A 144,179-nucleotide genomic window follows, 5' to 3' on the forward strand; every position below is an offset into this window, starting at 1 on the left:
CCTGATCTAAGGCATGGGACCCTATACAGCATAGCATCCAAATAGCCGACTCATTTCACAATGAGGGAGGTGAGGAAATGAACCTGTTACCATGGGGTCCATTAGTCCTATGACATATGGTACCATCTAGAAACTTCTAGAATGGTAGAACATTGGAATGGCCTACTGAAAGCACAGCTGAAGTGACAGTTCAGAGCAACACTCCACAAAGATGGAGACTACCACCAAGGACGTGGTGTTATCAACTGAATCAGAGACCTCTATGTGATACTGTGTCTGAGAACCAATGGGTAGATGCAGGAGTAGCTTTACTTACCGCCATGCCCAATAACCCACCAGATGACTTTGGGCTACTGGTCCTTGCAACTCTGGACTCTGCAGGTTAGAGGTTCTCATCCCCAGGGAACACATTCTTGCTAGAAGGAAGAGCAAAGTTCCCACTAAACTGCAAGTTGTTGCTGCCACCTGGGCATTTGAATTCCTTGTGTCTTGGGACCAATAGGCAAGAAGTGGAGTCACTAACTTCAAGCAGAATTAGTATGTATTTTTTGAAAACAGCCTTTCCTGTATTTCAGGAAGTGTTCTTATATATATCTTACCCATATATTTCCTTAGTGTCTAGTTAACTTTCAAATGAACTCTATCTGGTCCTATAGCTTTGGCCCAAGTGAACATAAAATTCCTTTCTTCTCTCAGTAAAACCTAGCACTTGCTAATTAAAACATCGATTTTCATAACTATTATCTCTAAAATAAGTATCAAAGCTTAGTTTGGAACTAAAATCTGAACACTGTTTCCTTTTTTGGTGGCTGGGTTTTGTTCACCCCTCTGAAGAGGCTAAGGGGGCAATACAAATTACCAGGAATAAAAAGTGCTTCTGATAATATTTCAAATTATTACCCTGCATAGATTCATCTCATGGATGCCACATGAAAGAAACCAGCCCCCAAAGACTACATACTGCATGATTCCATTTATGTGGAGTTTAAGACCTGGCAAAATTAATGTTTATAAAAGGGAGAATATATTGTTCACTTTTGGGGGCATAGTATAAAATCTGTAAAATTGCAGGAGAGAATCTTTAAAAATTTTTTTTTTAACGTTTGTTTATTTTTTTGAGACAGAGAGAGAGAGAGCATGAACAGGGGAGGGTCAGAGAAAGAGGGGGACACTGAATCTGAAACAGGCTCCAGGCTCTGAGCTGTCAGCACAGAGCCTGACTCAGGGCTCGAACCCATGGACTGGGAGATCATAACCTGAGCCGGAGTTGGACGCTTAACCGACTGAGCCACCCAGGCGCCCCTGCAGGAGAGAATCTTGTAGGATGCTGGAATGTTCTATAACTTGACATAGGAACCGTGTATTAATATGTGGAATGCTATCCTGTTACCTGTACATTTTGCACACATTTCTGTGGCTATCGTTATGCGTTCATGCATCAGTACTGAATGTTCTCTCTCTCTCTATGTGGATGCTACTTCAGGGCCCCCAGTCTTATAAAAAATTGGAAAAATACCTTTCCAGTTGATTCCCTCCCACCTTCTCTAGATAGTCACTCTTCATGTGCATTTGCCTTTGGGGACTGGTTTCTTGTTGTTGTCAGCTGAGTCAGCAAAGATGCAAATGTCCCCTTACTTGATTTGTTTCTTGTGTTTCAAAGGTGCCAGGAATGCTGTTCCAAAGTCCGTGGTGTCTGTGCATATGGCAAAGCGCACACAAGTGAAGGCATCCATTTATCTCCTCTACTCCATCTGGACACCTGGATGTCAGTTACAAATACTAATTAGTTGAATGGCTTGTGTACTTTCTCTTACAAAGCCTGAAGTTTTTTTAAAAAACTGAAATTTCTTTTTATTTTTGAAATTATTTAAATTATTTTTATTTGAGAGAGAAAGAAAGGGAGCATGAGCAGGGAAGAGGGTTCAGGGGGAGAGAGAGAGAGACAGAGAGAGAGACAGAGAGAGACAGAGAATCTTAAACAGGCTCTATGTTCAGCAATGCCACAACCCTGAGATCATGACCTGAGCTGAAATCAAGAGTCAGATGTTCAACCGACTGAGCTGCCCAGGTGCCTCAAAACTGAAATTTCTAAAATCAATAGAAGGGTTAGTTAAAGTGAAGCCTCGAAAGAAAATGTAGTAATTACAGTTTATTAAAGAGTTAACTTAGGCAAATGATTCAAACTGGAAGTAAATTTAAAGTCATATATAGGCATTACTGTGTGATTTTCTATTAACAAAAGTTTCTATAGTATATATTTTTCTTACTCATTCAAAGTGAAGTCAAAAACTTCAGAAGCAGTTGTTACTGAAGGGTACTCAGAGAATAGGAAAGAATACACTACTGCTTTGAAGAGAATGCTCTTATGTAGCCATTTATATCTTATTAGATAAAAGTATATGTGTGGGAGTATTTGTAAGACATTTGCCTTGTAGATTATAAAAATATGTCCCTTAACAAAAGTTGGGGTTCTCACCCTTCTTGGGAAGTAAATAATTATGCTGCAACTAGTTACTGTGAAAATATTCTGACCAATTGTTTTTCATTCATTTCATTTCATTTATTTATTTTATTATTATTATTTAAAATTTTTAAAAAACTATTTACTTTTGAGAGGGAGAGACATAGAGAGAGAGACAGAGTGTGAGTGGGGCAGGGGAAGAGAGAGAGGGAGACACAGAATCCTAAGTAGGCTTCAGGCTCTGAGCTGTCAGCACAGAGCCTGATGTGGGGCTTGAACTCACAAACCACGAGATCATGACCTGAGCCAAAGTCAGAAGCTTAACTGACTAAGCTGAGTAAACAAGTTGCCCCTGTTTTTATTATTTTTTTAAAAATGTTTATTTATTTTGAGAGAAAGAGAGAGAGAGAGAGAGAGAGGCAGAGAGAGAGGGAGAGAGGGAATCCCAAGCCCGTTCCACATGGAGACCGTCACAGGGTCGATATCACTATGGTGAGATCACGACCTGAATTGAAATCAAGAATTGGACATTCAACTGACTGAGCTACCCATGCGCCCCTCATTTCACTTATTTAATTAACATCCAATAGAAATATTTATTAATTAACCACTATGTTCCAGGCACTGTTTTAGCTCCTGATCTCATTGAGTTTATATTCTTGCAAAATAGATAAATTATAACGTGGTAATAGTTATTGCATAAAGGTTCAGCTAATAAGAATAAAGAGTTGAGGGTCAGTGGCCAGTAGTACTCTTTTAGTGAAGGTAGTTAGGGAAGCCTTCTCCAATAAGATGACACTGGAGCAGAGACCTAAAGGAAGAGGGTGAGCCATATTGATATCTGGAGGGAAAGCATTCCAGATAGAACAGCAAGTGCAAAGGTCCTGAGGTGGCAGTATGCTTGAGGAACATCAAGGATGCCAGAATGGCAAAAGCAGAGTATGAGTGGGAGGTAGAAAAAGGTACTGAAGGTAAGATCAAAGCATCAGCAGAGTCCAGGTCATATAGGACCATTTAAGAGAATACCACATATGAGTAAAAATTTCTATGCAATGTGTTCTATAAGTTCTCTGGCATTTTTTAAATACCTGAGTTACAGTATCTCCAGTTAGATTTATATATGCAAGGAATTGCATCTGTCAACGTATTGGATACTTAGATGACCTCCACATAGTTCAAATCAATAGTCACAATCACCCTATTATTTCACCTATCAGTGGCATCTGATGTCATCGATCCCCCAACCTCCTTAAAGCATTTCACTTTACTCCCTAGTTTTCCCTCTACTTCACTTCTCAGATTCTGGCTCCTTTTCATCCTCTTCAGCCTCTGAATGATGGAGTGTCTCAGGGCTTAATCCGTGGATCTCTTCCTTATCTAGTTAACCCTGTGCTGTGAGAAGTCTTGAATTTTTTAGTGTAAGATGATCAAAATGATTATGCTCCTGTATGGTTGGTGTTAATGCTGAACTTGTTATGAAACTTAAATTAAAAGGCAAAATACTTTGCAAGGATACAATGCATGCAGATATTCATTAAAGAGTCATCAAGAATACTCTGTCCTTAAAATCAAATATGGAAAAGACTATGGATGTATTGCTGTGAACTAAATATGGCCCCATTGCTTAACACCCAGACAGTCCTATGCTCTGCTTAATAAATTGGCCCCATGATGTGGTAGCAGCAATTGAATGGGTTAGTTCTGCAAAATGTTGAAGAGATTGTTTGAAATGTGAAAATGAAACAAAACAACCAACTTATTTTATGCCATTAAAAAAACCCCTGCCTTAGATAACCAGCAAGCTCAGATCAAAGACTTGGTCATTTGGTTGACATTTCCACTCATCACACTGAATATAACCTTGAATGGGCATTCATAGGTGGTGACATAAACATACCATGTAATCTACTCATTCTTCATGAAATAGTGTCTTGAGGAAATTCAACTGGTGGAAAATAATCTGACCCACTTTGCTACATTGAAGTCAGTTTCCAAAAATAGAAATCACAGTATAAGGTGTAATTGTGAAGCTAAGAACTACATTTCAAAAAGTTCTCTGATTTCAAATTTATGAAAACGAGCTAAGATTATTCTTTTTACCATCTAACTGAGTATTGATACTGTGGAAAATTGCTACAAAGGAAAGTTACCAAATTCAGTTCATTAAGAGCATAAAAAAAAAAAGAAATAAAATGATTTCACAAGAGCAGAATTTTACAAGTATCTTAAGAATGGTAAATCTAGGTATAAAAACCATGGTGCAAAGACTGTATCCATATTTGCAAGTACCTATATTTGTGATCAGTTGATTTCACTATGAATAAAAATAGATCTCTTTCTTACCTAAATGATTTAAGGCTAAATTCCGCATTGCAAACTATAACAAGAAATGCAAACCTGACAAGGACAGCTTAGTGAGGAAGAAAATCCATGATATTTTAGTTCCAAATTAAAGAAGTAACCAATTAAGGGGCACCTGGGTGGCTCAGTCAGTTGAACGTCTGACCTCGGCTCAGGTCATGATCTCATGGTTGATGAGTTTGGGCCTTGCGTCCGGCTTCGTGCTGATAGCTCAGAGCCTGGATCCTGCTTCGGATTCTGTGTCTCCCTTGCTCTCTGCCCCTCCCCCGCTCATGCTCTGTCTTTCTCTGTCTCAAAAATCAATATAACCGTTAAAAAAAAATTAAAAAAAAAGAAGTAACCAATTAAAAAAGGAAAATGTAATTTAACAGTGGTGATATTTAAAGAAAAGTTATTGTTGTGCCTTTCCAAGTTCATGACCATTTTCCCGGTTAGCCTTGGAGGAGATTTGGATCTGTTACGGAAGCAATGTGAGAGCAAGAATAAGGTAATACTCCTTTCTCGGCATTCTTTGGGATTTACAGAAAGACAATATGCTTAAAATTCAGTTAATGGGAGACTGAGAGGGCTTAGGTTTTTCTAAGTTTTGAAAACTGAGATCATAGTGTTTATGTAAAGGAGAGACTCTGCTGGGACACCCAGCTGGGGAGGCTAGAGCACAGAAAGGGATGGTGGTGGTCAAAACCTGCCCATTCTACTTCTGGGGTTGTGGGAGAAGGCAGAGAGAGAGAATCAGGAGGAGTAGAAGTATGTTGTGGTTGTCCATCTTTGGCCCTTGGTGTAGAGAATGGGAAGTCAGATAAACTGAAGGGAGAGTGGCTTTCCCTGCGCTCAGGTCAAGATTCTGGAGGAGACACCTGTGTAGAGGCTCCGTGCCAATATGGGTGAACCAACATAGCCTAGAGAGCTGTTGGGTGTGGCCAGGAAGAGAGCAGCTCTCACTTAGACACCAAGCCTCTCTTGGTTCCATACTGAGAGCCAGGGGGCTTCTCATCAGGCCTGCCATTGGTAGGAGCAGGTTGCCCCACAGCAGATATTGAAGGGGGAGCTACTTGGCTGTGAGACTGCATGGGACACCTGGGGGGGTCAGGTCTACAGCCAGGCAATATCCAAAGGCAGGCCTGATTAGCATGACACAGTGGAGAAAAGCCCATGTGTGCACAGATGTAAGTCAGCAGTAGAGGCCAGTAGAAAGCCCAGGACAGTACCAGCCAACTATGCTTCAGCAGCCACAAGATCATATGATGGTAGAAGAATAAATGTCATATGACTTCTGGTGCAAAACCACATGAATCCTCCGCCCCCAGTGTCTTCACCATTTTGAAGGAGAACAGGGCAGAGAGCAATGGAAACACAAGATAATGAGCATTTTTCTCAAAAGTTTGATATTTAATAATTCTTTATGTTACTGGGTTGGTCTAAGGCTTGAAATGGATTGAACGGTAAACCTTTCCTCTGCTGCAGGAGGAAGGTTGTAAGGGACACCTGGTCAGGTACACGAATTAAATAAAGGAAAAACACTTTTCTATGTGTATACAAGTTGTATCAGAATAGCTGTGACAATATTCAGGATAATTCAGTATTTATATTTTTCAATTTGTATTCCATTTCATTTTCAAAATAAAACCTCCAGTATTATATGAATGTGTTTGAGATTGTGTGCTTAAGCCACAGTTCTGTAAAAATAAGGCAAGTTTGGGGGCGTCTGGGTGGCTCAGTTGGTGAACCGCCTGACCTCAGCTCAGGTCATGATCTCACGGTTTGTGCATTTGAGACGAGCTTCAGGCTCTGCACTGACAGTGAGTAGCCTGCTTCAGATCCTCTGTCTCCCTCTCTGCCCCTCCCCAGCACGTGCTCTCTCTCTCTCAACGTAAATAAATGAACATTTTTAAAAAATAAGGCATGTTTGGTTATCTTTCTTCACTTGACTTTTCTTATATTCAGCTTGCTACATTCCTGTTTATTGCCAGCTTGGGCCTTGAAGGCATTTGCAGTTTAGGTATTTTTGTATTTAAAGAAATCAAATGACTCTTTAGGAACTCCTTGGCCCTAAAAGGAACACAAAGGGAGGAGAGAAAAGAAAATTCACACACTAAACTCACACATTGAAAGGAGCTTTTAGTAATTCCATGAAAAATGAACACAAATCCAATTAAAAATACACAGAAGTGGGTTTTTGAAGAATGAGTTTGCCTTATTCCATTTGGGATTTAGGGGAAGGTTAAACACTATATGGATCCTTAAAAAGTAAGACTTTTTCTTTTTTTAAACCAGGATGGAGCCAAGAATAATTCAGAAAAGTAAAGTAAGAGATTTGGTTTAAAAAAAGAAAAAAGAGTAAAAGGGCTATAACTAAAAAATTAAAGAAACAAGGATTACAGATAAATATTAGAGCTAAATAAAAAAAGGATAGAAAAAGGATAAAATATACACTGTGAAGTCAAGAATAGATAGGGTGAAAAGTAAAAATGAAGCTAAAATAAATAAGCTGAAGGATAAATACAGAGAATAAAAATAGAGAGGTGACAAAAGACTAAAGGGGGAAGTGCACAAAATCAAAATGTTAAACCTTACTAAATTTAACTCCAAATCCCAGGGTATTTGTGGAATGAAGTTCTGGAAAAATAAGCTCCCGTTACTTAAAAAGAAACAAAGCTGACAAGTCACATGAGTAACTCAGAGTGACCTCTGGGCTAAAGTAACTCCCAGGGGTTGGGGTCCTCAGCAGAACTTCTTAAGGGCAGAGATGGCCCGAATTTCCAGGGTCTGCAGTCTCTCAAGGGTCTCTTTAATGCCAACAGCAGGCCTGTTCATCAACAGGAAGTAATCAGCCTGGAACATCACCACTAACCAATATTAATATTTCTATTGCCTTATCTCTGTTCCTATTTGTTACTGCACAAATTTATTATTTATTAGATACTATTTATTATACTGTACTGTATAATACAGAAAATACCAGAGGAACAATATATCTTGACTATTAATGTATTATTAAATGCCTTCTGCTACTTTAGCTACAAAAGAGATATACTCCATGCTGAAATTGGCAGAAAAGACAGCCCAATCACTCAGAAGTTTTTTTTTTTTCTGGGACAGTTTTTGCTCTCCTCCTTAAATCCCCCAGTTAAGGTAAGGTTAAAAGAAAAAACAAAAACAATTCTCTTGAGACTCAGAATAGGCAAAACAATCTTGAAAAAAGAACAAAGTTAGAGGACTTAGACTTCCCAATTGCACTTAATGCAAAGCTACAGTAATCAAGACAAAGGGGTACTGGAGTTAAGAGTAGATAGATCAATGGAATAGAATTGAGAGTCCAGAATGAATCCATGCATCTACTATGGTCAAGTGACTTTCAACAAGGGTGCCAAAACCATTCAATGAGGAAGGAACAGTTTTTTTCAACAAATAGTTCTGGGACAAGTAGAGAGCCACATGCAGAAGAATGAAGCCCTACTTCACAAATTTGTAAAAATTAACTTAAGTGAAAAGAATAGGCAAATTTATAGAGACAAAGTTGATAAGTAGTAGCTGAGGCAGAGAAAAGGATATGAGGAGATGGAACATGACTGCTGATCTTTGTAACAGTTCTATGAGATGAATCCTTTTGTAAACATATTACAGATAAAAACTAAGGCATTGATAACTTGCCCACACAGTTAATAAGGGGAAGATGCAGGAATGGACTGTCCCTAATGGTTGTTGGAAAGGTATCTTGTACATGGTAAGCACTTACCTTAGGGTAGCAATTATTATCCATAGGCATTAACCTTGAGTGGTGACTCCAATATCATAAATATACCATACTTTAGGCAGGGTCAGTAAAATAGAATCCAAAACAAGTGATATGAAATTATACATTGTACTTGAGCACATTTTCCTTTCCATTTTGAGATGTAGATATTGTATATATAATAAGATGTGTAATCCAGGAGATGTATTTCAAAATGTACATGTGACAGGTTTATTTTTAAGTGAAATGGGATCTTGCACATGAATTTTGATTGCCTTGCTCAACTCCTCAAGGCCCCTGACCCACTCTTTCTGCCCAAATGAGTTTCAAATGGAAAGAATAAAAACATAATTCTAGAAAAGTCTTCATCTCTGGGTGAATTCTTTTTATAGTCTCTTCATATAAGGGCATAGAATTTACCCACAAGGTTGGTAAAAGGGTGAGAAATTTCTTGACACTTAAGATTGTTTAACCATAAATGTCTAATTCTAAGCTGTTGAAGTCAACTTCAGAGCTCACATCCGTTACTTTAGAAGAATATACTCACACTAACAGCTCAACCTCATAGAACTATAGCATCCATGCACACTGAGCTGAAAATTTGGAGAGCAAACCTGTGGACAATGAAATAATACCCTCATGTAAAAACATCTGCACAGAATAATGATGTGGACATATTTTTGGGGGAAAAAACTGCAAAACTGAATTCATATGTTCTTTATTGTGCCTTTGGAAACATAGATAGAACTCTATTGGGTGGTGGAGACAAGAATGAAAGACAGAGTGGGATAAGAATTCTCTTCATTGGAGGGTTATATTCCCTGACATCTTAACATTCTAGCTAGAAAGGCTGATTGTGATTTTTAAGTTATATCCAGTCTTCTCTTCTTGGAAAGGCCCAGAAGATGGGCAGGACTAGTTTCAGTTCTGTCATTTACAACAAAAGGGTTTGTACAAATTCTGACTCAGTCTGAGATTTTCCAATCAGCTAACATGGCTGAAATGTGGAACTCCCACACTCAAGCTCTTGTCAGTTTCAATAGAAGTATTGCTCCCTCTGTTGGCAGTTTATTAGCATTTACTAGGTCTCAAGGATGGTGTAGCAGAAACAGCTTCCTGAACCAGTCCTGAGGTCAGGGTCCTTTCCTCCAGGTACAAGCTGCTTGACCTTACTCAAATTACTTTGCTTCCATGAGTCTCAATTTTTGCATTTCAAAAAATTAGTGATAAAAAACTAACTTTCAAGACTATATGATTCAAGTACATGTAAAATGTACTCAATCATCGGAAGATATTATTATTATTATTATTATTATTATTATTATAAGACAATTTGAAGGGAGAAAGCTAGCCTGTTCATCAAATTTTTCAATGTTGTAAAATATGATTTTCAATATTGTTGGTTTTCTGGATGTGAGAAAAAATGCACGTTATAGCAACCTAAGAAGCTATTGTCACAGCATGTAGAATTATAACAAAATATTTGTAAAGTTCTTAAAAATTCTTAGGTGTATAACTTAAGTTGCAGGTGCCAAACACTCCTTTTATAAAGTTCAATATCCATTGTTAATAAAAGTATTAGATAAAAATTGAAATTAATGGATATTCCTTTGATGTGATTAATCTAAATTGCATAATTATTATATATTGTCCTATAACTATATACATAGTTATATATATTTTGTAGCCTGCTGACTACTGAATTATTTTGTTCATATTAGTGTTATCATTGATTCTATTGGGTTTTGCAGATATATTATCATACCACCTGCAAGTGGAATTTTACTTCTTTTCCAATTCTTATGCCTCTACTTTCTTTTTCCCCTTGAATGAATACAGTGACTAATGCACCCAGTATGGTGTGAAATAGTAATGGAGATGGAGATTGTGGACATTTGTGCCTTGTTCCTTACCTTCATGGGGATGCTTTCACTGGAGGAGAATGTTGAAATAAAGAAACACTGAAAGTATCCCATGAAGGTAAGGAACAAGGCAAAAATGTATTCATCTCTCAGTTGGTCTTGCAGAAATTGGCAAATGCTCCATGGCAAGATTAACCTCAATCATGGACTTACCTCTCTGGCTCTCTTTCTTTCCCCAGACACTGGTCCAATATTTTTTTTTTCTCAATATATGAAGTTTATTGTCAAATTGGTTTCCATACAACACCCAGTGCTCATCCTAAAAGGTGAAATATTTCTTTACTATTTGTTAGCTCTATCTACAGGGAATTAATTTTTGTTGCCCCAAGTTTTCAAGTTGTCCTAAGTAGGAAGGCTTGTCAGAATTGCCCGATCTGCTATTAGCATAAATGTCAAGTTCTATACATCTAATACTGATTTCATCTAGATATTGATTTTCTAGATATTTGTATCGGGAGGTGTTCCTTGTTAGTCTTAGTCCTTTATGTTGCCTTAATGTAAGGACTGTCAAAATTATAAAACGTGCTCTACTCTAGTGGTTAAAAACTTGGTCTCTGAAATCAAAGAGAATTGGGTTTAAATAGTGATTTTGCATCTCCTTATGTTGATATGGAAAATAACTTGGAGATGATTTCCTGTGTTCTTTCAAAGTCTAATTATGAAGATGGAATATGAAATTGTTATAAAGCATTTAGCATAGGGTTTAGTCAACAGGGAATACTCTAGAAATGGGTTCTTGAAAAAAGAAATCTTGACTCTATAAGAAAATATTCTTTGAATGGAGAGATTTGAGGATTACCACCTCAATCAAATAATCAGACTTACCTGGTCACACAGACATGTGCCTCTTAATGTGGTGCATTAAAAAGCATATTACATTTATCTATGTAGTATAATTGCTAAATATGTGTTACCTGAATCAAATCATGAAGAGATAATCAGACAAATCATTTACAGAACATTCTGTAAGAAAACCAACCAGAATTCTTAAAAAATCCAACAAATCAGGTTACCTGGGTGGCTCAGTTGGTTAAGCTCCCGATTCTTGGTTTTGGCTCAGGTCATGATCTCACAATTTGTGGGTCTGACTGAGCCCTGTGTCGGGCTCTGCAGCTGGAAGCATGGAGCCTGCTTGGGATTCTCTCTCTCCCTCTCTCTCTGCCCCCCATCCACTTGCGCTGTCTCTGTCTCTCTCAAATAAATAAATAAACTTAAAAAACAACAACAACAACAACAACAACAAGTCAATATCCTGAAAAAGAAAACCAAGGGCAGAGGGATACTTCTGGTTCAGAGAGATTAAGGGGACATAAAAAAATGACATGCATTCGAAACCCTGTTTGGATCCTGAATTGGAAAAAAAAAAAATCCACATATTTTTGAGGCCATTAAGGAAATTTAAATAGGGATTACAAATTATATTATTGAATCAATATAAAAATTTTATATGTGATAATGGTATTGCACATAGGAGAATGTACTTAAGAGATGCATGTTGAAATATTGAGGGGTAAAGTATTATGTCTGCAACTTAGTTTCAAATGCTTCAGTTAAAATAAGTAATAAATAAAACAAATGTGGAAATGTTAACAACTGGTCTAAGTGAAGTATATACATAAGAGTTTTTTGTCATGTATTTTTACTTTTCTGTGTGTTTAAATCTTTTCAAAATAAAAAGTTGGAGGCTCAGTTGGTTAAGCATCTGACTTCGGCTCGGGTCATGATCTCATGGCTCATTGAGTTTGAGCCCCACTTTGGGCTCTGTGCTGATAGCTCAGAGCCGAGAGCCTACTTCAGATTCTGTGTCTCCCTACCCTGCTTGCCTCTGTCTCTCTCAAAATAAATAAACTTAAAAAAAATTTTTCTAAGTGAAAAATAAAAAGTTGGAGGAACATTCTTGGCTTTTTTATTCGAGTTACTCATTCTCAGATAAGCTTTTAATTCATTCATTAAAAATGTACTGAGCACTTACTACATGTTACATACTCATAGAGGTGCTGGGGAGTGGTGATGAACCGATAGGTAAGATCATTCTCCAATTTTCAGTTTCCTCATCCATAATATGGATATAGAGTAATAGTATCCCCCGCATTAGCGCTGTGCTTGGTTCAGAGTAGGCACTCAACAAATGTTAGCTATTATAATTCACCAACTTTGTCCATTGTTGATCTAATTTAATCTATTTGATGATTTTGGTCTTTTAATTCTGCTCTTCTATCTATTCTTCCCAATCCACTTCCTGATGTTACTGCTCATTGTTAATATTATTAGGGTATTTGAAGTTTTGGAAAGAAGATATTATATGAAGTCAAAGCAAAGATGAAATTAAAGTGGTTAGGGTATATTTTTCAAATTAGGCTTTTATATACTTGAGTATTCTAAGATCTGAAGTTTATATTCATATAGATTTTTACTGATGATTATGTCCTGGCTTAAGTAAGATTGTGTTATAAGCTAGAAGCAACTAAAGAAAAACTTCTAAATTAAAAAAATATATATTAGATCTTGAACTGATTAAATAATAAACAACTAGAAACTCAATATTCTATTCCAATAATCTTGCCTTTTTTACAAACTGTGTATATGTAACATGTTATTTTATCTATGAGTAAGAGTATGTCTTCTCTCCATTCTACTCCACCCACTCATGTTCTCAGATGCTAATGGCTCGGTCTGATAAATGTACAGTTCATTCTAAGACCATACCATAAAAGTTATCATTAAGTTTCCAAACTTTACTTTCTGTGTAGACTGTGATCATAGCTTATAGCTTATTATATAAAAAATTATTTTAATGTTACGGTACTAAAAACAACTAGATTGTTCATATAGCTTGCAAAGTATTACTGAAAACTCACTGGAGTGACCCAATAATTACAGTAAGTGATATTTTTGGGTTAAGTTTATTTTCAAGTGTTTATTCAAAAACATAAAAGAAAACATTTCTATTTCCTTATTTTTCCCTTATAGCTTTTGAGAAGACTAAAACAATCATTCATATATTAGCATTAATAGTAAGCATCCCATCTATCTTACAGGTTTACATTGCATTTCAATACAGTTTTGTCCACTAATGATAATGTAAATTATTTTTATTATACATTCTGGGTAGGGTTAAAATAAATAACATAGGAATAATTTAACAAATCATTAGGGAAAAGCTACTATATTCCAGGTTTTGAGAACACATAAATAAATAAATGGTCCCTGCCTTTAAGAAGCTCACAGTCCTGGGGTGACTGGGTGGCTCAGTCAGTTGAGGATCTGACTCTTGATTTTGGCTCAGGTCATGATCTCACAGTTCATGAGATAGGGCCCCGCATTTGGCTTTGAGCTGACGGCATGGAGCCTGTTTGGGATTGTGTCTCTACCTCTCTCTCTCAAAATAAATAAACTAGGAAAAAAGAAAAAAAAAAAGAATCTCATAGTCCAAAGCGGCAGTGGGGGCAAGGGGGACAGACAAATAAGACTGACAATTTAATGTAGTAGACAGCTTTGAGAATGGTATGTACAAAGAACTATGGGAACCTTACTTAACGAGGGCCACTTAATCCAGAATGGTGTAATCTAGGGATGGTTTCCAGGTCCAGAGAATAAGTTTTACAAAAGAGTTTGCCAAGAAGAGAGTTAATGGTGGCTGAAAGGTATTCCTCTAAAAGGGATTGTCAACTAGTCCTAGAGAATGATGCCTGGTCTTTAAGGTTCCTTCCAACAGATCCTCACCTGCTTGATCCAACACAAGGAATCTGCATAGAGTAAGGCATCTTTCCAATATTGTGCCTATTTGTTAAATACTGGTTTCCCAGATTCTTATTTTTTGTGCCACAGAGCACAATTTAAGAAGAAAATGCCATACTGACTAAAATGTTTCACAGACACTTTTTACTATGGTGTTGACCACAGATTCAGAATGAACAATCTGGTATAGTGAGTACTATACCATCTACTTTTAAGAAAAAGAAAAACAAAAGTTAAAGATTCCTGGAAAGCTATAAATTTAAACAAGTCAGGTATATAGCGTACTCTAAAATAATACAGTTCTTCTCCTCCTCCTTTTTTTTTTTTTTCATGTTTTCTTTTCTTTTAAATGTGGGGAAAACAAAAAGGATCTAAGTCCCTTGCCTTGGTTATCTACAAGTAGTACACTAGGTGGTGCTGTAAGGCTGTTAGAAAGCGTTTGCCAAGAAAAACAGTGTGGCGGTGCTGATGGCTGTCCCTGAGAGCAGTTCCAGGTCTGTAGGCAAGTAATGGGTATCATGATCTCACAAGTTTCAGCCTTCCAGTCAGATTAATTTTAAACTAAATCACAAGTTTAGCTCATTTTAAAATGGGCTCAGTGTTTGACAATTCAATCTGATGCCACTGAAATGGACATTTCAAAGTTATCAAAATATACATTATATTCTACATTTCAACATGTTACTATTAATTTCATTTTAGGTAGTCTTCCTAATTATGTCTACTTCTAGTTATAAGCCTAGTTATGTCTACTACTTAATGAATCACTAATCAGTTTCTTCATATGGTTTCCTGAATTTTTGAATTACCATTAAGCAGGAAATACCAATCAAACTCGTTTGTCATTAGAGTACTGCAATATACTAATATAAATACATGAAGCAATACATTTAAAACACTCTATCAGTATAGTATTTCTTACATAAATAACATATCATGATTTTTCTGCATTACAGTAAAGCCAGAATTTTTATGAAAGTGCAGAATAAAAACAAAGCTGGACTTTTACAATATTTTCTTTTGAATGTTAAACATTAAAAAGGCGAACAAAAAAACAAACCTAAGAGTCATTTTAGTTTTAAACTCTCAAAGTTACAAGATGTGTTTGTAATTTTTCAGCTTATCTTTCCAGTTCTGCTTCTAGAATTTCCCCCCATGTATCTACATCCATTGGGTACATGATTTTTTCTGGTAGGCTAAGAGGAGAACATATGTTGCTGTATCTGCCACTTAGCCATTCATGTTTCACTTTACTCTTCTGGTAATTCCTCAGTAGTATTACCTGAAAGAGGTAAATCATCATTGTTAAAAAATGGAGTAGGTGGTTGGTCAGTGAGTTTGTTTAAAACTAGAGAAGCTGAATGACAGGGCTGAAAAGAAGATTAAATATTTATTTTGATATACACATCTACTATTACATTTGTGGTAAGCATATGTGCGTGGGTTAGGGGTGGGTGTGGGTGTGGGTGTACGTATATGTGTATACACACAGAGTGAGCCACAGAGTTTGCTGTGAGTTGTGGAAAAGGTGGAATGAAGTAGCTAACAGAGGAATATGCCTGAATTTAGTATTTAAAAAACGTAAAAGGATGGATGGGATGATGTGGTTTGCAGGAAAATACTAATTCAACTTCAAGGCCAAAAGCCAACACACTCTGTATGTCACTCTGTATATGAAATCCTACCTCTTCTGTGCAGAAGGCAGAGTTGGCTCAAACCTATCACCATATTGTCAAGAACACCACAGACTTCAAAGACTAAACTTACTCTCCAGGAATATCCACTTTCTAGATCATCGTCTACTTCTCTTTGGCACACAGCTCTTAAGGTCAAGCAATGAGGTTTCCATAAGGAGTCACTGTTTCTTACTGTGTAATTCCAGCTCCTGCAAGTTATGGAAGCCCTGCACAAACTCCGAATGTCCAGCTGACTGAAAATTTTAAAAGTGACTTCTGGAGGCAACAGTTCAACAAAGGTCTTTTGACTCTCTTTCTTTTCCTTCTCAGCATCCACAGAATTCAATTTTATGCCAGAAACTCTTGAATTATTGTTCCTCTTGAGGCTTTTCTGCATAGCTTGATGTTTTAGCAAATTATCCACATATGTAACCTAAAAGGCAAAGTTTAAACACGCTCAGTCTCTTCAGATCAGACTATAGAACCTACTCTGAGCCAGATATTTTCTGGGTATGATTACAAGAACCTTAACTTTCATGACTTGAGGTTTTCAATCTGTAAAATGGGGCCAATGATGCTCCTTTCCTGTGTGTTCTTACAAGGATTAACAGGGATAATGTGTAAACCATCTAGCTTCATCTAAATTGCACATAGGAGACACTCAACACATGTTACTTCCCTTTAAAAAATTTTTTTTTTTAAATTTTTTAGAGAGAGAGAGAAAACAGAGTGTGAGCAGGGGAGGGGCAGAGAGAGAGGGAGACACAGAATCAGAAGTAGGCTCCAGGCTCTGAGCTGCCAGCATATAGCCCGATGTGGGGCTTGAACCCACAAACCAGGAGATCGTGACCTGAGCCGAAGTTGTACGCTTAACTGACTGAGCCATGCAGGCGCTCCCTACTTCTCTTCTTTTTAAATGTTTTTGGTAAATGGGTTTGTTTCTAAACATTTATGTTTCTGCTCCCAAAGAACATTATCTAAAAAAGTGAAATGATACCTCACAAACTATACTTTGAGTTTAGTAGTAGAAATAACTATTGTGGGAACACGTTTGATTCCACGCATTTGCTGAAAATACTTTTGAAAATGTGTATGGTTCAATCTCTTGAACTCCTAAATACTTGTCTGTGGGAATTGATGCCTTGTCATTAAGTTCTTCATCTACAGTTTGTGATTTAACCACAACCCTGATGGACTTTTGTAGTTTATATGATAATTGTTATCTACTTGTACCTAATGGGTAGGTGCTCACAGTTGACACAGTGGAAAAGAGGTTGAAGTCCAGATTATAACAACACAAAGCCTCAAATTTTCAATTCAGTTATTAGATCAGTGTTTTAGAAATGGCCTCTTGAAGGTATCCTACATGCATAATTATGAATGAAGAACATTAGGTATTGAGGCCATAAAGCAACAGTAACCAGCAATTATAAACAATGTTTACAACTCAGTTAGGTATAGCATATAATTACAGACTGAAAGTCCAGTTTCGGCTAATTTACCTAAAGTGCATGGTCTAGGCTCCAAAATCAGTTGAAAGCATGAGCTATTTTTGCATATAAAGACAGCTCAGATTACTCAAAATCAGTTTACTCCATGTTGCACTTCCTTTTATAATGGGGGGGGGTGGGTTACAGTGCAGGAAGAAGGGTTTGCTAAATACTTCTTTTAACTCAGCTAATGATTCCCCTTTCTAAACATGCTACTTACCTATGTTTCTGCACTTCTCAAGGCCACAATTGCTCCCATTCGTTTGATTGTTTATGATCCAAATTAGCTATAGTAAGAATTTTAATGTCTGTGTTCAACAGACATTAGGACTTCCTCTCGAAGTTTTGGGGAAGTAAGAAAGCAAACTGATAGAAACAAGTTCATGAGTCAAGAGCAAACTTTTATCAGGAGCTCGTCTCTCTCAATATCAATACAAACTAAAGCCGAACTACTGTATTTCTGGGGGAAAAAAAATCTCACATTAATGTGGAGAACGTTACTGTTGCATTTAAACATTTGTTACTTCTCCCAGAATCTCATTGGGGAATAAAACGCGTCCTCTCGTTACAGTTCTTTCCCAGGAGGCAAACGAATTTTTGAGTTTAACAGCTGGGGGGTGCCTCGGTGAGGTTCCTAAATTCCCGCTAGGCATCTTCTTCTAAGGCCAGTTTTGCCTGGATACCTGGAAAACTATCCCTCTTCTGCCCATTCTTTATGAACCAAACTTTGCTGAATTATCTCTCGAGTTAGGGAAGAGCTCGCCCCCCCTTTCAGGTGTCACAGGAAGGGAGGGCTCGAGAGGCGGCGCAGACACACCCCGCAGGTAACTCCACATCCCATCTGAGTGCCCTCCTTGAGGATCTCGCGCAGTCTGCAGCTGCCCGAGTCCAAAGAACACGGAGCAATGACAAAAAAGCGACAATAACAACCGTCAGCACTGACTGTCACCGCAGCTCCAGGGGACTGAGCTGAGGCTGCGTCGTCCAGACGTCAGCGGGAACTCCTACCTCCAGGGCCGCGGTCGCTTCTCCAGCAAATTAAATCCTCCGGAATTCGAATCCTTCGCCATAGTCCCTCCAGTTCCGCCCACTGTAGTCCCGCCTTGCTGACTCGGACTTCGCACAGGCGTAGAGAGGCGCGCGCGTTGCCTTTTGGGAGTGGTAGTTTTATCTGGGCGTCTCAACTCAGCAAGAGAGGAGAAGGAGGGCGCCACAGACTACAAGGCCCGACATCCCCTGTGACGGGTGGGCGGTGAGAAAGCGGGGTGGTGGGGTGGTTAGCCGGGGCTTTTAAAAAATAATTTTGAGGCGGAGTGTTGGAGGAATCCCGGAGCGCGTCACTGGCCGGAGAGGAGAGGCGGGGCTCCTGCTGCGGCGCCAGAGCTCCTGCCGTGCCAGGCCTGGACACCCCCGAGCGGAGCTTGTGCTCCCCCTCCCCCTGTATTTTTCCGAGGGCCTGCCTAGGCCCTGTGCGTGTCCATGGAAGGCGGAAACGGCTTCGGGGACCGTCTCCTTGCCAAGGGGTGTAGTCTTCGCCGCCATGTCCGGGGGCTTCGAGCTGCAACCGCAGGACGGCGGCCCCCGGGTGGCCCTGGCGCCCGGGGAGACGGTGATCGGCCGCGGGCCGCTGCTGCGAGTAAGTGTGGCAGGGGGCTCGGCCGGGCCCGGAGAGCCGTGCGAGGTCCTGGCTGTCTCCTGAAGTCCCGTTTCTGGCTTCCCTACCACCCGGCCCTGCCTGTCTGGATTTTAGAAGCTAGGGAGCAGCACGGTTTTCAGTCAACTTTAAACAGCTCACAAACGTTTTATAGTGGTGCCCTTAATAAGCACTGATTTGTATGATCATTATAATCTTATCCAGGGGTCAGCAAACTATGGCCCTGGGTCCAAATCCAGGCTGTTTTTGTATGGAGCCATGTACTAAGGATGGTTCTTAAGTTTTAAAATGTGAAATGTAAACAAGCAAACAAAAAACCCTTTTAGAAAAGCCTTTTAGAAAGAACAGTTGGCCTAAGAGTTGAGGATATTGCCTCTTGGCCTGACAAGCCACAGTATTTACAGTAGAATTTGGCCCTTTACAGGAAAAGTTTGCCAACCCCTGATTTTCTCTTTCCTAGAATGATTTCTTTTAAGCTTTTGGCCTCTTGTGGGACTGTATGGGCCTTACTTTTATGGAATAGTCTTTTTCAGTAATATCAGCAGCTAACTCTTAAAGTAGAGTGTAGTGTTCCGGACATTGATCTAAGGACTTTACATGCCCCAACTTTTTAATCACTTCAAAATCCTAGGAATTAGGTGCTCTTATTATCTTCATTGTTCAGAAGAGAAAATTGAGCCATAGAGCGGTTATTTAAAGGGTGCAAATAAGCTTTTGGACATGTAGTGCCACTAAGCTATATATTCTCCACCCTCTTTGGGATGTTTAGGAGTTAGGAAATTTTCCTGTTGCATTCTTAAATTTTATAGATCTCTACCTAAAACAGATATATTATTTTTGTAACATTCAGCATATTTTGTTTAGTGCCCACTTTGCGCAGCACCTTTGCAGACGGTAGCACTGTGGGGTTACAAAGATGAATGAGATATAGGTCTCTGCCCTCTAGGAGTTTTCTCTTGGCCTCTGGAGACAAACCTGTGTCAGTGAGCTAATGCCAGCCAGTGAGGAGTGTGGACTGTTATCCTGGCTAGCCTCCAGTGTCTACATGGAACCATTGATATTATTAGCCTTAGGCTCCTTCTTGGCGCAGGAAAAGGAGTGGTACTTGGGGGTTCTGATGCAGAGGTCAGTCCTAATCGATGTGTATGTGTGTGTATACATATATGGATATGCAGTAAGGTTATTGAGACAGTTGAAGTTCACCTGGTATTTATTTTTTTTACTGGACAAGTAATTACTTAAATGTTTAAATAACATTGCTACTTTCCCCCATAGTTTGTTAGTTTACACAAACATTTGAATTTGAGAAAACTACCTGAGAGATTTGTTTCCTTCTTCCCTCCCTTCCTCCTTTCTCCATATATATTTAAATATATGTGTGTGTGTATACATATATATACATATGTGTGTGTCTATATATATATATATATATATATATGAAATTTAACAGAGTATGTGCTTCATCTAGAAACCTTATGTCTGTTCAAAAGTGAATTTTGATTTGCTTAACAAATTGTATCACCAATACAGAGTACTGTGTTTCTGGTTAAGGGTCGATGAATTTTAGGCCTGTGTTTTATAAACATGGCAACAGGTTGCAGACTCTCTCATTACTTGTAGCTTGATCTTTGTGTTACAGGCTTGCTGGTGTGAGATGAGCCTACTTGGTTCCTGTCTTCAAATAGTAAGGAGTAGAAAGTTAGTCTATCTGTTCAGAATTTTGCTTCTCCTTTTCGAATAATCATTCTGTGATGACATTCTCTTGCCAAGTTTGGCAGATATTAGAAGTGGTTATGAACAGTGTCCTAAGTGTGTTAAAGGAAAAATTTGAAGAACAAATCAGCTTGTGTTTTTTTAAAGATATTTTCTTTGCAGTGGTTAAAACTCAACATGAAGGTGCTATTTCAAACAGCAATTATTCCAGTGATGCTTTTTTTTGTAGTGTGAGAGAGCAAAGACTTACTTGAAGTGGGAAAACTCAGGATGTTCATTGTAAATTACTCATAATGTGATTATTAATCATTAACACTTAATGATTAATAATGATTTTTGAACTCATTTAACAGGTTATGTTTTTTTGGAGACAAGTTTCACAAGCGTTCATGGCCACACAAACATAAAGGTTTTTAATTCCAATGTGTAAAATGGGCTTGGTGGTGAAACAAATTGATGAGAATGCCTTTGTCTTTACAGTGGCAGGAGAGCACATATAGAGACCACTTATAGCTAACAGAGTACAGTGAAATTTAATGTTCTTGTGCCATTTACTTTAGTGGGAGTCATCAGGGAACCTGAGGTCTTGGTTACTTTACCAGGTTGTAATTGTGTTTTATGATCCATACCAGTTAAAGGTTTTACACCAAGATGAATCTCCATGGAATTATACTGGCTGAAGTCAGCCAATCCCAAAGGTTACATATTGTATGAATTCGTTTACATAACATTATTGCAATGACAAAATTGTAAACATGGAGAACAGATTAGTGGTTGCCAGGAGTTAAAAGAAGTGGAGAGGGGAGCAGAAGGAGACTGGTATGGCTATAACACAGCAACATGAGGATTTGTGTGGTGGTGGAAATATTCTGTATCTTGACTGTATCAATATTAGTATCCTGTTGTGATACTGTACTATAGTGTTACAAGATGTTACTGCTGGGCAAACTGGGGATATGGTACAAGAGATCTTTGTGTATTATATCTTCCAACTATATGTGAAACTATAATTTATCTTAAGTAAAAAATTTAACTTTAGTTAAGGTTTTACAGTATAGCATCTCAAGAGTACCTTTAGGCCAAATTATTTGCTTTACGGTTTTTCTCTAATTAAAGCTGATTATATATGCTTTTTAAAAAGCTGATTATACTCTTAAATGAAAATCACTGTTTTTGATTTCAAATTTCCCTTTTTCTGTTTTGATGGGGATTATATGACACATTCGTTTCTAATCTGTTTCCTCCAAGGAAAAAGGACAATGCCAGTTATCTAGTGAGTCTTCCTAATGGCAGGTGTAATAGAAGCTACTGCTTTAATTGAAAAGAGAAGAGGCCCTTGGTTGTGGGTGGGGATAGTCATGAGCTCTAATATAGACCTTCCCTGGTATCAGTTCACCATTTCTAAGAATGCTATAAGTGTCCTACAAAGTTTATACAAAAGTAGCCAGTAACCACTCCCTGGCCTGGCAACTCTGTATTGTTTGTGCCTTTTGCAGAATCTCACTGGCTTTTCTGGAACCTAGTCCTATCTGGTCCCTAGGGATGTGCCAAGCACTCCTAGCTGCTGGGTATCCCCTCCATCTCCTGCACCTTTTTAGTCTAGTACAGTGTCTGGCACATAGTAGGCCTTCAAAGGACATGATCTCTTCCTTTTCTGTGTCTCTGCTTCTCATTCTTCCAACCCTCAAAAAGAGCCTACTTGTAACTTAGGTTTGAAAAGGATATAGAATTTTGCAGTGAATTTAAGCATAACAAAGAAGCAACTGCTAAAGCTTTCAGAGCAACATTCATGATGGATTGAATGTTAGCATTTTTTTCTATTCCATTTCCTATTTCATTTTCATTTAGTGAATTCAGAAAATAGTTCAATATATACTGTAGTCAGAATGGAAGGATGAAAGAGAAACAAGTCATTACTCTCAAGAAACTTAGTTTCCTAGGTATGAGAGTCAGAGAAACAAGTAACTAAATAGCATTTGCAACCTCAAATGGGAACTGGAACCAGGCAGGCACCTGAGTGAATGAAATGGGACTGTGTAGGAAAAACAGTGCAAGGATGATGGTAAATAAATCACAGCAATGTCATAGATGACAGCTGCCTTAGTGTTGGGAAGGCCACAAGGAAAATGACCTGTAATGTGGTCCCCACCACTCACCCCCATGCCCACCTGGTAACAAAGTCCTATGGTTATTTTCAAGATTAGTAAGAAACATGAAAAAAAAAAAAAAGGAGAGTAGTAAGAAATCTGGATTTTTAGATATAACCCCCAACTTCTGAAAGGTCACATTTAATTAAAAATTTTGTTTCAGTACTATGAGCCAAACAGAAAAGGATGTTACATGATACAGAGAGGTATAGGAAGGAACCCACAGTTAAGATGAGGGGTTAGGGAAGGCTTCCTGACTCAGTGACATTGAGTTGACTTTGGAGTGTCAGAACAGTTAGCTGTTTGGTAGGTGGAGAGTGGGTGGTAGAGAGGGAAAGGCCCTTCAGGCTCAGTGTATGTATGATTTCCCGGGTCCGAGACAGAAAGTGTATGACCGATTGGATAATTGGGTAAGTGCTGACCAGGCTTGTGGGATAATCACATTACATCACTGATCCCCTTTTAACTTTTATGGACTTTGCTTTTACAGTATTTATTTTTCTTCTTTAAAATAGGCTTTATTTTTTCAGCAGTCTTAGGTTCATGGCAGAATTGAGTACAAAATACAGAGAGTTTTCATCTCTGTTCCTCACCCCACCTTTCTTCACTGTCGATATCTTGCACCACACTGGTATATCCAATGAACCTATATTGACTTGTCATTATCATTCAAAGTCCATGGTTTAGCACTAAGCTTCACTCCTGGTGCACATTGTGTGGGTTTTGACAAATGTGTAATGACACATATCAGGTATTGTAGTATTACACAGAATAGTTTCACTGCCTTAAAAATCCTCTATGCTCTTTCTGTTCTTTCTTCCTTTCCCAACCCCTTGCAACCTACCGAACTTTTTACTGTCTCCATAATTTACCTTTTCCAGCATATCATATAGTTGGAATTATACAGTATGTAAATATAGACTTTTTTAGGCTGACTTCTTTCACTTAGTAATGGTATTTAAGGTTCCTCCATGTCTTCTCATGGCTTTTTAATGATGGGTAATATTGCAATATCTGAATGTTCCACAGTTTATCCATTTACCTGCTGAAGGATATCTTGGTTACTTCCAAGTTGTGGCGGTTATGAATAAAGCTGTTACAACCATCCATGTGCAAGTTTTTATGTAGACATAAGTTTTCAGTTCATTTGGGTAAATACCAAGGAGCTCAATTGCTGGACCATATGTTAAGAGTGTGTTTAGTTTTGTAAAAAGCTGCCAACTGTCTTTCAATGTGGCTGTACCATTTTGCATCCCCACCACCCATGAATGATTTCCTGTTGTTCCGCAACTTCACCAGCATTTGGTGTTCTCAGTGTTTTGGGTTTTGGACATTATAATAGGTGCATAGTGAATTACTTTTCACATGTATGTATATTCCTGTATATTTTACATATATTTATTTCTAAATCAATCTCTCCAAATTATCTCCCACGTACTACTCAGCCTGAATATGCCATCTTCTCACATGCTTTTGTACCTCTCTCTATGTTCCTTCCACTGGTATTTTGATTCTTGTAGGTAGCATTTGGGTATCTGTATTTTTATTTACTTATTATTTTTTTAATGTTTTTTATTTTTGAGAGAGAGAGACAGAGTGTGAACTAGGAAGGGGCAGAGAGAGGGAGGCAGAATCTGAAGCAGGCTCCCACGGTGGGGCTCGAACTCACGAACCATGAGATCATGACCTGAGCCAAAGTCGGTTGCTTAACCGACTGAGCCACCCAGGCGTCCCTGGGTATCTGTATTTTTAAAAGCTCTGAAGATGATTCTGTTGTGAAATCAGAGTTGAAAACCACTTCTGGACACACTAAGAATGCTTGGCACAGAATAAGTCTTTTAAGAAATTTTTGCTGAACTGAATTTTATTGAGAAACTTTAATGTATCAAAGTCCCAAGTGGAGATTTCAACCCAGTTTTGTCTTCCTAAGCTCTGCTTATGTTTTTACTCATTATATTGTCTCTATTATGATGCCATCTATCACATCAATGGTGAGGATAATGTTCTTACGTTTGTATAGCATTCACTTCACAAGTAGCATTGCAAGCCAAGCAGGTTGGGTGAGTTGAAACCTCAGTGGCATTAAGTCAGCCCAGTTTTATCATATTGGCTGGCTATTCAGCAACCTTGAATTAGGAGCTCAGCAGGTATTGCATTTTACTTTTTAAAATCTAAGTGATCCATATTTCATCAGTATTGTGGATTAAATAGATAGTTGTGAGGTAACCTGATAGCCTAACTACTATTATACCATTGGTCTTATGGGAAAGTATTTCACAAGTTCAAAGACCATTTCACATCCAGTGTTTTGTTTTTTTTTTTTTTTAATTTTTTTTTTTTTTCAACGTTTATTTTATTTTTGGGACAGAGACAGAGCATGAACGGGGGAGGAGCAGAGTGAGAGGGAGACACAGAATCGGAAACAGGCTCCAGGCTCTGAGCCATCAGCCCAGAGCCCGACGCGGGGCTCGAACTCACAGACGGCGAGATCGTGACCTGGCTGAAGTCGGACGCTTAACCGACTGCGCCACCCAGGCGCCCCCACATCCAGTGTTTTAATAACCTTTTAAAGAGAGCTTACTGGAATCTCTCTAGAGAGCCTATATTTGTTTCCTCAAACTTGCCCTTTGTTAATATCAGAAAAATGAACTTCGGTACATTCCAAGTATGGTAACGTTAAACACCTTGTGTCAACTAACTTTTGCTCTTTTGAGGAATAAGATTGACTTATCTAATGTTTTGACAGAGTCTCAAGGTAGATTGAGCTCTGGGGAGTGCGTCTTGGATCTGGTAACTGGGAAGCACTCTAGATACGACACTTTTATGCTTCATCAACAGGTTTGTCAACAATGAGTCTGTTTAATTTGGGTCTTAATTTTAGGTTTTATGTACTTGCCACATATACACACAAAAGTTTGAGGAAGATATTTTATGCAAACTATGCCTAAAGTAGAGCCTATGCTTCTTTAGGTTTATGCATTTTCTCATGATATAGATTCAAATCTCCTACCAGATGGTTTTTTTTTTTAATTTTTCTCTACCATGGAAGTTTGAATTTGCCTATTTTTTATTTGTCTGTTGTTAATAGAGCAAACTAGACAATCTTGTGTGAAAGCACTGTAAGTTATTAAGCATTGTACAAGAAAAATTTTATTACCTTACCCTTTGGTGTCTTCTGTAATTCATCTTGGAAAAAAGCAAATCTTGCCTCTTCTCTGTTCTTGTGTTTATAGGAGCCAGGCTACATGGGGATATCGTATTTACGAGATACATTATACTTGCCTGTGATATTCAGAAATTTCTGTAGGAAAACATTTTAAGAAAAATGGACTGTTGTTGGTTTTTTAGTAAATATATATAGGCAAAAATGAAAGGTACCAGTCTATTCTATTTCAGGGTCCAGTAACTTTTCTGCTTTTATTTTATTCAGGTTTGTTTTTTATTTTTAGAATTTTGGAAATAATAAACAAATAGGTCAGAGACCTTGAGTCAAAACATCCAAGCATTTCTGTTAGTAGCGTAAGAAAATCTTCATTCTGTTTGACTTCAGTAGATGTCAAAAATAAATATTTGTCAAACAACTCACAAACAATTCTTTTATGTTTTCATGTCTTTATCTTTTCTTCTAGCACAAACTTCATGTCTTAAAAATGAGACATGAAGACAAGGCGAAAGGACTTGTCCTTATCAGGAAACATTCAATTCAGAACCAGAAAATCAAAGAGAAGGGATCCACATTGTATCAATACAAAAGACAGAGTCCTGTCCCCATTCAAGAAACCATATGAAGAATTCAAGTAAAAAACATTTGTTCTGTAGTGTCTGAAGAAGAATTTCTGTCATTTCAGCTGTTGTTAACAAAGGATAGGAGTGATTTCAGCATTACCCTGTAGCCTGCGTATGCTTCAGCTCCTGCTGTATGCTGTGCAGTTTTTTTAATTCTAAAAAAAATTCTTGTGCTTGAATGCACAGATTTGGTTAGCTTCTCTGTTTTCTACTATTCCTTCTCTGACTGGCTGAACATAAATAAATTTGTTATTAGATGTCCAGTATTGTTGAAGTAAAGGATATTAATCATAATTGCTTTTGGCTGCAGGTAACCGAGATGTGACAAATCAAATTGATTTTTCTTTTGTAAGAGAATCTCAGGGGCAGTCAGCCCGGGCTGTTGCAGATACTCAAGGAACCGGCTCTTCTGTGTTCCTCCTTGGTCATCCTTTGCACGTGATTCATGCCTGCAGTCGAGATGGCTGCTGTACTTTGAAGTGTCCCATTTAAGCAGGAAGAAAAGAGAAAGGCACAGGGCAAAAAAAGGTCCACTCCTTTCGAGCCTGTTCCTTGTTATCTTGAAGACAATAATCTTTCCAGAAGCTCCACTGTTTTAAAATGGAGATTTTGTTGTTTTGTTCAGGAATGGTGAAGCCAACAGATCATGGATGATTGCCACTGAAAAGATAATTTATTACTCACAGTTCCCAAGAGAAAGAAAGGCACACCATGCCACACAGGGCCACGTGAGATTGGTGGGAGGCAGAAGGCAGAGAGAGCTAGGGGAACTGCAGGAAAGCCTTTCTCACAACTTTCTTAGGAATGAATGGGCAAGGCAAGATAAACAGGTGTTGGGTGGTCTAGTTTTGAATAATTTTATGAGCTCTGAGCTGTATGGGCTGTCCCTAGTTGTCTGATGCCTAGTCCTGGGGTGATTAGCACAGCATAAGAGCCAGGTAAAGCCATAATCGGGGGTACAGACTTTAGATTGGTTATTTTGCATATGAAAAGTATACTTGCAGGTGAGTCATTTACTGTCTCTAAGAACCTGATAACCGTTGGGGTAGTCCTTCCTTAGTTCAAGGTGCCAGATATTAAAACATCAGATACGGAAACTAGAAAACGTCGTTAATACACACCCTCCCTCTCATATCCTTTCCTAGAACTTGTCGTTTGGCTATCCATAGCTACGAGGAGTTCTGGGCATTTGGATATTTTTAAATGGGTACCTTGTTGGCCTAAACAAAAGGAGAGTAAATATTAGTATGGAAGAAGAAATGAATAGCTATTGACCAAGCGACTAGTAGCATCTGGCGTACAATGTCACATGTGAAGAACTGGCATCTGAAAGCATAGGTGTAGTTTGGGGCTGCCAAGCTGGTTAGCTGGTGGAACGTGCGTCTCTTGGATCTCAGGGTTATGATTTCGAGCCCCACATTGGGTATAGAGATTACTTAAAATAATATCTAAAAAAAAATTAAAATCTTAAAAAAGGTGTGCCTCAAATCATAAGTTGCAAATTCAAATGCCTGCAGAGGCCAGGCATACACTAAAGAGTGAAAGGTGTTCAGTGGGAGATTGTAGGGGTGCTGAGCACTGTGGTGAGATTGAGGGTACATATACTTTTCAAAACTTGAGAGAAAAAACAGCCTGAATGATTTGTAGCCAATCGGCAACCAGTTTGTGGTACCCAGTCTCAAGCGAGGAAGTTAGAAAAATTTACTATAGAAAGAGTCTTATTAATTTTACTGAGATGACTGTAAATAAATTTTACTGAGATGGTGTATTTATGTCATTTAGCAATCATGTACTACATTTTCTAGGTAATTTGATAATAAACCTTTTAGGCACCAACATATTTGAAATTTTAACTATTTTTCCCTCAACTTTTCATTTTGAAAGATTTCAGACCTGCAGAAAAAGTTGAAAGAATAGTACAATGAACACTTAATATGTCTTTAGCAGATTAATTAATGGTAACATTTTGCCACATTTTCTTTATCTCTCATACACACACATATATATATATATATATTTGTTTTTTTCTCATATATGTATTGTTTTCTGAACCCTTCTGAAGGTACATTGTATGGATTTTGGCTCTTCATCCTTAAATATGTCAACATGTATCACCTAAGAGTAAGAACATTTTTATATAAAATGTATATATACATACATAAATATATATAAACTGTTATGTACATACATATAAACTTACCACACTTGAGAAATTTATAATTGTACAGTAAATTTTAATGGTCCTATATTTAATTTTACACAACTTTTCCAATAATGTCCATTTTTAGCATTTAAAAAAATTAGGATCCAATCAAACATTATCTTCTTTAATCTAGAACTATTCTGTCTTTCATGGCATTCATGTTTTTAGGAGTTCAGGCCAGTTGTTTTAAAGAAGGCCCACAATTTTGATTGTCTGATTGTTTCTATATAATAGGATTCAGGTTAAACATTTTGGGCAAGAATATTACATATTCGATGTGAAATTGAAGCAGCTTATCACAAGGCCCAGCTAGGAGTTTGTGCTGTTGTTGGCGATGTTGGGTGGTCACTTGGGAAAGGTGGTGTCTATCAGACTTCCCCAAAAAAGACACAGTTCCCTTTGTGAGTAATCTGTGCAATGATGCTTTGAGACTTCAGGAATATTCTTTTTCTCATCAAGCTTTCACCTGAAAGTTAACATCCACTGGTCTGTTACTGAGTCAATTATTATATTTGTAGTTGCAAAATAGTGATTTTTCTGGTTCGATCATTTCTTCTTCATTAGCTGGGATTCTTTTATGAAGAAGGGCTTTTCCTCCCAGCCCTAGCCCCAGGCCCTTTTTTTGTGTTCATTGTCAACTCATGGATTATTTTTGTATTCAGTGTTTGTATTCCATTGTTACCATTATTCCTATTGATGCCCAAATTGTTTCCAGTTTTGCTGGACCACTGAACTGCTGGATGTGAGATGTGTTTTATTTCCCACTCAAGGCATAACTATTTCTGAGAGTGATATTATCTGTGCCCCACCACCCCTAGGTTCTCATTCCCTCTCTTCTCTTCCTCCCAGTTATCACTTGCCTTGAAGCTTGATCTGCGTTTGGTGTTTCTTTCCCCTCCTATATGTAAAGTTTGTGGTAATCTCTGTCTCCTAGTTGTGCTTTACATGTGGAATGTAGGTGGTTTTATGTGTTCTATTTGTTGATCTCTGATTTTTTTGTATGGTATGATTAGTATTTAGGTGACTGCAGTTATTTGGTAGGAAATGGGAATTCCTCTATTTTAACTATTTTTATGGCTTTCTTAAGATGTGAAATGTCTGACTGTCAAATGAAATTTTCATTTAAATAGGGTAATCAATAAGTAGACCCTGGTAAGTGTAAGTAGTACTTTTTGAAGTATGTTATGCCATTTGTCCCTATTCTCTGTAGCTTCTAGCCAGTACATTCTTTCTGAGTCTTTGGGTTTCTTTGCTTTTCCATAGCCTTTCTCTTTCTACTTACAGACCAATAGCAATCATTTTCCCCCAGTGTTAATGCACTGCCTGTTAAACCCTATCCACTTTATTGTTTGCTGTGAATAGAGAATTGCAAATTCATATAATACAGCTTGTTAGATTTGGGTATGACATTAGAATACATGAATAAATGGAAACCTGAAGACCTTCTGGAATTTCTTTTTTTTTATTAATTTTTTACTGTTTTTTTATTTTTGAGAGAGAGACAGAACGTCACCATGGGAGAGGCAGAGAGAGGGAGACACAGAATCCAAAGCAGGCTCCAGACTGTGATCTGTCAGCACAGAGCCTGATGTGGGGCTTGAACTCACAAACTGTGAGATCGTGACCTGAGCCGAAGTCAGACGCTTAATTGACTGAGCCACCCAGGTGTCCCAAGACCTTCTGGAATTTCATTTAGGGCTTGATTTTCTCAGAATGTCTACTTGCTTGTTAAATAGTCATTCTACCTTATTTCCAGTTCTTTGGTATGTTCTAGTTTAGATAGTTAAGCTGATGGTAAATAATCTAAAAAAATATATTTTATGTAATGATAATGAGGGAGGCAATACAGTGTTAAAAGCAAGAGTGTCCTGTCCCTAGAATCAGATTCCTTGGGTTCAAGTCCTGGTCCTGCTGCTTATTGGCTGCGTAACTATAAGTAGTTGCTTAGCCTCTCTGCACTTATATTTCTCACTTACAAAATGAAGGTAATAATGTCTTCTCCTCAGGTTTTGTGAAGACTTAAGATAATACATGGAGTGCCTGGGTGGCTTAGCTGGTTAAAGGTCTGACTCTTGATTTTGGCTCAGGTCATGATCTCATGGTTCATAGATAGGTTCAAGCCACGTGTCATGCTATGCACTGACACCGCGGAGCCTGCCTGGGATTCTGTCTTCCTCCCTTTCTTCTCCCACCCCCCATCTATCAAAATAAATAAATAAACATTTAAAAACAAACAAAAAAAAAACCCACTTTTTTTGGTATACTATAGAAATGCAGAGCTTGCCATGTAATTACACTGTTGTGGAATCATGTGTCCACTAGAGGTCATGTTATGCTTTTATACATTTTTTTCATGCTGGGGTCTGGAAAGCCTCCTTCAAAGAAAGACTGGGATAGGAAAAGTCCATTATTGCTTCCTGCAAAAATATGGTTTGAAAAATAAAGAAACCCAAGCTAGACTATTACAGGAACCATCATTGCTTGCCATGATTTTATATTTCGCAGTCTGTTACTCAGTCGGGTAGAAAATCGATTTGTATTATTGCAGTTCACAATGAGATCTTACTACCCAAGTTAGAATTAGAAATTTCTTACTCCCTGATGCAGAGTAATTTTCATTTCTTGAAACTATTTCTGACTGATTATATGCAGATGTAGAGTCATATATGACTCTTTTTCTCACATACTTATTTTTATTAATGAATATGGATTTGTAGGCCACCTACTCGAGGAGTGGCCTACACAAGTTACTTAAATTCTCTAGACTTTCAATTCCCAAGTTCATAACATGTGAACAATAGCTATGACAGTATTGTGGTGAATCTTAAGATTTAAGGGAAAGTTCTATGCAAATGATAAATCATTTTTATAAATGGTAAAGTGCGTTATCACCTGATAATGTCCACAAGACACATTATGGGAAAGAATACAGGAACCTCCGAGTTTCTTCTCCCCTCTCTGGTAGATTATTAGTTTAATAGTGTATATATTTTAAATGGGCTACCTTTAAGATACTTCATTTTAGAAAATGTTCTAAAAATCAACTGTAGTGATCAAAAATTCACATATGTGGAATTCATTCCACTGTGATGCTTGATGTTACTACTTTTATATAGTCATAGTCTTATATGTGAAACTGCTCTCTGGTTAAAAAAGATGACTACTGATTCCTGGCACTTTGACATTTTTGCAAGTTTTTGCGTAACTAAAGAGTTTAATTGAACTGGGCATTGCTGTAGTCTGTTTTTACTGATAATTTTGGTACTGATATGGATAATATCAGAGTTGAAGTGATACAGATACTAAGGTAATCAAAAGATGGGCCACATAATTATGATGTTAAGTAAAGTTGGTGCTTGAAACATTTTCATTATGTATTAACCACAAATAACAAAGGCAGTCTTAACCATCATGTTTATAGTTCTGCAGGGAAGACTCAGTTGGCAATTTCAAGATTTAAAGTGCAAGCCATTTCTAAACTTTGGTATGCAGAAGTGCTTGTGTGTAACTAAAGCATGTTGACTCAAAAGGGGAAGCAAATATATGTATTTTACCTTTTAAAATTAACATGTGTATGTATTGTATTATACACACACACACACATACACATAAATGATAATCTCTTACTCACTGTAAATATTTGGTTTACACCACTCCCCCTCCCACCTTCCTGTTCTCTTAACTACTGCTGATGGCCCCAGAGCTCCAGTGCAGGTGGGCCTGACCCCAAACCTGGTTGTCACACCTTTATATTTACCAGACTGCTGCTCTTTAAAACCTTTGTCATTATAACATGCTACATATTTCTTGTACTTGAGAAGTTTCCTAATAAGTACACATTGTATATGTTTTTTCCCATTTTATGAGTTTTATTGATGAGAATCTCCACTAAATGTCTATCTTGAATGGAAGCCATCATGAAAATTTTGGGATGTGTTAGATCTCAAGCTTGAGTCTCTGCTCTGCTGTTTTCTTCCTGTTATCTTGGGCAGGTCCCTTAATCTCTTGAGTTGTTTTGTTATCTGTTCAATGAGGACAATCATTTTAATATACAGTTGCTGAATGAGTATTTGATATGTAGCCTACTAATATCAGAAACATTGCTGTGGGTTTTTGTTGTTGTTGTTACTGTTTTTTTTTTATGGAGGTAGCTGCATTAGAAATGTTTATTTTTTTCCCCCTGTAGATAACAGACAAGAGAGTGTCCAGAAGACATGCAATTCTTGAGGTGGTTGGTGGCCAGCTTCGAATCAAACCGGTAAATATGTTATTCATGACTCATTTAAAAAAAAAATTTTTTTTACCATTTATTCATTTTTGAGAGACAGAGTGTGAGTGAGGGTGGGGGGAGAGAGAGAGGGAGACACAGAATCTGAAGCAGGCTCCAGGCTCCGAGCTGTCAACACAGAGCCCAATGCAGGGCTTGAACCCATGGACCTCAGGAGATCATGACCTGAGCTGAAGCTAGACGCTCAACCTACTGAGCCACCCAGGTGCCCCTATTCATGACTCATTTTAACTCTTTGTCTCTCACCTTTTTCCAGCTCCTGGTTAGAGGGCTTATTTTCTAAGGTTATGCAAATAGAGAATCAATTTCAGAATATATCCTTCTTATTTCCAGAGGATAATTGGAAGATAAAATCTAAACTATTTAAAGTATTTTTTTTCCCATAAGACAGTGCTACATTTACATAGTTACATTTTAGTGAAAGATGACCACCAGTTCATGTATAAATTAGGATTTTGTTCATAACTGGATATTACAAATAAGATCCTATAAGGAAGCCTGTAACTATGTAATGGTTTATTTTTGGGGAATGGGGTAGTGACCAGAGTTACTTAAATGTTACAGGATTGGGGGTGCCAGGATGACTCAGTTGGTTAAGCATCTAACTCTTGATTTTGACTCAGGTCATGATCACATGGTTTGTGAGACTGTCTGACAGTTTGTACTGCTTGGGATTCTCTCCTCTCTCTCTCTCTCTCTCTCTTTTTTTAATTTTTATTTATTTTTTTAAATTTACATCCAAGTTAGCCTGTAGTGCAACAGTGGTTTCAGGAGTAGATTCCTTAATGCCCCTTCCTGTTTAGCCCATCCCCCTCCCACAACCCCTCAGTAACCCTCTGTTCTCCATATTTGAGTCTCTTATGTTTTTGTCCCCCCTCCCTGTTTTTTTATTATTTTTGCTTCCCTTCCCTTATGTTCATCTGTTTTGTATCTTAAAGTCCTCATATGAGTGAAGTCATATGATATTGGTCTTTCTCTGACTAATTTCACTTAGTATAATACTCTCTGGTTCCATCTGTGTAGTTGCAAATGGCAAGATTTCATTCTTTTTGATTGCCAAGTAATATTCCATTGTATGTGTATGTATGTATATATATATACATATACATATGCCATATGTGGCATATATATACATGTATATGCCACATTTTCTTTATCCATTCATCCATCGATGGACATTTGGGCTCTTTCCATACTTTGGCTATTGTTGATAGTATGGCTATAAACATGGGGGTGCTTGTGTCCCTTCGAAACAGCACACCTGTATCCCGTGGATAAATGCCTAGTAGTGCAATTGCTGGGTCGTAGGGTAGTTCTATTTTTAGTTTTTCGAGGAACCTCCATTCTGTTTTCCAGAGTGGCTGCACGAGCTTGCATTGCCACCAGCAGTGCAAAAGGGATCCTCTTTCTCCGCATCCTCACCAACATCTGTTGTTGCCTGAGTTGTAATGTTAGCCATTCTGACAGGTGTCAGGTGGTATTTCATTGCGGTTTTGATTTGTATTCCCCTGATGGTGACGGATGTTGAGCATTTTTTCATGTGTCGGTTGGTCATCTGGATGTCTTCTTTGGAGAACTGTCTCTTCATGTCTTTTGCCCATTTCTTCACTGGATTATTTGTTTTTTGGGTGTTGAGTTTGATAAGTTCTTTATAGATTTTGGATACTAACCCTTTATCTGATATGTCATTTGCAAATATCTTCTCCCATTTTGTCAGTTGTCTTTTAGTTTTGCTGATTGTTTCCTTCACTGTACAGAAGCTTTTTATTTTGATGAGGTCCAAGTAGTTCATTTTTGCTTTTGTTTCCCTTGCCTCCAGAGACATGTTGAGTAAGAAGTTGCTGTGGCCAAGGTCAAAGAGGTTTTTGCCTGCTTTCTCTTCAAGGACTTTGATGGCTTCCTGTCTTACATTGAGGTCTTTCATCCATTTTGAGTTTATTTTTGTGTATGGTGCAGGAAAGGGGTCTAGGTTCATTTTTCTGCATGTCTCTGTCCACTTTTCCCAGCACCACTTGCTGAAGAGACTGTCTTTATTCCATTGGATATTCTTTTCTGCTTTGTCAAAGATTAGTTGGCCATACGTTTGTGGGTCCATTTCTGGGTTCTGTATTCTGTTCCATTGATCTGATTGTCTGTTCTTGTGCCAGTACCACACTGTCTTGATGATTACAGCTTTGTAATGGAGCTTGAAGCCCTCTCCCTCTCTCTTTATCCCTCCCCTGCTTGTTCTCTCTCTCTCTTTCTCTCAATATAAGTAAGTAACCTTTAAATAAATGTTACAGCATTGTATTTTAATAGATTTTTATATATCTGTGTGTAGAGTGGAATATTTCTAAAATTTAGAACTTGTTCTTTAGGGTTGTATTTTAATTTGAAAGTTCTTATTGAGGGCTAAAATTTTAACAGCTTGCTTTATAGTTAAGTACTGATATATTGTAGGGAAATCAGTTTCCGATATTTCATTTGAAAAATTAGTTGTGTAGGAGAATAAAAAATGTGTATGAGAGTCCATCTATTTTGGATTGCATGCTGTGGCAGTAAAATTAATATGGCATGAAATTATATAAGTCATATATATAAAAATAAATATATATTATATAATAAATTATATAATAAAATATATAACAATATAAAATAAATTTATAACATTTAAAATTTATATGTATTTTCATCTTCTATGTACAACTGCCTTTTGTATCATTAGTGCTTTCTTTTACACATAAAGTACTTTTATTATCCTATGTGGAGCTATTGAGATTGACAAATGCCCATGAATTTCTTTTTTTTAATGTTTATTTATTTTGAGAAAGAGAGAGTATGAGTGACGGAGGAGCTGGGAGAGAGGGAGAGAGAGAATCCTGAGCAGGCTACAAGCTGTCAGTTGTTCTCACAAACCATGTGATCATGACCTGAGCCAAAGTCAGATGCTTAACTGACTGAGCCATTGAGGTGCCTCCTGCCCCTTTTTTTTAATATTTGTTTTGTGTTTGAGAGAGAGAGAGAGAGAGAGAGAGAGGGAGAGGAAGAGAGAGAGTGTGTGTGTGAGCAAGGGAGGGGCAGACAGAGAGTGGGGGATAAAGGATCTGAAGCAGGCTCTGTGTTGAAAGCAGACAGCCTGATGCAGGGCTTGAACTCAAGAACTGAGAGATAAGATCTGAGCTGAAGTCAGATGCTTAACTGATTGAGCCACCCAGGTGCCCCAAGTTAAACTTTATCTTTTGTGAAGTGGGTCAGATTTCTGCATGGGAGTTGAGCAATTTTCCATTAAAAGAAGATATCTTTTAGAAAGCATTCTTCATCTTTACTTGGTCTTTAATTAGATTATACTCCTGTAAAACAATTGTTTGAAGTCAACAAGTGTCTTTTGAGTACCAAACTGTGATAGATACAAAATTAGAAACTAGAGAAAAAAATTCCTCATTAGATTATAGGTATAAAACTAAAATTTGGTACAATAAGGTTTTTTAAAATTATACTTTTGTTCATATTTATCTTTTAAATATTATTAGTATAATTTATGAACTTTCTAGTAAATATGACCTTATATACATGGGAGAAAGATAAATATTTTTTTACCTTTTCCTTGGCAGCATTGTTTTTGACAATTTAGAATATCAGGGCCCTCTGGAGAATACCTAATTGTACAAAGTCGGCAAGTTGTTAAGTGGGAATTAGAACTCAGGTTCTTTGAACCCTATGCATTATTATTATTATTTTTTCATTATATTTCCCAAGTCAGGATTCCTTTGCCATTTGATATTCTCTTCTTTAAAAAATTTCTTGAAGGTAAGACTAACTGGTGAGTTTTCTTCACAAGATGATTTGGTTCCTTCAGTTGAGTAGAAGTTTACAACTGAAAGCCCCCTTAGATCCAGTCTTATGTATGTGGGAATTTGATTTGGGCCAGAGCTGGCACTGCCATCAGTGGAGAGGGGGAGTTTTCATCAATCAGTGGTACTGGAATAGTTTGTTATTTGTTTAGGGGAAAAAAATTAGACCTCCTGCCTCAAACCATACACACAAATCAGTTTTAGGTGGCTTAAGTGTGAAAGTCAAACGGTAAAACTGTTAGATTATATAGGAAAAAACCTTTGTGACATTAGAGTAGGGAAGTTTTAAAATAGCTATAAAAAGAAAGATTAAAAAAATCCAATTACGTTAAAATTAAGAAACTTTGCTTATCAAAACACTATAATGAAAATGAAAAACATAGCAGGGAAAAGTTATTTAAAACGCAAGTAGTTGACAAAGGAATGATATCCAAAATATATAGCAAATGCCTTCAATCAATGAGAAAAGATAAACAATCCAATCAAAGTATGGGCTAAAGACTTACTTGAGTGGCACATTATAGAATTGGAAACCTGACTGTTTAGTAAACATGAGAAAAGTACTCAGCATTGTTATTAAGCATCGAAATGTAAGGAAACTGCAGTGAGATACCATTGCACACCCAACAGATTGACAAAAATGAAAAGTCTAACAATTTCAAGTATTGATGAGGATGTAAACAAGTAGAACAGTTATAAACTTTTGGTGGGAGCTTAAATGTTGTAGCCACTTTGAAAAATAGCTTGACGTTAATTTCCTAAAGATGAAGGCGTGCATTTCCTACAAGCCAGATCTCATACATGCATAGATGTGTACAAGAACCTGAAAAGCAAAGTTATTTATATAATAGCAAGAAACTAGACGCAACATAAATTTCTATCAACAATGGAATTGATAAATATATTGTGATATATTTATTTAATGAAATACACTACAACAGTGAGGATAAATTACAGTGAAAGCATGAAAAATATAGATTAGAATCAGGAGCATGACATTGATAAAAGCAACATTGAAAGAATATATACAGTATAGTTTCATTTATATAAGATTAAAAATTCTACAAAAATAAACAGTATATTCATGATCATCAACTTGAGTGCCAAAATAATAACATTAGGGAAGCGATAGATACAACAGTCAGTATAATAATTACCTTTGAGCGAACTAAGAAGAGAATGGGATAGGGAATGACTCAAAAGGGACATCAAAAGTTAATATTCTTGGAGCGCCTGGGTGGCTCAGTCGGTTGAGCATCCAACTTCAGCTCAGGTCATGACCTCACAGCTCATGAGTTCGAGCCCTGCGTTGGGCTCTGTGCTGACAGCTCAGAGCCTGGAGTCTGCTTCTGCTTCTGTGTTTCCCTCTCTCTCTGCCCCTTACCCACTTGCATTCTGTCTCTCTCTCTCTCAAAAATAAATAAACATTAAAAAAAATTTTTTAAAAAAGTTAATATTCTTTTTCTGAAACTGGGTGGTGGATCCACACATAATATCTAACACGTATTATGTCTTTAAAAATTATTATTGAACACTTATGACATGAAAAAGGTGTAGTGAATAACAGTACAATGTGATGCAGCTACTTTTGTAATGCCAAACTACTAAACATGAAAGGACATGAAAAAAATGTATTTATTTTTAAGGAAATGTACAACTCTAGTACTCGAATTTTATTTTTTAGAATAGTATTTAATTGGGTTTTGAATTTTATTCTGAGAATTATTTACACCATACCATTCGAAGGAAAGTTGCTTCTTAGACTTGGTGATATACATATAGGTCCTTTGCTTTATATAATGCTTGATTTCTTGTTTATGTTAATGTGGTTGCAACAAAATGCCTATCTCCTTGAAATAGGTGTATTTGTTTATTCACCTGCTTAATGTAGCTGCACCATCAAGGTGTGATTTAGGGAAATTTAGAGAAATTCTAAACTGACCATAGTTGTTAATAGAAATGTTAAGGTCTTGAAAATAAAGAGATAGACAAGTAACTTCTAATTCATTCATTTAATCTTAACATGTGCTAAATATCATTTACCTTCTGTTCTGTAGTCAATCACAAATTGATCTATTAAAGCAGGTTATATGTACAACTGAAATAAAATTTTGAAAGAGAAGCCATGGTTTAAAAGTTTTTTGTAAAATTGTGTAAATGAATTATAACAAATGTTTTATTATGATCCTTTCTGTATGCTATCTACCCCAAATTATGTTTAAGTGATTAAATTTTTTCTACTTTCCTTCAAATTAGAAATCCAATCAAATAGAAACATAACTTTGACAATGATGGATGAATGCAATTAGTGCAATTACTAATTTGTACTTTTAAATTGGATGAATTTGTCTTTCTTTTCCCCCCTCTAATATTTCCTTTTAAAAAAGACTCTAGCTCTCAGCAGTTCTTGGAAATAGTGCATGAGGAGATAATGTTAGCTCATAGGAGATGATGTTAGCTTATTTGTGAGTCATTTAAATTTAATCTCCAGTCTGGTATCAGCAGGGAGAAAATGTATTATAAAGGCAAAACGACAGTGTTCTCTGTAAATGACTATATCACCAGTAGTTAGATATGTCCTCTGGGTAAATTCATAGCTGTCAATGCTTTTATTTCATTTTAGTAAAATCGTACTCTTTTTGGTTCTTGGATGACTGAGGGAGTAGTTCTAAAAGTACATATAAATTGCAGAAGAATATATTTTTTTGCCATTTGGTATTAATCCTTAAAATATCCATCTTTAGGTGACTGTGTTTTTTCTTTTGTGCAATAAAATTCCTGAGCTGTGATTGTTTTTCCTCCTATGAAATTATGAGTGTAGTTGGAAAAAAGCTATAAAATACTACAATAGCTTTTCCACAGCTCATTTTGTAAAAAAAAAAAAAAAAAAGAAGGAAAGTGTTGTGCCCAGAATTCGTGATCCCCAAAGACCACCAGGGAGCCGAGTCCGATGCAAAAGCAAAAGAGCCTTTATTCGAGCTAGCTCGAGCTCAGTCCCCTACCTGCACTGACGCAGCGGTGAGATACCAGGGAGAGAGAGAGTTTCAAAAGCACAAAGGTTTTATAGGGGTCTAGGGGCAGCCGATTGGCTGGGGAAGGGGCGTGTTTTGATCAGGAAGCTTGAATGGGTGAGCAGGAGGTCACTCAAAGGGAGGAGGCGTGGTCTAGGTGAAGGACACAGAACAAGATGGAGCCGGAGGCGTGGTCTAGGTGAAGGACACAGAACAAGATGGAGCCGGCCGGCGTAGACCCGCCCTTTCATTCCCCCCTTGTCATGTAGCTTACGGACCCAATCATGGGACCGGCTGCATTTATGGTGACAAGGGGAACAGAGTTTGGAGGTTTTACGCTAAGTTCTGGGAAGCATGTGTCCCTGGGGTGGCTCTGGGAGGTCTGATTAAGTATTGTCCCCGAGCTGGTGTCTGTGATCTGCCAGGCGATGTTCTGGGGGGCGTGGGGACTCCCGGCAGCATGAGCAATGACAAGCAGAGTTGACAGAGTTACCAATATTAGGTGGGTCGAATGCGCTGTAGCTTGAGCTTGAGCGGGTTGTGTTGGTCCCGACTGATGGCCCATCGCGTGACGAAGTCCTTCTGGATTGAGGAGGGGTCCGCTGGCCGAACGTGGGTGTGATGGACCCAGGTCGCGATGCTGTCTACTTTGAGAGCGGTGGGGGTTGTCAGCACCACGATGTAGGGTCCCTTCCAGCGCGGCTCGAGGGTCTCTCGGTGGTGCCTCTTGACATAGACCCAGTCTCCCGGCCTGTACTGATGAGGTGTCGGGGTTGGGCCAGCCTCGTAGATGGCACGGAGGCGCGGCCAAATGTCCTCATGAGCCCTCTGGAGCCCTCTCAAGGAAAGAAAAAGTTCTTGATCTTTAAACTCAGCAATAAGTTCAGCTCGAAGGCTGGGAATAACAGGGGGTGGCCTGCCAAACATGATCTCGTAGGGAGTAAAACCCAGAGTGTAAGGAGTGTTTCTAACCTGGTAAAGGGCGTACGGTAGGAGAGTCACCCAGTCCCCGCCAGTCTCCATGGTTAATTTGGTAAGGGTCTCTTTTAGGGTTCTATTCATTCTTTCTACCTGTCCTGAGCTCTGGGGCCTATAAGCACAATGTAATTTCCAGTTCGCCCCACCGCCTTGGCTACTGCCTGTGTTACCTGCGAGATAAAAACTGGTCCATTGTCTGATCCTACCATGGCAGGAAAACCATACCTGGGTAAGATGTCTTCTAGTAGCTTCTTAGCCACCGTCTGAGCCGTTTCATGCTTGGTTGGGTATGCCTCCACCCAGCCAGAGAAGGTGTCTGTAAATACTAAAAGATATTTATAACCATACTTTCTTGGTTTGACTTCAGTGAAGTCAACTTCCCATTGGGCTCCCGGTCTGGTGCCTCTGAGCCTGGTTCCTTTTTTATTTGATGTGGCTCTCGCGTTGGTGAGTTGGCAGGTCTTGCAGGCAGATACAACTTGCTCTATTTTGGTGTCCTGTTGGTGAATCTTGATTCCGGCATGTTGGATTAAGTCTTTTAATTTTCGGGCCCCCATGTGAGTAGACCGATGCATGTGCTCTAATATTGAGACTCCGAGCTGGTCTGGCAGCACGAGCTCCTTGTTAGGTGTATACCACCATCCCTTTATCTCCTGGGCCATGGGGAGTTTCTTGATCTGCTGTAACTCCTCCTGGTAGTTGTATGGTCATGGTGGGGACTGGAGTAAGGGCTACTGCCTTGGCTGCCTGGTCAGCCTTTCGATTACCTCTAGCTACTGGGTTATCAGCTTTTTGGTGCCCTTGGCAGTGGATAATGGCTAGCTTGGCAGGAAGCCATAAGGCCATAAGCAGGTTAAGTATTTCCTGCTTATTTTTTATAGTCCGTCCTTCTGCCGTCAGTAACTCCCTCTCCTGATAAATTGCCCCATGAATATGAGCTGTGGCAAATGCATAACGGCTGTCTGTGTAGGTGTTAAGCCGTTTTCCAGCTCCCAGCATCAGCGCCTTGGTGAGGGCTATGAGCTCTGCTCGCTGGGCTGACGTTCCGGAGGGTAGAGCCTCCACCCATACGGTGTCCGTTTCGGTGACCACCGCTGCACCCGCATACTTGTGTCCGTCTTGCACAAAGCTGCTGCCATCAGTGAACCAAGTAGCCTCGGCATCGGGGAGGGGCCGGTCGGTCAGGTCCATCCGGAATCCATGTACTTGTTCCAGGATTCCCGCACAGTCATGTAGTGGAGCACCTAGGTCAGGGTCGGGCAGCAGGGTTGCAGGATTGAGGGCTGCACTGGGGTGGAACTGCACTCGTGGAGGGTTGAGTAGGAGGCTCTGGTAATGAGTCATACGTGTATTGCTCATCCATCTATCCGGAGGCTGTTTCAGGACTCCTTCAATGGCGTGTGGGGTCGTGATCCAGATCTCCTGTCCTAGGGTCAGTTTATCTGCATCCTTGACTAGGAGTGCTGTCGCCGCAATAATTCTTAGGCATGGCGGCCAGCCGGCAGCCACTGGGTCTAGTTTCTTAGACAGGTAAGCCACTGGGCGGTTCCAGGGGCCTAAGGCTTGAGTTAGAACCCCTTTTGCTATTCCCTTATGTTCACCTACAAAGAGGTGGAAGGGTTTCGTAATGTCTGGTAGGCCCAGGGCTGGGGCACTTAAGAGGGCCTTTTTTAACTGATTAAAGGCAATTTCTTCTTTTTCAGTCCATTTAAATGTTTTCCCCTCTTTGGTGGCTTCATATAGGGGCTTGGCAACCTCAGCAAAACCTGGAACCCAGAGACGGCAGTAGCCGGCTGATCCTAGGACTTCCCTCACTTCTCTTCGGGAGGTGGGAGTAGGGATCTTTAGGACACTTTTTTTTCTGGCATCTGATAACCGCCGCTGTCCACCCTCCAGGATATATCCCAGGTAACTTACCCTCTCCCTGCATATCTGAGCCTTCTTCACGGATGCCCGGTACCCCAAGGCCCCCAGGGTAGCCAGCAGGTCCTGGGTCCCTCGCTCACAGTCTTTGGCCATGTCGGCAGCAATCAGGATGTCATCTACGTACTGTAGGAGGGTGTGGCCAGGGTGCTCCCTTCTGTACTCACCCAGGTCCTCGTGTAGTGCCTCGTCGAAGATGGTGGGTGAATTTTTGAATCCCTGAGGTAGCCGTGTCCAGGTGAGTTGCCCACTGTAGCCCTCCTCCGGATCATGCCACTCAAAGGCGAACAAGGGTTGGCTCTGGGGTGCCAGCGGCAGACTGAAGAAGGCGTCCTTTAAATCTAGTACAGTATACCAGAACCTTCTGCCGTGTTGAAATCCCACTGGGGCCGAGTTAAGGGGAAGAAGGCATCTATCTGAGCCTGGTTGGTGGTGGGATTCCCGTCTGCGCCCGGAACAAGTTTTCGGGCCTCATTGAGGATTCTTTCTCTTTCTTCAGTCGTGAACAGGACCTGCAAAAGCTGCTGGCAATCATCCCACATGGGCTGATGGGTAAAAAGAACAGAGTCTAATAAATCAATAAGCCCTGCCGGTTTCTTGGAAAACTTAGGATTCTGAGCTTTCCAATTGTAGAGGTCACTAGTGGCGAAGGGCCAATAGTGATGGGGCTGATTCCCCTCCGCGTCTGGGGGTCCGGTGGCTCGCAGGGGCAGAAGAGTGGAGTTGGCGGTGGAGGCGGATTGCTCCCTCTGAGCCCCTTGTCTGGTAAAGGGCGGGCTTCCCACTGGAGAGTTTCCGCCTCCCGCTCTCAGAACAGCGTCTGCCTCCCCCGGAGGGGGAGGATGGTGTTCTTCCGGCATCCTAGAGGGGTTATACGGGGGAGGAAAAATTAATTCTTCTTCAGTACCCCCTTGTAAGACAGGGTAGAGGGGTGCTGAAGGCTGGATAAGACTTTTCTTCTTCTTTGTCCCCTGCAAAGCAAGAATGGGTTTTGGCTCTGGAGGGAGCAGGGCTAGGAAGGGCTTAAGCCAAGAGGGTGGGTCTTCTACAAGGTCCTGCCAAGTGATAATGTAAGGGAGTTGATCAAGATGACCCGTTGTAGGCCGAGAGATGATACTCCTGACTCGGTGGATGGCAGGGAGGTCGAAGGTCCCCTCTGGTGGCCATCCAACATTGAAAGTTGGCCACTCGCTAGAACAAAAAAACTGCAACCGACCCTTTCGGACTTCCACACTGAGGTTGTTAGCTCTTCCCCTCACATCCTTAAAGTGATCAATCATAATACTTAGAGGAGTAGTCTGAGTCTGTCCCATAACGTCCGTCCAGTAAGTCCACAGAACAAAACAGAGAAACACAAAAACAAGACAACCAGAGGGCCCCTAGAAAGTCTTCCAATTCCATGGAAGCAAAACTGCAAGCTAGCTTAGACCTTTGAGGGGATTCCACGTCCCTCCGAAACCGATGAGGGGATTCCACGTCCCTCCAAAACCGATAAGGGGATTCCACGTCCCTCCAAAGACGACGGCCTCACGCCAACCAGCGGGAGCGACCCGCCTCGTCTTAGACCTTTGAGGGGATTCCACGTCCCTCCAGAAGGGAGAATCGGAACGTCTTCCGAAACTCCCGGCCCGTGGTCCTCCAGTGCGTCCACTTAGACCGCGTCGGGCACTACCAGAATTCCAGAAATGAGCTCACACAGAAAAGAACAAACGGACAGACACTAACCGTGGCCAGTCAGGCTCTCCGGGTCGGGGGTCCCTTGGGGGTCTTGGGGATCCCGGACGAGCCCCCAAATGTTGTGCCCAGAATTCGTGATCCCCAAAGACCACCAGGAAGCCGAGTCCGATGCAAAAGCAAAAGAGCCTTTATTCGAGCTAGCTCGAGCTCAGTCCCCTACCTGCACTGACGCAGCGGTGAGATACCAGGGAGAGAGAGAGAGTTTCAAAAGCACAAAGGTTTTATAGGGGTCTAGGGGCAGCCGATTGGCTGGGGAAGGGGCGTGTTTTGATCAGGAAGCTTGAATGGGTGAGCGGGAGGTCACTCAAAGGGAGGAGGCGTGGTCTAGGTGAAGGACACAGAACAAGATGGAGCCGGAGGCGTGGTCTAGGTGAAGGACACAGAACAAGATGGAGCCGGAGGCGTGGTCTAGGTGAAGGACACAGAACAAGATGGAGCCGGCCGGCGTACGCCCGCCCTTTCAGAAAGAAAAGAAAAACAAGGCTTCCCAAATTAAAAAAAAAAAATTGAAAATGAGAGGAACTTTTTTTTTTGGGTGTACACATTAATCTTTCTTTAATGTTTATGATAATTTCAAGAGAAAGCTGTAGAAAACTGCTTTGTATTTTATTTAGTTCCATTTCTTCAGGGACAATGCATCCTTTGCACCACTTCTAAAATTATAGCATAATATATTTAAGTTTGCACTTCTACTCCCATGGATATGTTAAAAGGCACTTACCAAAAATATGCTTCTCATATAGGTAGCTCATATCTTTTATTTACTGTGAGTTTGGGTTTGCCGGTATTTTGCCTGCCTTAATCCACTTTTAGAATCAAAGTAAACTTAACCTTATTAAAGGAATTGGAGAGCTTTCCATCTTTTTCCGGTCTCAGGAAGACTTTGAATATTCGGAAAAAAATTTTTTTTTTAATTTTTTTTTCAACATTTATTTATTTTTGGGACAGAGAGAGACAGAGCATGAACGGGGGAGGGGCAGAGAGAGAGGGAGACACAGAATCGGAAACAGGCTCCAGGCTCTGAGCCATCAGCCCAGAGCCTGACGCGGGGCTCGAACTCACGGACCGCGAGATCGTGACCTGGCTGAAGTCGGATGCTTAACCGACTGCGTCACCCAGGCGCCCCCAGAAAATTTTTAAATCCATTTGGATCTTGTTTAGGGAGAGATTAGAAAGATTTTTAATTACTGATTATATTGTTAAAACATTATAGGTCTAATCCAAAAGAAACACACACACACACACACGCACACACGTGCGTGCTTGTTTTTTGTTTTTGTTTTTGTTTTTTTTTAAGTCAATTGGTGTATACTCTAAGATGATTGTCAGTTTTGGCCTTCTTTACGAATATATTGGCATGAAGTATTTGCAGTATTCTACTAAGTTTTGTGTGTATTTAATGTCATTCTTTTCATTCCAAAATGTATGTATGTGTGGTGTGTGTGTATATGTGTGTCGTCTCCCTTTTTGTTTCTTAATACTGCTAGATTTTTGTCTACTTTATAACTTTTAAAAAACGGTTTGTTTTGGACTTCATGTCTGTGTAGCTTTTTAGTTGAAGCATATGTAATTTGACATAGATTTTAAAAACCTGGGGCACCTGGGTGGTTTAGTCAGTTGAGTGATTCTTTAAAAAAATTTTTTTTAAATGTTTACTTATTTTTGAGAGAGAGAGAGAGAGAGCAAGTGTGAGCAGGAGAGGAGTAGAAAGAGGGGGAGACACAGAATCCAAAGCAGGCTCCAGGCTCTGAGCTGTCAGCACAGAGCCCTATGCAAGGCTTGAACTCATGAGCCTTTGAACTGTGAGATCATGACCTGAGCCGAAGTCGGCTGCTTAACCAACTGAGCCACCGAGGCAGCTGAGGGTCTGATTCTTGATTTTGACTCAGGTCATGATCCCAGGGTTGTGGGATCGAGCCCTGCATTGGGCTCCGTGCTGAGCATAGAGCCTGCTTAAGATTCTCTCTTTCTCCCTCTGCCTGGCTCATGGGCACACTCCCTCTCTCTCTCTCTCAAAGCCGTTTAAAAATGTATTCAATAAGTAATATTTAGGTTTAATTTGTAGGACCAAATACTAGATTTCTTGGAATGTCGTTTTTGCTCTTGGTTCTGGAATCCCCTGTATGAACAATTTTAGGAAAAGAAACAGATGATCATAGACCACATACATTGATCCACTTTCTCTATGACTGGATTTGCTAAATACCTGATATTTGACCACTTGAAATTTAAATGTTAAGTGCATATCAACAATAGCCAAATTATGGAAAGAGCTCAAATGTCCATCGACTGATGAATGGATAAAGAAGATGTGAGACATATATGCATTGGAATATTACTTGAAGATCAGAAAGAATGGAGTCTTGCTATTTACAACAATGGATAGAACTAGAATGTGTTATGCTAAGTGAAGTCAGAGAAAGATAAATATAGGATTTCACTCATGTAGAATTTAAGAAACAAAACAGATGAATATAGGGGAAGGGAAGGAATAATAAGATAAAAACAGAGAGGGAGGCAAACCATAAGTAACTCTTAAATACAGAGCACAAACTGAGGGTTGTTGGTGGGGTGTTGGGTGCGGGAATAAGGAGGGCACTTGCTGGGATGAGCACTGGGTGTTATATGTAAGTGATGAATCACTAAATTCTACTTCTGAAACCATTATTACACTATATGTTAACTGTCTCATATTTAAATTAAAAACAAACAAACTTTAAATAAAATTTTAAAAAATGTTAACTGCATTCAACTGAGTAAAAAATACTGAAAAATGAATGTTTGTTTTGACTTTGGGCTTGTGATGTCTTATTAAAGGAATGTAATTAGTTTCTTTTTCCTAAAGTATTTTACCTTTTCTACTTTTAGAATATTATGCCTTTGTAGTTAACATCTTAGCCTTTGAAAACTTAGAACTATGTTATTTAAACTATGTTATTTAATGTTTAGAGATTCACTTGAATGTTTAAGATACTAATGAATAAGAGCATGGTCTTATCTTAGCCTATTAGAAGCAAACCTCGTTTATAGAATATTTGGGGTTCAGGCAGAAGCTATTGATATTTCTATCCTGATTCTTGTCCTTGTTACTTAACATCCCTGACTCTGGTGATCATGGTATACTCAAGGAAGGGGAAGATTCATTTAAAAGTCTGAGGAGTAACAGGGAAGAATTTCCAAGCCCAGCAGTGTGTACAAGCTCAGAATCTGGTGGCTTGTCCTCGCTCAAAAACCCTAGCCATGAGCCAGAGCCACTTTGAGAGATAAGTTAGGGGTGGTTGGTACTGTAATGAAAGATTTCTAAACATAGTTTAAATTATAACTTGATTTTTAAAAATGAAGCATTCACAACTCTTTTTAGCGATATGGTGTTGCATAAATAGGTGTTACATTGCATGTCCATTCTTATGAAGTCTTGTATATAGTTTGTAAAATAACTCTGACCTATAAAATAATTGCCTACCAAATTTGTATAGTCTCTGTGTTTAATTTCTACCTCTAAATTTATCTCCACATTATATTTCACAGCATTCTTTTAACAGATTTAAAAGAAATAGAAATCTTTTCAATTGCAGATATATATAGGAAGGACTTATGGCCAGATCCTCATGAAATTAAATTGCCAGAACTAGATAAATTATATTCATTCTAGCTTTCAAAGTTTTTTTTGTTGTTGTGTGTTTGTTTTAATTTGGGCGTGTAGGCAACAATGCTTATTTATTTATTTATTTATTTGTTTTTGGACCTTTTGTCTTAATGCTTCTTTTTCCGTATTAATCTATGTTAGAAAACTCCTCAGTGAGGAGCAAAACCAATCAAAACAAGCTATGTTGTTTGCTTGAGAGACTTGATCAAAGTCTCTCTTTTCATAGTAGCTCACTTTTTAATCATAGTAAGAAATTACTAGGAGAAAATAAGTATAAAAGAAGCTATCCATTTCCAAGAGATTAGTGAATTACAGATATGAAAGTTAGGGGACTCAGTTTCCATACTGAGAATTATTTTTCATGTTTCTCTTTCCAATGTCTGAGTGCGCCTCTTAAGCAAAGCAGAAGTAGTTTTTCACCAGGTAATTGATAACTTTGCTTCTTTCTTTGATTCCTAGGGAAATGGGAGGTATATTTTAGTTCTCTTCCCTTTTTTATGTATAGATAATGATTATGGTACTTACAAGTGCCAAATTTATTAGACTTTTAAGTCTTAAGTTTGTACCGAAATTGTTTTGATACTGAAATTTTGGACCAGTTTGTATTTAGTTGTATTTTTCTCATAATTTAGAGTTATTTCACTATATTCTTTTTTATTTGTTAGATACACACAAATCCATGTTTTTATCAGTCTTCTGAGAAGAGCCAGCTCTTACCATTGAAGAGAAATCTATGGCGCTCGTTGAATCCTGGAGACAGTTTTTCTTTGCTGGTCGACAAATACATTTTTTGTGTTTTCTCTACACACTCTGAAACAGAAATGGAATGTACTTTAAGGTAAGAATGCCTGATGAAATTAAGTAATGATATTTGTAATCTAATTCCTCAGCCATCCACAAATGCTTCAGTAGAAACCATATCAGGGTTAAACTATATTGGCAATATAGGAGTTACATGGTGTGTGTGTGTTTGTGTGTGTGTGTGTGTATTTCTCTAGAAAACATTTGACACTGGAAACTTAGGTCTCAATAGTGATTGCTCACATGCAGTGTGTCTTTTGCCAATGTGTTCAGAATGTATTTTGCATTTAATAGTAACTAGGATAGTTAATTTGAAACCAACTACATTTTCTTAATCTTTTCTTTTAGCTTTTGAAATTTTATTAACGAATTAACCTCTGGCTTAGACTACACTCATATAACTCCTCTTTCTTATAAAAATAACAGAAAAATGGGGTGCCTGGGTGCTCAGTTGTTTGAGCATCTGACTCTTGATTTGGTCTCAGGTCATGATCCCAGGGTTGTGGAATCGAGCCCCGCATTGGGCTCCATGCTGTGCATGGAGCCTGCTTAAGATTCTCTCTCCCTCTCAGGGGGTCTGGGTGGCTCAGTCAGTTAAGCATCTGATTCTTGATTTTGGTTCAGATCATGATCTCAAAGTTTGTGAGTTCAAGCCCGAAGTAGGGCACCATGCTGACAGCTGAGAGTGCAGGGTCTGCTTGGGATTGTTTCTCTCCCTTTTTTTCTGCTTCTCCCCCGCTTGTGCTCTCTCTCTCTCTCAAGTAAATAAATTTTAAAAGAAAAAAGATTCTCTCTCTCTGTCCCTCTGCCCCTCTCCCAGCTCTTTTTCTCACTCTCTCTCTAAAAAAAGAAAAAAAAAAACCCAGAAAATATAGAATGGAGAAACTGAGGAAATCAGGTATTACAATAAACATCTGATGTAAAGTTAAAATTAATGCACTCCTTTTGTTCAGGCAGTCATTAGCAGATTATTTACTGCTGTTTCAGCTTTTATAGAGTACATAAACTGGACTTATAGAAGTAAATGGACAGAAGTATAGAGTGTGTTTTGTGATCATAGTAGTATTAAATTAAAAATCAATAACAATACAGGGGCGTCTGCGTGGCTCAGTTCGTTAAAGCGTCTGACTCTTGATTTCAGCTCAGGTCAGGCATGATCTCACTGTTTGTGAGTTCAAGCCCTGAGTCAGGCTTCATGCTAACAGTGTGGAGCCTGCTTGGGATTCTCTCTCTCTGTCTTTCTCTGTCCCTCCCCCACTCTCTCTCTCTTAAAATAAGTAAATAAACTTAAAAATTAAAAAAAATCAATAACAATAAAATAGAAAAATCTCCCCAAACTTAAAATTAAAGGGCATACTTCTGAATAACTTATATGTCTAGGAGAAATCACAAGGAAAATTAGAAAACATTTTGGGGCACCTGGGTGGCTCAGTCAGTTAAGCATCCAACTCTTGGTTTTGGCTCAGCTCATGATCTCATGGTTCGTGAGTTTGAGCCCCGTGCGGGGCTCCTAGCTGACAGTGCAGATGGACCCTGTTTGGGATTCTCTCTCTCCCTCTCTTCCTGCCCCTCCCTTGCATATGCACACACACACTCTTTCTCAAAAATAAATAAACTTAAAAAATAAAAAAAGAAAAGATTTTGAACAAATACTGAAAACAGCATAAAAATTTGTGAGGTGAAGTAGAGGGAAATTTATATTAAATGCCTGTATTAGAAGAGAAGAAAGTTATAAAACCAATGATGTGTGCTTCTCCTTTAAGAAGATAGGCAGACAGGAGCAAATTAATGCCAAAGCAAATAGAAAAAAGGAAATAAGAGTAAGACTAGGAGTCAGTGAAATAAAAATAGACAAATAACAAAGAAAATCAACAAAACCAAAAGTTGGTTCTTTGAAAAGATTAATAAAATTGGTAAACTTAGGCTGCCCAAGAAAAAAATGAACAAAATGAAAAAAATACAAATTATCAATATCAGAAATAGAATAAATCTATCAGTAGTGATTTTACAGACCTTAAAAAAATAATGAAGAAATATTATTTAAAACTTTATGCCAGTGAATTTGACAGCCTAAATGAATGAATGCATTCCTGGGAAAACATAATTCACCAAAATTAATACAGGAAGATATAGAAAATCTAATGAATTTTTTATTTATTAAAGAAATTGAATTTACAATTTAAGAATTTGCCACAAGGACCTTCACTAGTGAGTTCTATGAACTTTCAAGAAAGTAATACCAATACTATACTCTTCTCCAAATAGAAGAGGGTATACATTCTCACTCATTTTGGGAAGCTTCCATAATCCTGATACCAAAATCAGACAATAACATTACAAGAAAACTAGACCAATATTCCTCATAAGAATATAGAGAAGTCAAATCCAGCAATTTGTAGAAAGGGTAATATACCATAACCAAGTGGAATTTGAAGACCACAAGGTGGATTTATCATATAAAAATCAATGAATTTCACTGCGGCAGATTGAAGAATTGTCATTTCAATTGATGCTTAAAATAGCTTTGACAAATTCAACACCTGTTCATGATTAAAAAAAAAAAAACAGAAAAAGAAGGAAACTTCTTTGTATAAAAAAAATTGTCTTTATTTACAGATGACATGATTGTGGACTTAGAAAATGCTGAGGTATCTACTCTAAGAAGCGAAACAGTACCTGCTGTATGATTACATTCATATTACGTTCTATAATAAACTAAACTATGATGGTAGTGGTTATTTCCAGAGGCACAGGCAAACTTTTTGGTGATGAACATATTCTGTGTCTCAATAAGAGTTTAGGTTACATGGATGTATGCATTTGTCAAAAATGACCAAATTGTGCACTTCAGATCTGTGCATTTCAGTAAATATAAATTACATCTACAATTCTTAAACTAGTGAATGAAAAGAAATTATGTGAGGAAATGTTTTTTGATTTGTTAAATTCAGTAACCTTTGCTTGCCACTTTACATATCTTCCTATTCTTTTTCTCTTATCACACATGTAGAAAGAACATTATTTTTAACCAGCTGTTGACCAGAGAAATATAAAGAACTAATTTTTTTGTTACAGTAAATTTCCACAGTAGAATTATATGCTTTTTAAAATAATTTATTTTCATTTATTTTTATTTTAGAGAGAGTGCAAGGAGGGAGAGGGGCAGAGAAAGAGAGAGAGAGAAAGAGAGAGAGAGAATCTTAAGCAGACTCCATGCTCAGCACAGAGCTTGATGTGGGGTTCCATTTCACTACCCTGGGATCATGACCTGAGCCAAAATCAAGAGTCAGACACTCAGCCGACTGAGCCACTCAAATGCCCCTATATACTTTTTTTAAAAATCTGGAAAATATTGCACATCTGTGTAAAACAAAATACAGTCATTGCCTCATACTTAAAGTATTATATGTCAACTTTAATTTTATATATATATATATCTATTCAAACAGGCTTGTCCCCTTAACGTGAAAGACCAGTGCTGTAACTCAGATAAATCAGATTGTGGGAAGAGTGAATTTTGAATGTTTGTTGTGGGGCGCCTGGGTGGCTCAGTTGGTTAAGCGTTCGACTTTGGCTTGGGTCATGATCTCACAGTTCGTAGGTTTGAACCCCACATCTGGGCTCTGTGCTGACAGCTCGGAGCCCGAAGCCTGCTTCAGATTCTGTGTCTCCCTCTGTCTCTGCCCTTCCTGCACTCGTGCTCACTCGGCTCTCTCTTTCTCTCAAAAATAAACAAGCATTAAAAACAAATAAAAAAAAACTTTGAATGTTTGTAGTATTGATAAAAGTTAAGAATACAACCCACTTTAGCAGCACTGTACTTTTTGTAGGCTATTTATTATGAGTAGTAGTATCTGGTGTACTGTTGGTATCAAGCTATGTGTTCAAAGAGGTAATAAGTACTTTGTGTATGCTTTGGTAATCGTGTGCCTAGGTTAGGGTAACCAAATTAATTGTGTTATTTTATATTTGAAAATTAAATGTTCTGCTTTTAGCTTACTGGTGCAAAATTTCTTTCAGGGTGTTGATTTCACTTTTAGCTTTTTCCAGTTTATGATTTAGAGTTTTCAGGTACTTCCATAATACATTGGATTTCTGATGTGTAATCATCATTTTTAGTGCTTTTTATGTTTACAATTTGTATATGATTTCTTTTTTTATTTTAGGGAGAGAGGGTGGGAGATGGGGGAGAGGGACAGAAGGGGAGAGAGAATCTTAAGCAGGCTCCACACTCCGTGCAGAGCGTGACACAGGGCTCCATCACACAATGCTGGGATCATGAATCAAGAATTGGATGCTCAACCAACTGAGCCACCCAGGTGCCCCTATGGTTTTTAAAACTTATTTCTAAATCCAGCTCATTTATGTTAGTAGCATATTTTATATTAAAGATGAAAAATACATGGTTTATATTTAACTCTAATTTGGAGTTTATTTTTAAGATTTAAGAATAACTTAATTGCTAAAACAGGCTCTAAAAAGAAGAATAGGGGCACCTGGGTGACTCAGTTGATTGAGCATCCAACTTCAGCTCAGGTCATGATCTCACAGCTTGTGAGTTCAAGCCCCGCATCAGGCTCTGTGCTGACAGCTCAGAGCCTGGAGCTTGCTTCAGATTCCATGACTCCCTCTCTCTCTGCCCCTCCCCTGTTCATGCTCTCAAAAATAAGCATTAAAAAAATAATAATAAAGAAAAAAAAAAGAAGAATAGAGCTTTTTGTGCTACCCAAGGAGGGGTTCATACAGCGTTGTTCTGCAAGAATGCCCTTTGGGGTCCCCAGCATCCCCCAAAGCCACCGGAACAAGCTTCCTGCTGGAGTGGGGGATTCCTGTCATTATTTAAAGGGAAGCTTTCACAATATCTGGAGCCCTTGATGTCCTACAAATGAAGAAGAAGGATATTCTCAAATTCCTTGTAGCAGGATCCACTTTGGTGGCACCAATCTTGACTTCCAGATGGAACAGTGTATTTACAAAAGGAAAAGTGATGGTATCTGCATCATAAATCTGAAGAGAACCTAGGAGAAGCTTCTTCTGGCGGCTTGTGCCGTTGTTGCCATTGAAAACCTGGCTGATATGTCATATCATCCAGGAATACTGCCCAGTGAGCTGTGCTGAAGTTTGCTGCTGTTGCTGGAGCCACTCCTGTTGTGGCTGTTTCACTCCTGTCTTCCTAACCAGACCCAGGCACCCTTCTGGGAGCTGAGACTTCTGGTGTTTACTGATCCCAAGGCTGACCACCAGCCTTTCACAGAGGGGTCTTAAGTTAACCTGCTTACCGTTGCTGTGTGTAAGACAGACTCTCCTCTGCACTATGTTGACATTGCCATCTCTTGAAACAACAAGGGAGCTCACTCAGTGTGTCAGATGTGGGGGATGGGAAGTTCTGTGCATGCCTGGAACCATTTCCCATGAACAGCATTGGGAGGTTATGCCTGATCTGTGCTTCTACAGAGATCCTGAAGAGATTGAAAAGGAAGAGCAGGCCACTGCTGAAAAGGCTATGACCAAGGAGGAATTTCAGGGTGAATGGACTGCTTCAGCTCCTAAGTTCACTGTCACTCAATCTGAAGTTGCAGACTGGTCTAAAGGTATGCAAGTGCCTATTCAGCAGTTCCGTACTGAAGACTGGGCCATTCAGCCCTCCACTGAAGACTAGTCTGCCGCTCCCATTGCTCAGGTGACTCAATGGGTAGGAACAACCACCAAGTGGTCTTAAGCTACTCTTCCACAAAGGCAAACAAAATGGAAATAAGGTTAATGGAAAATAAACAGTTCCTAAAAGTTGGAAGAAAAAAAGTTGGAGGATTCACACTTCCCAATTTCAAAACCTACTACAAAGTTACAGTAATGAAGACAGTATGATAGTAGCTTGAAAAAACACATGTAGATCAGTGAAATAGAATTGAGGGTCCAGAAATAAGTCCTTATATTATGGCCAACTGATTTTTGACAAGATTGTTAAGACAATTAAATGGGGAAAAGAATAGTCTTCTCAACAAATGGTGTTGGGACAACTGGATATCCACATGCAAAAGAATGAAGTTAGACTCCTACCTCACACCATATAAAAATGGACTTAAAATGGATCAGAGACCTAAATATTAGAGCTAAAATTATGAAATCCTTAGGAAAAAACACAGGTGTAAATCTTTGTGACTTTGGATTAGGCAGTGATTTCTTAGATACAACACCAAAAGCACAAGCAAAGCAAACATAGATCAACTGCACTTCATCACAATTAAAAGCTTCCTATCTTCTAAGACACCATTAAGATTGTAGAAAGACAACTCACAGAATGAGAGAAAATATTTGCTAATCATATGTCGGATAAGGAATTTATATCCAGAATATATAAAGAACTCTTGTAATTCAACAGTAAAAAGGCAAATAAACCAATTAAAAAATACATAAAAGATTTGAGTAGACATTTCTCCAAAGAAAATATCCAAATGGCCAATATCCAAACTCATGGAAAGATATTCAACATGATTGGTCATTAGGGAAATGCAAGTCAAAATCACAATGAGGTATTACTTCACGTCCACTAGGATGACTATACTTAAAAGGATAATAACAAGTGTGGGCAAGGATGTAGAGAAATTGAAATGCTTATGCACTGCTTGTGGGTTTGTAAAATGGATACAGCCTCTTTGGAACATATTCTGACAGTTCCTCAAAATTTTAAATATATAATTACATGTGGTCCAGCAATTCCACTCTGTCCATACATGGGACAGAAAACATCTGTCTACACAAAAACTTGTATAGTTCCACTTATATGAAATGTGCAGAAAATGTAGATTCATAGAGACAGAAGGTAGTCTAGTGGTTGCCAGGGGCTGGAGGGAAAGGGAATGGGAGGTGACTACTCATACACACAGGATTTCTTTATGAGGTGATGAATATGTTCCAAAATTAGATACTAATGATGGCTGCATTACAGATTAACTTTGTAAATATCCTAAAAACCAGTAAATTTTATGTATGCTTTAACAGGATGAATTTTATTGTTAAGTGAATTATGTCTCAATAAAGCTATTTAAATTTTTTTTTTCAACGTTTATTTATTTTTGGGACAGAGAGAGACAGAGCATGAACGGGGGAGGGGCAGAGAGAGAGGGAGACACAGAATCGGAAACAGGCTCCAGGCTCTGAGCCATCAGCCCAGAGCCTGACGCGGGGCTCGAACTCACGGACCGCGAGATCGTGACCTGGCTGAAGTCGGATGCTTAACCGACTGCGCCACCCAGGCGCCCCTCAATAAAGCTATTTAAAAAGATAACTCAGTTACCTTTATTATACTGTATTTAGATAAGTTTCCAAGTTTTAATTTTTGCATGTAGCAAACTCTGGTAACCCTGCATTATAAATCCTGTGATAGTTGATTGCTTGTAGAAGTCTTTGAAGATAAAATAAAAATACAGTTATATCACAGTGGCAGTGTTTGATATTTAAATAAAAGTGTAATAAAATAATTTGTACTTTGACCTATTTGGAACTAAATGTTAATTACAATTTTGTTCTGGGATTGGATTTTTTTGTTGTCACATTTATTCTTGGTAAATATTAAGCAAAAATTATCTGTGATCCATAGGGTGTGTTTATGTTAGTCTTGAATTTATGCCACAATAGAAAATAAATGAAATGGAATGGATATTGTTGCTTAATTTCTTTCTTTCTTTTTTTCCCCCTCACTGTTTAAGTCTGTATAACAGTTGGTCTCATGGAGGAGAACACTGGAATAGGTTAGACTTTCTTGCTATAGCCAGCTCCAATTGCATCAGACAACTTCAATCATCTGACACAGAGTGTCACAACTATAAATTGTGAAAAGCTATTGCGCTAGTGAATTTTTCTTAATATTTTTCAGATTAAATATGAAGAAAATTTGGGGAAAAATAGTTGTTTGGAAGCACACCTGTGTCCTCTGAGTAAAATGGATCTGGATATTAGAAGGGGAGTGAGGTATCATAGATGGGATAATCATTCATTTTCAGTCTTTATCTCCAGCATCTGGCAAAGTACCTGACACACCATAGGTGTTTTAAAAATATTGAATGAAAAGGCACAGCATAGGGAATACAGTCAATGATATTATAATAGCATTGTATGGTGACAGACAGATGGTAGCTACACTTGGGATGAGCATAGCAATTTGGAAAAGTTGAATCACTATGTTATACATCTGAAACTAATGTAACATTGTGTGTCAACTATAGTCAAAAAAATTTAAACAATATTTATTGAATGAACAAACACTGTCACGTTGCACCGTGATTTAGTGTAAGTTTTTCTCTTTTGGCTGATTTCTGCCATTGAAATTCAAGTCTGCCTTTGAAAGAGATTATTCCCGTATAAGAAATACTCGAACAAAACAAGCCATTAACTATTATCTTCTCAGCTAGACACATTTCTGAAATCTTCTATCTTCTGTTTTTATACACAGTGAAATCCATCCCTTTTAAATGTATAATTCAGTGTACTCTGATAAATGTATGTGGTTATGGAAGTTCTACCACAGTGAGTGAGATAGACAACATTTCCATTTCCCCAGAACGCCCTCATGCCACTCTGTAGTCATTCCCCTCACCCCATGCTGGGCCTGGGCATCCAGATCTGACTTCTGTCCCTGTAGCTTTACCTCTTCAGAATGTCATATGAATGGAGTTATATGATATGTAGCCTTTTGTGTCAGCTTCTTTGACTTCGCAAAATGCCTTTGAGATTCATCCATGTTGTTGTATATCAGTTTTCCTTTTTATTTCTGAGTAGTATTTCCATCTATACTTTCAAATTTTCAAAAAAGTACATTTGTTGGATTGTCTCTAAGCATATTTAATGAATAATGACCCATCAGCTTTGGATGATCTTCGTGCACTTTGCAGCAAGCGCGAGGTAGTTGGTTCTGCTAAGTATGTTCCACATATGACTGTAGATGCTTCTGTGTCAGAACATTTAGCTTCCAGTTGGACTACAGGTTTGGGGAGATTTTACAAGTGGCTGTCCTGTCCAGAACTCCAGTAGTAGCCATGTGTGAACATGACATTAGGATTTTATTTATTTTTTTCTCCAAAGCCAAACTAGCTTAGCTGATATTTTTGCAGTTTGCATTTTCTCTTTGGATGCTGGGTGCTGATCTTAACTTTTATGGGCTATCTGACAAATACTAAGTAAATAGCTCTTAAGCTTTAAGAGAGATGGCCACTACCCATCTTCATAAATAGCTGTGCTACTAGGCCCATGATTCAGAAAGATAAATGCATTTTATGCTGATACAGTGGGCAGAAGATAAAGAACGTATTTTCATCTATATATTTTATTCTAGTATACTATGGTCTGCTTTTTTGTCTTGCTAAGGCCAAGAAAAGGAACACAATTCATTAGTCAGATGTCCTTGGGAGAATCACATTTATAATGATGTGGTATAATAGAAGTGTTTTAAATGATTTTTATTTTATTTTTATAGAAATAGTCAGATGCTTGAAGAAGATAATATTCTAAATGAAACACCAAAATCATCCTCGGTTAATTCGCCTGATGAGACAACTGGTAACCCACAGCTGGAAAGAAGCACAGAAATAGCTGAGACCCAAACTGCCACTGCAAATAGTGAGGTGAGAAATTTAAGACCCCATTTGTAACATATTCCTTACTTCAAGAAGAGAAAAGACACCTGAAATTAGCCATATCATGACAATATTACTGGCATTGCCATTTTTAGGTTAAGCTAAATAGAATAGCTCAGAATAGAGTTTAGTCTAACACATCAACTAATAGAGATAATGAATTTCTTTCTTTGTGAAATTTGACTAATTCAGTCCACGGTTGCAGATAGGTTTTTTTTTAATGGTAGTTTTCTGCAAAGTAAATAATCTTACAGTTTCACTAAGGCTGAATGATTATGTTTAGTAACTAATATATAGATGCCTTTTTAGTGTTTCCTAGGTGAAGGTAGAGACATCAGTAAGCAACAGTCTAACCCTGCCCAGAGGAGAAGAATCCTGCCAGCATGGATGTTAACAGACAATCGAAGTGACCAAGACCTTTCAGCACCAGCCAGCAGTGGGGGTAGGTTTTGTTTAGAAAACAGTAAGCAGAATTTGGAACTTTTTCTGAACTCGTGGAGATAGACTAGTGGTTATGTTAGTGTATAACTTAGCCTAACGTTTTTAGACGTGTACGTGAAGTCTAATTTAAAACATAAATTATTATTTTATGCCATTTATCATATCTATCATATACCATCCTGCTAATTACCATTTGATTTAACAAGTGCTATTTATCTTATGTGCTAGACTTATGTTAATATAGATTTTCAAACATACCTGTTGTTGTTGTGTCAACCATGACAGGACATAAAAGGCCAGTACAGTAAGAGCTTTCTAAATTAATTTAATTAAATAAAAAACTGCCGAGCACACAATATTATGAGCAGGAAAATTCAAAGAAGGGGGCACCTCTGCCCTGGCACAGTTCACTGTCATGGCAGATACCACAATGATTTATGTCACCTGCTGGGCATTTCCATTGAATCAAGATGATTAAAACTAGATCTGGTAGGATTAGAGTGACTTCATGGGAAAAGTAGGTTATATATTATGTATTGTGGGAGATGTGATCTGGAGAATTTTCATATCTAAACCTAAGATTTCCTGGTAAGAGTTTTATAGTGGTTTTCAATCTCCAAGACCCATCATTACATATGTAATATGTTTTTATCAGTAACATTTCTCATTAAGCATGGTAATTCCTCAGTTGGCAGGAAGGAAATGGGGAGTGGGGAATGGTACTGGAGAGGGGGCAGGTACTTTCTCTCAGTAGAACAATTTCTCTAATATAGAAAGAATAACTTTACTTGACCAAAATTTGGACCGATGTGAACTGCCTCCCTGCAAGCAAGTCCTTTTCTTTCAGAGTTGTTTTGCATGGTACCTGCTTTTGTGCTGCCACTATTATATTGCCTTTAATAGTCCAAAATATATTTGGCTGCAAATTAAAAATAGCTATTAACTTTCACTAGCTAGATGTACCATGTAAAATCTGAAGCACCTTTCTGAGTACTTCACCTTAAACATGCAAAGGAAAACAATTTGACATTGATTTGGATAGGAATATTATATAATACACAGTGTTCTTAAAATGCTAAAGCTTCAAAATAAGATAGAAAAGTGTTTGGATTCTGACATGGATTCTTTCTTGTAAACAGACTTTGGGGGTAGTTGTAAGAACAAAGTTAGGTTACTTGTTTCCTTCAGAGACACGAAGATTTAGAAGTACCTGTAGGACAGTTTAGTACTTGAATCCAGCTAATTAAAAATCAAAATAATTTGACTTTCTCTGCTGTGTAGTTTATAATTATCATTATTGTTGTTGTTTTATTTGTTTAAGTAATAAATCATCCAGGTCAATGTATCAATGCTAGAGATTTAAAAAAATCAATTTCTAGGATGCATTTTGGACTCATTTAGATGTCGGTTACTTTCTTAAGTCTTTTGCAGGTTTAGTACTATACTTTGTTCATTCATATCTCTTTAGATGGTCTGATTAACGTGATGTTTTAGAGCCTTTTGTGTCATTAGGTACAGAACAGATGATGTAAACTGATGTTAAATGACTTCTCCAAGATCACGTAATGAATCCCAGAGCCGTAATTGAGACCTAGCTCTGGCTGAGAGCTTTAAAGCCCATGCTCTGAGCAGTGTCACTATACTGCCCCACAAATTTACCCTCCCTATGTTCTGGTGTTTTTATTCTTTTCTTTTTTAATATGTTCTTGCATCCTCTCCTAGATCTTTTCTCAGTTTAACTCTTGGTTTAATCCTTAAATGTACCTGAATGTTTGCTGTGTTCAGGCTGTCCTTTTGTTTTTTGGCCAGAATAGTTCTAGATTATTTTCTGGGTCCCCAGATATTAGCCCTTGGAAATTATCATGAGTTTCTCAGGCCTGGGCTAAAATTTTCTCTGTGTCCCTTGGTGATTGGCAAGTGAATAGATTTGGGCATGGCTGTCAGAGCCTGCCCTCTCCTGACTGCCAGTCATCTCTGTTCCCTCAGCCTTCTAGGCTCTAGGAGTAGTCACAATTCCTGGGCTAGGGTATTCTTGCTAGATTGAAAAAGGAGCTTTTATAGTTTCACTGGTGTCTGCTACTCTGCAGTACCCTTCTTCTCCCGTCTTCTAACCCTCCAACATGGAGTCACGAAAGGTGGCACGTGCTGAAAAAGATTGAAGTAGTCCCCAAATCATCTGGTTTGCATTTAATTTTGTACTCTGAATATTTTCCACATGACTGCTCAGTGCAGACTGTAAATGCTGAACTGACATTCTATTAATTCGACTATAGTTTAAAATTTACTTAAAGTGCTAGTTATTCTGTTTACTTTATTTCCAACAGCCCTGCTAAATTATCTAATTAACTCTAGTAGTTTTGTAAGTCTCTCAGATTATCTAGCTGTGTAGTCATATCTGCAAAATTATGACAGTTCTGGCTCTTCTGCTCTACTGCCTTTAAAACATTTTTAGTTAATGAACTAGACCCTATAAATTTTGAATAAAGTGGATAAAATTGGCATCTCTTATTCCTGATTTTAATAGGAATTCTATTAGTGTATCAGCTTTAAAATGATTGGAATTCAGTTCTGATACTCTGTCATTTTTAGGATGTTTTATTTCTTTATTTTTCTTTCAGGAATAACTGTTGAATTCTTTGACAAATTTTTTGGTATAGAAATAGTCCTGTCAAGGCGTGGGTGGGGACAGAGAAAGGGGAGGGCATAGGTGAGCAGTGGGGTCAGGGCAGGGCTATAAACAAAAAAGAAAAAACAAAAAGAAACAGTCCTGCATTTTCTTGTGTCAGTGTAGTTAGTGATGTTGGTAGATTTCCTAATGTGCCATGCTTGGTTTCCTAGAATAAGTTTAATTTATCATGATGGCTTATTATTTTTAAGTTGTGTTAGGTTAGAGTTGCTTAGTTTAGGAAATTTGTATCTATATTCCTAAGTGTGATTAGTATTTTTCTCCTTGTGTGCCATCTATGTCAGATTTTAGCGTTGAGCTATGTCAGTGTTGTACAAAATGAATTAGGAGATTTTTCCATGTATGCTCAAGGACAGTTTGAATAACAGAAATACCTCTTCCTTTAGAGAACCTTTTTACATCACAATCTGGGTCTGGTTTCTATTTTAAGTAGTTGATAATTCCAGAGTAGGAATAGATAAGTTAGACCAGTAAAAAATGAACAGAACACTGAGAAACAGACCAAAATAACATACAGTTAATATATTCAAAATTATTAGATCAAATTGCTTGGGAAATGATGCATTGTTATTATAAATAATGTTGGGAAAATTAGCTTTCTATTTGGAAGACAGCAATATTAGAGCACTACCTCATACCATGTTCTTAAATAAATTTTTATTGAGTTAATAATCTTAATGTAAAAATTAACTATTAAGGCATTTGAAGACTATATGGGGACAATATTTTTTATTACTTCTGGGGAGCTTTCTTAAGACGGTAGGGAGCCCAGAACCATCAGGGAAAAATTGACAGGTACATTTAGATTAAAAATGAAAAAAAAAAAATTCGTGTGCATAAGACACTTATAAACAAAGTTAAAGGGAAATAGCAAAGTGGCAAACCTACTGGCAGATATTATCTGTCACCCTTATAAAAGGTAGAAGGTTTTAAATAATTATTTAGTAACAAAAAAGAAGGCAAAACTCAGAAATTTGGGGCATACTACAGAAGAGTCGTTAGGCAACAAATATATGACTACTTTGGCAGCATCTCTTACATATTTAAGTATACAACACTCTTGGATCCGGAAATTCCAATTCTGTGTCTTTATCCCACAAAAATGATAGCATTTATTATTTTAGTCATGTGTGTGTTTGCGCGTATGTATTTGTATATTTGGTTAACCTTAGGAAGTTGGGAAGGATACACTTCAAATTGTCAATGTAACTGTTACGGTGGTTCTTTTGGAGGATAAAGTTGGATGGTTGTAATTTTCCCATCCAAGTACTAACCAGGCCCGACCCTGCTTAGCTTCCAAGATCAGGGATGGTTGTAATTTTAATGACACCTGCATATAGCTCTTAGTATAACAGCTCATACAAGTAAATGAAACTAGTAATATTAAAAATAATTTGTTTTAAGTTATTTTCTTTTAGATTGTGATCATTTAACTGTACCCATTTGGGATGTAGAAAAGTATTTGCTATGCCAGATATTATGATTATTATGAGCTAATTAAGCTGTTTATTTTATATACTCTTTGTAAAGAGCATTTTTTTTTCAACGTTTTTATTTATTTTTGGGACAGAGAGAGACAGAGCATGAACGGGGGGAGGGGCAGAGAGAGAGGGAGACACAGAATCGGAAACAGGCTCCAGGCTCCGAGCCATCAGCCCAGAGCCTGACGTGGGGCTCGAACTCACGGACCGCGAGATCGTGACCTGGCTGAAGTCGGACGCTTAACCGACTGCGCCACCCAGGCGCCCCTGTAAAGAGCATTTTTACAGCAGTATCAAAATGGCTTCTTACTATGCAAAAAGAAATTAGCTCTGGTCCTTAGAGGAATATTTGTAGTAGAAAATTTGGAATTTTGAAGAATATTTTAAATATATATTTTTTAAGCTTAGGATTTTATGTACATGTGTGACACTTGGAATGTGGTAAACTGCCATTTGGGCAGATGCTGTGTCTTCCTTAATTTACATTTTTGGTTCTTAGCATAGTAAGCAGTACCATTAGTTGATTATTTCTCTTGATTTGACTAATTCTTATCTCTTGTAGCATTTAGACATTTGCTGCATGAAGCTGTGTAGTCTTATTTAGTCTTATTCCTCACAGTTTCTAAAATGATATGAAATCTTCTTAATTTAGATTCAAAGCAAATATTTAAGTAATTTAGGCAGTTCAGTTATTGAAAAGTTTATTCATAAATTTCTTATATAAATACATTATATTGGTTCAATTGATTTTCCTGTTAAATAATATGGACAGTATTTCTTTCCTTACTTAATGAAGGAGTGTTATTTCAGACCACTTGAATATCCTTTAGTTCAGATCTGAGCAAACTACAACCCACGAGCCAAATCTGGCATGCTGCCTGTTTTTGTCAATAAAGTTTTACTGGAATACAGCCATGTTCATCCATGTGTGTTTTGTCTGTGGCTGATTTGCATTCTAAAGGCAGAGGCTGGTAGTTGTGACAGACACTATATGGCCAATGGAACTTAAAATATTTATGTCTGGCTTTATGTAGAAAAATTTGCTAAACCGTGCTTTAGAACATTAGAATAGTCACTGTGGATTGCGTTACAAAACCTCTCTTCAGGCTCTCAAGGGAACCTTTGGGTCAATTCTGTCTTTTTTTTTTCTTTTAATTCTCAGAAAATAATTTATTAAAATGTATCAATCACATGTGAGTACAATTTTGTAGTAGCATAGACACACATTCACAGGTTTGTTACAAAGAAAACTGAACAGGTGTTGAAGTGAAGACACTTTAGTTGTGGAAATGGAGAGCAAAATACTTTATTTTTTAAATCCCAGAGACTGAAATGCTTAAAGATATGTGTGCATTAAAAACAAAACAAACAAACAAACAAAAACGTGTTATCACCTTGAAGAGTGTGCCTAAACCTGCCTATTTCTAGAAGCAGTGATTTGAAGCTGAGAATAACTGCATGAATGGAACATTGACTAATACACTTAGAGGGGGACTGCTGAAGAAAGGTGACATTTTTGCTTCACATGTCTTCCAGTGGGAACAGTGGATTCCTAGCTTCCTAACTAATGTCATCATGAACATAAAATTGTTATGCCACACTGACTGAAAAATCATTACCTCATAGTCTATGTTCACTACATTTGCAGTTATGTTCCCATATCATTATTCTTTTTTTATTTATTTATTTTTTAAATTTACATCCAACTTAGCTTATAGTGCAACAATGATTTCAGGAATAGATTCCTTAATGCCCCTTACCCATTTAGCCCATCCCCCCTCCCACAACCCCCCAGTAACCCTCTGTGTGTTCTCCATATTTAAGAGTCTCTTATGTTTTGTCCCCCTCCCTGTTTTTATATTATTTTTGCTTCCCTTTCCTTATGTTCATCTGTTTTGTCTCTTAAAGTCCTCATATGAGTGAAGTCATTTGATACTGGTCTTTCTCTGACTAATTTCCCTTAGCATAATACCCTCTAGTTCCATCTACGTAGTTGCAAATGGCAAGATTTCATTCTTTTTGATTGCCAAGTAATACTCTGTTGTATATATATACCACATCTTTATCCATTCATCCGTCAATGGGCATTTGGGGTCTTTCCATACTTTGGCTATTGTTGATAGTGCTGCTGTAAACATTGGGGTGCATGTGCCCCTTCAAAACAGCATCCCTGTATCCCTTGGATAAATACCTAGTAGTGCAATTTCTGGGTTGTATGGTAGTTCTATTTTTAATTTTTTGAGGAACCTCCATACTGTTTTCCAGAGTGGCTGCACCAGCTTGCATTGCTACCAGCAGTGCAAAAGGGATCCTCTTTCTCCGCATCCTCACCAACATCTGTTGTTGCTTGAGTTGTTAATGTTAGCCATTCTGACAGGTGTAAGATGATATCTCATTATGGTTTTGATTTGTATTTTCCTGATCGTGAGTGATGTTGAGCATGTTTTCATGTGTCGGTTGGCCATCTGGATGTCTTCTTTGGAGAAGTGTCTATTCATGTCTTTTGCCCATTTCTTCACTGGATTGTTTTTTGGGCGCTGAGTTTGATAAGTTCTTTATAGATTTTAGATACTAACCCTTTATCTGATATGTCGTTTGCAAATACCTTCTCCCATTTTGTCGGTTGCCTTTTAGTTTGGTGATTGTTGCCAATTCTGTTTATGTTCACAATTCATTTAGTCAAACATTTACCAAGCACCAGTTTTATGCTAGGCACATTTCTAGGTGCTGGAGACAAAAGGAGGGAACAGTGAACAAAGCACATAAAGTTCCTGCCCTCATGAAGTTGCCATTTGAGTGTAGGGGAGACAGATAATTAAGCATGAAGATGGTCCTCTTAAAAAGAGCAGATTTTTTATTTTTTCTGATTAGAGGGCTCATGGATTTATTAACAAAATATGATACCGACTTAGGTTTGCCAAATGTGTTGCACCTTGGCTAAGTATTATATGGGATACAGTGTCCATTGTTATTGAGACTTATTTTCTATATTGGTGAAGTTTGTAGAGGTCACTCTCCCTTTTGGGTAATTTTGGGTTCTTAATCTGTTATTAAGTTTAATTTCTCACTGTGGATGTTAGGGGCTCAATAATTATATGTAAAATTCATTGGCTGACTATATGTTAAATTTTCTGTTAGGAAATTCAATGCTAAAATAAAAAATAAATATTTAACACATCTCAAGTACTGTGATACATAGTTTATATATCAAACCTCATTTACTCGTAGTAACTCTATGAGTTATTATTATAATTCCCTTTTTTGGGGTGATAAAACCAGCGTTCAGAGAGGCAAGGTGAAGCAGTTCAAGGATAGCACCTGTTCATATTAGCATCTTGGTCTGACTGTCTCCAGGGCTGGAGCTCCTGGCCAAAGTGCTGCTTAATACTTTTTTGAGTTTGCAAATAAGTGTTTTCAAGTTGGCATTAATATAAATGGACTTTTACTTTTAATTGCCCTTTTGTCCTCTTTCTTTCTTTTCTTTCTTTCTTTCTTTCTTTCTTTCTTTCTTTCTTTCTTTCTTCTTTCTTTCTGATTGACATTTGAAGATAAAAGATAATTTTTTCTTTTTCCTTCTGTATATGTTTAAGGTAATATAATCCAGGGAAGTGGAAAAGAAGGAATCTGCAGAAAGCGATTAAATTCATCAGGAAGTTCAAAAAGTACATCAGCAGAGCAAGACACAGGGAAAAAGTGCAAAAATGCTGATCAGGAAGAGTCTATCATTTCATCCAAGGTGATTTTTTAAAAAATTTATTATTTGGGGGCGCCTTGCTGTCTCATTTGGTAGAATGTGTGACTCTTTTTAAAAAAATTTTTAAAACATTTGTTTATTTTTTGAGAGACAGAGACAGATGGTGAACGGGGGAGGGGCAGAGAGATAGGGAGTCATAGTCCAAAGCAGGCTCCAGGCTCTGAGCTGTCAGCACAGATCGTGACGTAGGGCTTGAAGTCATCAACCGAGATCATGACCTGAGCCGAAGTCGGATGCTTAACTGACTGAGCCACCCAGGTGCCCCTAGAGTGTGTGACTCTTGATCATGGCGTTGTAGGTTTGAGCCCCAATATGGGTGTAGAAATTACTTAAAAATAAAATCTTTAAAAGAATTTATTATTTGATCATTTGTTTTCTTTATCAAGTGTTCTAGGTAAGAATTAATTATATGTTGTATGCAGCAAGGAAAAACCCAAACTGCTATTTATTATTGAGTTTATGAAGATAAAAACTAGCCCAGATTTTTTTTGGCTTACAAAAACTAAATTCGTACTTGCTTTGTAGAAAACATATCTATTTAATTTAGAAATTTTCAGACTGGAAAGAAAGTGGAGACCACTAGACTCTGGTTGTAACTGGCACCTCCATTCTGAAAACCCGGTTTCTTCTATTTCATTGGTCATCCTCAGACTGCATATGTAGCCACTTTCTTCTTGATACCTGTGATGAACAACTGATAGGCTAGTTCTTAATAGTCTGTTGCAGGATTATTTCTGGGCTAATTTACAATATTTAGAAACCTTCTCTTTCCTCTTTCAGTTTTTGCTAACTCATTATAATGGTTTGGCTGACTTAAGCATTCTTTAACACTGGGTACTTAATGAAAATGGGACCTATTATTGGATGCATTTAAAATGAGAGAATTAGAGAAAGAGAGAAAGCATGAGTGAGCGAGCAAGGCAGAAAGTTCAGGTATTTTTCCTCTTCAGAAAAGGGTGGCTTTAGGTAACAGTTCTCGTGATCTGTAGTTCTGTGGCTAAGCCCTGTGGGTGTCCATCTTTTTAGTCTTAGCAGGAGCCAAAGGAGTAGGATTGGTTTTAGAATAGTGTATGCTGGGATGATTGAAATGCAGTCAGGTCTTCCAGAGGGTCAGGCCTTTTATAGTACTCACCTCACTCCTGCCTCCTCTCCCATTAGAAAGGATCTGGCTTCTCACTGGATCCTTTCTTCCAGCTAGGGAAGTGAGGTCTAATCCCCATGGGCTCAACTCCTTTGCTTACTTATGGAGTGAGGTTTAATAAATGAAAACAAAATGTTTTCTAACTCACATGTATTGACCATAAAAAGCTATTAAGATAAAACTTGTTTACTTTGAGCCCTAATATGCTCTATTCTCTGAACATATTAATGTGACTGCCTTTTGTTTCCAAGAAGAAAAATTACTTTTTTCAGAAGAAAATTTGTAGTATGCATATTTTGCTATGTTTATCCCAACCCATTACCCAAGCTTGGTAATTACAAGTAAAACTTAAGACCACTTTCTTAATTGATAGATTGCAGAGAGTAGCGAGCAGTAAACAGATCCGAGATATTTGAGGTATTTGTGAGATTTTGAAGACACACAAATTAGACTGTCTGCAAGTTTTGTGACTCTAATAATGTCTGGTCATGAAGATAATTGCTCTGAAATTGTCCATATTTCTCATTAGTTCTTACATCTTCCTGCAGCTCCTTACGGGTTATATAATTGTCCATTTTGGGAGTGAACATGAGGGTGCTTGAATCTAACTTTAAAGAAATAATCTACCTAATTCACATAATCTAATTAGGGCTCTGTTATAAACAGAAGGAAGCCTACCTGAAACAACTTAAGCAGGTGGTATCATAAGGCGTGTTAACTGTTGCTGGGGAGCCAGGTCCCAGGAATGCCAGAGCGTTACTTCTCCTTCCTTAGGGTTTCTGAGGGAGATTCATCTCCCCTAGTACAGGAGAAATAAGCCTCAATTTTCCATAACCTTTTCATAACACTTTACGCAGGGCTCTCTGGTAAAGTGGGGCCAGAAAAAGTGACTTAGACTAAAAAGCCAAGCAGAGCCTTTCCAAACTTCATGCTCTGTCCCTGTCCAGTTTCAGTTTTAACACTGGTTGGCAGCTGATCCTGAGGGGTTTCTATAGTGTGGAGCAGGGGAGGGAAAAAGTTAAAAGTGAGAGAAAACAAGACGCTGGGCCCACCTAGTTAGTCTAATGGCAGGAGATTACCAGTTACAAGAGACTAAGAACGGTTTGGCCAGGACTATAGAGTAGACGTAGGTCAATTTACTTAGAAAGAATCACATTTTCTTGGGGAGAATTGGTGAGAAAGGAAGTGGAAAGAAGGGGCAGAAATCACCTTCACCCTCTTGGGCCCTATTCCTGAGATTCTGATTCAGTTGATCTGCAGGGCCTGTGCAACAGTATTATTGTAAATAAACTCCCACAATTTTAATGGCACTGAAAGGTGAGAGCTACTGATGTACCATCATTCAACACCTTAGAGGAAACTGTGGACCAAGGTCATATTGCTAGAGATCTCGGGACTCAAATGTAAGTCTTTCCATTTGGGGTATGATGGATATCTCTACCACACAAATTAGACTGTCTACAGGCTTTGTGACTCAATGTCTGGTCAGGAAGATAATTGCTCTGAAATTGTCCATATTTCTCATTAATTCTCTTACATCTTTCTGCAGCTCCTTACGGGTTATGTAATTGTCCAATTTGGGAGTGAACATGAGGGTGCTTGAATCTACTAACGTTAAAGAAATAATCTACATGATTTACATAATCTAATTAGGGCTGTGTTACAAAAAACAGAAGGAAGCCTAACTGAAACAACTTAAGCAAATAGTATTATAAAGCGAGTTAATTGTCTGTTCCTGGTAAGCAAGCTACCCTAATATTTAGTGACTTAGCAGTGTTTTATTATTTCTGATAATTCTGTGGGTTGGCTGGGCTCAACTAGGCAATTCTTTTGTGACACCTTTTTGGTGTTGAGCTGGGCTGCTTTCAGCTGGGAACTTAGCAGCGGCTGGAACATCCAAAATGGCTCTACTTGCATGAATAGTGCTTCCACAATGGTTGACTGAATGACTGGCTGCTGGCTGGGCCTCCCTTTCTCCACTTAATGATTAAGTAATCTAGGCTGAGCATCTTTACCTGACGGCTGGTTTCCAAGGGAGTGAAAGTAGAAGCATCCTTCTCTTAAGGCCTACATTTGGAACTGGTGCAGTGTCATTTCTGCTGCGTTATTTTGGTCAGAGCAAGTTACCACCAGCCTAGATTCAAGGGGAGGGGATAAGGACTCCTCTGCTTAATGGATAAAAGGATGGAAGGAATTGTTGGCAGTCATCTTTGATGACTGTCACACAAAGATGAGGAATAACTCAGTTTCCAGAATGGAAAGGAAAATACCAAGAACTATGGATCATAAAGACCAGCTGGGACAAGGGGCTTGATCACAATCATGTTGGTCTGTGGTTTTCCCATCTTTACCTCTTGAATCGTTTTTCACTGTTGTCAGCAGGCTTGTTTCACCTGGAGTATGACATGGTCACTGGTAGCTCCAGGCTCGTGTCGTCTAATTTTTCAGCTGAAGAGGAAAAATGAGAGTTTCTCTGTGGTTTCTTCTGTGTTAAGTTCTAGGGACTTGGATCATGAAATCTCCACTTAGGCCCTTCATAGTGGTTGGGGAGATGAAGTAGTTTAATTACCCCTTTCTGAGTCATATATGCACTCATTATCAGACAGATGGAGGAAAGGGGGTTGAGAAAGAAATAAATACTAGGCATTGTATTTTTTTTGCGGGGGGGATACTATAGTTAGATCTGGATAAATTCAGAGAGGAGGAAAACTGGTAGTTTTTAAGTTGGTCGAGATCAGCCTAACAAATGAGATTTGGAACACTTGGGAACACTTGGGTTATACCATAAGGTGAAAGAGCAGATGTGAGGAAGAAAGGGCTTTCAGAATTTCAGTGTATCTAGAGGGGATTCTCTTGTTTTGACTTGGCCTCTATTGAGCAGTTAGGTGTCAAGGTGGTCAATTAGGACAAAGAGCCGAACTGAAAGTGACTCAAGCCTTTCTTCACTTAGTGCGACGATGCAAGCAAAGGGGGGAATGAGTTGTCAGCTTCCCAGTGTTCCATTTTGTCCCAAGGAATGGCACTTGGCAAGGGTCAGGTAGAAGAAGGTATGGAGAATCTTCTAACTGCTGAGGAGCCCTGAACCAGAGGCTTCTGCCTTTTTCTAGACCAGCAGGAAGAAGAGGAAGAGCTAGGAGTGGAAAGGTACAGAGTCAAAGTAGAGAAAAGTGCCTGTGCCTCAGCCAAGGCCCCCCATAGGGAGATCTCAGTGGAGATCCCAGAGAAGGGCCTTAGCCAATCACCCCCTTCCCCCACACACCTCTCCGGGCCTTAGCCAATCACCCCCTTCCCCCCCACACCTCTCCAAAGAGACCTCTGGATGGAGGCACCTGGGCAACGAATGTCCCATAAGTATGGCTGGTCCAGCACGGCTTGAGTCCTTGCTTACAGCTCCTTCCAGGAAACTGTAGCATACTGGCTGTGTACCATGTCTGATGTGGGGAGGGCAGCTTCCCCCATTAGGCCTGCCAGTCAAAGCCTTGTGATTGTCTAAACTTGCACTTGAAAGATCACATATAGAGTTTTGGCTTAGAGCCAGACTCCTCAGTCTGCACCTTGCTCTACTGACTGCTGTTTCACATGAGTTCCAGAAAGACCAAGAGGTCTGAGTGTACTCCACCTAACTGCTGTCTATTCCTTTTAATCTGAGTTAGGGCTCCCACATTGAATCCCATCTCCTTTTCTGTTTGATAGGCTTGACTAGACATCGTAGAATGTGGCATATTAAGCTAACAATTTACGATAATGTAATCTTACCTCCATTTCCACCCCCCCCCAACCATATTTGTCTGACCCAAATCTAACTTTCACATTTAAATCTTTGAGTACTTCTAGTAATATGCCCTTATTTGAGCCTTGGGACTGATAGTAATAGGTGATACAGCAGGTGGAATGATATTGACCTCTCGGTCTAGCTACAGGGGTCACAAGTTCCTAAGTCACAGTGGGAGTCTTCGCCAGTTAACCCTGAGCATCCCAGAAGTCCATTCAGGCGGTAAGATATTAAAGAGATATAAAGAGAACAAAAATACCCAATTTAGAGCATCCTGAAGATAAAGGCTATTCTGCCCTATCAGGATGCTTTAGTGATTTATTTGGCAAAACCAACAATTTGGCAAGTGTTTATCTCAGAAAATGTGAATCTGAACAATTGATCATAGAGTGTAATGTAGGCCTATTGGTAGTTTGGATGTATCATTTTTCCTGCCAACTTGAAGACTGCAGTCAGGGTTACTCAGAAAGAATTTTTTAAAAAGTCATCCAGAATATCGAAAGGTCCAAGTATTCAATAAAGTCTTTAAGGCATTACCAAAAATAGGTTGTTTATTCTTGAAAGCTGGTTGGGGGGGTGGGGTGGTATTTTGAAACTATCTTCATTTGTCTTGAGCACATTAGATACCTTGGCTTGGCTGCTTATATTACAGTTTGTTTGGGGGAAGGTGTATGTTTGGGGGGAGGAGAAAGATGCTTATTTAATCTCTTTGAAGGAGATTTTGTATTAGGTGTTGAAAGATGGCTGGCATGCTAGCAAGTGGGCATGACAGCAAGAAGTGTCAGTGAACGGCACAGTGTGAGCAGAGGCACGGAAGGAGGGAAGCGTGTGCATCCCGTTAGTGTACACTTACACTGGAGTGTCACCTGCATGCTTGCATGGACGTGTGTGTGGATGTGGGTGGGCGGGATAAGGGGAGGAAGCCACTGCAGTAGACTGGGGAACAAATCAGGATGGCGCTTGACACCAGACTGAATAGGAATCAGGACTGTATTGTATGGCCTCAGAGACTTTGAGAAGGAGAGTAAGATGGTCAGGAAGATGGCTATAGCAATGGTATGTAAGATGGAGGTGGGAACCTCCTAAGAATCTGCCATGGGACGCCATAGGGAATGAAGGCCTGAGCTAGAATGGTGGCATTGGGACCAGAAAGGAGTGAGGGATAGGAGACACATTTTGGAGAGAGAACTAACAGAACCAGATGACTTAACAGCATATTGAGGAGAAGGTATTGAAAATGTTCTCAACACAACAGAGGAGTAGGTTTGACAGTTGGGGGAGGGAAGGGAGTAGCTGCTTGCAGTGAGGCAGTGGTAGCATATCTCTGAAAGCTGTCTAATAGACTGAAATGAAAGTCTGTTTCACGGAGGAGGTAAAAATCAGCACTAAGGAGAGAGTTCTGTTATATCTGTGTTATTTGGAAGCAGACTTGGAAACAGTGCATTTAGAGTATAGGAATATATGGAGGTGGAGGCTTTGGCAGTGAGAGCCATTTCTGGTTTCACTGCCTGTTCTGTATGTATATGCAGCTTCCCCTGTGCTAATAATTGCTGACGTGAGTATGCTGGCTGTTAGGTATTTCATTTCTCTGTATACAGATGCCTGCTGTGGAGTCTTACTCCTATTTCTTTACGAAAATAGCAGGGGAGATGAAGAATATAACTCTTATTGTGCAGCCATGTCTTAAGTAAGGCTATATTCCCCAGAACTCCTTGATACTGGTTTAGTACATCAAAAAATCCTATATCCTTTGCTTCTGACTAGCCATATAATGCCATTTATGGCATGGCTCTGATGAGCCCCACAGAAACATCTTTTTATTCATTCATTTATTCACTAAGCACTCATTAAACAAATAGTGGTAATATAATGGCATTGATAATGCCATTGATAAAAACAACTTACACACACACATACACACAAGCATTTATTGAGCCCTAATTATGGGCTAGACCCACCATTAAGATATACTTATTTCATTTAATTTTTAGAAAATCCTGGAAAGTTGATTGATAATATCCCCAGTATACAGATCAAGAGACCTGAAACTCTGAGAGTTTATTTTACTCTATTTTTTTTAATGTTTTTATTTATTTTTGAGAGAGACTAAGTGTGAGCAGGGGAGGGGCAGAGAGAGACGGAGACACAGAATCCAAACCAGGCTCCAGGTTCTGAGCTGTCAGCGCAGAGCCCAACATGGGGCTCGAACTTGTGAACCGTGATATCATGACCTGAGCTGAAGTTGGACACTCAACTGACTGAGCCACTCACGTGCTCCAAGACTCTGAGAATTTAAATCAACTTGTTCATATTCAAGAGTTAAGAAATGGCTAAACTGATAATCAAAATATGATCTTTTACTTCAAAGACCTTTCTAATAATCATTACACGAGCAGTCTTTCTGTTATATGCAAGGAATGTAGGATAAAAAGTGAGTAAGATAGCTGGTAAGTAGTTCATAGTCTTGTGGGGGACATACTTCAAAATCATGAAATAACGTGACACCACATTGATTTTTCTGGGGGCCTTGTGGACTGCCTAAGCCAACTTCTAGGGAAGGGATCCTCGCATAAGTGATCTGAGTTGAATCTTAACAGAAGAGGAGTAGGCATGAACCAGGTGCAGAAGAGGTAGAGGTAGGACTCCATCCAAGTAGATGGGTAGCAGGTGCAGGAGCAAAGAGGGTACAAATAGTATGCTGGGAACTGTTGTTCTTAGAATTCTCAGGTAAAGCTGAGCAACAATGTGGGATGAGGTTGGAGCTGGCAGTGGGGACCAGTTGCAGAGGGAGGACCTTAAAATGTTTTTGGCCACGAAGATAATCCTGGCAGCTCTTTAGAGGAGAGATGGAAAGAGAACAAAATAAAAGACACGGGGATGAGGGAGGAGATCAGGACATCTCAGTCAAGAAATTAAGAGAATGTGACCGAGGTTAGTAGCATTAAGGATGACACAAAGCCGTTGGGTTAGAGAAATCTTTAAGAAACAAAACTGCAGGACTTGTTGCTTGGATCTGGGCAGAGTGAGGGAAAGGAGTGAAAGACAGACTTCCAAGTTTCTGGCTAGAATAGATGGAGAAGTCTTGTTGGCAGAATCTTGGGTACAGAATTCAGGGAAGGATTTCACTTTTGACATTTTGAGTTCAAAGTATGTAGGATATTGAGGAAGCAATGTCTAGCTAGTGGTTGAGTATAAGTTTGAAGTTCAAGAATGAATGCGGGACTGGAGATTGGGACTTTTTTTTTTTTTTTTTTTTGAGACAGAGAATGACCGGGGGGGGGGGTGGGGAGGGCGGAGAGAGAGAGAGAGAGAGAAAGAGAAAGAGAAAGAGAAAGAGAAAGAGAAAGAGAAAGAGAGAATCCCAAGCAGGCTCTGCACTGTCAGCACAGAGCCCAATGTAGCACTCAAACTCATGAAGTGTGAGGTCATAACCTGAGGTGAAATAAAGAGTTAGATGCTTAACCGATTGAGCCACCCAGGTGCCTCTGGAGGCTGGGATTTTTGAATCCTTAGTATATGGGTGCTAATAAGACTAATGCAGGACTTTTAAGGCAACTTAATACAGACATTCTTTCCAAGGGTAGCAAATTACCTCAATGAACTTGAATTGGTAAGAAGTTCTTTATCCTGTCTCTTCTGGTACATTAAAACTTCAGATGGTTTAGGGGCAAGGGAGGGCATGCTGGATTAACAAGACTATTTTAATAGCCTTAATAGTACATTCCAGCCACCTCCCAGTCCAAGATCACCTTACACTAACTCCATGCTCCTTGATCCCTGAGGCCTCTAGTGTATATTTTTATAGCAAAGGGAACCTGGGTTCTCTATCATGAATCTTCAGCCTCCCACATTTCATTCTTCATATTTTCATCAAATCTAAGAAATAAGCAGTGTGAGTTCTTATAACACATGGACCTCTCTGCCTTTCTTCTGCTTCTTCCGAGTACAGAGTACCTTCCATCTTTCCTATCCCCTCCCCTGCCAGTTCAGTGACTCTGGCTCCTGAGCTCTGTAACTGGCACAGGTTGAATTTGTGTCTCAGCAAACTTACAAATTACTGCATGTAATGGATTTTGGGGATCATTTATAAATAATTGAAATCATGAATGTTAAATTCTTGAATGCCAAAAGTCTACTGAGTATCAATATTTCATGAAGTTCCATAAAGAACATTATGAATTCCAGCTTTTGTGCCTCTTCAAATATATTTGAGAACACCTGATCCATAGTATTGATATCTGTGTCTTTATCACTCCTTTTTCTTTTAGAATAAATTATCATGTTAAACTTATTCCTTGTGAAGATTTATTTTAAGAAACAGTAGGGACAGTTGAAATAATGTTAAACATTTTATATCTTATATTTCATTTTCTTTGGTTTGTTTTTTATTTTTTAAATGGCAAAAAATACATGCTATTGTCAGAAAATAGAATGTCAGAGCATGTGGAGTATAAAGTGAAAATCTTGATTTGCCTTATCCTTCAGTCCCATTGGCCTTACTAATATTTTGGTTTGTATCCTTCTAAACCTTTTATTTTGATTTGTACAAGTAAGTATACACATAGGTATATAGGTTTTTTTTTAAAGCTAAATGGAATCATAATATATATATATATACATATATATATGTGTGTGTGTGTGTACATATATTTAATTTTTAATTTAAAAATCCTTAGATACATATATAGAGAGATCTATTCATTTTCCACCTCTGCACGGTGTTTCATGGTAAAAATGGATTCTAATTTATTTAACTACTTCCCCAGTTGTGTCCTTTTTTTTCCCTATCATGACTGACAGGATGTTGAGTGGGATTTTTTCCCCTCTATCATCTGAGAACTGCTGCTGAGGCCCAGAGCTGGGGACAAAAGTACTAAGTGTAGGTATCTCATGTTTGAAAGGAGCCCCCAGCAGTGGTAGCCAGGCCTTTCCTTGTGAAGCTTATTGAAAGATTTGAGAAGTGTTCACTACCCAACCCCCAGGCTTTATACAAACAGAACTGAGAGGCCAGAAAATTTTAAGATTTAGGGAGTGCTGTGTTTGTAGGGAGACGTTATGTTCTCTCTTTTGAAAACCCAAAGTGCAAGAGAATTCATTGTGGAATTTAGAGATGCCAACAGGAAATAAGAGACTGGCATTTTATTGAACATCTGCTAACCTGCCCTACTTCTACTTAAACGGGGAGAAAGAAAATTGGTGAGTTGACCCAGTGGGGAACTGCCAAGTGGGGAGGTGGGGCAGGATTGCCCCATTCCCACCCCAGAGTTCTAGTCCCTGGCATTTGTCAGTTGGTCCTGTACTGGAGGGAGAGGAGATTGGGTTGTAACTGAGCAGCTTGGGAGAAAAGAGTGTGTGTTATAGACAGGTGTGGCATGAATGCCACCAGCTGAGGGTCAGCTCCAAGAGGTACCCAAACAATTGCCTTTCCCATGGGTTATTTATTATTATACAAGAAACATAAGAACTAGGTTCCTTTTGCAACGTCTTTAGTCAGTTTGGATTGCATTTTAAAGTTACATACTATGTTTCTTAAAAAAGAAAAGACTATCAAAACATTTAAGTAATTAGTCCCAAAAAAGTCATGCTAATTAGTATCTTCTCAGGAAATTTGAGCCATTGGCTATTAAGTAATATTAAAACCAGCTTTCTCCAGATGGCAGGCCAGCATACATGAGTCCTTAGTTATAAATTGGTGTGAACCTTCGTATATACCTGTTATGTTGTCATCACATCCTAGAAGTGGTTACCAGCAAGACCGAAGTTTATCTGACAATGTTTCCACTCCACAGGATGTATAAGTAATTAAAAAGTTGTTTTTAATAGGATATGACTAGGTTTAATGTTTCTGGTGGTAAGTACAGATTAAAAAGGTTCTGCAGTGCTAATGAGAATATTTACTTGGTTCAAAACACCCTTTGGTTAAACTGAAACTTTTGTTCAGACCACTTCAAGGGAGTCATATTTATTTTCTCAGTCTTTCATGACATACCTTCATACCAATTTTTTCTGTGAGGGAGGAGCAGTTTTATTTTAGCTAAAGGAAAAAAGTCATGATTATATTTAGAGGGCAGAAATAAAGTGTTGCAATAACTTAGAAATTATAAAGACAGTTCAAGTTAAGAGCATGACACATTATTGAATGGGGAATTTAAAAGACTAGTAGTTTTGGGGGGAAAGATTATATTCAATTGGAAGCAAAGTTGTATTCTCTTATGTTTCATTTGTATTTTTCTGGTTATTTTTCAGTGAATGTTTGACATAATTGTAAAGGTTTGATACAGCTGTATATTCCTTTTCTAATAACTGTAGATTGTTTTAAAGCTACCAAATTAGAGACATGGAAAAGAGCATTTTAAATAATTTTAAAATGTGAATCTTGAAGTTTAAAAAATATAATATTGAATGAATCTTGCAATTTCATGCCTTTTATTAAGTTTACATATTTCTTTTAAAGTACGTTTCATTTATTTCTAGTATCTTCTTTCTGATTTACCTTTTAGGAAATGCCGCAGTCATCTTCTGCAATCATATTAAATAATGCAGAAGTAAATAAAAAGAAGGCTAATACACAGAGAAGTGAAATCCCAATAGAGGAACGTGGTAAGGTTCCTGAACATAAGATTATTATGAAAGGAACACGAGATAAAGAAGGCAAGATGATGGACTGTTCTGAGGGTTACTTGACTGCCCAGGGCAAGTCCTTCCACGAGGAGTCTCAAGGATCTCCTCCTGAGTCCAGTTCTGATCTCTCCAATCCTGAAACTTTGCATGCAAAGGCAACTGATTCAGTTCCACAAGGTTCTGAAGAAAACAAGATCAAGAGGACATCCTGTATGTATGGGGCAAACTGCTACAGGTAAAATGAAATTACAGGTAGCAAGAAATTCTGTTGTTTCCATAGCATGTAGCTATGTGGTACATGTGTGTTAAAAGCCTAATAAAATACATTGGCCTAAAGGTTAGGAGCTTTATCATGTTTCTACTGGTTTGCACTGTCTCAGTATTCATTCCTGCAAATCCTGCTAGAGACTTTCAAGATACTGTGAGGGAATTAAATGTTTCATATGTAGACATGCTGATTAATGCAAGGACATGAACTAGGCAGTCCAGACTTGAGAATTTAATCACCGAGACCTAAACACTTGCTTATGTAATGTCTTATTTAGATATTAGAAAGATGACTTCATAAACAGTTGTAGTATATAATGTAACTATCAAGAGAATTGTAAGTTGTGTTTAAGGCATTCTGCTGGTGCTTTTTTCTTTATATTTTTCTACTTGTGTTTGTGAATCACCATGATACTTTGTTTTGGGACCAGGAGAGCTCTGTACCGAGTAGATGTCATGAGTTTTGTTTTTAACAATGTAGCTCATTGATTCAATTTCTGGAATAATTAGATGTGTATTGCTTGGTTTCCTGCCATATCTTACAAATTATTTTTTGTAGTATATCTAGAACTCTAGTATACCCTATTAATTATTTTTTCTGTATATTTGCCACCCTCCTAGGAAGAATCCTGTCCATTTTCAACACTTCAGTCACCCTGGAGATAGTGATTATGGAGGCATACAAGTCATGTGTCAAGATGAGGCTGATGAGCGGCCTGAATGTCCCTATGGAGCATCTTGCTATAGGTATGTACACTTGAAATGTTAGCTGTATTCCTTTTCTCCTTAATCTCTGTTCTATGTTCAGAAGCAATTGCAGGCAACTTCTCACTTCAAGCCTTTTACTTTTTATTTATTTATTTATTTATTTATTTTTATATATGAAATTTATTGACAAATTGGTTTCCATACAACACCCAGTGCTCATCCCAAAAGGTGCCCTCCTCAATACCCATCACCCACCCTCCCCTCCCTCCCACCCCCCATTAACCCTCAGTTTGTTCTTAGTTTTTAACAGTCTCTTATGCTTTAAGCCTTTTACTTTTTAAACGTCCATAGATAGCAGCTTTTCATTTTGTTCAAAAGTAGGATTATAATGTTTCTTTTAGATAAACATAAATTGTTGAAGTTATTAACCTTGTAAGTGCCTGAATTTGTTCCTCATTTCTAACTTTCCAAAATGCAAATCAGGTAATTGAAAAGCTGTCGATGCTACCCCATTGTACACTCTATCCAGACTCCTTAGTGTGACATAAATCAATTCAGGATGTTATCTCTGCCTTCCTCAACTCCTGCCACTCCACCATTCTTGCCAACACAGGAAACTCGATCCTCATAGAAGAGTGCCTTCTCCTTTTTCCTTTCATAGCATCTTTTGCCTGTCTGTGTCATGCACAGTAGAATTTACCTTATGAGATTGCATTTGTTTCTTTACTGGAATGGCATCTCCTCCAGACAATTAAGTTTCTCAACAGCAAGGACTATTTTATCCTTGTGTCTGCAACTTTGTTTAATGAATGAATGAACTAGAAATAAATCAAAATACCAAAGAAAGTAGTAGTGATTCCAATCTTAGAGAGCTTTAATTCCAAACAGCTATCTTTCTTAGATAAATTTGGAACACTTTACAGAACCTACTGTTCTATTTGAAGTTGTTACTGTTTCTATGATTGTGGTTTTCAGTTGGAATGCAGGATAATCCTCTGAGGCTAGAAAGAAAAATCAGAAAGCTTATGCCTTATTATTTGAAAATTGCTTTGTTTCATTCCAGCAGAACATCTTGCAGACCTCTGCATATGCAGGTGACATATTTATGAAGAGGGGCATTGCAGGCATTGATAAAAGTATGACAGTTTAAAATTAATTTTATTGCGATAAGGGTATCTATTTAGAGAGAGAAAATTGGAATCCTAATTCACACCATAGTCAAAAACTGGATTCCAGATGGATCATAGAACTAAAACGTGAAAGAAAAAAACAATAAAGCTTTAAAGATATGTGTAAAAACATTATTTCATAGTCCCAGACTAGGAATTGTTTTCTAGAACAAGATAAAAAAGCAATAACTAAAATGGAAGACATTTAATTATTTGACTACATTAAAATTAAGATTTTTTTATACATCAGTAGACACTATTAAGTGAAGATAAGCTACAAAATGAGAAAAAAAAATTGCAACCACATAATTGATAGTTGGTGTATATCCAGAGTACAGAAAGAGGACTTAACCAATTGCTACTGTTTTTCTCTTAGTGACATGTACAGGCTTTTTGTCCAAAAGGAAATCCAAATAGTGAATAAAGTTATGAAAAAGTACTCAGTATCATTATTAATTAGGGAAATTTCACACAAGCATGTACACACATGTGCATACATGCACACACAGACACACACACACACCCTTGAAGTAACTAATTCCTTGCTCCCTTTTATTCATTCAACAGATATTTCCCAAAGAATCATTAAATGCCAAGTACTGATGAAACAGTGTTGAGTGAGATTACTTGTAGAAGAAATGTGTGTCTGTCTGTCTGTCTATCTATCTATCTTTAGAATAAAATACCTTTCACAGCTCATGGTGCCATGGTGATATTCCTTTTCCTTTTTAGGGAACTTTAGGGAATATTTTAGGGAACTTTTGTAATATAGAATTTTATTCATATCCATAAGTGGGGGAAATGTAGAACAAGTTCCAATGAAGCCATAATTTGTTTTCTAGTATTCGCCAATATTGTTGCATCTATACTTCCCTCTCCTCCACCTGCTATCCCTACCCCTAGATTATTTTGAAGTAAATCCTTGATGTTGTATCTTTTCATCCCATTTTATTCATAGGTATCTTAGGGTATATCACTAAAAGATAAAGACTTTCTAAAAATATACTACAACACCATTATTAAATAAATATCATTTAGATCCTATCAGGTATCCCAGTTCTCTTATAGTCTGTCTCTCTCTCCCTCTCTTTTTTTTTTTCTTTGATTTAGGAGCTAGTTAAGGTCCATATATGGCAAAAGGCAGCCGTGTTTCTTAAGTTATTTAATCAATAGGTTCCTCTTCCTTTTTTTTTCCTTGAATGTATTTGTTGAAGAAAGCTAACCATTTTTTCTTAGGAGTGTCTGATTGTCTGGATTTTGCTGACTGCATTACCAAATTGTCATTTATTATGTTTTCCTGTATTTCCTAATAATTGGTATTTAGAGCTAGAGACTTGATCAGATATCAGTTCTAAAAATTGTAAAAGTTGCCTGGTCCTATGAATATCATGTCCCTCTTAGTCTCTAAACTGCTTCTTGCTATAAAGTCTCCTTTGTCTAATACTTACAAATGTTTAGGGGTTGCTCTTGATATACTATTATTATTAATTTATAATTTAGTTTTGTTGTGGTCATACATTTTTTAGAATTTATAATGTATTGAAATTTGGTTTTGGCTCAGCATATGGTCTGTTTTTGTTGAACATATTATGTGCACTTATATATGCTGTGATTTGGGGGAAGGTTCTGTAAGTGTCAATCTGGACAGGTAGTTATAGTGTTGTTCATGTATTTGTTATCTTTGCTGATTTTTTTCTGTAGTTGTTCTATCAGTTACTGAGAAAAGGATGTGAGAATCTCCACTGTAATTGTGGGTTTGTCTATTTCTTCTCTTAATTCTGTCAGTTTTAATTAATGTACCACCTGTGGTCTGTCCGCAGTGGAAAAGCCATAAAAATGGGAAACTCACTCAAGCTTCTCCCTTTTTCCATGTATTGACTCCCCTCTGCTTTTGGTAGCTTTCCATTGCCTTAAGATTATGGTTTGTTTGTTTGTTTGTTTTTTAAGGTTATTTATTTAATTTTGGAGAGAGAGACAGAAAGAGAGAGAGCACAAGCAAGTGAGGGAAAGGAAGAGAGAGGGGGAAAAAGAGAATTCCAAGCAGGCTCCATACTGTCAGCACAGAGCCCGACATGGGGCTCGAACCCATGAACCCTGAGATCATGACCTGAACTGAATTAAGAGTCGGACACTTAATTAACCAAACCACCCAGGCAGCCCAGGATTATTGTTTTTATATTTTTAACAGAGTATAATTGTTACCTGCGGGAGGTTTAGTCTGATATGATCTCCTTTGTCATTACCAGAAGTAGAACTTCTATTTTGTGTAATATAATATAGCCACTCCAGCTTTCATTGCTTAGTGTTTGTGTGATGTCATTTGTCATCCTTCTACTTTCAACCTGTGTCCTTATGTTTATTTACTTTTTATTTTATTTTTAAAAAAATTTTTAATGTTTATTTATTTGAGAGAGACAGAGCATGTGCAGAGAAGGGGCAGAGAGAGAGGGAGACACAGAATCAGAAACAGGCTCCAGGCTCTGAGCTGTCAGCACAGAGCCCAACACAGGGCTTGAACTCACGAATGGTGAGATCATGACCTGAGCCAAAGTCGGACACCTAACCAACTGAGCCACCCAGGTGCCCCCCTCTGTCCTTACATTTAAAGCCTGTCTCTTGCAAATGACATATAATTGGTTCACTGGTTTTATTTTTAATCCAGTCTGACAGTCTGCATTTTCAGTGGATTGCTAGTGCAATTACATTGAATACAGTTGCTGTGTGTGTGTGTGTGTGTGTGTGTGTGTGTGTGTGTGTGTGTTTTGAGAGAGAGAGAGAACACTCAAACAGGGGAGGGGCAGAGAGGGAGGGAGACAGAGACTCAAGCAGGCTCCACACCCAGGGCAGAGCCCAACACATGGCTCAGTCACACAACAGTGAGATCATGACCTGAGCCCAAATCAAGACTCAGACGCTTAACTGACTGAGCCATCCAGGTGCCCCTAATTATAGATATTTTTAAGTTTAATTTTATCATTTCACTATTTGTTTTCTACTTGTCCCACATGTTCCTTGTTCCTTTATTCTTTTCCTGGCCTCTTGTGGGTTGATCAAGTGTTTTTCATTCCATTTTTTTTCCTTCATTAACTTTTTAGTTATATATTCTTTTTTTCTTTCTTCATTACTTACATTTGATTTTAATAAGCATCATTGACTTATTACAGTCTACTATACAGTTGGTTCTTTTACCACTTCCCAAAGAGAACAGTAATCCTACGAGTCAATTTAAGTTCGTTTACTTTCTCTTTTGCCCTTTTTGAAAAAATATTGCTGTCATATATTTCCACCTCTAGATGTGTCAACTTGTAAGGCATTGCTATTATTTTCTTAAGTTTTAAGCATTAGCATTCACTTCCATTTATTGACGTATTTATCATTTTGGGTAGCCTTCATTTATTTCTGAAGTTTTATCCTTTTATCTGGGACAATTTTCTTAGTCCTAGGAACTTCTTTTCATATTTCTTTAGTGAAAATCTTATGGAAGAAGATTCTTTCAGCTTTAATGGGTCTGAAAATATCCTGATTGATTGATTGTTTGATTGATGACTCTTCACTGGGTGTAGAATTTGAGCTTGACAGTTTTGTTTTCTTTCAGCACTTTGAAGATGTTGTTCCATTGACTCTTGCATCCATAGCTTCTGTTAAAAGTTGATCAAGAGTCACATGTTCTACTGACTGAGCCACCCAGGTTCCCTTCATTGCTTTTACTTTCAACAGTTTCATGTGTTTCTAGATATGATTTTTTTTTTACATTTATCCTATCTGGGGTTCACTGAACTTTTTTGAAGGTTGATGTCTTTGTTAGTTTGAGGAGACTGCTTAGCTGTTACCTAGTTTCTCAGATATTACTCTGCCCCATTCTCTGTCCTGTCTCATTCTTCTACTCTAATTAAGCATGCCCCATATGTCTCTTATACATTGTTTTATTATTTCCATTCTTTTTTTTTTTTTTTACACTTCTTTGCTTCAGATTGGATATTTGCTATTGATTGTCTTAGAGTTTAGTAATTCTCTCTTCTCTTGTGTCTAGTCTGCTAATAAACCTATCCAAAAAGTTCATAATTGCAGATATTGCATTTTGTGCATGTTATCTTTCATCAGTGAAGGCCCCCCTCTGTTTGGGTAGGAGCTAGTCATCTCTGTCCAGTTAGAGATTTAGATAAGTAATACCTAGGTTGATATTTTAATAAAACTCAGTCTGCCTTTGGTTTGTCCCTGTTCCTTTGGCATAACTTTTCTAAACTTTTGATGGAAAAGCAGGTTTCTGTCTTCTCAGCTCTGAAACTTCCCTTTGGAGATTTTGAGCTTAGCCACTTAGGCTACCACCACCCCATGCATCCTAAATTCTGACATGTTTCTTGAGGTGAGACTAGTTATGTGTTTGTTGCCAATCCCTTCTCCCTAGTGGGACTTTATCTGTGAAGCACAACATGAATTAGAGATTTTATTCTGCCTTTTTGAAGTTTCAGACACAGACCTTAAACCTCTCATACTTCCCAGGAACTTAGGAAATGTTTCTTAGGAAGAATCAGCCTTGGGGCACCTGGGTGGCTCAGTCGGTTAAGCGTCCGACTTTGGCTCAGATCATGATCTCACACTCTGTGAGTTTGAGCCCCGCGTCAGGCTCTGTGCTGACAGCCCAGAGCCTGCTTCGGATTCTGTGTCTCCTTCTCCCTCTGCCCCTCCCCAGCTTGTGCTCTGTCTCTCTGTGTCTCTCAAAAAAAATAATAAAATAAATGTTTACTTATTATTTAAAGAATAAATGATTCTTTTTTTTTTTTTTTTAAAGAAAGAATCAGCCTTGTGTTTGGGGTTCTTTTAGTTTTCAAGGTGTCATGACAACCCTGTGAGACCATGAAAAGCTCTACTCGTTTATCTTCTCTCAACTAGAGTTCCTCCAGGTGACTCAAATCTTATTATTCAGCCCACACTAAGAATTGGTAAAGACCTCTAGGGAAGAAAACAGCCAGTGATTGTCAGATAACCTTGGAAGGGTTTTTTCTCAGTGGAATTTAAATAGTCCAAAATTCTCATTGTTCCCACAGTTCCCTCATAAAAATAATTTTTATAGTTTATCAGTTTTTTCCTACTTCTTAAGAGTATTGGCCTGTGATGATGTTCTATATCCTTCTCAAAATCCAAATGTGCCTATTCTTGAGAAGAATGAACATAAAATACAAAACCTTCTTAAAAATAATCAAACGTAGGGGCGCCTGGGTGGCGCAGTCGGTTAAGCGCCCGACTTCAGCCAGGTCACGATCTCGCGGTCCGTGAGTTCGAGCCCCACGTCGGGCTCTGGGCTGATGGCTCAGAGCCTGGAGCCTGCTTCCGATTCTGTGTCTCCCTCTCTCTCTGCGCCTCCCCCGTTCATGCTCTGTCTCTCTCTGTCCCAAAAATAAATAAACGTTGAAAAAAAAAAATTAAAAAAAAAAATAATCAAACGTCAAATACTGTCAAAAATAGTGTCAAAAATTGCTGCCTTTATGTCATCGGTCTCTTTAAGAGAGGTCAGAGGAGAGAGTAGTCAAGAGAAAATACTCCAATGCCAGTGATCCACATATGCTAATAGAAACTTCCAGATCTATGTCTAAATATATTTATATATTCACAGAGTGTATTTTTTTCATCTGTTGAGCTGCTTGGTGTCTTGATTTAACTTAGAGATAAAATCTGAAGATTTTTTTTTTCCCTTGTTAATTTTAATTACAGTACAGAGAGACTCTTGGAGAATGTTAGATCTGATTGCTTACTCTGACTACTATTTTACAAATAAGGGAATGGGAACTAAGAAAGGTTAAGTGAGTTACCTAAGACTCCAAAGCCAGTGAGATCAAAACCAAGTTTCTTTCTTCTCTCCTCTGCTCCAGCATTTCTCTTGGCATGGCCTGACTCCACCATTGTAATGCATAGCTTTCTAAAGTATTAAGTAGACTCCACACCCAGCACATGACTTGAACTCACAACCCTGAGATCAAGACCTGAGCTGAGACCAAGAGTCGAACGCTTAACCAATTGAGCCACCCAGGAGCCCCAGTAGTGGTTATGTTTTATTCAAATGGCAAAGTATTATTTTGGACTTGGAAAAAAAAACTCCAGATAAGGTACTTTGAAGAAATTGTAAGTTTGTTGGATCAACGAAAATTTTTTGGATCACGCCTAGTTACTGAAGCATGATATATATTTATATACTTTTTTTGGTCACATTATTACTATTAGGCAAAAAACACGATGTAGTAAATATATCATTTATCATAATATAACATCACTTTAGTTTTGCAATTTACTCTTTAACAGTCTTGATTTTCAAGAGTGTATCATTGTTAAGCTGTATACCATTTAGTGCTATTAAAAATGATTAAAGAAGACAATTAGGTAATACAAACAAATTTTATTTAACACTTCATGAAGCAGATGGTCTCCATTCAGAGAACTGCAAAATGGGTTGGAAGGTGGGAAGCTTTTAGAGGATAAAGAATAAAGAACAAGGAAGAGAAAAATTGAAAATATCTGGTTGGCTGGAGCCACTTAGTCAACCTTATTTGAGGTAAGAAGAAACAAGGAAATAAGTATAGAGCCCAGACAGAGTTGGTATGGCATTTGGGGATTGGCAGACTGGATATATTGTGTTTCTGGTCAAGCAGAGCATTTATAGAGACATGAGCATTATCTAAATGTTGTTTTGCTGACGTGATACCTCAGGCAGGAGCGGCACCGTCTCAGGGCTCCTTACTTTTACAATGCTGGAATAGAAGCCTACTGTATCAGAATGATAAAATGTTCTAATTTAGTTTGCTTGAAAGCAAGTTTTTATGTAAATGCGTGCTAGATTTTTTCCTAGAGCCACAGAAGAAAAATATTGAAGTCTCACAGATCATAAAATAACCCACAAAAATCAGCCAGAAATTATTACATTTAGAAAATTATATGTGTATGTTTTCTGAAAGTAGAGCTGTGATAAGCCTACATTTGGGAGATGAAATTTACAAGCTGAAACATCTTTGTTTGCTTTTTAATCTTTGAAAATTTGCCTTCACAAAACAGGATAAGAATTATCCTCAAGTAAAAACAATCAGTCTCTCAAGTGAAATACTAGGTTGATTTTTTTTTCTTTTTGCTTTCTAGTTTTTCCTTCTAATTCCTTGAATGTGTGCAAGTCAGTTTCTCTTTTTGATATATTCAACTGCATACAATACACTAAATAATCTTAGTGTATAAGACTAAATAATATTAGTCTTATAATATTATGTCAGCTACCTAAAGTTATATGGTATTGTATTTCTAAGTATTGTTGTCTGCAGCCAAAGTTTTTATCATGATAGAGCAAATATGAAAACACCAAAATGTACATATATGGGTATATGTCATTTTCAACCATTTCTATCCCATGAGTAAAACAGAAAAACCAGTATGAATCACGTATTAAATGCATATTACAGTAAAAATAAAGATTCCTAAAGCCTATATAAGAGGTTGGTGTTTAAAAAAAGATATAGGGGCCCCTGGGTGGCTCAGTTAAGTGTTCGCCTTTTGATTTGGACTCAGGTCATGAGCTCATGGTTCGTGAGTTGAGGCCCTGCATCAGGCTTTAGATAGTACAGAGCCTGCTTGGGATTCTCTCTCTCTCCCTCTCTCTCTGCCTCTTCCCCACTCATGTGCTCTCTCTTGCTCTCTCTCTCTCTCTCTCAAAATAAATATACTTTAATAAATAGATAATTTAAAAAGATACTTAATTATTAAATTTTACTCTTTTCTAGACAACAGGCATTACTAAAATTTTGTTTGACATTCTACTTTTTTAAACCTCACAAAAAGAACTAGATGTTGTTTTAAGTATCTTGCCCATTTAATCTGATTTATTCCTTTTGAGCTGTTTACTACAGTCTGTCAGAAGACTTGCTCAGTTTAATGTTTTTGATTAGGTTAAGGTACTTGTCTGAATTAGAACATTAGATACTTAATATCTAATATAAACTAGTGATTGCTGCGTCTGCCTCTGACACATTCATTTCCTCTGGTGTGTAATAGGATTTAATACAGTGCATTATTCCTGTTCTTGTTTGTTAAATTAAGCACTAACCTTAGTGTGTGTGTACACACACACACACACACACACACACAAATGAATAGAGTCCATCTTCAGTCAGTTTAGTACAAAAATGTAAAGTCAAACTCACATATATTAACTTAGATTTACAAAACTTAAGGCAGGTATGTATTATGCAAATGAAAAAGTCGGTGCCTTGTTGTTTTTTGGAAGCCAGTGACCTACTTCTAATTTTTTAAATTATAATACCTTCTAAGAGGGATGATGTAAGGAAGTGTATTAGTTATCAACTGTAAGTGTTCTCATTGTAATGAATCTACAACATGATCTCTATAATTGAAAGAACACAGTGTTTTGCAACAAGCATAAATCATTGTTAAAAAAGTATATTTGAGGGGTGCCTGGGTGGTTCAGTCGGTTGAGCATCCGACTTCGGCTCATGTCATGATCTCACAGTTCATGAGTTCAAGCCCCACGTTGGGGCCTGTGCTGACTGGTTGGAGCCTGGTGCCTGCTTTGGATTCTGTGTCTCTCTCTCTCTCTCTGCCCCTCCCCCACTCACAGTCTGTCTCTGTCCTCAAAAACAAATAAACGTTAAAAAATAAAAATAAAAAATAAAAAAAAAGTATATTTGATAGTAAATTCATTATCTTTTGTTATTTGCTAATCCAAATTTATAGGTATGCTCTAAAATTTCATTCTATCTCCTGTTTTTGAAAAGTGTCCCAAGTTATTGCAATATTATCTTAATTGATCATGTATGCAAATGTATGCTTCAAACCAGGAGATACTGATTTTGGGGCGTTGCTTCATAAAAATTAGGAATGTGTGTTTAGTGTAAATCTGTTATTATTTTATTTGAAGCAAAATGAATAGGTTTTAATAGGGAAAAACTCAGTTGTCTGGTAGTTGAGATTTCCAGAATCAATCATGTGAGACCTGTCAATCATTTTTAGTTAATAATCAAAGTTGATAGTGTCTTATCCACTTTTATAGGATCTGCACACAGAGAGAGTAACCTGTTATTATTTGTGATGCTTGCAGTTCGTTAGTCATGTGTAAGAATATAATCTTAGAAGAAAGTATCTTAGACTAACTACACTGCTTAGCTGTGCAGTGTTACATAAGACATGGCTATACTTTTTTTTAAACTTCATTTAGAAGTAGCAGTAACCACATCAATTATATTTATATAGCCTTGAAAAAATGTACTGGAATGTCTTCTGTGACTTTGTTTTTCTTGGTCCTTTATTTGAATATGCATCTATTTTCATAATAAGAAATTTGATTACCTTTGTTATGTTTAGTGTTAATTGCACATATATAAGAATTTCAGAGTTCTTTTGGCATAGATAGTAAATTGTAATGATATTCAATTAGCAAATTGGCTACTTTCTAGTATCTCATGCTGGTTACTCTCTTTTTTTATTTAATGAAGACTGTATTTGGTAACTCTTTTTTTTTTCCCTAAATTTTGAGACTTAGATATTTGATAACATAGGATTCATGTTTTTGCTTTAGATTTTAAAATAGATGGTGGCTTTCAAAGATGCAAGATAAATTATTTTGTAATGAAAACAAAAATAATAGTATGATCACTTATTTATTGAGCAAATATTGAGCATCCAATGTACTAGTCACTATTGTAGAAGCTGATGTAAAATAGTACTTCAGGTTCATTTAAAACTTTTGGTATTAAGTTACCAAATCTTTGGAAGTAAACAAAAATTAACAGTATTATTCTGTTCTTGTTACTGTTGCCTAGTTAATCTTTAGGTATTGCATACAGTGGAGAGATAATGGGTTTTTAAGTCGGCAGACTTAGGTTGTAGATGGTTATGCTAACTCTGTGGCATAACTTGGCATGTCATTTGATTTTCCTGGGCTTCAACTCCTCATGAAAACATGGAAAACACAGAGGTTGGATCATTTGTATTCTGGGGTCCTGCACTCAGTAGTGGGGTTATCCAGAACACAGAGCAATTTATTCATATTCATAAAGCGAGACCAGTTATATTCCTGGCTGCTCTTCCTTAACCTTCTTTGCTGTCTCTTCTTTTCTCTACCTGTAATTATCACAGGGCTACAGGGCTTGGTTCTCTGATTGCAGCCCTTCTGTATTCTGTTCTTACTCCTGAGAAGATCTAATTCAATTTAATGACACCAGACTCACACTTTGATAGTTCAAACTTATTACATCTGAAACAGAACTGTTGATTTTTATCATTAGTAAACAACTCTTCCCCAAGTGTTCACCTGTGTAAATGACTTCACCATTCACACAGTATTAGGCCTCAAACCTAAAAGCAGCCTTGATGCTTCTCTTTTCTTCACATGACTCATTCAGTCCATCAGTGGTTTTTGCCATTTCAGCCTTGAAAACATATTAAGACCGTGACCATTTCTTACTTCCCCTACCTCTACTATTTGAGTCATAACCACCATCATCTCTTACCTGAACTACTGCAGCAGCTTCTTAACAGATACCCCTGTTTCTCCTCCTGACCTCCAATAGTTCATTTTCCAAGCAACCAGAGTAATTCTCTAAAATTAAGTCCTGTCATGTTTTCTTACTCAAAATCTCCCAATACTTTCCCACAAAACTCTTTATCATAGCTTACAAGCCCTTCTCTGACTTCATTTCCTGCTGTTTTCTTTCTCACCCATTCTCTTTGAGCTACACAAATCTGTGTGTTTTTCCAGATATCCTAGCTTGTTTCCTACCTCAGGGCCTTAGCAAATTTACAGGTATTTTCTATTTCCTATTCCTAGAGTGTTCTTCCTTCCGATATGTATCAAATACCAATATCATAAAAAGCAAAAATTTTTTTTGAAAATGTGTATTTTAAAATATAACAGCTCCTGAAACCCAGTGTGGTTATGGGTCTATAGTTTTAGGTGTAGAAATTAAAGATTACCATTAATAATTAATAATAATGAGAAAAAAACCAACTCAGAGCCTCAGGATTTTGAGGCCTGCTAAGTTACAGAAAAAGCCATTTGTGAAAAAGATGGATGTAAATCTTTTATGAATGAACTCTAAGTATTTCCATTCATTATTAGGAAAAAGTCCTAGTGGAACTTGGCATTATTCTTGAAAGTTATTTCAGATGCTCAATATGTCCCCATGGAGCTGCACAGAATTGCCACTTAGCCTCAACCCAGGGTTGTATGAAAAAGACATTCTGCTTTGTTATGAAATGACTGATTTTTGAAAATGAGTTATGCATAGGTAAGTGCTAGAAAATATTATATAAATGTGAGAAGTATGGGGAAAATATTCAATCATAATAATATGTATTATTGAAAGCCAAATCAGGTATTTAGTATTAATTGGCAATTACTTTTACTAACACATAGAGTTTCCAAACATTGTTGACTATCTAAAAGCAAAAGTAATTTCTATTTCTTGTTTTTAGTTTTTAAAAAATGTTTATTTTTGAGAGAGAGAGAGAGAGAGAGAGAGAGAGAGAGAGAATGAGTGGGGGAGGGGCAAAGGGAGGGAGACAGAGGATCCAAAGCAGTCTTTGCACTGACAGCAGTGGGCTCAGTGTGGGGCTTGAACTCACAAACTGTGAGATCATGACCTGAGCCAGAACATCAGGTCGAATAGTCACCCAGGCGCCCCATTAATTTCTTTTTCTATAAAAATAGCTGACACCTGGAATATGCTTAATAACCTACAAGTGTTTATACATATATATACATATTTAACCCTTGGAACAAACCCGTGTGAGGTAAGCAGTATTATCCCTGCTTTACAGATGAGTAAATGATGGCTTGGTTTATAGGACTTGTCCTGAATCACACAACCAGTAAAAGGTATAGTTCAAATTCAAAATCAGCTCTTTTGATCCTGAAACCTGAACCCCTTTCATAGCAATGCCAGTGATCCAGCGTTTAATAAGCCAGGTCAGAACAGGTCCAAGACATTTCTTGGCATCCATTTCTTAAGCATTTGTGACTCTGTGTTCCTGTGTTCCTTGCACAGTTGATTGACCAGAGCTAAGTGTCTTATGCTGAGCAGTCGGTATCTCAGGAAACTGATTACAGTGGAGTCTGCTTAATATGATTGTTAGATTTTCATTGTTTCCTGGGGAAGTAATATGAATTGTTAATGGCAGGAAATTCTAACACATTGTAGGCTTAGGTTTGTACAAAAAGGTTCAGTGAGTACTTGGATTATTAACTTTGTGCGAATGTAAAGCAGTTTCAGCACATTGACACTGTTTCCAACCTAATAGAATAGGCATTCTCTGGGATCTTTCCAGTAGAAAAACTGCCTTTCAAAACTGAGGTCTGAAAACATCAGGATCCATCGATTAGGATTTATTTAAAAAAAAATTAAGTATGAACATGAACTGAAAATCTTATCAGTTTAGAAATTCCTAGAAACTGCTTTTTGTATTCCAACCAATTAGAATTTTAAACTTCGATTTGTATTGCAAATGATTCTTTCACATTCTTTTCAACAATTATTGTCTTAAAATAATTTTTAAGTTTATTTATTTTGAGAGAGAGAGCATGTGCGTGCATGCGCATCAGTGGGGGAGGGGCAGAGAGAGAGAGGAAGAGAGAGAGAATCCCAAGTAGGCTCTGCACCTTAAGTGAGTGAAGAGCCCGAACGGGGCTCCAAGCCATGAACCGTGAGATCATAATCACAGCCAAAATCAACAGTTGGACACTCAACTGACTGAGCCACCCTGGCACCCCTCAACAATGATTTTCTTAAGAAATAATAGTAAAGCTAGCAAAAACAAGTTTCTTTTTTTCTTATAAAATAGAAAAATATAAAATATTCCATCATTTTGGGAACTCATGTAAAAGCTTAATTAAAAAACTTTTTTCAAAGAAAAGAGTTGATTATATTCTAGTAGATAAATTTGTTAAGATTACCGTTGAATGCCACCTTGTAGAAGGTGCTATAAAAGGTATCGAAAGGTATAAGAAAAACTCTGTGGCTTCCAGTGACTGATTTGATGGATGATAGAGATAAAAGACACATGTGCACACACACATTTGTGTTGAAAATTTAGATGACAACATAAGAAATTATGTAGTGAGTACCAAACAGTAGATATAGATGACATATTCTAGGGCTGTGTCCCAGTGATTATCGGCATTGCCTTTCTGAGGGAGGTGATTTTAACTTAGGCAATGTATACTTAGAATATTCTTGGCAAAAAGGCTGGGAGCAAGTATCTATCAATGGCAAAGAATCAAAAACTACTTCCCCAGAGTAGAAATGAAGGAAGGGTTGAGCTGCAGATAAAGGTTGGGACTGGGATTATGGGGTACCTTGAAGAAGAAGATAATTTAAGAGTTTAACATTCAGAATACTTATTTTTTTAAAATTTAAATTGCTACATAAACAAAACATGTCTAAAATTTGTTTTTATTTTGAGTATGTACTTTTGCATGTGATATACTATCTTTTCTTTCTTGGCTCATATTCCTCCTGAAGTGTGTCTATTCTGAGAGTTATATTTATCATCAACGAAGAAAATATATTTGGAAATATATCCTAAAGTTCCTAAACAGGAAACTTTTGAACTTATCACAGAGGATAGTTTTTCTTTGTTTTCAAGATAGAGTTTGGCCTCTACATGTGGAAGAGTACCAAATCAACTAGTTGCTTCTGGCCTCCATTGTAGTCTTACACTTGTCTTAAAATAGCAAGTTCTGTGAGAGGGTGGAAACTGTTATTAGAGCCTCAAAGAAACATTTCTCTCTCTAAGGCAGATGAAAATCTGTCCATGGAGCTGAAAATCTTTTTTTTGTTTTCTGAGTACAAAGTTTCATAATACATTTCTCTGCTCTTTTTGGAATATATAAGTATTAAGCTTTTTTTTTTTTTTTTTTTTTTTAGAAATCTTTCATTCTGAAATGGTTTGCCTAGGTAGTATGTAAGGTTAGATTATGTAGATGGGGTATATGAGTGCAATTATGGATGTGTTTCAGGATAATAGAGAAGACAGGGGGCGCCTGAGTGGTTCAGGGGATTGAGTGTCCAACTCTTGATTTTGGCTCAGGTCATGATCTCATGGTTTATGGGATCGAGCCCTGCATTGGGCTCCATGCTGATGGCGCAGAGCCTGCTTGGGGTTCTCTCTCTCTCTCCCTCTCTCTGCCCCTCCCCTGCTTATGCGCTCACTCTCTCTCTCTCTCAAAATAAATAAAATAAACTTAAATAAAAAAGATAATAGAGAAGGGGAACCACCTTCTGCAAACTTGAGGTTGAATCACTACCTGCTCCCCACCTGCATCTGCCTTTTAAAAATGTTGTTTTCACTTTCAGTCTATCTGGCATTGACAACTGTTATCAGCAGTCTTTTAACTGGTATTTGGTGCGTAAACTGTACTTGAGTCTCTGTTAAGTCCTTGGTTTCATTTCTGTACTTTTTTTATTTGAGTGTAATTGACACACAATGTTACATTAGTTTCAGGTATACAACCTAGTGATTCAACAAGTTTATATATGCTGACCACAGTGTAGTCGCCATCTGTCACCATCACTCTTATAGTATCATTGACTATATTCCTTATTTTGTGCCATTTATTCACATGACTTGTTCATTCTATAACTGGAAGCTCTCCTTCACCCATTTTGTCCATCCCCCAGTTCCCTCCCCTCTGGTAACTGTCAGTTTGTTCCTGGTGTTTATAGGTCTGATTCTGATTTTGTTTGTTTATTCATTTGTTTTTTTTTTTTTATTCCACGTGAGAGTGAAATCATATAGTATTTGTCTTTCTCTGTCTTATTTCACTTAGCATAATACCCTCTAGGGCCATACATGTTATTTATTGCAGATGGCACAATTTCATCCATTTTTATGGCTGTGTAATATTCTGGTGTGTGTGTGTGTGTGTGTGTGTGTGTGTATGTGTGTGTGTATGTATATATACACACACACACTACATCTTCCTTATCCATTTGTCTATCGATGGACTCTTAGGTTGCTTCCATATCTTGGCTATTGTAAAGAATGCTGCAGTAAACATATGGTGCATATATCCTTTGGAATTAGTGTTTTTCTTTCTTTGGGTAAATACCCAGTAGTGGAATTATTGGATCATATGGTATTTCTACTTTTAATTTTTTGAGGAACCTCCATACCGTTTTGGAAGAGGCTCTGGTGGCAAACAATTAAGACTGTATTTAACTTTTTAATATTTCTTTTCTTAATTATTAAAGGCAAAGTGGGAAAAGACAGGACTGCTTAAGACCTGAAAAAAAAAATACATTTTAAAAAGAAGGAGAGGAGCTCTTGGTTGGCTCAGTTGGTTGTGTCTGACTCTTGGTTTTGGCTTGGGTTATGATCCTGCAGTTTTGTGGGTTCAAGCCCTGTGTCAATCTCTGCACTGGTGGCATGGAGCCTGCTTGGGATTCACTGTCTCCTCTGTCTCCCTGCCCCTCCCCTACTTGCACTGTCTCTCTCAAAATAAATAAATAAACTTTTAAAAAATTAAAAAAAAAGTTTTAAATCTCAAAAGACCATAAATAGTAACAACAACAACAACAACAACAATGGAGCATCTGTGTAGAGGGTTAACATTTGAAGAATCTCGATGAAGGTATATGGAATTTCAGGGTACTAATCTTGCTACTTTTTAGTATGTTTGATATTTTTTTTTCAAAACAAAAAGCTACCAGTGTGTTTAATTTTAACATACACACACACACACACACACACACACACACACACACAGAGTTTTTAAAAGGTTACCCAAAATAATCTCAGATGACCAACGGTCTTTTTCTAGATTATTGATGAAGAATAATTTTGGTGTTAATGTCCCTCATGTGTCTGTTCTTCCTCCCCTGACTTGTCCAGCATTAATTGAATTTTAATTCAGGCTGAATTAAACACATCAGTAAGGAAAGGTCTTCCCACAAATCATCACAGCAGCTTTGTTCATTTGCACTTCTCTTTGCCGCATTTAAGTTGTCCAGTTTATTTCTCTCAACTTTGAAGTTTCTTTTCCATTAAAAGGTCACATTTGGGTTAATTATCCCAAATACACAATCTTTTGTAGAATCTTTTTTCCACTTTTCAAAACTGCTGAGTTATGGCCCTAATTAACTGTGTGGTTGCAATCTTATACTGTATTAAATGCTATCCTAAAAAGAAGAGATATTAGCAATAAGCAATGTCACTGACACTTGACACAGAGACTGACATACAATTAGTGCCCCATGACTATTTCTGGAACGAGTGATGGATGTGTCAATGGCTAACATTAATTACTTACAACTTATTGCGTCCTTAGACTAAGGACTTGCTCCGTATTCTTCATGAATTCTCACAACAGCTTCGTATGAGCGGTGCACCTCAGCACATACCTATTGTCAGTGTCCCCCAGCTCTCCCATATTAGCCCACCATAGAGAGGTACTCATCAAGCTGATAATGATGGACCAGTTACTGCCTTGGACTTTGTGCTGCTTGGGCAGTTTATTAGCTAAATGCTATTTTATTCACGTTTAGCTGATAAAATAATAGAAGAGATCATGAGTACGTATACTAAAAAATAGATATCCAAACAGTAGTTTCTGTTTGACTTTGGAATATGTCATATGAATTTCTCAATGCAAATTAACTTTTCTGTATCCTCATAACAACTGGCAATCTTTAGAGATATGACTTAAGTGCTTTGGTCTTTGGATTCAAGAAGAGCCTTAGAAGTATCCTCTTAGACATTACATGCATACACACATAGACACACATATTTGATACTTTGTGTTCTATGTTTTATACACTACTTTACATTATATTTTTATATATGGTATATGGCATTGACATTTTAGAAATACAGTATTGTATTTTGGGAATATGATATGTTGTATTTTATTTGTCTTATACTGTTTTTCTCTAGTAAGTCTTGAGGTAAAAATTTTGGTTCACCAGGATATCTTTGCATCTGCCCAGCAGATATTTCCTCAGAAATATGCCCAGCATGTAGTAGGCACTTAATAAATGTTGTAATTAAAAAGCAGATGCTTCATACAACATAGTGACTATAGTTAACAACAATAACAAAAAAGCAAATGCTTTTCAATAAGACACTTATTGGGACCTAATTTTTATTTGTAGGTTAGTGTTCTAGTTTAATTTAAATAGTCTTTACTAATATTTAGTGATTGGAAAAATCTTATATTTTCCTTTTTTTTTTTTTTTTTTTAGGAAGAATCCCCAGCACAAGATAGAATATAGACATAGTACACATCCAGGTAAGTAATTTTACTTGAGTAAACTCAAAATGAAACTGTCAAATGATTCTCTTGTTGAACCTAGATGTAGTTTCCACTTATGTGAATTTTTTTTATCTCTGCCTCCATGAATTTGCTGATTTTAATGATTTTTCTTAGATGAAAAATAGTGATAAATTTTTTGTGTAGCAGAGGTTTTCGACAATCACTGCATCACAATGTATATGTATCCTTGTATCTGTTTTGATTCTTTTGTTTGCCAGTACCTGAAAACATGATCTCAAACTAGCCTAAATGGTAATGAGAACTTACTGACTTCTTTAAGTGAAAAATCCAGAAGTAGAGATGGATTTAGATAAGATTTACTGCTTTGACTCATTAGTAATGTCAGTATTGTCACCAGTGACCCAATATCCTTTCATCATTCTGTCTTGAGAGGCATCATTATTATCCTAAGACTGGCTCCTGTCCCAACGAAGGAACTATGTGCATCCTTATTCAGCACCCATGTTTATATGTAAGGAGAGAGAGAGGATGAATAACTTTAGCTCTCACTGTTCCTACGAAGAATCAGCAAATTCGCTTTTTTTACTGGTTTAGATCACATTCTTACTCTTGGACCAATCACTATGACCACTGATTAGTTTGTACCATCCCTGGAACCAAGATAGGGTCACTGCAGGGATCCCCAACAGAAACTAAAGTTTTGGAAGAAGGAGAGGGAGGGAGGACAGATACCAGAGAAGCAATGATCAAGTGTCCTTCAGTCCTAGGTACAGCAGTTCTATTTTACCTTCTCTTTCCCCTGATTCCAAACTCTAATATTTTTTTACCTTTAACAGATTCTGGCTTCTTCATATCATTTATATAGTGCAGAGGCCAATTCAGCATACAGTATTTCTGCCCACAGAGTGAGAGAATAAAATGCATACTATACAGGCTATGACCCCATGCACTTGTGTGTGCGTAAACATAACTACCTTGTAACCAAGTGATAAAAATAATGAATTTCACCATAAGAGAATTCCACTTGAAATTTCTCATTGAAACACACTTTCATGCTTTAGTACTCCAGACGCAAATAACTCATTTTATCTGAGCTAATAGGGTATAGAGGTTATATATTACACTTTTTTTTTTTTTTTACTGGGGCTATATCTAGTGATATAGCATGTATGGTGGTTAAATGAACTTTCCTTCCAGGAGTCATGTAATGTATAGCAATTAGAGCTATATTTCACTGACAAAGTTTAACACTGTCCCATGAAAAGGCATTTGACACATCTGTATTTTTATAGAAATAGGAACCATTTTCCTAAAAGTTATCAATATGCATTAGATGGCATAGTTAAAAATATCTGAATTTTCTTTGAAAAGTCTCTTTGAATTATTATTAGAGAATCTTCTGAAGGAAGACATATTTTTGCAACAGCTATAAGAAAAACTTTTCATTGGAAAGACAGTTTTCTTAAAAAGTATAGATAGTTTTATTTTTAATCTACTTTCAAGGGTTGTTACATGGCAATGTAGTCAGAACATTCTTCCTGTTCTAAAACTTACAAATTAGGTTTTCTGGAGTATTTCAAATATTAAATTGAATGTTGGGGGGTCTCATTGTATTTCTTAACTTAGAGATATTTAACACTGAATTCTAACATCCTTGTTTTTCTCATCTCCTAAATCCTTAAAGTTTAACATCGCCCAAGTTCTTAATCATGTTTGTATACCTAATTTGTTGTACACTTACTTATTCATTTATTATGTCTTCCAAGTGAGCAGAGTTACAGAGATCCATGAGAACCAGTTCTGGCTCTATATGCTTGTGATGAGATGGTCTAAAATCTCCAAGGAAAGGGCAGGAGCACTTTCTAGTGGGACTTATCAGGGCAGACCATGATGTGGGAATTTATGCTAAGTTGTTCTTGAAATTGGTCTTGGTTGTATTTAAATCATCTTTGTCTCTTAACTTTGTGGTTGGTAGGTATAGGACATCCCAATCAAAGTAAATAATAGATCAATCAAGGACATCTAGGTAGAAATGGTAAGTTGTGTGTGGAGTTAGTAAGTGGATCAGTTTAACTAACGTGGAGAGTTTCTGTAGTTACTGTGGATGATAATGAAAAGATATATCAAAGCCAGATTATAGAAGCTCTTGAAAGCTAGACCAAAGGTGTGGGTGCATTGGCAAATAATGGTGAGGCAGTATTTTATCCAAATCAAGCTTCTGACAATGAACAGTCTGAATTAGAGTGGGAGAAGTCTTCTGGGTGTTAATTAGGCAATTGAATAAAGGGCCAGAACTAGAGTGGCCACCATGAGAATGGAAAAATAGAATTGGATACAAGTGAGAGTTTGAAGGAAAAATCAGATCTGCCAACTAATTGGTTATGGTGTGGGGGCTGGGATGACATAAAGGAAATAATGATGACTCAGAATTATAATACAGTTTATCAGGTGACTGGGGATGACATTTACATATTGTAGAGATCAGGAGGAAGAACCAGGTAGTTTTGTTTTGTTTTTTGTTTTTTTGAGAGAGAAAGAAAGAAGGGCAGAGGGAGAGAGAAAGAGAGCATCAAACAATCGTGAGGTCATGACCTGAGCCGAAATCAAGAGTCGGACACTTAACCCACTGAGCCACCCAGGCACCCCGTCTCCTTTTTTTAAACTTTAAGCATGTTGAATTTGAGGTGGGGGTATCATAACTACATAATAAGACAATAAAATTTAATATAGCACCACTATTAAAATAACTGCGTTGAACTCTTACTAGTTAACTTCTGATTTGTAGCACTCCTAGAACATTTCTGTCTGCAGAGTTCTTCCACACACGTAACAATTTATGTAGTGCATTTTGTTTTCTGTAGGTTTGATGCTACCATGTGTTAAACTTCTTACATATCTAATTGGCTTAAAATTTCACTAACTTTCCACACATTTTTAAAGTGCTGGGGTTTTGGCACAAGATACTGAATGCAAGAGTAATCAGTGCCAGGAAAATTTTATTTTATACTTTCCTAGCTAACTTACCTGTTGAGATATTTAAAAGAAATTATCATTAGCATTTTGTCATCTGATTATTGAAGTCATTCTGGCTTTTATCATTATGTGATATGCATTATTCCGTGCTGTCAGTACCATTCGTGTCTGGAAATTTAGAATTTTCTACTGATAGCTATTTTAATATTTCTCTAGTTCTGCCACTGTATGCGCACATTTGCTTATATATGCTTTTTTCCCCAGAGGTAGAACCCAAAAGCTCTAAAAGCTATTGTGAAAATTAATGGAACTTAAATGAGATTATATAAACTGCTGCTTAGTGTGGGGAAAGCTGAGAGATTTGGGGATATGAAAAAGGCTAGTGCAATGGTATTTAAAAAAAGAAATTCATATATAATAAAGTAGATCAGAATGGTAAAGGAAAATAAAATCTGAAGAATTATTGATGTTAAGCTGTAAATCTGCTATGAGGCATCTGGCATCTTAGATCCTAACACCCGAAATCTGTGTGCAAAAATCAGCAGTTTGGAACAATCTTTTCTTTCTGTAAAACCAGCATTTCTTCCAACATGTATTTGACACTGTACTCTTCACTAGCTCTTCAGACTTATGTTCTTGGGGTAAGAGTTGACAATGAAATTTTAAACTGTAAAAGAAAGATTAGATACAAATTTAGGAATTGTCATTCTGATATCACACATTCCTCTGCATAAATAGAAAAGTCAGAAATTGCTGTAGCCTAATTCCAACCAGTTAATACCATGTTGTTTTAAACGTGTTAAGAGTTTGTTTCTTCCCTAACGGTGGTTATTTTCCATCATGGAAGTCTGATGTTACCCATCAATTTTTAAAAATAAGTGGCAGCCTCTTTCTCTTGTACTGCTTCATGCAGTCAAGCTGTCAGTCCATTCCTACATTTCATATTACTCACTGATCTGTAGAGAAAATGAAGATTTCTACTTTGGCCTTAAAATTAGAACTTCAGTTTTAAAATCAGAATTCAGAAAGGATTTTTGAAGTAATTTAATCAACATCCATTGACTCACAGATAAAAACATAAATTCCATTAAGCCATTAAGTTAAATGACTTGTTCATTTTTTATGGGCTTGTTGATGACCCAGATCTTTGGACTTCTACCCTCCCATCTGTCTAGCCTCTTTCTCTTACCATGCTGCTTTTTAAAGAGACTTTTTGTTGAATGAAGGGGATGGCCTATCACATAAAAACAGAAAACTAGCAGCAAGAAGCTTCTAAGTGAAGGTAGAGGAAAAAATGACTTCTGAGTTCGCCTTGATTTGGAAGAAACAACCTCACTTCTTTTTTTTTTTTTTTTTTAATATTTGTTTTGGAGAGAGAGACAGAGCATGAGTAGGGAGGGACAGAGAGAGCCAGAGACATAGAATCCGAAGCAGGCTCCAGGCTCTGAGCTGTCAGCACAATGCCCGACGCGGAGCTCGAACCCACAAGCCATGAGATGAGATCATAACCTGAGCTGAAGTCGGACGCTTAACTGACTGAGCCACCCAGGAGCCCCTAAACAAGCTCACGTCTGATTTCTCAGACACACTCAAGAATTATATTTCAAATCAGGTAGTTGTAATACAAGAAAATGCTACATATAGGCACTTATTTTTTCAAAAATGGCATTATGCTATTTAATTCTGTGGAAATTTAACTACAAAAAATAACACTACAAAAAATTATGTTTTGTTGTAGAGTAAACAGTTAAACAGCCACTGCTGTATCTCCTGTTAGTTTAGTTTAGTTTAGCATGTTAATAAGCTTTTCACCAACCACGGCATTCTCTGGACAATACTGGAGTCTTGGCTTGGGATCTTCTGTGATGGGATTCCTCATCGAATGTTGCCTGGTTCTCTAGTCAACAAGCTTCCTTGTATGAGAAGCTTTCTTTGAAATTTCTGTATAGCAAACAGTGCTACTAGCAAGGTTTATGTGAACGTGACTACTTTCATCACTTTAAATCCAGATATCCAGATACTATACTGTGTTTCAGCTTGCCCAGTTAGAGAATACATGCATGGGATTTTTTTCCCACCTTGATTTCAGTGTTCTTCATATCCCTTTTGTATAAAAACTTACTAATTGTGTGGTAAAGATAGGCATTTTTTTCCTAGGTTAGGTGGTAGCCATGTTTAGTTAAGAACTGGGCTTCTTGAGATTATTTCCATGATTCAGGAAATCATATAATAATTCACATCAATAGGTGTGCTGATTCAGAGCATTTTCCAAATAAGTGAAGTTTCACTATCTGCATGGTTACATCAAAAGGCAGAAACTGTACGTTTTCTAAAAACACCTTCAGCAATTAAAAAAAAAAAGTAGGTGCCCATCTAGATGGCATTTACACTGTAGAATATTTATTTTTATTTGTTTTTTAGATGTCTGTTTATTTTGAGAGAAAGGGAGAGAGAGCATGTGTGCAAGTGGAGGGGGTGGTGAGGCAGAGAGGGGAGAGATAGAGAACCCTAAGCGGGCTCTGAGCTGTCAGTATGGAGCCTGATGCAGGGCTGTCTCACAAACCATGAGATCATGACCTGAGCTGAAATCAAGAGTCAGACACTTAACCAACTGAGCCACCCAGGTGCCCCTACACTATGGAATATTTAAAGTCATGCATTAATTGGCTAAGGAGGGTCCATTATAATTGATTCCAGAAAGATAATCACATGTCAGCATTTAAAACCCTGTTAAGAAGTATGGACATGACACTACTAACAAAGGACATAGAGCTGGATTCTAGAGCTGAGTTTGACTCTTCAGGTGCTTTTACTTAAAGCACAAAATACCTGTTCATGTGAAGTAAAATGGATGAAACTTGACTACCAGCTACTTGGAGTTCTGTTATAGATTTTTTTTTTTTTTTAGATTCTGAACTTCCTATTAAAAGAATATGAGTGTAGTGTTTATGTAAATGACAATTTGATAGATGTAAACAATTTTTTGAGGAAACAAATAATATGGCCTATTGCTCAAGAAATGAGCCTGCCCAATAAGTTGCTAAAGATTTCCAGGGTTCATTGAAGCTTAAAGCCCCTTCAATTAGCAGGATTTAAATAAAAGTCTTTAGGGGCGCCTGGGTGGCGCAGTCGGTTAAGCGTCCGACTTCAGCCAGGTCACGATCTCGCGGTCCGTGAGTTCGAGCCCCGCGTCAGGCTCTGGGCTGATGGCTCAGAGCCTGGAGCCTGTTTCCGATTCTGTGTCTCCCTCTCTCTCTGCCCCTCCCCCATTCATGCTCTGTCTCTCTCTGTCCCAAAAATAAATAAATGTTGAAAAAAAAATTAAAAAAAAAATAAATAAATAAAAGTCTTTATTGTAATTCATTGTATAGACAGGTTAGTGATAAAAGTGTAGGTTATAATATGAAGGATTTCTGTAAAACTAAAGGTGTTCAGCAGTTGATTTGTTCATTCACATATTCAACAAATACACATATTAAGTTTCTTCTATATGTTAGGCACTGTTACAAGAGCTGAGGATACAATAGAGGCAAAGTCTTGCTCTTGTAGAATTTTACAAAGGTGGGCACTGTACATGTAAACAACTATATGATGTCACGTAGTGATAACTGCTAAGAAGAAAAGTTATGTAAGAGGACAGACAGAATGACAAGGGTGTGTGTGGTGGGAGGCAGGTGCCATTTTGGGTAGGATGGTAAACAGACTCTGAAAATTTGATATTAGAGCAGAGACTTGGAGGAGAGAGTAAGAGAGGTGATTATCTCAGGGAAGAGCATGCTAGTCAAGGGGAAGAGTGACTCCAAAAGCCCTGGAGATGATCCTGCTTGTACTGTTCAAGGAGTAGTAGAGAAAGGGTAGAACTCAAACAAAGCGAGTAAGTGAAGAGTGGCAGATGAGATCAGAAAAGCTAGCTGTGGGCCAGTTGTGTAGGGTCTTAAGGCCAGGACCTATACACTTGATCTTAGCCAAAAGGCCAAGAAGCAATAGAGGCCAGGACCTATAAGTAAGGACTTTGGTTTTAATTCAGAGTGAGATAGAAAGCTATTGGAAGGTTTTCTGGCTCCTCTGTGGAGAATAGACAAGAGTGGAAGCCAGAAACCAGTTGGGTGAACATTGGAACTGGTTGAAAAAAGAAGATGATGGTATGGGGACCAGAGTATGGAGTAGATGTAGTGAGAAGTGGCAGATAGATTTTGATGGCAGAGTCAATAGGATCTCTTGACATATTGGATATTGGGTTTTCAGTGGGGGATATTCAAGGATGACTCCAAGATTTCTTGGAGAAGGTCAAGGTTGGAGAAGTCATATACTAAGACTGATAAGAGAAAGGATTTGGGTGAAGCACCTAAAGAGTTGTGTTCTGGGGGGGCGCCTGGGTGGCGCAGTCGGTTAAGCGTCCGACTTCAGCCAGGTCACGATCTCGCAGTCCGTGAGTTCGAGCCCCGCGTCGGGCTCTGGGCTGATGGCTCAGAGCCTGGAGCCTGTTTCCGATTCTGTGTCTCCCTCTCTCTCTGCCCCTCCCCCGTTCATGCTCTGTCTCTCTCTGTCCCAAAAATAAATAAACGTTGGAAAAAAAAAAAAAGAGTTGTGTTCTGGGAATATGTTTCGGATGCCTGTTAGTTTTGCAAGTAGAGAGAGTATATAGGCAGTGAGATAAAGGAGCCTGGAATTCAGGTGTTGGTCAGGGCTTAGGATATACATTTGGGAATTTAGGGTATAAGACTGGAGTATGTTAGAGAAGAGGAACAGCCAATAAAGCAGGAGGAGAACTTGAAGTTGTTTCAGCTTTATGTATGTTTCTCTTATAAATCTTCAGGGTAATTTCTGAATCTGAAAGGAAATGCTTTGCTGAGATGTCACTAGTTATGTATATGAAATACTTCCAAAGCAGAATGGCCAAGAAGAGTATTGATGTTCTTCCCTCCTCCCTCCCTCCTTTTGCCATCTGCAAACTGCCCTCTAAATGTTTTTTAAATGTTTTCTATCATAAAAGTTATATGGGGAGTTGAGATTAGCTAGATGTAAAACATGCCCTCAGGATGCTTACAGGGGATGAGAAATGTATACAAATAAATACAGTGCTACATTTCCCTTAAGGGACTGGTGTGCTTCTTATGCTAATGAGCACTGTGCAAATCATTATGTAGCCTTTTTAGCCTTGGCTACCAAGAAACTTGGGGAGAAACCTGATGCTCAATTTATAATAATTATGTTAAAAATGAAGGTTGACATGTTTACATTCTGGTTTTTGTGTTCTTAGTTTCTACTTTCATTTGTATTTTTATGACCTCATTAATATAAGCTGGCTCAAATCCTCTCTGGAAATGAATAGCGATATTAAGAAAAATGTAAATGTCTGGACTATGGAAGTTAAGAGGACAGATAAATTACCTTACTTTTTTGTGTTTTTTGTGTTTTTTAACTGTCTATTGCATGTGAACATTTTAGGAAGAGGTGAAGTAAAGCATATACAGAAGTACAAACAATAATATTTTTAACTCCTCCATTTGGTGTTCACGCAGGGATTGTCCTCTGCCATTCATAGATTTCCAGAGAGAATCTTCCTACTTGTTTCTTAAATGCTCCACATCATCCTAGGGAGCTTATCTTAAAATAAGCCTGTTGCTTGCAATGAAAATAAAAAAGTGGGATGAGGGAAGAAATGGATTTCGAGATGGAAAAATTCTATTATAATTCTGGTAGTATTTAGAAACCTATAAATTCTAATGGTGTTACCATAGTCATCCTGATATTTTCAGCAATCCCAGTCACTGAAACATGAACTGGAAGATCTATAAAACTAAACTTTACAAAATGTGTAGACTCATATTTTCTCATTTGATCACAGATTGTGCCAGCTTTACTGTGATAACAGTCCCCAAATTTCAGCGCCTCACAACAATAAATAGGTGTATTTCTCCTTCGTGTGTCCCATGTGTGTTCTCATCCTGGAAGCCGAGCTAAAGGATCAGCCTGTATCTAGGATGAGGGAGACTGTGGCAGAGGGAAAATGGCTGCAGCAGAAACTACGGAAAGGCTCTTAAAGCTTCTCCTTGGAAGTGACACACACCATTTCCACCTACTTTTCTTTGGCCAAGTCTGATGTCAGTGGGGTGGTTAAATATAATCATATGACAGGGATGGACAGTAAATAACTGGGACAAAAATACATTCTACCACCCCAGAGGGTAGGAGAGCATAAATATGATTATGATATTATTATTTTATTTACTTATGTATTTTGAGAGAGAGAGAGAGTAGGGGAAAGGCAGAGAGAAGGAGAGAGAATCCAGGTAGCATGGAGCCCAGTGCAAGGTTCGAACTCACGAACCATAAGATCATGACCTGAGCTGAAAGCAAGAGTCAGACACGTAACCAACTGAGTCACCCAGGCACGCTTGATTATATTATTAAGGAACCATTATTAGGAATCTCACAGGACATTTAAAATTTTTTAAATTTATTTTTTAATTTTTTAATGTTTATTGAGAGAGAGAGACAGAGTGCAAGTGGGGAAGGGGCAGAGAAAGAGGGAGACATAGAATCTGAAGCAGCCTCCTGAGCTGTCATCACAGAGCCCAAGGTGGAGCTTGAACCCACGAACTGTGAGATAATGACCTGAGCCAAAGTCGGACACTCAACTGACTGAGCCACCCAGGTGCCCTCACAGGACATTTTAGTTTCAGGATCCTCTTAGTAGGAAGAGTTAGAATTAAACAAATGTTTTTTAAAAAGTTAGAATTCTAACAAAGAATAACTTTAGCCCTCTTTCTAGAAATTTGTGGTGGTTAGCAATGTCTTAAGTAACAATACTTCTTGTCAGAGAAAGACATTTTATAGTTAGATATCTCTACTCTCAGGTTTGAGTGGTGATTGATCTGTTGTGTACCGAAAAAAAATTTTTTTTTTTCAGTGAGGAGCATATCAGATGAAGATAGTGATAATGTTGGGCAATCCAATGAGTATGACCTCAATGACCGTTTTCTAGATGATGAGGAAGAAGAATATGAGCCAACAGATGAAGATTCTGACTGGGAACCAGGGCAGGAAGACCAAGAGAAGGAAGATATGGAAGAGCTTTTGAAAGAAGCAAAAAAATTTATGAAAAGGAAAAAGTAACTTTTTTTCTGTGCTAATATATGGCTCATATTGTTCTTTCTGGAAAAAATTCAGGAACTAAGGAGGCACTTAAGCGATAATTGTTTTCCTGCTTTTTATAGTTATGACTTTATTATTGACTCTTTGCAAATGAAACATTGATAGGTCAACCTTCATGCAGTGGATGGAATTTGTTTTGTTGCCTTGCTTTTTCTATCCTATTTAAAGCATCTGGAAATAGGAAGCAGAGAGTTAAAGAGAAACAATTGATATTTTTTTCATTTACTTTGTGTGTTGGTAATAAAAAGTAAAAGCCATAGGTTGCACAAAGTTTGGCCTTGTTTCTTTTTCCCAAAGATTCTATCTTTATAGAATACTAGGCAAGCATAACTAGGAAAATTACATCATGGGTGGGAAAGCATGCCTCTTTCATTGCTATTGCAGTAATTCTTCAAGCAGAACCAGGCTTTAAAAAGTGACAGCCATCATATAATGGCTGTTATTTTTTCTAGTACCCTGGATATGAGCTTTACAATTTCATTTGCTACTTTTATGCTTTGAAACTTGGGGAAATTAGTACCAAATGGATACTGAAAATAGATTCAACTAGACTATCGAAATGTTCACCATGCAGGGAATGTTATTTTGTCCCCCATATCTGTAATTTACTGTATGTCTGAACTTGAAAGTAGAAAAACCCAAAGGATTTGACAGTTTTGGGTTTTTTTTCAAACCTGAAGTCCTGCCTGATTATTTTAACTCTCAATGTTCTTTCATTACATTAAAAGCTATAGAAATGATTTTTAACCATAATTTTCTCAGATGACGTTAGTTCTTTTTCCTCAGATGAAAGCAGCAAGTTGTCTGCTAGTGTTCAAGATTCTGGCCTTTTATTTCAAGAAGAACCCCTTTATTCTCCAGTTTTATGAAGTATATCTCTGTTCTCAAACGACTTTAAGCCCTGTAGTACTCTTCATTTTAGGTGACTTAGAATTTTTGAAATACAGTTTAGAATCTTTAATAGCAGTTGGGTATCCGAACATGGCAGTAGGCATAGTATTGAAATCATAAATCACTAGACCAAAAGTATCCTTGTTAAATACTAATATTTTTTATTCTAAAAGAACCTAGAAATTTATATCTTAAAAAAGCAAGACAGATTTATAATTGTTCTTAGTGTTTTTGAATGTCTTTCCAAGTTAATTATGTAATATTAAAATTAATTTAAGCTGACCAGGACAAGATAAATGTTTCTTTAGGCTATTATTACCTATTATTCTAACTTTGCCTTTGTTATTTAATAACTCATTTTTCCCTTCTAATGTCCCTTTAGTCTCGGGAGCTTGACAGATCTGTGAAAAAAAACCTTTGACTTATTCTCATCCCTGCATTGACTCAATCCTTAAAGTGTTTTTTAATCCATTCATAGATAAATCCCAAAGGAATTGAGAACGTGTTCACATAAAAACTTGTATGCAATGTCCACAGAGGCATTATTTATAATGGTCAAAAAATGGAAACACGTAAATGCTCATCAGCTAATGAATGGATGAACAAAATGTGGCATATCTCTATAGTGGAATATTTTTTGGCTATGAAAAAGAACTGAAGGATCGATACATGCTATAACATACCTGAAAATGTTGTGCTAATTGAAAGAAGCCAGACAAAAAAGGCCACATATCATATGAACTCGTTTGTATGAAATACCCCAAACAGGCAAATCCATGGAAAGTAGATGAGTGGTTGCCAGGGGCTGGAGGAGGTGGGGACAGAGGGTGACTGCTAATGGGTACAGGGTCTCTTTATGGTTGTTAAAAATGTTCTAAAGTTAGTGTCGATGGTTGCACAATTCTATAAATATACTAAAACCCACCAAATTGTACACTTTCAAAAGTGGATTTTATGGTATGGGGTTTATATATTTCAATAAAGCTGCTATAAAAAGAGAATGTAAGAGGTGACACTAGTCTTTCAGAAAGAAGAAAGCATTAATGTCAGAATGTGTTCTTGGCAATAGTGTAGTAGCTCATGGTAGCTGTTTTTTAAGGATAATTTGATGTGGCTTACCTATTCATCCTGAAGACACTATTGAGTATAACATATCTCTCTCTCTGTCTCTCTCTCTATCTATAACTCAGTTGACTAGAGTGTAGTGTAAATTTGACACTCGCAATTGGATTATATTTAAATTTGTGATTTACAAAATAGAGGGAAAACTGATGACATTAGCTTGTCAGTGGGCTCAGGAGCAAGAGCAATGTTAACAAAAACTTGGTTCTTTAAAAGTAATTGCTGTCCCAGGGCTCCTGGGTGGCTCAGTCGGTTAAGCGTCGGACTTTGGCTTAGGTCATGATCTTGCGGTTCGTGAGTTCAAGCCCCATGTTAGGCTCTGTGCTGACAGCTTGGAGCCTGGAACCTGCTTTGGATTCTGTGTCTCCCTTTCTTACCATCCCTCTCCTGTTTGTGCTCTGTCTCTATCTTTTGCAAAAATAAATAAACATTAAAAAATTTTAAATAAATAAATAAATAAATAAATAAATAAATAAATAAATAATTGCTGTCCCAAACAGTGTATAGGAGCTAACCCTCTCTATCATGTGGGTTCACAGAATTTAAACTATATCTGTGTCTCACATTATACATTTCTCACCAACGTGCTTAATTCTAAAAGCAAATGTTTTTTGTTGATTTCTTGGTGGGGGTGGGGTATTTCTGGGACCTTGGGAAGCTGAGACATGAAGATTTTCAGTGACCCCTGGACACTGATTCTGTTTTTGCCCCAGGTAGAGGATGGCCTTGTTGATACTATTGGTTTCTAGAACTAGAAGATCCTAGTGGTTGTAAGCATTCATTACATGTAGTGAGAGCAAATAGATTGTGAGCATAATTTTCCAGAATGATGACATAAAGCTGAGAATAAATGGGTGATGACTTTCTTCCAGTTGATGTGTGCAGAGTTCAGTGTCACCAACATACCCCATGGTGGGAGGAAATGCATACTGACATCCTGCATCCAACCCTGCTCTGTGGGACCACGTTGTTCCTATAAAGTTCTCTTTCTTGAGTAGGAATCTCTAATGGGTGTGTGTGTGCGTGCATGTGTGTGCATGTGTGTGTGTGTGTGTGTGTGTGCGTGCTTCTGCCAATCTGCAACCATACTCAGCTCCTCTACAATAGATATTGAAAGAAAATAAAGATTCATTACTGCTGGCATTATTACTGGCTATCCTAATATAATGTACATAATAAACTTTAGTATCATAAAGAACCGCAGTTGTGTTCTGTTGGGCCCAACACCCTGTCTTAGGTGTTGGTGATTCAAAGAAGAATAGCATAGAATCCCTATTTCAATGTGCTTACCATTGGTCTACTCGGAAAGATAGAATATACTCATTCAGTAATGACTACTGAATAATATGGAGGTTACAAGGGAGAAAAAGACCATGGGGTCTACAGTCACAGAGCTTACAGAGGCAGTGAGACAATTACCCAAAAAACAACAGAATGTGACTAGTCAGAAAAGGGCATGCTAGATTATAATTTAAGCATCCTGTCTTGCTGCATATTGAAATATAGTCTCAGTCTTGAGGAAAAGCCTTTGTATGATGGAGTTGCAAGCTGAGTTGGTAGATTTTTTTCATGGAAAACAATTTTTACTCGAACGAATTATAGGCAGATATGCTACAGTTATTCAAACTTGAGTATTTGACAGACATTTCCTCAAAAAGTACTAAGTGGGCCTGTTTTTCAAGGAAAACAACCAACAGTATTGGTTATAATTGTAAAATATAAGCTTTCAGGCAAAAATTAGAAATTTGGAAAATCTATATTTGTCACTATGAGCTTGATAGCTTCCCAAAGCTTTAAAAACTGTTATCATGGTATTGTTAGTCATGTAATATCATATAATGCTCTTAAGGCATTAGAGAGATTTACAAAAGTGTAAAACATTGCCACTCATCTTAATAAATTAAAAAATAAACCTAATTGTTTTTCATAAAATACATAAAATACATTTCATAAAATACATTTTCATAAAATACGTTTCATAAAATACAAAATGAATAGGTTTGTTATTTTCAAATGAATTAGTAAATGTTTTAAATTTCTCAATTATAATTTCCAAAATGATATATAACTATAGGTATGACCCTCATAAACAAAAGCTCTTTGGGGTCCTTACTAATCTTTATGAGTAAAAGAAGTCCTAAGGCTCAAAATTTTGAGAGCCACTCAATTATATCAGTGTACCATTCAGTTATGGTGGGATAATCCTAAAATCTCTGTGCTTTAACAAAAGGTGCATTTTCTTATGCCCAGATTTCCTGTGTTGGGTGACTCTCCGGAGCATGGACTTCCATGTGGCAACTTGGTAGCCCAGGCTTTCAGAGCCTCCATCATCTTGTAGTTGTACCATCTGGAACCTGAAACTGTCTTAACCACGACTGCAAGGGGAATAGAGGAAGTTGAGGCTTGTGCCCTGCTAATCAAATACTGCAGGCTGAAAGTGAACTCATTACTCCTGCTCGTAGACCATTGGTCAGAAGTAGTCACATGGCCCTGCCCACTGAAAGGGGTGCCCAGAAAAGATGAGAACCAGATAGAGTGAAGACTAGTCCTGGCCACCACAGTCACTAAAGGAGTGGGTGATATTAGGGAAAAGAGATTTGGGAACAAGAGCTTGAGTTCACTATTTAAGAAGTAGAAAGATAAGATTCATTGAAGGAATTAGAGAAGAGAGATGTCAGGAACTTGCCCTCTGTAACTCACAGTCTGTGATACGTAAAATCTCCTAAATGATCACCTCTTCCCTGAACATTCTCATGACATGCTCCTTCATGATGGGCTCCTGCCTACCTCTACTAAAGGGAGAGGTCTCTTACCCTTCCTGGTCTCCTGTCCTTCCTCCCCTTCTTGCTCATTCTACCTTAAGACTCATGTTTCTGGAATTCCCCAAGCTCCCCCTCCTGCCCTGTGGCCTTTGTACCAGGTACCTCTGTTGGGAATACTCTTCCTCTACATCTTCACACGGCCACTGCCATTCACTCTTGGCCTCTACTCAAATATCAGTCCACAGGGAGCCTTCTCTGACTACCGATCTAAAATAGCCACTACCTCAAGCCCCAACCCCACTGTCTCTTTTTCCTGCTTTATTTTCATAGCACCTATTATACTGCCTTCATTGTCCCAGTTGTTTGTTTATTTGCTGTCATCCCACTAGAATATAAGTTCCATTTGGAAGAGAACATTGTCTTGTTTATCTCTGTGTCTTCAGTGCCAAGAACAATGTCTGCCATGGGTACAGCTACTCAACACATATTTGTTGAATGAAAGAGTGAATGAATTCTCTAGAATTTCCAGGATGCTCTAGGGAAAAAAAAATCATGTTTATATAAGCTTCAGAAGCCATAAATACTATAAACCCAATTTTGAAGATTCACGGTGCAAATTTGCTTATACAAGGCTATGCCATGTCTCCCAGTGAGAAGCACATTTAATCCAGCATTTCACAAACTTCTATCACCACTCTACTCCTTTTTGAGCCTCACCTAATAAACATCCTATAAAATCAGAATTCCATTTGGGAAAGGCTGCTGTTGGCTATGGAAATCTCTTGAGGATATTTTAGGAGGAGAATGACATCTTCTGACTTCCAGGCAATCCCCTGCTCCCTTTCTTTTTCCTCCTGCCTCCAATTTGCTAAAACACTCTCCACAGTCTGAGCATCTGCAACCTGGACTCCCATGAAAGAAAAAAGTCTGCTGGTGGCCACTCAGGAGTATGTGTGTGTGTGTGTGTGTGTGTGTGTGTGTGTGTGTCTGTGTCTGTGTCTGTGTGTGTGTGTGTGTGTTTATCTATTTTGAGACAGAGAGAGCAGGGGGAGGGGGAGAGAGAGGAAGAGAGAGCAACTCCCAAGCAGGCTCTGTACTGTCAGCTTGGAGCCTGATGTGGAGCTTGAACCCACAAACTGTGAGATCATGACTTGAGCTGAAACCAAGAGTCAGATGCTTAACTGACTGAGACACCCAGGTGATCCTCAGTTGGGAGTTTTTTACCCCAAGAGCCACATGGTAACCAGCAATGTGACACCCAAATTTGTCTCACATAGATCACAGAAACCTCCAGGACAGCATCATCCAATCTTGCCCCATTCCAGCTTCCTCCCAACACCAAGCTGTCCTCCTCATTGTAGGATGTGAGGGTTGGAGGACACTGTTAGGAGTGAGGATGTATCTGCTTGCCACTGCAACTTGTTACTCCCCATTCCCCCCCCCCCCCGAAGATCATTGTTCAGTCTTCATTCCAGGGAACACTGCAGCCAGAGGCTGAGGCCAGGGGAACTGTGTTGTGGGAGATATCTTGATTACATTTCATAGATTCCAAATTTTTCCTAGACAAAGTGAAAGTCTTAGACGGCAGAGAAATGCAGTCTAGAGAGCTCTCTCCATCTTTACTTAATCTTGGCACAGCCACAATGATAACTTCTGATGTTTAAGTGCCCCCCCCCCCCCCCCCCGCCAAAATGCACTCAATCCTGATGGAAGCCTCCGTAGCAAATCCTAATCACTTTGCTTACATCCTCTCTGCTCGGTAAATCTGCAATGGGATTATTTTACCTACCTTGGTAGCAGTTTAAAAGTTGACCTGGAAACATGAGAAATTATAGTCATGGCAGTAGTCTCCAAATATTACTGATGCACAGTACATGAGCAAGAAATTTTGAGCATGTGTATTTCTTTATGTCAAGAAATGTGATATGTAAATGTGAAGTATTTATGTAAATCCTTATATAACAAATTTATATGTGCCACTATATTAATATATTATATACACTATAAAACACAAAAAATTTAAAAGGATGAGGTCAACTCGAAATAATATTTGCTAACATAGGATTCTTTTCAGATTAACTAAGATAGCTATTCAACACTTCCTTTTAAGAAATCTTTTTTTTAAAGAAATCTTTTAAGAAATTATCCCCATGTTCCTTTTCCGTTAAATTGTTCTAATATTTTTAAAGGAAAATCTCAAAAATGCAGAAAGTTGAAATAGTATGATGAGTATTTGGATACTCACCAACTAAATTCAAAATTAACATTTTTACCATATTTGCATTATTCTCTGTGTGTGTATGTGTGTATAAACAAAGCCATTAGAGAATAAGCTAAATTTATTATGCCACTTCCACTATAAATACCTCAGTGTATATCTCCTACAACTGAGAACATTCTCCCTCACAGTCCAAATACTGTTATCATAGCTGAGAAAATTAACAATGATTTCCTAATATCACCTAATATTCAAATTTAGTTCATATTCAAATTTCTCCAATAGTCTAAATATATCTTTTATAGCTGTTTTTCTTTTCTTTTCTTTTTTTTTTCACAAGGATCGAATCAAGATTCATGCATTGCATGTGGTAGTTAAGATTCTTTATGCTAGTTCCAGAGTGGTCCCCACCTATCTTTTTAGAATACTGTCTTTTTAGAAGAGACAAGGTAGAATGCCCCACATTTTGAATTTATCTGGTTATCTTATTGTGGTGTCATTTACCATGTTCCTCTATCCACTATTTTTTGTATCCTGGGAGTTAAATTCAAAGCTTGATTAAATTCAGTAAAACATTTTTGGCAAGAACATTGAAGCACATGTCAGGCTATCCCACTATTGGTGGGTGGCACCTGACATCTCCTTTATAAAGTTATGTTTTCTCATGTGTAAATTATCTGTGGGAGGAGACTTTTCAGGATCTATTGATGATCCTTACCTGAATCAATTATTACACTGGAGGGTTAGATAATGGTTATTTCCTAATTCTCTCATTCCTTTCCCATGTATTAGCTGGTATCCTACTATGAAGAAGAAATTTTTCTCATGTACTGGAGATGAAATATAGTTCTTCTCCAAAGGCAGAATAAGTGTTTCTTTAAATTTCCAGAGTAAGAAGTTAGTGGAAATGAGCTTTTCCTTTCTTTCTTTTGCTTTTTAAAAATACCTATTTAGTAGTAGTAGCAGTAGTATCTCTAGGTACTCAGATTTGTATTTATTTAGTGTTTCATAATGAATTACAGCCCTTAGTGTTTTTTTCTCCAAAAAATCAGGGGTGCCTGGGTGGCTAGCCAGTTAAGCATCTGAGTCTTGATTTCAGCTCAGGTCATGATCTCATGGTTTGTGAGTTGACAAACCATGCTGACAGAGTTTAGCCTGCTTGGGATTCTCTCTCTTCCTCTCTTTCTCTCTGCCCACCATCCCCCCTGCTCACTCTCTTTCAAAATAAATAAATAAAACTTAAAAAAAAATCACAGAAAATAGACAAGCAGAAAGAACAACAGAAAAGTCACCCATAGCAGTCACCACCTTCAGACCATCACTAGTAATTCCCTTTTTGAGTATCCTACTCTTGCTTTGCAATTGGTAAATTAAAGATTAGAGAGTTTAAGTGAGTTCTCCAAAGTTGCAGAGTAAAAATTAGTAGCAGCGGTGGTTCTAAGGGGGATGGCAGGTGACTGAGGCCTTCTCCACATTTACTCTACGTCAATAGTTCAAGAACTCCCTTCCAACCTACCGAGTCCCTTCTACCTTCTGAAGCTGCCCCTAGTTAGTAGTGGTGGCTTCAAGGATAGAACCAGTTCACCTGATGCCTGGACCAACTCTCTCACACCTAAATTTATAAACAAAACAAAGTGCCAAGTGGTCTGATTTTTATCTCCTGCTTCGATCTTGCTTCAGGGCACTACTTTAGAATGGATAATCAATGACAGCATATTAATACAAGGACCAGCTGTATTGAATCCCCCCTTTCAGTGAACTAAATTCTTATTTGCTAGATTTGCTATTTAGAAGAATGAGAACTCAGGAAATAAATCAGGAGAGAAAATACATGCCAAATGGTGTCATTCTTTCCGTGATAAAGTATTTCTGAAAGAGGAGTTCATGATTAAAGATGCAAGGACCTTGTCATGTTAATGTTAGCTCATTTCCTGCTTCAAAATGTCTTCCTGCCTCTGTCACTGCCGGTGACTGACAGCTGGCTTACTAATTAAATTCAAGCTGTGTTTGCGTTCCTTGACCTTTACTGAGAAATGGATTTTCAAGCTCTGGACATGAATAAAGTGCTTTAATTTGAAGAGAATAATGTGTTTGCATCAGCCTAGCAATCCGTGGATCTGATTACCTGTGTTATTTCTACATTCCACTTCACAGCGGACTTTTGCAGGATGCCTGGTAGTTACAGCCCCACTGTAATTAGTGCCCAGCTTTGTCTCTCTGTGCATGTGTCACCCCAAAGGGGGCATGTTTGTTTCTGATGGAATGAATGAAGGCTCTAGCTGATCGCTGCTCTCAAGAGCCTCCAAAACCTATTTCTTTTGAACCCCCTCGATTTTTCATATTGTGTTAAGGTCTTTGTTGATGCTGGTTCACATGAACAAATAAGTCTGTCAAGTTGTAGCCTTGATTTTCTTGCCTTTCTTCACTGGCCCTTTTCTTGTTTCCTTGTTGCTCTCTATCCCCCTCTACTGGGGAAGACTGGGTGGTGCAGCAGCTCCGTTCCATGCAGGGGGCCGCCTGGGGAGGAGTGCCAAAGGGGTGCGCTCAACCAAGCAGGTGGAGAGCTGCACAGAAAACAAAAGTAAAAACTGGAGAAATTGGGCTACCCAAAAATGTAAAGCTTCTGCATGTCAAAGGACATAGCCAACACAGTGAAAAGTCACCCTGTAAAATGAGAGAAAATAATTGTTAATCCTATATCTAATAAGAAGTGAATACCCAGAATATATAAAGAACCTCTACAATTCTAACAGAAAAAGAAATAACATAGTTAAAATATGTGCAAAGGACGTGGATAGACGTTTCTCCAAAGAAGATTTACAAATGGCCAACAAGGATATGAAAAGATGCTCGATATCTGTGATCACTAGTAAAATGCAAATCAAAACCACAGGAAAACATTGCCTCACACCAATTAGGGTGGCTACTTTCAAAAACCAACAACAACAAAACCTAGAAAATAAGTGTTGGTCAGGACACGGAGAAATTGGAACCTAATGCACTGTTTGGTGGGAATGTAAAATGGTACAGCTGCTGTTGAAACCATCATGGTGGTTCCTCAAAAAATTAAAAATAGAATTACCATATGATCCATCAGTTTCGCTTCTGGGTATCTGCCCCAAGGATTGAAAGCAGGGTCTCAAAGACATTTTCATGGCAGCATTATTATGCACAATAGGCAAAAGGTGGAAGCAACCCAAATGTCCACTGACAGATAAATGGATAAACAAAATGTTGTATTATGGACAACGGAATATTATTCAACTTAAAACAGAAGGAAATTCTGACACCTGCTACCACATGGATGAGCCTTGAAGACATTGTGCTGAGTGAAATAAGCTAGTCACAAAAAGACAAATACTGTAAGATTCCACTTCTATGAGGGAGTAGACTAGTCAAATTCATAGAGACAGACAGCAGAATGGTGCTTGCCAGGAGCTGGGAAGAGGTGGGAAATAAACAATTGTTGTTTTATGGGTGTAGAGTTTCAGTTTTGCGAGATGAGAAAGTTCTGAAGATTGTTTGCAAAACAACCTGAAGGTATTTGACATTACTGAAATGTACACTTGAAAATGGCTAAGATGGTAAATATTATATGTAATTTATCACAATTTAAGAAAAGAAATTCTTCTCACAAGTGGAGATGTTCCAAAGCACAATTAGAGAATATCAATTAAAGCTCCTATATAAGTTTTTTAGATCCTCTAGCTTTTATAGGGATAAATTTCAACATTTCTGCCTATAGGCTTTGTTTTCGATAAATCCAATTTTCTAAAAGCTTTAAAAGTTAAGATGTTTTGGTGTTACAGTATTGAATACTTTAACTGAAGCTCTGAAATGTTTATGCTCAAAATGCAGCCAAAGTTTAGAGGGCCTATTAAAAAGGTTTTATGTAATTGTAAGACACTTCAATTGACAAAATTGTTTTTCAAAGGCACAGACATTTCTAAAATCTGATTGATAACAGGAAGTAAACAGAGAAATTCTACCAAACTAAAGGGATTATTTTTGTATTTAACAGTAAATTAATTTTAAAATTTTGTTATTCTGTGTATATTTATAATGTTTATAAATGTTGACAACTATAGTGTCTATGTGGTTTTATAAAATATTGAAGTTTGAGAACTATGAATTATACATGCAACAAAACTAATTCTAGAGATAGAATTCTGCTCCATAAGTTTCTTTATTTAATAAGAACATAGTTTTTATCACAATACTGTGCTGCATTGAAGTTCTGATTATCAATACACACACACATACACACACCCCCCAAATAATTTTATCATCAATGTTGAACTTACTACTTGGATTTATAATAGCATTTACTATAATGTCAAATGTCTACCAGAATGAACTTCCTCAAGTTTTACTATGAGTTTGTAAGTATTGAAAAAAACTGATCAAACCATTATTGGAATCAGCTCAACTGACTTTTAATTAGAATCATTTGAAGACACCAATATAAAATGTTTATATAGAATTTTTCTTTTATAAATGGAGCCAGAACACTAATGGCTATTGCTTCATTTGTTTGCACAGACCAAAAGAACTGAACTAAAGCAGAGTTAATTAACTTAAAAGAATGGTCATTTGATCTAAATGGAAAGTCCTACTTCACAGAATGTAACTAAATGCACCTTCTGCATTCAGACAGAAAATTCCACAGTCTTCTTAAAATAATTTCTAATTCTCATAGTAGATGCTGACGCTTTCTGGCAGATGTGTATCTTCTTGTTTTCATGTGGTCAGTGATATCACCGTGAACCCCAGAGTGGACATGTATCATCAACTTCCCTTAAAAAAAATGAGAATTAGTACTTTCCTTTCTGTAAGTTCATTTCTACCAAGAGGATGATTGCACAATGTTTTTTTTTAACCTTTATTGTAAATTTTTAAAACTTCATATTTTTCTGATGCCTTAACATTACACAAACTGGCTGAGGGCAGCCTGCCCAGGTGACCAGTTGCACCAGCATGATAGCACTGGTCCCTGCCACAGGTTCCCCTTCTTGCCCTCCCTGTGACCTAGTGGCATTCAGTTGCATTGATGAAATCCCCTCATGCCTTTTGCTTGTGTACTTCACCTTGACCCCAGTAAAGTCACTTGTCCACATGTCCTCACTCTCTCTTGGCTCCCCACTTGCTTGGTTGAGCCCATTCCCTAGACACCCCTGTCGGTGGCCCCCTTCATGGAGCACTGTGCCTTTCTCTTTTAGGACCTGTGAGTATAATAAATCTCTCTGACTTTCGTATGTCCTTCTGTCACTCCATATCCATAACAGACTGATTATCCCAAAACACCATTTTAAATAACATAATTATTCCGTATAATGCACAAACATTAAAAATAAATGGGCAAATCTAGATTTACACAGGAAATGATCAAAGCACTGTAGCACAAGCATTCAGTCTCCTCTATATACTCTGGCAGGGCAGCTCAGCCTCTGCTCCCAGCTCCTATCCTATCATTTCCCATGTTTCCCAGGAACCCTGTCAGCTGCTGTCTGGGAAGCTTGGAGCATCTCACAGGCCACGGCATTGGGGCCATGGCACCACTGGCTGGCTGCTTCACCAAGTAGCCAGCATGAACAGAAGCACTGAAGACTTCTGCTCCCACCAGAAAAGCTGAAGAAGTTAGATGACCTTCAGGTCTGGTTTTATCTGCCCTTTGAGGCTTCACTTATTTACACTGCATTCCAGGCAGACATTTGACTTTGCATTCCCTGGTTCTAAAATGGTTTTGCCCTCCAGCCTTGTTAAGGTGTATTTTTGTCTATAATCCTTGGGGTTCTCTAGATGATTACGTAACTAGATTTGTCTAGCTTTTAAATTTTACCTACTTTTTTTTAATTTGACATATATTTAAAATATATTTGACATATAACATCGTGTAAATTTAAGGTGTACAGCATGTTAATTTGATATATTTATATATTGTAATATGATTGTCATTGTGGCAATAATTAGCACCTCTATCACATCACGTAATTATCCTTTCTTTTCAGCAGTTGGAATAATTAAGTTCCGGTCTCTTAGCAAGTTCGATGATTATAACATGGTATTGTTGTCTATGTTTACTGGATGGTGCATTGTATTTCTAGGGCTTGTTCGGTACTCATTGCATGTAGAGGATTTCAAATACCTCTGTTCTGCATCCTCTTACTTTCTCAAATACCTCTGACAGAAGCCAAGTGCCCCTCCCATGCCTGCAGTGCAAGTTGAAAGTACAGCTAATAAATGGCAGCACAGGAACTGATTCCAAGGCTTGTGCTCTGTCCAAGACTCCTCACCGCCCCTCTTGCACCTGCGCACTGGTGGGAACACAGATGATGGATGAGTGCGATTGTCGCTGTTGAGAGCCGCCAGGGTCTGTGGTAAGCATTTTAGGTTCTGGAGCACTTCAGTGTCTCAGTGTTGTTGCTTTAAGCTGCTAAATCAGGGTAATTTTTATGTAGCGATCGATAATTAATGTAATTAATGTTTAATTCGATTCCTTTAACCAACTAACCAAATTTAATTTAGCTTCCACTGCCATCCAAGAAACTAACCCAAAGAGAGATGATTCCTGGGGATCTGCTTGTCCGAGATCCCATGGGAGTTAGAATTTTCTTTTCTTTTCTTTTCTTTTCTTTTCTTTTCTTTTCTTTTCTTTTCTTTTCTTTTCTTTTCTTTTCTTTTCTTTTCTTTTCTTTTCTAATGTTTGTCACTGAAAGTGTTGACTTTATTCTTCAGTCTCACCTGCTGGAAATGATAGGAGTCCACTTTTAAGAGACGGACCTGCCCTCGTTTTGGCTGTGAAATCAGGCTGGTGAGCCCATGAGGCTGCTGGCCATACCCTGAGTGGTTGTGAACATGGGAAGTTAATGATTGCCCTGGGAAGGTGGGACAGCCTTCAGAACATTCCTTCAGTGAATGCGCCTGCTTTTTGACATAAAACTCTTCAATGTGGCTACCTGGGAGTAAGTAGGAGTCTTGAGGAGCCTAACTTTCATGGGGTTGGGGGGAACCTTGAATCCACAGAGCCCTTGACTGTTCTCTGTTTTAAGTTTCAGTAGAAGCTGAATGAGATAGAAGTGGTGGTGGTTAAAGAAAGGAATCAAATATTTATAGGTGTATTATTATTGATTACTGCCCAAATGTTACACAAAACAACAAACACTTATTTCTCTACATTTCTGTGGCTCAGAAATCTGGGCGTGGCTTAGCTGGGAGCCTCTGGGTTAGGATCTCTCACAAGAAAAGCTGTCATATAGGGTTGGGTTTGTCTCGATGCTAAGATGGGGAGGATCCATTTCCAAACTCATTCGTGTGACTGGTTGCAGGCCTTAGGTCCCCACCGGCGATTGGCCAGAGACATCAGTTCCAGGAGTGGTTGGGGGTCATCATAGAAGCTGCTTACCACAGCCCTCCGTGTTCTTTTTTGAAATTGCCACAGCTATTCTCGCAGATAAACTTTAGAATCAAATTTCCAAATTCAATACAGAATCTAAAAGATTCTGTAAAAATCTGAAAGACTGTTAATTGGAGTACACCACATTATAATTCAACTTGGGGACTGCTAACATATTTACAAAATTCAGTCTCATCCAGAAACATACCAGCCCCTCTACCTATTTTGTTCTTCTTTTATGACCTTTAGTATTAGTGTTTTTCTTAATAGGCCTTGCATATTTCCTGTCACTTCTTTCTTTCTTTCTTTCTTTCTTTCTTTCTTTCTTTCTTTCTTTCTTGCTTGCTTTCATGTTTATTTATTTTTGAGAGAGACAGAGCATGAGCATGGGAGGGGCAGAGAGAGAGGGAGACAGGCACAGAATCTGAAGCAGGCTCCAGGCTTTGAGCTGTCAGCACAGAGTCCAATGCGGGGCTCAAACTCATGACCTGAGCCAAAGTGGGACACTTAACCGACTGAGCCACTCAGGTGCCCCTATTTCTAAGTACTTCATAATTATTGTTGCCTCTGTGAGTGGAATATTTTTTTTCTTTGCCTTTTCTTCATTGGTTATTGCTATCACCATAAATATGAAAACAACTCCATTTCCTGTGCTGCTCTTTTATCAGACCTATCTAATGGACTGTCTTATTAGTTTTAATATTTCTTTCAACATATTCTAGAGATTTTCTAGTCAAACAATGATGTAATCTGCCAGCTATATATATTTGTACTTCATTAATTTTTCTTGCTGTATTGAATTAGCTAGAACTTCCAGGATAGAACTGGTAGTAGGAGTGACAGCCAGAATCCTTATCTTGTTCCTGATTTTTTTTTATGTTTATTTATTTTTGAGAGAGACAGAGACAGAATGAGAGTGGGTTAGGGGCAGAGAGAGAGGGAGACACAGAATCCGAAACAGGCTCCAGGCTCTGAGCTGTCAGCACAGAGCCTGACGTGGGGCTCGAACTCATGAGCTGTGAGGTCATGACTTGAGCCAAAGTTGGATGCTCAACTGACTGAGCCACGCAGGCACCCCTCTTGTTCCTGATTTTAATGGGAGTGCTTCTAATGTTTCACCATGAGGTATGGAACCTGCTGCCATTATAGAAAAAAAATCACAGCATTAGAATTTTACAAATGGAGCTTTTGTCTCTTATCTAAAGAATTGTACAGAGGAAGAAATGAAGCAAATAAAAACAATAGCTTGGTCCTTTATGCATTAAAACCACAGGGTCTTTTTTTATAATGTAAGCATAATCTAAGAGCTCATCAAGAATTGCCTCAAGGGACAGGAAACCATCAAAACCCTAGAGGAGAAAGCAGGAAAAGACCTCTCTGACCTCAGCCGTAGCGATTTCTTACTTGACACATCCCCAAAGGCAAGGGAATTAAAAGCAAAAATGAACTATTGGGACCTCATGAAGATAAAAAGCTTCTGCACAGCAAAGGAAGCAATCAACAAAACTAAAAGGCAACCAACGGAATGGGAAAAGATATTTGCAAATGACATATCGGACAAAGGGCTAGTATCCAAAATCTGTAAAGAGCTCACCAAACTCCACACCTGAAAAACAAATAATCCAGTGAAGAAATGGGCAGAAAACGTGAATAGACACTTCTCCAAAGAAGACATCCAGATGGCCAACAGGCACATGAAAAGATGCTCAACGTCGCTCCTCATCAGGGAAATACAAATCAAAACCACACTCAGATATCACCTCACGCCAGTCAGAGTGGCCAAAATGAACAAATCAGGAGACTATAGATGCTGGAGAGGATGTGGAGAAACGGGGACCCTCTTGCACTGTTGGTGGGAATGCACACTGGTGCAGCCGCTCTGGAAAACAGTGTGGAGGTTCCTCAAAAAATTAAAAATAGACCTACCCTATGACCCAGCAGTAGCACTGCTGGGAATTTACCCAAGGGATACAGGAGTACTGATGCATAGGGGCACTTGTACCCCAATGTTTATAGCAGCACTCTCAACAATAGCCAAATTATGGAAAGAGCCTAAATGTCCATCAACTGATGAATGGATAAAGAAATTGTGGTTTATATACACAATGGAATACTACGTGGCAATGAGAAAGAATGAAATATGGCCCTTTGTAGTAATGTGGATGGAACTGGAGAGTGTTATGCTAAGTGAAATAAGCCATACAGAGAAAGACAGATACCATATGTTTTCACTCTTATGTGGATCCTGAGAAACTTAACAGAAACCCATGGGGAAGGGGAAGGAAAAAAAAAAGAGGTTAGAATGGGAGAGAGCCAAAGCATAAGAGACTCTTAAAAACTGAGAACAAACTGAGGGTTGATGGGGGGTGGGAGGGAGGGGAGGATGGGTAATGGGTATTGAAGAGGGCATTTTTTGGGATGAGCACTGGGTGTTGTATGGGAACCAATTTAACAATAAATTTCATAAAAAAAAGAAAGATAAAATGACATAAGTAGAAGCTCTCTAGAGTGCAATAAATTTTTGTTTAAACATTTTTAATTAAAAAAAAAGAATTGCCTCAAGGTAAGCAAGGAGGAGAGGGGTCTTATGACATCAAGTGGGAAAGAGAAGACACATGACACTCAAAGGGGGGGTGCTTGGGTGGCTCAGTTGGTTAAGCGTGGGACTTCGGCTCAGGTCATAATCTCATGGTTTGTGAGTTTGAGCCCCTCATAGGGCTCTGTGCTGACAGCTCAGAGCATGGAGCCTGCTTGGGATTCTGTGTCTCCCTCTCCCTTTGCCCATCCCCAGCTCACTCTCTGTCTCTCTCTCAAAAATAAATAAACATTAAAAAAAAAAAAGGTCATTGATAACATACATGATATTTATCCAGGGAAGTATTTGAGAGGCACCACAACATCTTTTCTAAGGGAGTCAAACATGGAAGATCTATAAAGAGATCCCAGAGTTGGTCCATAGGAGTAAAATATTAAGTAATCCTTTGAGATGTTAACATTTAGAATATGTGACATGATATTTTATTGATTACTGGGTCTGCTTTCTTCTGCAAATAGGTTTCTAGTTAAATAAGTGTACTTTTATTCATACCTTATAAAGAATTTTTTTTAAAAAAGAATGGTTTTGAATATATCAAATTTTTTAGCATCTACAACATATATTTCTTTGCCATTCATGTATTAATGTAATGAACTGCATAATATATTTCTAATACTGCACTATGCTTGTATTCCTGGAATAAATCCCTGCTGATGATTCTCCTGCTGCATTCTATTTTGGTAATATTTATGAAAAGTTTTTGATCTTTGTTCATAAGGGTGATGGGCAAATATTTGGGGAGAATTCCCTCATCTGTTCCTCAACAGTTCAATGGACTTTTTGCATAAATCTGGGTTTGGCACCTTTACAAGAGGAGATCTTTAACTACTTTCTCATTTATCTATAATTACTGTGATTTACACCTCTTCTTGAGTCAATTTTTGTAATTTCCATAAAATCAGACATTTTAAATTTAGAAAAATTTACTTTCATATCATAAAAATCTCCTATACAACCGTATTGACATCCTTTTTTTGATTGCTAAAGCTACTGTTTACAACTGATCTGTTTATTTCCTTCAGAGGTTTCATGCCTTTGAAACTTTGCTGTAGTAATAGTGGATGGAGTTTGTGGTGATCTGAGTATGATTGTTGTTTTTGTTTTCCTACCACTACCTGGCTATTTACTTTCTTCTTCTTCTTCTTTTTAATGTTTATTTATCTTTGAGAGAGAGGGGGCCATAGGGAGGGGCAGAGACAGAAGGAAACAGAGGATCTGAAGCAGGCTCCGTGCTGACAGTGCAGAGCCGTATGCAGGGCTCGAACTCACGAACTGTGAGATCATGACCTGAGCTGAAGTGGGATGCTTAACCGACTGAACCACCCAGGTGCCCCTATTTGCTTTATTCTGTTTGCTTTGGCTACCACCCTGAATCACTGGCCACTAAAATGGCGGGTTGGAATGGGGGAAATGTTCTAATATCAAGATACCAAGATCATCCTGGTTCCAGAACTTCTAAGCCTCAAACACATATCGTGCCATGAATAGTTCACTGCTCTCAAAATGAGAATCATTACAATAGGGGCCAGTGTGGCACCAGGTGGGGAAGGTAAGCCATAATGTTATCTGGTCTCTTTTCTTCCCCTGATTCAAGGAGCACAAGTATAAAAAGCACTGTTAAGGATTGAGCTGTGTCCCCCCAAATTCATATGTTGAAATCCTAATTCCCAGTCCCTCAGAATGTGCCCTTGTTTGGAAACAGGGCCATTGCAAATGTAATTAGTTAAGATGAAGTAATGCTGGAGTAGAGTGGGCCCCTATCCAATAAGACTAATAAACTTATTAAAAGATTTCATGCTTATTAAAAAATTGGGGCACAGACAAGCACACAAGGAGACCACCATGTGAAGATGAATGCAGAGTTTGGGGTGATGCTTCTACAAGCCAAAGAATGTCAAAGATTTCCAGCAAACCACCAGAAGTGGGGAGAGACATGGAACCGGTTCTTCCTCACGGCTCTCAGCAGGAACCAGCTCTAACTACACCTTGATCTTGGATTTCTAGCCTCTAAGATATAGAAGACAATATACATAAGACAAAAATTTCTGTTTTTTAAAGTACTCAGGTGGTGTTTGTTACAGCAGCCCTAACAAACTGACACAAGCACTGAGCTCAATGGTATCTCTAGGAGTATCTCTGGATACTCCAGCATTCCATGAGTCTGGTCTTTGTGAACCGTTACAGGCTATATTAATCAGCCTTTGCTGCAATAATGGTGCAATAACTCCAAAACTCAGCAGCTTAAACCACAAACATTTATGCTTCACTCATGGGTCTGTGGCTGTGGCTTTGTTAAATGCTGCTGAGCTGTGTTGGACTTGGCTCCAGCATGTGGGAAAGATCCAGGTCTGCTCTGTCTTCTCATTTTGGGACCAAGACTGAAGGGGTTTCCAGCACACTGTCAGGGCTTTTCTCATGGGCATTCCCATCATCCGTTAGGACAGTGGAGGAAGAGTCTAGCCACACAATCATCTTGCCTCTTTAAAACCAGGGTAGAATGGATAAAGAAGATGTGGTTTATATATGTAATGGAATACTACTTGGCAATGAGAAAGAATGAAATCCATGCCATTTGCAGCAACATGGATGGAACTGGAAGGTAGTATGCTGAGTGAAATAAGTCAGTCAGAGAAAGACAGATATCATATGTTTTCACTCATATGTGGATCTTGAGAAACTTAACAGAAGACCATGGGTGAAGGGAAGGGTGAAAAAAATAGTTACAAACAGAGAGGGAGGGAGGCAAACCATAAGAGACTCTTAAATACAGAGAACAAACTGAGGGTGGATGGGGGTGGGGTGGGGGAGAGGGGAAAATAGGTGATGGACATTGATTGAGGCGGACACTTGTTGGGATGAGCACTGGGTGTTGTATGTAAGTGATGAACCACGGGAATCTACTCCCAAAACCAACAGCACACTTCACACACCTTATGTTAGCCAATTTGACAATAAATTGTATTAAACAACAACAACTAAATGGAGGAAAAAAAAGTTTGCTCTTACAAGCCTCAAAAAATTTTTAAATAAATAACACCAGGGCAGTTCACTACTACTACTGAATCTTCCATACAGCCTTTCTGTGCCTCCCCACCACCCATTCCAAGAAGTCCTTCCCTCCCACAAGCTGAATGCCCATCCATTTCCTGCCTGGGTATGACTGAGTTGCAGAGTAACTGAATTATTGTCTTGTCCTCTTGGGTTCCGAGAGACAGTCTCCCTGGAGGGAAATAATCTGAGTTGGAAATTCTACCAAAGCACGGATTGTTCAGTTTTCCATCTAGTTTCTTTGATACGTATACATAGAGAGTATTCTAACAAACCACATATACCATTAGAATGTTAAATTAATGTCCTGGCGGGGTGCCTGGGTGGCTCAGTTGGTTGAGCATCTGACTCTTGATTTCGGCTCAGGTCATGATCTCATGGTTTGTGGGTTTGAGCCCTGGGTCAGCTCTATGTTGGCAGTGTGGAGCCGCCTTGGGATTCTCTCTCCCTCTCTCTGCTCCTCCCCTGCTTGTGTGTGCGCTCTCTCTCTCTCTCTATCAAAATAAATAAACCCTTTAAAAAAATAATGTTCTGACACTGAGGCAGGTAACTTTGAACATTTGTGACTTTATAGTCTATCCTATTTGTTAAAATATACATTAACATACAGTAATATCACATTAATGATTTTGTATATGGTTATTTTAAAACACTCTATATTTAGGAAAATATCTATATCAAATTGCTAATAATGGGATTAGGGATAAAGGTAAATGTGAGAGGTTTTGCTATCTATACTTAATATGGTTTAAAAACTTAAAAAAATTTTCTTTAATGTTTATTTATTTTTGAGATAGAGACAGAGAGTGAGCGGAGGAGGGGCAGAGAGAGAGGGAAACACAGAATCTGAAGCAGGCTCCAGGCTCTGAGCTGTCAGCACAGAGCCCGGCGTGGGGTTCGAACCCACAAACCACGAGATCATGACCTGAGCTGAAGTCGAACGCTTAACCGACTGAGCCACCCAGGCGCCCCAGTTTAAAAAACTTTTAATGGCAACACATGTTACATTTCTGATCAGACAGAACTTAAAGACGTTAAAAATATATACTTCATGTACTATTCCTAATTAAACATTATATATATATATATATATATATATATATATATCAGTAGCTGAATTTATATATCTATATATATATATAGATATATATATATATAGATATAGATATAGATATCCTCTTGTTATTGAGAATAGTATTTGATTTGAGGGAGGGAGAGAGAAATTGAGACAGAGAGCAGGTACAAGTGAGCACAAGCCCAAGACACATGCCTGAGCATAGGTGAGGTGATGTCATCAATGGGGAAAGGCTGATGTGGAGGCCAGGGAGTCAAAGAGAAGGTGCTGCCATACAAGGTGGCATTTCTGTCTGAGCACCTTCAACTCTTCTAAAACCCTGCTTTACTAAGTGGTGGCTTCCATTCTACTTCAGCTGCTCTACAGAAAGTCCTAGTCCCTTGTCTCCATATTTGTCCTCCTCTCATTGCCCCCTCCCCCAGTGTGCTTTAGGTTAATCAACATTAAAAGCGGTTTCATTAGGTCCGTTGGGTCACCACAGTCTGGCCTTTGGCTGGGGATAAAGTGCTTCTGGGGCTTTGCCATGCATATCACTTGTCTCCCACTGTCTAACACACACACACACACACACACACACACACACACACACACACAACTTGGATATGGTCTGAATATAAGACAGTGTTGTAACTCTTTCAATAAACCATGCAAAAGATTGATCACACATTTTTAGGTGTAATTTGAGTTCAACCTTCTCCTGTGGGTTTCTCTATAGGTATAGGGGACACAGAACTCTGACACTTGACCTTACTTTGAATGACATCATCTTCTTGGCCCTGTGCCTGGGTCTGTTCCTGGCTGCAGCTCAAGTAAATGTCAGGCAGAACTAAAATCAGAAGAGGAGAAAATGGTTATGTGAGATCAACTGAATAACCCATATTTATTACAAAGCAACTTGACACAATGCAGTAGAGGCTGAGGAATCTCAGAAAGTTCAAGATTCTTCCAAAGTTAGAGAGTTTATTTCAATTTTGAAATTCAGCTACTGATACCATTTCAATTTTTACAGTTTGCGATCTTGGCTTATTTGATAGGCAAAATGGTACCTCATTGTTTTAAGATAACATTTCTTTTTGTGAATTACCTATTTGTGTATCTGTCCATTATTCCTCTGAAGTACTGGTGTTTTTCTTATTACACCATAATAGTACTTCATATATTAAGAATGTTGACCTTTTGTTTGCAATATTTACCATAAATATTTTCCCTGGTTTGACATTTATATTTTAGCTTTGTTTATGATTTTTTGGACTTTCAAATGTTTTGAGTTTTAATGTAGAAATAAATATCTATTCATCTTTTCCTTTGGGATATCATCTATTGTGTTTTTTGTTTTGTTTTGTTTTGTTTTTGCTTAATAAAGCCTTTACTGCTCTGAAATCAGATAAATTTTTATCAATTTTTTTTAGTTTAAAATTTTTTGAATTCAACTCTTTAATTCTTCCATATTGCATTTTAGAATGTAGTATGAGATAAAGATCTAAATTAATCATTTCCCCTAAGAGTTGAATCTATTCATTATTATTGATTAATTCACTCTTTTCTCACTTATAAAATTTAAAGTGTCATGTAAATAATATAGTTTCATTCTAAAAAAATCAGAAAATAAAAATAATTGAAATAAAGGGAAAAAACTTATATTTTCTTTTTACTCTGACTTGAATGTTAGCAATTTACTTTGATCCTCCAGATATTTTCTATATATTTCCCCTCCAAATGGAATCATATTGCAATATGGTTTTGTAACTTGATGTTTTTCCATTCAGTAATATATCATGACTATCTCTCCATGTCAATCAATATACTTTTACAGCACTATGTCCTAATTAACTTTTCATTGAAATGTGCTATACATTCAGAAAAGTGCATATTTCATAAGTGTACAGCTGGATGAATTTTTACCAACTGAACACAGCCATGTATCCATCTACCAGAACAAGAAAAAGAATATCACTGGCCCCCCAAAAGCCCTCCAAATGGCTCCTTCCAGTGACATCCCTTCCCTGAGAGTAACCATTATCCTTCTATCCTGACTTCTAACAGCATAGATTCATTTCACAGCCCCATTTTTGATAGCTACCTAGTATTCTGTCACGCATAAATGTATCATAACATGCTTGTTTTGAGTTAAATTGTGACCCCCCAAAAGATAGGTTGAAATGCTAACCCCCAGTATGTGATGTAATTTGGAAGTAGGGCCTTTGCTGATGTAATCAAGCAAAGATGAAGTCAGTAGATGGGTCCTAAACCAGTATGACTAGTGTCCTTATGAGACGGACATGCTGTATGAAGACAGAGACACACAGGGAGAACAGCATGTGAGGACAGAGGTAGAGACAGGAGCGACATGGCTTAAGCCAAAGACACCAAGGGTTGTGGGCTGCCAGCAGAAGCTGGGGACAGGGTAGGAATGATCCCACCCATAGTCTCAGAAGAAGCTGGCCCTGTTGACACCTTGATATCAGACTTTAGCTTCTGGCACAGTGAGAGAATAAATTTCTGTTGTTTTAAGACACCTAGATTTTTGGTAGCCCTAGGAAACTCATAGACACTTAATTTTGATGGAGTTGGAGTCTTTTAACATTTTATTATTTTTATACTATTATGAATATTCCTTTAATTTTTTTCTTAGAAGAAACTACAAAAGTGAACTCTGTATCAAAGAATATTAATAGGGATTTAAAAAAATATTTTTTTAGAGACAGAGAGAGAGAGTGAGTGCATGCACAAGCAGGGGAGAGGGGCAGAGGGGAGAGAGAGAGAGAATGAGAGAGAGAGAATCTCAAACAGGCTCCATGCTCAGCATAGAGCCTGACTTGGGGCTCAATCCCATGATCCTGGAATCATGACCTGAGCCAAAATCAAGAGTCAGATGCTCAACTGACCGAGTCACACAGGCACCCCTAATAGGGAATATTAGTAAGACAGTGGCTATGAACCATCAAAGCACTCTCTTTAAGTGTTGTGCTTGGTGATATGGTTGATACGGACTGCTTCCTTTGTAACGTGTTCTCATGTAACTCCAGTTTCACCAGGATTCCCTAACTTGTGGGTACAACTGGCTCACATAACAATATAACTGACTCCATCTGCGTAAAGCAGAAAATCCCAGACTCTTATTTCTAGAAGTCTCTGGGGTGGGGAGGTTCTTGAATAATCCTCTCCCATGCTTCCCCTCTTGCCCAAACCCTCAACACATCCACCCATAAAGACTTTGGGGGCCTGGCTTTGCTACTTCTCTTGAGAGGGCACCATGTTAATGGAAAAGACCCATTTCAGGGTCTCAGAACCTGCATGGTGCCAGGCCATTATGACATTCTATGTGGCACTCATTGCTTTAGAACCAGGCCACATTTCTCCAACAAGGAGAGAAGGCTCTTCTCCCCACTCCATATCAGGGGTCCCAAGCCAGCACTGCCAAAGTCCCCTGTTTTCCAGAGTCCCATTGCCTTTAGCCCTGTCACCCTGGGGCTTAGTCAGGAAGACCAGAATCTGAGTCAGATACCATGCATCAGCTCCATCCCTGCCCTCAGCTCTCCCCTCTCCATCCCCATGTGAAATATGCCAGATTGGTGAGTCCACTGAGTTATCAGACTTCATGTCAAGACATATCCAGATCTCGAGTGGGGATGACTTATGCTCAAATGCATTGTGTGCTGTCTTCTTGAAACTCCATAGTATTTTATTTTATTTTATTTTATTTTATTTTATTTTATTTTATTATTTTATTTTTTCCATAGTATTTTAATATTAATAAGTCAAATTTCCCCTTATTACTCTTCTCTTTTTTTAAAAAAATCCATGTATGCTATTACCTGTTTATTCTTTCAGATAAATATAGGGATAGTTTTGTCAATCATTAAGAAATTGTTAGCAAAGGTGTTAAACCAATGAAATTAATGAAAGAATTGACATCTTTGAAGTGTTTGGGTTTCCATCAAGCATGAGGTCATGTCTCTGTATCTATCAGAATCTTCCTTCACATCTCCTCCAGAGGGATTTGGGGAGGTGGAGAGGAATGGCAAAGAGCAGTCCAAATGACCCGCTGAGTGGGCTTTGGTAAGCCCATCAAACACTGCTTGGCCTGAGTGCTACAGAGGTAATTGGAAAAGGAAGCAGATGGGTTCTGAGCCAGCTCTGGCTATCTTCCAGGAATCCTTGATTTTTTTGTGTGGCGATGGATGAGAGTGTGTGCAGAGAGAACAAATCTGATGAAAGCAGAAAATAAGCTGATTTGGTAAATTTGCCAGCCAGGGGGAATTGTGACTGGAGCCAAGGACCCATGGTGCCAAGGATCATGGAGAGAGGGGCAAATGAAGACAGGTAGCAATAGGTGTTGTGAGTGTGGCTGCCAGAGATGGAGGGCGGGACTAAAAGTCAGACTTGGATTCCAGTCTGGACTCTGAAATCAGCCCTCTCTGTTCTCTTCAGTGAGTGGGCTCCCTCCTGAGCATTGCTCGACCTAAGACTGCTCACTGAGCTCACTGAGGCCTTCTTGAGCTGAGTTTCTATGTGGTATTTACTAGAGCATCACAGGAGTTGCATGACTGAAAAATGCCCCAAGATGTTACAAACGTCCATGTCTAAACCGAAGGACATAAGTATAGACGAAAATGATGAAAAATTGAGAATTCGGAGTGTGCTTGGGATGATTCCTGCTAGTGGAATAGGAAAGAAAAGAAATCTAAAGTAGCCTAAGGACATTATTTAGGGCTGAGGGTTATCTCCAAAGAAAGTGCTTTATAAATGAGTTCTTTGATCTTGTTTGGTGAGGGTCCCTGGGAAGGCAAATTCTCTCAGATATTATGGCTTCCTTTGTAGGTAGGATGAGGCCAGGTACTTTTGCCCCTCCTGGCAGTAGACATCACAGGAAAAATTTTCCAGGCTATTGGCATTCTTGGGGCTAAAGTAACCCTGGTTTAACTCTGTCACAGAGATAAACTGTTAACATAGGGCATCTGGTGGATGTCTGCTTCTCAGATGGAAGGGAGATCTGTTGAAATCTTTGGCAGAAACTGGCACGTAAGGATCCGGTTCTCCAAGAGAGTGCGAAACATGACATGCCAGACTGTATCTACTTCTGTTATTCCATTTCTTTTGTGGGGGTCTTGGGCCAATAAATCATCCTACTTATGCCCTCCAACTTCACAGGTCTTGCAGGACCTCCCTACTCTGAAGTTCAAAAATTTCTTCATTGTGGCTAGCCTCCTTGGTTGCCTCAGGTACCATCTTTTGTCAGGTCTTTGAAAGGAAAAATTCTAAGTTCTATATGGCAGCCGGTCCCTAAACGGCCTCCAAATCAGTCCCCGGTGATCCCTCTTGATATTCACACACTTGAGTGGTCCCTTCCCATATTGTACCAGGGTTATTGTTGTTGTTGGTGAATTATATATAACAGAAGCATCGGGGAGAGTCAGCGACCACGTTGTGAGGTCACTCAGGCAGCCTACGCTAGGTTCACATGATGAGGAACCAAAGTCTCCAGCAATAGCCAGGGAAAAACTGAGGCCTGACGACAACCTCATGAGTGAGCTTGGGAGTGAATCCTCCCTGCAGCTGAGGCTTTGGATGAGACTGCAGCGTGGCTGACAGCTTGACTCCAATCTCATGAGAGACCCTGAGCCTGGATCCACCTAGCTTAAGCCATTTGGAGACTCCTGACCCTCAGAAACTCTGTGAGATAATACATGTTTGTTATTTTGTGGTGCTGAGTTTCCGGGTAATTTGCTTTGCAGCAATAGATAACTGTGGGCTTTGCTTTTTATTTTTGAGTAGAAATAAATAACGTCAAGAAGACATTTGCTTATATGGAATGACCGCATATGCTGTGTGGAATGACAAATCAATATTTGTCTATCTTGTACCAGGCTCTGTTCTAGGTCCCTAGATCCCCAAATTTATTTGATAGTAAGAATCACCTAATTGGTAGAATTATCTGGGTTTGGGGTGTGACCAAAGAATCAGTATGTTTAGCACCCCACATAATTCTACATCAGGCAAGTCTGAGAAGTATTGCAGGAAAGGATTCAAAAATGAACAAGACATAGCCCTTCTTCAGGTAACAGTGTAAGGTGGAAAGCAAATTGGTTGGTTAAGATCTCATGGAGCAAGGTACAGAAAGAATCACAGAGTGATAGTAACAGCTGACATTTATCAGGAGCCTGCTAAGCATCAGGCATTGTGCCAAATACTTTACCTGTTTTATCTTATTTGCTCTTCACAACAACCTTATGCAATAGGAGCTATTGTCATCTGTAATTTACAAATGGGAGAACTAAGCTTTGGTTACCACACTGCCCAGGGTCACACAGCTCCTCTGTACAGAGCTAGGTGGGAAAAAGGCAGCTGATTCCATATGCGATGCTCTTAACAGCTATCATGTTCTGTGTCCCAGGGGACAGGAGACTTGGCGTTGTGAAAGGGCTGTGACATCTTTGTGAATGATAGGAGTTTTGTGCAAATGATAGGAGAAGGTGTTCAGAGAGGGATATAGGCCAGGGGAAGATACCGCATGAAGTGCTGGAACCTGCTAGTGACTTCCTGGTGTAAGCTCAACTCATTTTGTAAATGGAGAAAGGTACCCTCAGAAAGGTTTTGTGACTTGCCTGAGGTTTGAAAGTAGCAAAGAGGAGTAGAGATCCAGAACCTGAACTCCCCCTTTCCATTGTGGATAATTGGAGGCCAAACTGGGATTGACCTTAGATGCCTTGCTAAGGAGGTCTGAACTATTCTGTAGATCATTTTAACCATTTTAAGTGGATAGTTCAATGACATTAAGCACATCCATACTCAAAACTTTTTCATCATCTCAAACAAAAACTCTGTATCCACTAAACAATAACTGCCCATTCCTCCTCCCCTGGTACATAACATTCTACTTTCTGACTCTATGGATTTGCCTGTTTGAGCTACCTCATATACGTGGAATCATATAATATTTGTGTTTTTTTGTGTGTCTGGCTTATTTCATGTAACATGTTTTCAAGATTCCCCCATACTGTAGCATGAATTCATGCTTTATTCCTTTCTCCTCATTTTTTATTGTGGTAAAATACATGTAGTACTTACTATCTTAACCATTTTGAAGTGTACAGTTCAGTGAATTAAGCACATTCACATTATTGTGCAACCATCACCACCATCCATCTACAGAACTCTTTTCGTCTTGCAAAACGGAAACTCTGTGTCCATTTAGTGATAATTTCCCCTTCCCTTATCCCTCCCACCCCTGGCGACCAACTGCCATTCTTCTTTCTGTCTCTATGATTTTGACTACTCTAGGTACCTAATATAAGTGGAATGATACAGTATTTGTCTTTTTGTGCCTGGCTTATTTCACTTAGCACAATGTCATCAAGATTCATCCATGTTGTAGCATGTGTCAGGACTTCCTTCCTTTTGAAGGCTGACTTATATCCCACTGTATGTATATATCACATTTTGTTTATGCATTCATCTGTTGATGCACATTTGAATAATGCTGCTATAAACGTAGGTGTACAAATAGTTCTTTGAGAGACTGCTTTCAATGACTTTGGGTATATATCCAGAAGTGAAATTGCTGATGACATAATTCTATTTTTTAACTTTTGAGGAACTGCCATAATGTTTTCCACAGTGGCTCTATCATTTTACATTCCCACCAACAGTGCACCAGGGGTCCAATTCTTCCACATCCTCACCAACACTTGTACTTCTTTCCTTTTTTGAAGGATGAGAACTATTCTAAGTTATGTATATATCACGTTTAAAAAGACCTGTTCATCAGTTGGTGAACCTTTGGGTTGTTTCCATCTTTTGGGTATTGTGAATAATACTGCTATGAACATTGGTGTGCAAGTATCTGGGTTCCTGCTTTCAATTTTTTTTTTTTTAAGTGGAATTGCTGGATCATAGGGTAATTCTATATTTAACTTCTTGAGAAATCTAGACTTGAGGGAGATCTGTGCTCTGTTAAGTTGGTTTTGGTCATCCTAGCCTTCCTCTGAACAGATATCCCTGGTGGGCGGGGGACTTCTCCTTCTCTCTAGCATCCACACTGTCCCCATCCCCTCACTTCATTGCTTTCTGGAAGTTCGTTCTCTGAGCTTCTTTTACACAAAGGTCCAAGCTGCTGAAATGAAGCTGACCCTGGCGTCCAGCTAGGCTTGCCCGAGGGAGCGGGGTTTGGGTCGGTCCCAGCGTGTGGAGCGAGGGCGGTGCTGTGGGCGGGAGGGGAGCCTCCTCTGGGTTCTTTGAAATCCCACCAGCTAAGCCGGCCGTGTCCGCCCTCCGGCGGCGGCCGGGGCTGACCAGGTGAGCCGGCGGACAAGTCCCGTGCCCCGGGGGCGGGCACAGCGGGCGGGTGGTACTTCGCTCGGACCCGCGCTGAGCCCAGCTTTGAGCGCCAGCGCCCCCGTTCCTGCCCGCGGCGGCCGTTCTGGAGCCTGAGCCTGGGGAGCGCGCGCCGCCCGGCGCCCGGCTCCCTCCCGCGTGTCCTCGCTGCCAGCTGCCGCCTCTGCTTCCCCGACACTCCGGCCCGGCCGCGACTCCGGGGTCGCCAGCCGCGCGCCCGCGCAGCGACCCCGACGTGTCCGGCTCCCCGGCCCGAGCACGCCTCTTCTAATCAGCCGCCGGTGCCCAGGGCGCCCCGCGGCCACCGGGGGCGGGGAGCGCCAGTGCGGGGCGGGCCCGGGCCGGGGGTGGCCCTGCCGCGGGGCTTGCGTTCCTGGGGTCTGCGGCGGCGCGCGAGCGTAACTCCCGCCCGGGCCGGGAGCGAACCCGGAGAAGAGGAGGAAGAGCGGGGACCGCTCCGGTGCCTGCGGGCCTCTGGGCGCAGGGACTCTTGTCTCCGTCCCCGGATAAAAAACCGCACCTGGTCCGCCCGCCGGGATGCCGCAGGTAGGGAGCGCGCCCTCCCGGAGAGATGCTCTGAGGACCCCACGCGGCTCGCGCGGCCACCGGGTGTGTGGGGGGGGGCTTTTTGAGTGGGGGAGGAGGCTTTTCCAGAGACTCGCTTTCGCGCTCATTTCCTCAGGGGAGCCGGGCGGGTTACCCATCCCTCTGCCCTTGGAGTAGCCTCCGCGACTCCGAGGAGAAAGCTGGGAGCCCCAGCGGGCTTCTCGGCAGGGGCTGCAGAGAGGCTTCCAGCCTTGGGCAGGGTCTGGCCGCGGGGCGAGCGCTAAACCACAGGGGCCCCAGAGGACACTGGGTGGGAACGGAAAGGAGTTCGTCTTTGAGAGGTGAGAACACGGGACAAAAGAGCGCTGGACAATTTCTCCCCTAGTGCTAAATTTCCCAACACCCCCGGTGCCCCAAGAAGTTTTTATTACCTTTTGTTTTAAAAATCTGACTTGGAGCCTTCCAGGTACATGCTCGGAGGGTACCCCTCCGGGAGCTGGCTTGGGGCGGGGGGGGGGGGCGTGCCTCCGAGATACACAGGGCCTGCAAAGAGTGAGGACTGTCTCACCAGGATTGCAGCTGTACCTGTCCAGACCCCAAGACTTGGCCCCCTCTGACCTTTCAGATAACGGTTGTGCTTCTCACACCTGACAGGGACAAAGGGCAGGGACTGAGAAGGACAGAACTGATGGCTCAGAGGAAGGGATACAAGGGGGAGAAAAATGGGGGTGAGGAGTTGGGGGAGAGAGGCAGGTAGTGGCTGCGCCTTAACGGGGTGCAGAGGGATTTTAATGCGGGTTCCCCAAAGACAAGCTCTGGCTACGTTGCCGCTGAGGAGTGCGGGCAGCAAGCTGTCCTGAGGGGTGCGGGGGGGCTGCTATGTGTCTTTTGTTCCAGGAACCTCAGGTTTTCCATACTTTCCTGCCCTCTCCAGACTCTAGCCCTCTTACATCCCAGCAACTTGGTCTGATGTTTTCAGGCTCTGGGAGGGAGTAGGACTGCAGGGAGAGGGCAAGGGTCCCTCTTGGGCTTTGGTCTCCAGCAGTGCAGCTAACCACACTCCCACCCCCTTTATGTGATGTGGTGGGGTCATCTGGGTCAGGATTTCCCTCCCCTTCCTTGAAGCTGACTGAGGAGGCCTGAGCACTCCAGAGTAATTCTTTGCAGTCCTAGGGTGTAACAGCCTCCCTCTCTAGGGAGCTCTGCACTTTACAGATGTTATTGATCTGCTGCCTGGAGGATGTTGAAACTCTGAGTGTTTAAGCTCTTTACCTCAGGACACACAACCAGCCAGGGAAGGATTTTGCTCCAAAGCCCCCTTTCTAAGCCACTCAGTGACTAGGCTGTGACTTCAACCCTGCAGCCTCTGCCTGGGGACAGGCCTTGGTAAATGCTGTGCCTGTCTGCCAGGGTCATAGCAGACTTGGATGTGGGGACAGGAAACCTAGTGAGGAGAGGGAAAGGGGGCTACTAGATAGGTTCTGGGATTTTGCCAGAGGAAGTGTTCTGCTAGAGGAGGGAGACCAGCTCGTGGGGAGCAGACAGGGTTGTCTCAGACAGGGTTGCTGATACTCAGAATAATTTCTTTTAAGTCACAGAATGGGACAATTTCACAAAGACAAAGTTCAAGCTATTAGGACAGGGAGTGACATTTGGAGCAGGTCGCTTGCATTCTCTATAGCTTCCCCACCCTCAACTTAGGTCCTTGAGCAAAATTGCAACATTTCAGATCTTCAGTGGAAATGAAATAAACTGAGCCAGTGCCTGGTTGTCTCTATAGCAATCCAGCCTTCCCTGTATGAGTGAGTATATGGTTTTTATTCATTTGTTCTCTCTCCCTGGTTCCTTTACTTCCACTCCATCACTCAATGTTCATTCTGAGCAGGTGGCTAATGGGTCTGCTTGGGTTACAGGATGGCTTTACATTTGGCCAAGTTCACTCATATATGTAGCCAACTGTTTGTATGTCTTTCAAAGGCTTAGGATGGAGCTTGGATACTGTACCCCAAGGATGCTGGCAAAGACACTCTGACTCATTAAGGGAGAACTGAGTGTGAGCAGAGAGGGGAGACAGCCTCCCACACATCATCCCAGAGGAATTCTAAGCAGTGTTGTTCAGAGCACTACTTGGCCAGATGGAGATCACCACGGGGGTCATGGATGAGAATACCACCAACACCTCCACCAACTTCCTTTCTGTGCTTCCCCCCCACGGAGCCCAAGCTGCTTCCTTCCCATTCAACTTCAGCTATGGTGACTATGATATGCCTTTGGATGAAGATGAGGATGTGACCAATTCCAGGACTTTCTTTGCTGCCAAGATCGTCATTGGCATGGCCCTAGTGGGCATCATGCTGGTCTGTGGCATTGGCAACTTCATCTTCATTGCCGCCCTGGCCCGCTATAAGAAGCTGCGCAACCTTACCAACCTGCTCATTGCCAACCTGGCCATTTCTGATTTCCTGGTGGCCATCGTCTGCTGCCCCTTTGAGATGGATTACTATGTGGTGCGCCAGCTGTCCTGGGAACATGGCCATGTCATGTGTGCCTCTGTCAACTACCTGCGCACCGTTTCTCTCTACGTCTCCACCAATGCCCTGCTGGCCATCGCCATTGACAGGTGAGTAAGAGGGTGCCAGAGACAACAAGGAAAGGAACATCGGAATTGTGCTTTCCTTTACTGTAGGTGTGGGTTGAAGAGAGGTGTCTGTATTCCTATAGGTGTGGATGCGTGGAGGTTCAAAAGTTGGTCCATTGACTGTAAGGAGAGTTCTAGTTTTCCAGCTGTGGGCAGGCACAGGTAGCAGAGCTCCCTAGAGTTGGGCAGGGGGAAGGGCCTGTGGTCCTTCTGCTATGGACGTGCTCCTAGATGTATCCTAGATATTCAAGGTCTAGAGGTACATAGGTAAGAAGAAATGTGGAGGCTCAAGTTTAAGTTCCAGGCAAGTACTTCTTGAGTCAAGTTGGGAATTTTGAGGAAGATTTTCTCTACTAAACCGTGAGCACCCTCAACCACAACCCCAAACACCAATTTTTCTTTCTTTTTTTTTTTTTTAATTTAAATCCAAGTTAGTTAACATATAGTGTAATAATTATTTCAGGAATAGAACTTAGTGATTCATCACGTACATATAACACCCAGTGCTCATCCCAACAAGTGCCCTCCTTAATGTCCATCACCCATTTAGCCCATCCCCCACCCAACACCCCACCAGCAACTCCACACATGGTTTGTTCTCTGTATTTTAGAGACTCTTATGGTTTGTCTCCTTCTCTGTTTTTATCTTATTTTTGCTTTTCTTCTCTTAGGTTCATCTGTTTTGTTTCTTAAATTCCACATATGAGTGAAATCCTATGGTACTTGTCTTTCTCTGACTGACTTCTTTTACTTAGCATAATACACTCTAGTTCCATCCATGTTGTTGCAAACCGGTTTATTTTAAAATAAGATTGACAGATTTGATTTGAAAAAAAAAAAGGAAAGAAAGAAAAAGAGAACAAATGTCTACTTGTTCTTTTTGGTTGTTGCATTAATCACTTTGCTCCTTTACATACGTTTGCATGCGACAATGTAGAAGATCTGTTTCTAGTGATGGGAAATAAACGCAATAAGAGCAGTCTATGAAAATCTTTCTTCTGTTATGTTCAGTCTTTTCATTTAGGACAATCATCTGTGCCAATGAACCAGGGTAGTTTTTGTTCCCTCAGGAAAAACTTTGCAAGCTCCTCTGCCCAAAGTTGACTCTTATTCCAGAGCACCTTGGTACAGTCCAGAGCCAGTTACCTGGAGGGTCAGGGCCTCCATGTACTTGGATCTGAACAGCACGTCTCTCTCCCTTAACCCAGAGAGCCTGGAGCACAGATGCTCAACCTGTTTCATGGCCTCAGGGCTCTGGTGGAGTCTAGCCTGCCCCCGCATTCAGGACATCCCGGGCAGTGTTCCGGGGAGGAACACAGCAGATAGAACCTGTTTTCTGAAGCCAAAGTCAGAATAACCAGAGATTGGATAACCTGGAAACAGGCCACTCTCCAGGGGAGATTGAGAAGGAACCTGGCTTTAAAAGCATTGTGAGCTGGGGCCTCAGCCTCTTTTCTCCCAGGAGGAATGTCAAGGAGTTAGCAGCCTAAAGAGCCCTGGCTCTGTCACCTGTAGAAGGTACTCAGAGTTGTCACCCCTGCATAGGGCTACTTTGGCCAGGGTCCTCCACAGCAGTCTGGAAGCCCCACGGTATTTTATCCACCCAGGGACAGACCTTGGGTGAATCAGGAGGGACCCAGTCAAACAGCTCTAAGTGCCCTTTAGAGCTGTCAAGGAAGAGCTCCAGGAACCCTGTCTCTGACCTTTCTGAAAGTAGAAGCTGAAAGCATAGAGGACCCTTTCCTGAAGTTTCACTCCGACAAGACATATTTGCAGAGGGGGTGCTCTCAGCCACTAAAAATGGGGTATGGTAGTGTTTGTTCCCTGGGCAGGGCAGGCTCCCACTCCTGGGTGCCATCCACTTTACGATGTAGGGGGCCATTTGTCAAAAGGGATAACACTGCAGAAGGGAGTAGCTTCAAGGGGGACAGGAGCCAGGATAAATTAAGGGGTACTAGGTTCTTCTGAACATGTAAGAGGTAATATCTGTGTGAATCAATCAACCTCGTTCTATTGAACTTTTTCACATTAATACACTACTTTTATATCAAACTCAGCTGTCTGAAATCCTACAGGCACTTCTCGTGCACTGTGAATTTATGTAATGCAGTTTAGATACAATAAGAAAGATTAATTGGAGAACATGCTTTGTATCTTGGGACTGCGATTGTTTACAGTGGGGTTGTGATTAGAAACTTGAACCCAGACACAGGAGGAAAGCAGTGTTGCCTGCACAGGCCATCCAGTGGCCTTGACCAACTAACCAGCTGCTCCAACGTGTGAAGTTCCCTTACTGATGTTTTGATCTTTGCTTCCCACTATTTTTATGTGTTTTTACCATTTAATTTCAGTTTTGCAGTGCAGGACTTCACTGATTTTTGTCTGGCCTCATGTGTTGTTCAGGATTTGATCAGTGATTTTCATGTTCTATTTGGTTAGTTTTGGGTAACTCGTTTTTTTAAAAGTATTTTTCAGTGTTTAAGTTATTTTTGAGAGAGAGAGAGACAGAGTGCGAACTGGGTAGGGGCAGAGAGAGAGAGAGAGAGAGAGAGAGAGAGAGAGAGAGACGTAGAATCCGAATCAGGCTCCAGGCTCCGAGCTGTCAGCACAGGGCCTGACACGGGGCTGGAACTCACGAACCATGACATCATGACCTGAGCCAAAGTTGGACATTTAATCGACCGAGCCACTCAGGCACCCCCTTGAGCAACTCATATTTATCTCGATATACCAAATACACTACAGTTATAAAAATACCTTTGTTTTTATTTAATGAAATTGCAGGGGTAGCGTTAGTGGTTATTTTGCTGGGTTTAAACTCCTGCTGCAGCACCTATTAACCCTAGAACCTCATGTTAGCTCTTTAACATCTCTTTGCCTCAATTTTCTTACGTATACAAAGGAAATAATAAGAAAACCTAATGTATTGGGTTGCTTTGAGGATTAAGTGAAATAATATATAATTGTTTAGAACAAGGCATAAGCCAGAGTAAGCACCAAATAAACAGTGGATAGTATAATTCTTAAATTAATCCTTAAAGGAACAACAACAACAAAACAAACCCAGGTAAACTAATGAATGTTTTCGATTGGCTGACCTCTTCATTTTCACTGAAGTGGTTGTTTTATGACGTGATATTAAAAAACATAAAAGTTTCTAAGACATGCAGCTATGAAGATATGGCACAACAGAACTATTTGTCTTCTATCTTCTCTATGTCTGTGACTAGCTCCATGGCTCTCCCTCTGCGCTAACACAGCTCCTTTATAGGACCTGCTAATGCTCATGGCTACCTCCTCCCTGTTCACTCAGGCCTGGCTGTCAGAGCCTCCTCTTGGGCTCCTTGCCTCAGTGTCTCTCAGCTCTGCCCCTCTGCCAAAGCTCCACCCCTCACAAT

At 38.8% G+C, this 144,179-nt stretch overlaps 3 protein-coding genes, 1 long non-coding RNA gene, 1 other non-coding gene and 1 pseudogene across 8 annotated transcripts in view; 3 read left to right on the forward strand and 3 right to left on the reverse strand.

The window, feature by feature from the left end:
• Positions 1–317: 317 nt before the first annotated feature.
• LOC124503624 (uncharacterized) lies at positions 318–10,667 on the reverse strand. Its single transcript, XR_006960226.1, has 3 exons — positions 10,631–10,667; positions 1,636–1,759; positions 318–416 (listed from the first exon to the last, which is right to left on the reverse strand). It is a non-coding gene; the product is annotated as an uncharacterized LOC124503624 (long non-coding RNA).
• Positions 10,668–13,361: 2,694 nt separating this feature from the next.
• On the reverse strand, positions 13,362–18,476 carry FBXO48 (F-box protein 48). 2 transcript variants are annotated; one of them, XM_047068799.1, is made up of 3 exons: positions 18,390–18,476; positions 15,983–16,324; positions 13,362–15,497 (listed from the first exon to the last, which is right to left on the reverse strand). In XM_047068799.1, the coding sequence occupies exons 2-3, from the start codon at positions 16,286–16,288 to the stop codon at positions 15,336–15,338; spliced, it is 468 nt and encodes a 155-aa protein (XP_046924755.1). In that variant the 5' UTR covers positions 16,289–16,324; positions 18,390–18,476; the 3' UTR covers positions 13,362–15,335. The 2 variants fall into 2 exon arrangements, with proteins under 2 accessions (XP_046924755.1, XP_046924756.1); XM_047068800.1 differs by lacking the exon at positions 18,390–18,476 and adding an exon at positions 17,602–18,319.
• A 228-nt stretch (positions 18,477–18,704) lies between these two features.
• APLF (aprataxin and PNKP like factor) lies at positions 18,705–109,615 on the forward strand. Of its 3 annotated transcripts, XM_047069432.1 has the most exons (11): positions 18,705–19,017; positions 33,071–33,142; positions 48,963–49,135; positions 58,568–58,715; positions 59,037–59,169; positions 66,926–67,071; positions 78,503–78,858; positions 79,512–79,637; positions 97,996–98,042; positions 107,914–108,115; positions 108,945–109,615. In XM_047069432.1, the coding sequence occupies exons 1-11, from the start codon at positions 18,922–18,924 to the stop codon at positions 108,946–108,948; spliced, it is 1,503 nt and encodes a 500-aa protein (XP_046925388.1). In that variant the 5' UTR covers positions 18,705–18,921; the 3' UTR covers positions 108,949–109,615. The 3 variants fall into 3 exon arrangements, with proteins under 3 accessions (XP_046925388.1, XP_046925386.1, XP_046925389.1); XM_047069430.1 differs by lacking the exon at positions 108,945–109,615 and having other exon boundaries at positions 107,914–108,424; XM_047069433.1 differs by lacking the exon at positions 108,945–109,615 and having other exon boundaries at positions 107,989–108,424.
• Positions 52,977–54,817, forward strand: LOC124503201 (40S ribosomal protein SA-like; annotated as a pseudogene).
• Positions 56,795–56,918, reverse strand: LOC124504476 (small nucleolar RNA SNORA28). The gene has a single exon (XR_006960449.1). It is a non-coding gene; the product is annotated as a small nucleolar RNA SNORA28 (small nucleolar RNA).
• Positions 109,616–140,142: 30,527 nt separating the features above from the next.
• PROKR1 (prokineticin receptor 1) overlaps positions 140,143–144,179 on the forward strand; it is a 10,577-nt gene continuing 6,540 nt past the window's right edge. Inside the window, exon 1 of the mRNA XM_047069600.1 lies at positions 140,143–140,763. Within this exon, the coding sequence (XP_046925556.1) occupies positions 140,279–140,763 (485 nt within the window). The 5' untranslated portion in view covers positions 140,143–140,278. The remainder of the gene's footprint in view (positions 140,764–144,179) is intronic.

Source organism: Lynx rufus, unplaced genomic scaffold (assembly GCF_022079265.1).
Source record: "Lynx rufus isolate CCGP_SWC_20201006 ecotype Redwood Valley unplaced genomic scaffold, mLynRuf1.p SCAF_8, whole genome shotgun sequence".
NCBI lineage: Eukaryota > Metazoa > Chordata > Mammalia > Carnivora > Felidae > Lynx > Lynx rufus.

Excerpts from the sequence above, each read along its gene's own strand:
- APLF (XM_047069432.1), top strand. The coding sequence starts at position 18,922 with ATGTCCGGGGGCTTCGAGCTGCAACCGCAGGACGGCGGCCCCCGGGTG. Across the intron at positions 49,136-58,567 it reads GAAATGGAATGTACTTTAAG|AAATAGTCAGATGCTTGAAG; the intron begins GTAAGAATGCCT and ends TTATTTTTATAG. Across the intron at positions 58,716-59,036 it reads CTGCCACTGCAAATAGTGAG|TGTTTCCTAGGTGAAGGTAG; the intron begins GTGAGAAATTTA and ends ATGCCTTTTTAG.
- FBXO48 (XM_047068799.1), bottom strand. The coding sequence starts at position 16,288 with ATGCAGAAAAGCCTCAAGAGGAACAATAATTCAAGAGTTTCTGGCATA. Across the intron at positions 15,498-15,982 it reads AAAGTGGATATTCCTGGAGA|GTAATACTACTGAGGAATTA; the intron begins GTAAGTTTAGTC and ends TACCTCTTTCAG.